This window comes from Myripristis murdjan, chromosome 8 (genome assembly GCF_902150065.1).
Source record: "Myripristis murdjan chromosome 8, fMyrMur1.1, whole genome shotgun sequence".
In the NCBI taxonomy this organism is placed as follows: Eukaryota; Metazoa; Chordata; class Actinopteri; order Holocentriformes; family Holocentridae; genus Myripristis; species Myripristis murdjan.
The window spans coordinates 12,429,669-12,561,986 of NC_043987.1; the positions used below are offsets into that span (position 1 = coordinate 12,429,669).

At 43.2% G+C, this 132,318-nt stretch overlaps 3 protein-coding genes across 4 annotated transcripts; 1 reads left to right on the plus strand and 2 right to left on the minus strand.

Annotated features, from left to right (window-relative positions):
- Positions 1 to 16,689: 16,689 nt before the first annotated feature.
- Positions 16,690 to 22,266, minus strand: LOC115363460 (uncharacterized). Of its 2 annotated transcripts, none has more exons than XM_030057686.1 (3): positions 19,821 to 22,266; positions 17,739 to 17,824; positions 16,690 to 17,060 (listed from the first exon to the last, which is right to left on the minus strand). In XM_030057686.1, exons 1-3 carry the CDS (start codon positions 22,240 to 22,242, stop codon positions 16,959 to 16,961), a joined length of 2,610 nt encoding a protein of 869 aa, XP_029913546.1. In that variant the 5' UTR covers positions 22,243 to 22,266; the 3' UTR covers positions 16,690 to 16,958. The 2 variants fall into 2 exon arrangements, with proteins under 2 accessions (XP_029913546.1, XP_029913547.1); XM_030057687.1 differs by having other exon boundaries at positions 16,690 to 17,057; positions 19,821 to 22,257.
- A 1,813-nt stretch (positions 22,267 to 24,079) lies between these two features.
- LOC115363462 (paralemmin-2-like) lies at positions 24,080 to 34,806 on the minus strand. The gene is made up of 7 exons (XM_030057690.1): positions 34,762 to 34,806; positions 32,878 to 32,958; positions 30,526 to 30,644; positions 29,469 to 29,613; positions 28,099 to 28,129; positions 27,257 to 27,337; positions 24,080 to 26,402 (listed from the first exon to the last, which is right to left on the minus strand). Exons 1-7 carry the CDS (start codon positions 34,804 to 34,806, stop codon positions 25,444 to 25,446), a joined length of 1,461 nt encoding a protein of 486 aa, XP_029913550.1. The 3' UTR covers positions 24,080 to 25,443.
- A 25,314-nt stretch (positions 34,807 to 60,120) lies between these two features.
- plppr2a (phospholipid phosphatase related 2a) lies at positions 60,121 to 118,104 on the plus strand. The gene is made up of 8 exons (XM_030057693.1): positions 60,121 to 60,298; positions 64,777 to 64,902; positions 92,647 to 92,835; positions 111,872 to 111,992; positions 112,657 to 112,907; positions 114,084 to 114,260; positions 114,941 to 115,084; positions 117,117 to 118,104. Exons 2-8 carry the CDS (start codon positions 64,834 to 64,836, stop codon positions 117,150 to 117,152), a joined length of 987 nt encoding a protein of 328 aa, XP_029913553.1. The 5' UTR covers positions 60,121 to 60,298; positions 64,777 to 64,833; the 3' UTR covers positions 117,153 to 118,104.
- The last annotated feature ends 14,214 nt before the right edge of the window (positions 118,105 to 132,318 follow it).

Sequence of the window (132,318 nt, forward strand, 5' to 3'; positions counted from 1 at the left end):
CAGATATTAAACAAAAACTATGTTCCCAGCATGTCTCCCAGGCTTTACAGATAAAATACGCTTCATGCTGTAGAATTCACCTCATCTGAAATGTATCTCAGTTCTTATATAATCATCTAAATTATAAGTCATTTTGTCATAAAACACACTTCTAGAGCTGTCATATAAAGAGCAATAGACCATAAAATGATTTTTGTCATTTTACCCATTATACAAGCCTTATTAAGTGCAGCAGTCATAAAGATAAGGTCAACTGGGAGCATGAGCTGATGTGGAGAGGAGCGGAGGCAGACCTGTGAGTGCAGACATCCTCTTTTGACAGCATTCACAATGCCACAGGATCCATACTAATGATTTATACAAATAAAAGTGTTTTTTTAACTGCTGTGTCAGATAACATTAAGGACTGCTTATTATTTTAATGAGTTACGTATAAGCTTTTACTATAACAAGAGCATTGCTCTCTAAGAATTGGATGGCATTATTGCACATGCTTAACACAAAATAGCTTTCACAAGCAGATGTGTTACATACACATATTTCCAAAGCTGAGCTAACCAGAATGTATGGTGTAACTCACTTCCTGCTGCTCGAATTTAAAAAAAAAAAAAAAAAAAAAAAAAAAAAGGTAATATCTGATGAACGCGTGCTTAATACTTTCTTTTGAAAAGTCAAAATTAGAAGTTCAGGGGAATGAAAAATAAATATTGGACTCAGATATGTTCCCAACATTACTAAATTGGGCAAGTGCAAGAAAGCTTTTATTGTGATTGTGTTTGTATTTGTAAGTGTGTGTGTGTGTGTGTGTGTGTGTGTGTGTGTGTGTGTGTGTGTTTGTGTGTGTTTGTGTGTGTATCTTGTGTTTTTAGGGTTAGGTGCATCAAGAAACTGTGGTCTGATTTGTGGTCTGGAAGGGAATCTGTAAGTTGGAGACAAGAGTGCATGTCACTGTGGTGTTTTTCATGCTGTTCCTCTCAGTGTGTTTAAAAAAAAAAAAAAAAAACTGTCATAACTGTTGCATAGCTTATTGTCTTTTTTATTAAAAAAAAAAATAACTGACATCAAGTTAGTGGTAGGAATCAAATTTCTGCAATCTATCTATTCAAATATTTAAATGACGAGCTTAGCAGTTGTAGTAGAATTTCTAGTCATGAGGTCTAGCAGTTCTCAGTAATAATGAAAAGCAGTTTCCCACCTCGGGGATAAACTGTGGGGCCTGTAATTGAAGTTTAGGCAGGAGATACTTGATTTACAGACACGACTCCTCGAGCATTCTGGGATGCATTCATCAAATCTACCTTCATCACTTCATCACTACAGTGTCAGTTTCGTGCCATTTAACTTTCTCTGTCACCCGTTTTGATGATCATCTTTTCATACAGTGGGACCCGCATGGATTACACGGCACACAGCTGCCAGTGGTTTGCACAGCCAAATCTTTACAAATGTCATTTTCCAGTTAGTCCGTCTCTTCCTTTGTGCACTGAGTGAGTGTGTGACCTACTATATCAACCACCACCATCAGCGCAGTAACTGCCGCCTGCTTACAGCCCTCTTCACTGTGCTGAGAAGTTCAAAAAGAGTGAAACAAACATTATTTCATATTGTTGACATGGGCCTCGTGCATAGTGGCACTTTGTGGGCAGAGAGGACCTATAGAAATGGAGTCACATGCAGCCTGGAGTTAATCTGTGTCCCTTTGTGCCCTCAGGGATGTTGTTAAGCTGCAACTGTATGCAGACGGCTGCTGGTATCGAGTGAGGAGGCCGTCCAGGGTCAGATACGTTTTAGCCTATCAGGCGCAGTAAACAGCATAAGCTGGGCACATGGCCTTGTTTGAATTTGGTGGAAAAACAAAGCCAGGGGGTGGGCAGCAAAATTAAAAACAAGACTACCTTGTAACAAAGGAAGGTATGTCTCAAAATGTTGCTTATACAGTGGCAATGGTTTGAAAACAAACAAACAAAACAAACAAAAAAAAGCAAACTGTTATTGAGGAATTTGTGGAACAGGTACAGTCACGTCATGCTGTGTAATAACTCAATTAATATTTGTGAACATGAAGATATGAAATAAAATTATAATGTGATTCTAAAACAAAAAGAGTTGCAGTGGGCTGTCCTGAGACCGTGGTTGGCTTGAAATGATCAATCAGAAGGAGGTTTTTATGCTTTGCCCAACTTGCTTTTGTACTGCAAAAATCTTTTCAGTTCAACATAGTGAAAAGATAAAAAATGACACTTTGTCACCGCAGTTAAAGGAATACTCCAATGTTTTGGGAAAAAATATTCTTTCTTACTTACCCAGACTGAGACAAGATGTTCGATACCACTAGGCTAATGACCCCCACAGACTACAAATCTTTATTCTACGCTAACACCAAATGTTACCCGTAGGAGCTGAGACACTGGACGTACTGAGGTGAAAATGGCATCGAACATCTTTTCTCAGTCTGGGTAAGTTGGACAAAGGGTATTTTGTCCACAACTTCAGAGCATTCCTTTAAATCTTAAAATCTATGTTGGATTACTCAAATTACATTACTATAACAGTGATTTTTCTGCAGCATTACACAGACATTTACAAGCAGTCTTGAGTAGCTACGTTTTTAACCAGATGAGGTTACAAACCAACATCAGCAGGCGTGTTTTCCATTGTTCAACATGTGGAAAATTTTTACAATATGGTCAGGGTTTTGGATGGAAGGCGGGCTGCTCGCTGTCGTTCTATAGGTCCCATATCTGTGACTGTACAGTTTAAGGACACTGGCCTGTACATGTGTTTGCCAGGTCTATCAGAAAGCAAAGGTAGGCAAACAGTCAGGGGCAAGGGGCTTAGAGTGTATCTCACTGTAAACTGGAGCAGGTTTGCTCAGAGGGTTTACACGTGTGATGTGATGCGGTACGTTCAGTTCATGTCCTTCGGTACTTATGCAGACGCAGAAGTGTTCACATGTAAAAGTTGAGGTCAGCTGAGGCTTTCAGCAGGATCCTTCACCCGGCGCTGAACGGACAGACAGGACACAAACCCACGTGTTGCCTGATGCCAACAGAAAGCTGCATGTGAGCATTTGCTTGCACACGGGCATGGGACAAACACAAATATGCACATACACACGCAGAATTCTCTAAACATAAACACACACCTAATCCTGCGAACAGGAGAGACGGAGTATAGTGTTATCTTCCTAAATCAGAGGCTGTATAGAGGGCCAGTCGTACTTTGAGGCAAGGATGAGTCAGATGTTCTGCAATGCGGAGGATGCTCTTCAGATAAACACCTGGACCCTTGACGTTTGTAAACACAAATAAACAGAGAAGTTTTTTGCTGCGTAATGGATTATTATGTAAAATCTGTTATTATGTACTCAAAGCACTGTATGTGTGACTGTATGTATGCGTGTATCCTGCTTTTATTCTTATTCTTATTAGCAACAGCAGTAGCAGTAGAAGGAGTATAGTAATAGCAGTGGCACACCTTTTCCTCTTATTACTAGTGGTGATAGTAACAGTAGATGCAGCAGTAATAGTAGAAATGCTGGTAGAAGTTCACCAAGGAAAACTCTGCAGATTTAGTTTCACTGTCTTGTCTAAATGGGCCTTGTTTGATTCACCATGTGGCAATGGATCAACACGGCTTTACAAGTCCAACACGAGCATTCATAAACAGCGTTCGCTGTTTATGAATGCTCGCAACGATATTTCACGGCCCCAGACAGCATAATTCTTGCATCCCGTCTTCCTTTTCATAATTCATCATCTCATTATTCACCGGGGTGGATTCCATCTACAGCAACGGTGGGCAGCAGTGTGTCTATAAATATCTGTGCCCTGCTCTTGCCAAGTGGGTGGCACAGGCGTGATTCACTGCAAGACTGTTTACACCAGCTGAAGCGACTTTACGAACACAACTGCTGGGAGTAGGACAGATGAGCCGGGAAGTGTTAGTGAAAGTTGCGGGGCAAAGGCAAGTTATGTAAGGTGCCCCGCAGGAGGCGCGAGGATGAGCCGAAAATACACACTGAGCCACACCACAGGGGAAGTCCAGAGAGGAGCACGGGGATGGGAGGAGGCCGTCACTCCGCTGACACAGTTAGGAAGGAGGTCATCTAGATAGCCATTATTCACCTTCAGCTGACCGTTGCTTATCATAACAGCCCCACTTTCGCTTTGCCTTTCTAGTTTTCTGTGAGCTCCGGCTCTTATTTTGAATGTTTCTACAGATGTATTTTGAAAAGCATTTTCTCTTTCATCCTCTTTTTATGTGTGTGTGTGTGTGTGTGTGTGTGTGTATTCCATGCTGCCTCTCAGCTTTCATTGCAGCGTGATGACCTTGTTTTTTGAAAAGCGTTGTTTATGGTTGCTTTATTACGCCTCACAACAAAAACACTTGTGCTACGGAAGTAAGCTGCACCACCATAAAATCATCCCTCTCTCAATTAACCACTAAAGTGACCTCATTTCACCTGTTTTTAATATATCACCGTGTTATCTAAAATTGTACCATCCACTGCCAGCATGGCCAGCATTGTAAAAAATCAACTGCTGTCGTCCACTCTGTCAGTAATCTCCCACTGCAAATACAAAGGAATGTCATCAGTATAATTGACATGTCTTTTTGTAAACCCTACACTTGTTTACCAGTTCAAATCAGGATCTGCTTAGCTGTTTCCTCTCCCCCTCCCTCGCTTTTATCTCTCAACACTTGGCTTTGCTCCATCTCTCCCTACAATTGCACAAACACAGCCTCCACCACATTATATACGTACATGTTCTTGCACCGAGACAACACACTCTCCCCCCTCTGACCTAGGCTGTGTTATTGTTTAACAGTTTGGAAGCGATCTTGTTAACTTGGCTGCTTCGTCGGAAGTGTGTGTGGAGTTGCACTGTGGTGATAAGTAAGCGCCTGTGAACGTTTAGCCGGCAGCAGCTCTGCTAAAGCCTGTAAATTTACATCGCAGGAAGTTCTCTGCAGAAACATTCTACTATAAAGCCAAATTTAGTTCTCTTGTTAACAGTTTTGTCTGCACGGTGACTAAGAAAAATGCAGTTGGATTGGGAACCAAGTTCATGTTATGAATCACCGTTCCCCTGGGACGTGCATGCAGAAACACATTTATGTAACAGCTCGTCTATATCACAGACACACTGTCGAGCCCCATCCAATGGCTCATATGCATGTGAGATGTATTGCGGCAGCTATAAATAGGCTATGACTCAGTTTGTTTGACTTGGGGGGCTGTTTCATAACAAGGAGAGTGTGTGCGTGTGTGTTTGTGCGCATGCGTGCGTGTGTGTATGTGTGTGCATTGATGATTCGGTGTCAGTGAAGACACTTGCATCCCTATACCTCCCTGCTCAATATTTCCAATCGATCCCGAGTTTACAGAATCAAGCACAACCTCAGTATTCCCCAGACTTGGCTTTATCCTGAGTGGCACAAATCAGATAACCTGTAAACATGTTGTCAACATAGCCCTCTCTGCTGTGAGCTGAATGTGTTGGTGTAATTTGAGCGTTCGCCTCTGACACACATTAGAGCAAAACATTTGAAAAGACACTCAGACCATTGTGAGACACAAGCCAAAAAGCCTCAGACCCCCCCCTTCCTTCCTCATGCTTCTATTCTTAGATCCTGAAATACGTCACGCTGTTTCCAAAGCAACCACTTATGATCGCTGAGAGGGAGGGAGAGGAGGGGTGAATGGGGTTCAGGGGGGGGCTTGGATTATGAAATGCTCATAAAACAAAATCAGATAGATTACAGGGGAAGTGTCACGGGAGAACTAGGAAGGATTAATTAAAATAACACGCCAAGCCCAAATATACGCAAACAACTGCAGGGGTCACTGATAAAATCAACAGTTCCTTCCTTCATTCTTTGTCAGTGTGTAATCTCGCACACATGGAGCGTTATGGGGCTGTTAGTCTGAAGTGCTGCCTCTGTTGGTGTCTGGTCGTAGGTCAGTCCAAGGTCTGCTCTTTGCTCTCTGGCCCTAGGAAAAGGTCAGGCTGCATAACTCTGTGTAACAGGTTAGGGGACTCCAGTGACCACGTGACATAACGCCCGGTGGTCTGGTGATGTGTTTGTTTCGCTTTCTGCCGTTGACCCAGAGGTCAGGCTGGTCAGCACACTGCTCCGTATGTTGTTGACAAGTCACATCCCCCTGAAACAGAGATAGTACTATTTTTGCTCAGAGCACCGGTGTTTTTTGTTCATAATCTAATTGCATAGCAGTATATTAATCGTTTAAGATGATAACTGAGCGCTTATTCAATAAAGGATGTTTGTTCCAGACGCTGCTAGCTGCTGTTTTGTTTGTGCGCTATCCTGTTTCCTCCCAGAACGGCCTGTGTGATTCAGGCAGCGACTTACATCACACACTGTCATAATATAGCTACACTGATCAGGGACAAGAGATTTATTTCATAACAAAAACAGATACAAATCCCTCGCTGACGACCAGTTTAGAGATCAGAGGTACATAACATATTTGATTAGGTGTCGGAGGTGGGGATGGGAGGGTAGTGGAGGGATTGGACCGAAGGGGGCTGGGGCAATTGAATAGTTTAATTTGGGAACAGAGGGTGTATAGAGGGAGAGTGCATGACTATAGCTGGTTATGTAAACCATGCTGTGGAGTTACGTAATCTGTTCATAATCAGAGAGGTAGTACAGATATAGATGGCCTAGTTTCCACCTTGTTTATTCCAGCATGACAGTGGCACAGCGCCCTAAGTGCTCAAGTTGACCCAAGGCAGCTTCGGCTGAATATTTTATGATGTGAAACTATAAAGGCATCATGTACAGTAGCAGAGTTTTTCTTATGCCTGTCCGGACCTAGCCCTTTCCCATCAAATACAACTATATATATAAAAAAATACTGTACGGAAAAATACAGGCAGATGTTTAAGGTGTTTCTGGCATGACTCATAGTTTGCTTGATAATCTCTGTTTTCATGCAAGGCACTCCACTGAGCACACAGCATATTGCAGCCCCTCCAACCCATGTCTGACAGATTATATCCAGAGAAGACACGCAACATCAGAGGCAGTGTGCTGTTGCCGTGTCCTGTTTGTGTCTGTAATCCCACATTGTGCTACATACAAGTCACATGTGCTCATATTTTCCTTTAGTTTTTTCTGTTTTAACATTTCCAGCATATGATCAGTGCTATTTTTCAGTACAATTTTAGAAGCCTTTAAGAATTGTTAGCTTAACTGACCTTTTGGAAGAAATGAAATTATGACGAGGTTGATCATGTAACTTATTTATTGTTGTGAAATGTTATTCTGTTTTTACTTGCATAACTGCCAGTTTTGCTTGAATGAATCTATGGGCTGACTGGACATTTGACTGAAAATTTGGTTTTGTTTGAATGCAGAATCGCTTAAAGCAATGTGGAGTAATGATACCGATTGTGAGCCCGAAAAAGAAAAATGAAAACTGCTCATATGCCATATAAAGTAATTTCTATTTGGTGCTTTCTAATTTTTTTTTTTTGTCTTTTTTGGAAGTGATTGGAAAACAAAGGTAACTTTAGGGAAACAGAACACCTATTAATTGTTTTTGCTTAAACGACAAAGCTGTAACAACACTCAGGAGATACAGAGTGAAATTCCTCATTTCTGGCTGTAATGCGAGGCTGAGCCACATTATTCCCCAGTCACAACATGCTCCTCTTCTTTATGAAAATCACATGTAGAAGCACCATGGATTCCAGGGGATTTTCAGGGCGTCTATTTTTTCTAATTTTGTCCAAAGCAAAGTACCGCTGCAAGATAATTTGATAAAAGTGGCATTAAATTTAGCCTGCTAATGTTGAATTCTGCAGTATTTTTAGCCTGTATTTCTACATATTGCACGCAGTTTGGATGGAAGTGACGGCATGTCCTGAATGATACAGACTTTTTTTGTATGACCCATGTTAATTCCTGAATTAACGGTAATGAACGTGGTGCAACTAATTCATTAAAGTCGTTCAGCTCTTTCTCTGGCCACATCATGCTGCTAATTTCATGAATTATAAAATCAGCACAACTGGTTCTAAAAGCTGATTATTCAGTGATGCGGATCCACTTCTGTGACTGTCACGCTCCCATTACCAACTAGGGTAAAAAATAAATAAATAAATAAATAAAATAAACTAGGTCACAAAATGTGTCTCTGTCTATTAGGATTGCAGAACCAAAGTGTAAGGACTTTCTGGTGTTTTTTTTTAGACGTACAGAGACATGTGGAAGTGTTTCAGGAGTTTGTTACGATGCTTCACTCCATGGGACTTATACAAACATATTACAGGCCCTTTCATGAATGTGAAAGAGGCAGAAATAAAGAGGTCTTTCATCAGAGCAGCATGGTACGTCATTCATGCTTATGATACACTTATGAAAGCGTTGTTCCTTGAAACCAAGAATACAACTTTCCACAACGAGGAACCGTGAGCATTCACAGAGCAGAAGAGTAGTACAATGTGTAGCGCCTCTGTCTCCCTCCCTCTCTGTCTCTTTGTTGTGCTGATAATCATGGCGAGGCGAGACACGAGTGTGTGATATACATCTTGTTGACGTGGTTGGCAGCACGATCTGTGTATCAGTGTATACAGAGACAGGGAGTGCTCGGATGTTTTCAGACCACTTAAGCAACGCGCTTCTTTGGGACTACTTTTCTTAAATTTGCCCTCTTTGAGTTTTTTTTTTTTTTTATCCCCTAATGGAGCTTAACTTAAGCCTCATCACTCCTAATAATGAATCTTTTTTTAGATCCTTGTTGAATATATAACTTCAATTTCTGTTTCTTTAATACATTCTGTGGTTTTGTTGAGGCAAAAAGAAGCCTTGTATTGTATTGGCTACTTTATTCTTACGATTTTGTATGCACCTGGCTGCTATTTTCTTGCAAAAGCCTTTTTTTTTTAAAATTTCAAGCGTTTTTGCAATAGGCCTAATCCTCGCCTTAGCCCCCTCCCTGCTGGAAGCTGTGAAAACGTAATTGTCATCCTCATGGGAGGCTTCCGTTTTTGGTATAACATTCACCAAGGATGAGATCTTCACTTTTATGTAATGCTGACTGCATCCTAATCTCAGTGGTGTTCCATACACTGGATTGAAAGGATTTTCTTGGGCGGCGAGTATGAATACTGCCATTCCCCCTCGGTCCTGAAATAGATCGACGGCAGTTCAGCAGCAGCCACCCGAGAGGAGAATGGAGCAGAACGGGCTTTGAACAGTTGGGCTGAAAGAGCTTAACCTAAACTGAACCCTTCCCCCCGATGCTCCGAGCTGACCGGCCAGGCCAGTGGCCAAAGGACGGAAGGAAAATTGAAAGAGATCATAATTTGATTGGTCAATATTAGAATTTGTCCTAGAATGATCTGTGGAGTTCCTGCATGACCTCAGATCACACCGCACATCCTCTGATTTGACGTTCTGTCATTTGTCTGATCCGAGCGTGCCAGACCCTTTTAATGATCACTCGCCTGGGCCCATTGTGACTTTGTTTTCCTGCATAAATGTGGCAATTATGTAGTTTGAAATGAACAGAGGCTGTAATTTGGACACATTTAGTGGCACCAATACATATGATGTTACATTTACACTGCATTCACTCAAATCCAGAGTGACTTGGCAGGTAGGACTTAACGTTTTGCATGAGGACAGGTCACAGAATGGCCTTTCCAATCACTCGGTTACACTGCCACCCGTATTGTAACACACTTATGCAACTGATAGATAACATTCTTGGCTAGATCAATTCTAGTGCACTTACGACATAATGATATAACATTGTACAGCCACTCTTGTAAGAGTTTATATTGTCGTCATCTGAACCAAATTCTTTGCCTAATCCACTGATGAGCAGTCGATAATAGGTAAATTCGGTTGTGCCAGCCCTCTGAATTCCTCATTACATAATTCTTGCTGGGGTTTCAAAAACAAAGCTCCCCTGAAAGTAAGAGCTGACAATGGAGGGTTTGACTTGGACGAGCTTTTGAAAACAGACTAAATGTCCCAAGGCATGGAGGAAAAGAGAAAAGAGCGAGAGAGCACTTAGCAGATACATGCATCATCTCATAGTGACCTCTTTATATTACTGTTGACTGTTTGGATTGTGGGATAATGGAATTAGGCTACTGTTTTTTTTTTATTGTGTGAAAAGAGCAGGGGGGTGCAGAGGAGGAGGAGAAAGCGAAAGGGAATGGACGGGTTTGCTGAGGACAATGGCTCAACTCAGCTGGGCCATCTGAGGTCTGTTTATTCTGTCCTTACATCATTCTCCTGCTACCCAATGTTTATTCATTCGTTTCTCTTCGGTAATTCTGGGGTAAGCACATGCAAGTTAAACAATCTGAACATTTCCCTCTGTTGAATTAACAGATTTGTTGAAATAGACACACTTTGTGTAAACACACCTTGTCAGCCTTTATTGACACACCATTTCTTTATATAATTCCCGACATAATCCCTCGTCTTCTCCAACATCCAAGAGTTGGACGCCCCAAAAATATTTGAATGCTGTCAATATTGATTGATGAAGCACTTAAAGTGAGCCCCTAACCCATGTGTTTAGAAACCCCTGAAGAGCCCAGAAGTGAACAACAACATTCAGAAAGCCTGAATATAACGCAGAGCATGTGGAGGGATTTTATTCTGAGCCAACCGAGAGTTCCCTGATGATGGTTCCTTCGAATGGGAAGTGGTGTGGGAGGAAAGAATGAGTCATCCGTCATCCATCCACTGGGTTAGGCCGCTACCGCTGGTGCAAAGCCGAGCCGAGCCCCATCTCACGGCACTGAGGGAGAGGTGATGTCAGAGCTGTCACTGCTCTACTCTCTCATCAGCACCCACTCACAAAAGCTGTTCGTATTTGTGCACTCAGGGCAGGGTGAAATACAATAATAGGAATGAAAGGAGTGTACTGTCTTCATTTAGCCTCCTGTCTCTATACTTTAAGCCTCACTTAGCTGTTTTTTCCCCCCCATTTCTTTCTCAAATACCAGCCTGTTTTTTTTTTTTTTTTTCACCTCCACTGTTTTCTGGCTGGGAGCTTGCATATTAACGTTGCCAAAAAGGTTGGACTGAATGAAGCAACGAAAATCAACTTGGGGTTTCCGAGAAATGTTGGAACATTACGTGGTCCTGAATATCCATCCTGAACAGATTTATTTTCTCCCCCTCAAATCTTCCTCTGACCTGTTTAAATGACCCCGTTTCGTCAGAGAAAGTTTATTCAGGCTCTGCCCCAGCGTTTCTTAGAAAGAAGGACTTTATCAAATTTGCTGGCTTGTTTTTTTTTTTCTTCCTTTCTTTTTCAGGGGCATGCAGCCTTAAACTGCTCTGTGGTGCTCTGTACATGACCGTCCTCATGTATGACTCACAGTGTTAGCCAAACATCTGAAGAAATGAACACCCACTGGACAACTGCACACGAAATGACGCTGATGCACTCTTAAGTAACTTTTTATTTTCTCATCATAGTGTACACTGGATGGCAATAAATATTGCAGGGGGCTCTGGTTACGTGAAAAAAAAGTGACTCATCTTTGGATGAATTACGTAAGTGCTTTCTCATCCTTTGTTTACCTTCCTGATTTATTCTTCCTTCATCGCAACTTCCTCATCCTGTATTAAAGCAACAACATACGTAGCAGGCTTTGAAGGATTCATATATTTCAAAGATGACAAATACAGAACCTGAGGGCATTTGTCTGGATGCAGTGATTTGTGTTTCGGTGAAGGCCAAAATGTTGTGGAATAGAGCTTTCAGAGCTGCTGGTGGGGTGGATCTGGATTCTGCTCCTTCGTCATAGATAAGCAATTTTTTTTTTTAGCATTTAAAAGCCTTACTGAAAACAGATATATTATAGTTTTTGTAGGAGCAATGATAAACATAGAGAAGTCAGAATCATATTTTATGCCATGTTGATGTCTCTCTTTGTACAGGCAATGTCGCCCTCTTCTGGTAAATGATAGTATCACATATTCAAATTCTCAAAGTAAAAGCCTGTGCTGAACTGAAAAGCTTTAAAGGAACAGGTCACTTAAAATACAAAGCAAACAAACAAACAAACAAACAAAATATATTTTCCAGCTTAGTCCCAATGTAATCTATCCATCCAGATAGCTGTAGTGTAATGTGTGTGAGGTTTCCAGCCTGCCACCATCTACTGTCTCACAGCACCACAATACAATATGTCTTCACTTGTGGATCTCAAACCATCAAAAATGCACATAAAAAACCTCAACCAAGATGTTAATTCTGTTTAGTACCCAAATAACTCCCTCTTTTATTTCCATATATACTGATGGCTGTATCACCTGTTTTATAAGAACTCTGGCACTGATCATGAAATCAAAAACACATGATCGAAAAGTCAAGCGGAGAGGAACACAATGAAAAGCTTATCACAGTAGATACAGCTAGATCTTAAAAATAGCACAAGCTTAAATGTAATAATGTGATCATGAAGTCAGGAGATCCAGTAATATAGGAGCAATAAAATATGGAGAGCTCCTCGAACATGACTTGAAATTTCCAGCGGCTGAAAGCCTGGGAGGAGCAGAAGTGCTGGCCGGGGTGATCGGCCCGTGGAGGAGCCCTCGGCGGTGGCAAAGGCTGCTCCTTGAAGTAACCTTGAATGACCTCTTCTTCAGGCTCAAGCTCTGATGTATGACGCCCCCAGCAGGACGCTGCGGAGACAGACACCACACTGACGGGCGGAGCGGTACGCTGTCATTTGTGTTTGACTCTGCTGCAAAGGAATTTTATTAAACTGTGTGGGAGAGAAAGGAAGTGCAGATTTTCCAGCATACCAGCATTCCTCCAGTAGAGGCTGTGATTACTAGTTTGTTTTCCCATGGTGTCATCACTGACAGCTACCCACCTCATGAGGCGTCCAGGCACTATGGTTTAAAGCAGGGCTGCTCCATTATAAACTCAACTGGGCCAAATTTTAAAACCAGGAAATGTAGACAGGCCAGACATTTTCAGCAGCCTATTTATAACTTTTGCTTTTAGCTGTAGGTCATAACAAATTTAAACAAATGTAAAAAAAAAAAAAAAGTAAAAAAATATCTAAATTTTACTGTTTCACTTTGAAATATATCTATATTTTTGATAACATATCTGACCCAGGCATATCACAAAATGCAGAAACAGAATTAAAATCAGTTTGGTGTTTGGAGATGGCTGGATTTGCCAGTCCAGGCAGGGTTAAATCAATAGTTTTAATTGTCAATTTTACGTTTCTGGATTGACAGAGATATATTTTCAGTACAGCCATTGCCTACTTGTTATTGTGAGAAGCCAGATGTTTTGAAAAGCTATTAGGCGTGGTTGGATCACCTGACAAAACATTGATTTGTGAAAGATATCCTGCTCGGCTGAATATGTTTCTCATGCTGGTTTTGCTTCCTGACTGCCTGTGGGTTTTAAACCACATTCGCAGTGCTGTGACTATTTAGGCTACACAATCACATTGTTATTAATATTTTTATATAATAATATTACAATTAAAATATTAAGATTTCTTTTAAAATAGCATATTTAATTCAAGCTCGCTGTGCCACTTGGAAGTTGCTCGTGGGCTGGATGTGGCCCCCGGGCTGCCAGTTGAATAGGTTGGATTTAAACTCTGGCTTGTGTGTTCACCTCAAGCCCTTCAACAAGAATGAATATTTACCATGGCTGGAGGAGATAAGGGATTCATTTTGGGTGAGAGTGACCCTGTACTCTGGCTTCCAAGGGACACTAATGTATTCCCTCCATCTTAAATCTGCTCTGTCAGTTTTTCTGTATTTCTACCACAGGAACTTGGGCAAAGGCTTGATTTTCCTCAGCTGGTCCAATATGGTGGGGTTAGCCCTCTTCCTGCAGGGTTGGAAGCTCAAAAACAAGTGCCTGAATAAATACTGCAGCACAGCTGTGGCCTATCAGCCTGCGCAAAAACAGTGGGCCTCACCATCTCTAGCATTAGCATCATCTCCACAAGACAGAGAAGCTCCCAGGTTTCTGGTCCACCTCCGTCTGAGACCCATGATGATGTCTTCTCCTTCAGGGGGATGAACTGGAAGAGACTGCTTCACTGTCTGGTTTTCTTGACTTGTACCCTGTGTCCGGCCTCCTGCCTCATAAATGACATCCTTCTGGTTCTGAAGAGTTTAGGACCTTACTAGGGCCTAACAGATGACCACATTTCTCTCTATTATAGTCTTAGATACGTTCCTGAGGTCATGGCTGGCATGGATTGTGTGTCATATCAGCTTCCCAGTAGTCTCAAGAGGTTAGTCTAAACTCCATCAACAGCATTATTTACTTCCTGAGCTCATCTTCTCCTGCCTCTTCAACCATTTTGCCATCGACTTCTATCAAGCCCTTGTCCCAAGGAACGGCAGTGTGCTGCGTTGTCCCCTGGCAGGGCAGATTGCCACTCATCTGAACCAGAAGCAGTTCTCTGCTGCCCTAGTGCCCTGCCTGGATGGGGTGTGAAGAGTAGTCCCCTTGCTGTGGCCACCAGTAGTGGCAGCTCAAGGAATGTCCCATGTGAGGGAGATTTGGATCAGAGCACCAAGCCTAGCAGTGACTCAGAGCTCCTTATCTCATAGTGCCATGTCATGTTCTTCTCTGGTATCTGCCCACAGTGTGCCTTAAGCTGCTTTTTCAGCACTTTGGTCAAATCCTGCCTAGACATTTGGAGCCTGTGCTACTGGGTTCGTGGAGACTTTCCTCAGACCTTCCCAGCAGGTGGGATCGGGGTGTGGCAGCTGGTGTTTACAGAAACCCTGGCTATTCTGGTCTACTTTAGTCTGTTGTGGTCATCAAGTGAGATGAGGCTGCTGTCATTCAGTTTGACATTTCTTCCTGCCAAAGGTTTTTTTTTTAAGGAAGTGGTTCTTTAACCAGTGTTAGGGCTCAAGGACAGAGGACATCATATTGCTGTAAAGCCCCTTGAGGCAAATTTATAATTTATGATATCGGGCTATACAAGGATTTGACATATTGCGAAGTGCTTCAGATTTGTATACTCCCACAAATGCTGATGCTCATATTGAGAGGTGGCATGAACTCCCTAGTGCTCTGTCTGATCCAAGCCACCAACAGACAAAGCAAGGCACAGGCTCCATCAGTATCAGCCCCGAGTAATGCAGACATACAACATTCAAATAAATTCACATAAATCAAGGTAAGGAATTCATATATGATATAGATCTGCAGTGTGTTTGTCTGTGTGTGAGTTCTAGAGAATATTTTTTAAGATTTTACACCTGAGCAATCTGAAATTCCTTTAAAGTCAAAGCAAGCCTTTACAGTTGGCACCTTGGATCTGTACACAGGGCACTTAAGGAAATCACCTCAAAATGTTGCAACAGCTGAAACCTAGACCTTGGCTGTGCCTGCTGTTAGTGGGAGGGTGAGAACTGCAGCCAGTTAACACTGGGACAGCAGAGCCAGGAAGGGCAGATAGAAAGTCCTCTCTTCCTTGGCACAATCGCTGGGCTGACAGATGGTACTTAGACCAGCTAAGCTCTGGGCTCCTGCCTGTGGACTCCAAGATTAGAAACAACTCTCTGTAGTAAATGTGATCAGTGGCTGACTTGTGAAAGTTCTTCTGAAGTTCTTTGGATGACTTCATTTACTACGGGGTTGCCTTTTTTCCATTTGGGCACCAAACAACTTGGCCATGTTTAATCACAACAGGCTTCTTTTCCACTGATGCAGAATCCAGGAACTTGCAGGAGCAATACTGAATTTATATCAGATGGCTCAGTTAGAGCGATGTACCACTAGAGGGTTGCAGTTGCCTTTGATACCAAGTCTCCAAACAATATTTTATTTATGCAACAAATGTGGAAGATGTAATGGTGTTTTAGCCGTTTCCCATAGAAATTTGAGTCTCATTCTGTTCTCTCTGTGTCTGGTGATTAATGTGTTGACTGCACCGTCTTTCCTTCTGCTGTAAATCTCAGGTGAAAATTCTCTACTTTGCCCCCACAGCTGTGAATGAAGCTGAACATGTTGAGTGACAGGTTGTGTGTGATTAGAGCCAAAACCTGAATGGCCCAGCGCAGAGGGACATTTAGTAATACAATCTTAACGATAGTTACAGAGCACAGGGCTTTTGAATAAGTTCAACAACACTTTTTTGAAAAGTATTCACAACAAGTATAGTTGGGCTTAAAATAGGGATGCATGATATTGGATTTGGATTTTTTGCCGATGTCTCCTATGTCGATATTTTCAAACTCTTTTGACCGATTGCTGATGTCGATACCAATATATGCACATATCTGCTGTTATTGTGATGGCCCACTGGCAGATACAGACGTAGAATACAATGCTTTCCAAAATGTACACATTCGCTGGGCAACATAAAAAAAATTACTTCAAATTAGCTTATGTAAAACATTCCATTTGTATTTTTATTAGGGCTGCACGATATTGGATTTTTTTTTCCCAAAATGCTGATATTAATTTTATAGCCTTTATTGGCTGATACCAATGACGTGCTATCATCGTACATCTGTAGTTTAAAAGAATATTCATTTATGTCTTGTCCTGCATTGAGTTGTGTTATACTAGTATGCAGTTCTCTGCTGGCCTGGGCTTTGTTGCATGCAAAACTGAAATTGAACGCCGTAATGGAAACATTTGTATTGAACAGACAACACAACGAACAGAAGAACAGAAATTTTCAAGGAAAGAAGTCTGGAACTGATCTTTCTGCTTTATTTATCAACTGAATGAAACTACAAATTAATGGTTAAAGATATCAAAAAAGCGAGCAAATGCATATTTGACACAGATGCTAAGCAGAGTTAGAAGAGCCAGAAAGCGTTTCAGCTGGGAGCTACTTCAAGAGCTTTGGTCATTCTGATTCCTTTTCACAGCTGAAAATGTGCGGCTGTACCGTTGTAGACCACAGGTTTTCTATTAGGAATGTTAAAGATGGCCATTGTCAGTCCTTTTCCTTTGATGGCTGCCCATTGATCAGGCCGGATTCCCAGCGCTGCCACAGAGGTAGCTTCTGACCTCCTGGCCTCTGAACCTTTGGCTCCTGCTGTGAGATAAGACGGAGAAAGAGCTGGAATTAGATTGGCAGATTAGCGGGAGTCTCACTCACTCTTCTTGATCCTCAGCATTTTAAATCAGTTGTTCTGCCCCTGCTACTTCCTTGTACTACTAATGTAGTGCCTGTAATACCATCATATAAGAACATATGTTCCCATGTGATTTCTTTGATACAAGGATGTGTAGCACAAGTGGCATTTCCCAATATTTTTCATCTTTCATGTCTTAAATGTTTAAAAGACACATTGTAGTGTCACATGAACACCAACATAAGCCCCAAGAAGCCTTGATAATTACAGGAATGCATTTCAAATCCAATACTTTTGTCCTGATGTGGTAAATCTTACATTTAGCTCGTTAGTGCTCTCTTAGACAAATGAACAAACACTTTAAAACAACACTGCTACTTCTCTCTCTCTCTCTCTCTCTCTCTCTCTCTCTCTCTCTCTCTCTCTCTCTCTCTCTCTCTCTCTCTCTCTCTCTCTCCCTTTCTGTTATAATGAGATTTCATCCTGTAGTATTTCCACAAATCGATGACAGTATGGCTTGTCAGGTTGTGTTAGAGCGTTCTTGCCAGCGATCTACACGAAACACATGCACAGATCTGATGCAAGGAGAGAGAAAACAAGAGGGAGGCTATTTACAGTAATTAGACCTGACGCATCACCTGTGTCTGCCCAGATTTCATCTGGTCTGTCTTGGAGGGTGGCGGCCAGATCCGATCCAATTTCCCCTTGGGCTGCTGTCTGACATCTAAAGGACAGGAGAGATGAGGGAAAAGGAGCTGAATGGTGTCAAGGGATCTTGGCAAACACTTTTTGAAAAAAAAAAAAAACCCAAAACAAACAAACAAACAAACAAACAAACAAACAAACAAACAAAAAAAACAGAATGTTTTCACAGTTGTAAAGCAAGCTAAATGGTGCCATATAAATTATGCACTGACAGTATCACACTTTAACCACAGAGCGCATGGCCTTTGTTTTGTTTTGTGACCTGTCAGGGGTTTGGTATTTTTATGGTTTCTGTGTAATTTTTTGTATTTTTTAATATGGCTGCCTTTGTAATCCAAATTTCCCTCTAACAGACATAAAACAAGGACTTAATTTGGTTTTGTTCCTCAAGATCTAGCTGTACCATCCCTGATAATTTCACATAGTCACACCCGAACTGTACGTGTAATGCTTTTTAAACTACAAAAACTGTCCACTGACAAGATACCTCAGTTTATATAAAGCAAACATCTCATAAAATGCTTATATAATACTGTGTCATTGTTAATACATAACACAGTATTACTTATTTAACCTTAGGAATGAGTCATCTCTTTCAGTTTAGCCCAGCTCCCAGACATAATATCACTCTCACATGGGGCTTCGTCATCTTCACCTTGCATCAACCCGCACATCATTATCCAGTTGCAGTGGCTGAATACACTAATGTGATGCTACATAATGACATAATGCCCGACTGCTGCATCACCTTCACAGGTCTCCAAGCCTCGCTGCAGGGCACATCCCGCACAACAGCAGGCACAAATGCACACACATGCATAACACTAACCTCAGTGCTATCATCAAGACTTATCAGCTGTCTGAAGCCATTTGTATTCTCACACTGCTATAACTGTAGCAGAGCTGGCCCCCTGGCTCTAGTGGGAGTGCAGACAGTAGCCTTGGTTACATCTTGTCACGAAAGTCACTCAGCCCACTGGCGTCTGCTGACTCAGATCAGGCTGCTGCTAGAGTGATGTGTCCTTAACTGTTGGTGACAGGGATGACACTAAGTTGTCGATAAGGCTCCTTGGATAACACTTTGTGATGCTAATGTGGAGCGGCATTCATTAAAGTGCTCACACTGAGCGGCGGAAGACTTTGTAACCCAAGACGTGGGATGAATATGGCTCTAACTGATTCCCTCAGTCACTCCGTTACTTAAGAAGGCTCTCGGATCATTTCTAGAGCATATACTGGGGTTGGAACAGTTCAGCCTTTTCTAGTTTCTGCTTGTGCCTTGAATTTTAGGCCACAGTTCCATTTGTTGTGCTGATTCAGAATGCATGTTTTTTTCTTTTTAATTTAAAGATACAGTGACAACTCAACACGGAAAAGTTAAATGGGGCTTTTGCCAATGCTGTGTAAAGGCTGCGCAATGTAGCAACAGGATACCTTTGTATGCAGCTTGCAGAAAAGTCAGTTATTAGGCGTTAACGTTATTATTGATCGAAAGCAGTGCTGAATCTTCTAAATTACTGCTTACTGCAGTTTCACATTGTGCTAAAAAACAAAGAAACTTCTCATTCAACAACTGTGATGAGAAAAATATCACAGTGCACCACATATCCACATTTTGGTGAACTGAGCGGAATCAAAGTTTTTAGTTTTGATACAGGACAATTACACTCTTAGTATCTACATATTTTATAATCATCACATCCTATTCACCTGGTAGAAATACTTTCTTATTAAATTACTCATTCACGTTCAAGTTTATTCAAAGGCCGATATCACCTTTACAGCTGCAAAGGTTTTTACATGTTATTTAGAAAACAATGATAATGATATTTCAGTTGAATATTGAAATACTGAATTTATAAATTTATTCTAATTGGGATTGAGCAACACAAATTAACCTCTAGGCGGCGCACATGCACTCACATGCGCATATGTACATGCACACACACACACACTACAAATGAATATATACTCAGTTGCTTAACTCTTTAATCATATAGACCTTGCCAACTAACCTGTTACGTTGAGTGTAGCTGTGGTAGATGAGCTCTCTTCATCCACGGCGTGTTGCCTGGTCTCTCCATACAGAGTGCATCGTTGTCTGCGCAGTTCCTCCTCTCTCTTCTTGGACTCCTGGATGTCCTTCTCCACTTCTGGCTTCAGAGAGAGGGCTGGGCGCAGCTTGAAAAAAGGGTTATCTTTGAGAATAGGAGCTCCTAGACTCTGTTTTCTCTCCCCCATTTGGTTTTCATTGTCTATACTTGAGGCGGGGACATCGATGTTAAGGGAGTCCATGCTTCTGTGTAGGCGCAGGTGCTTGTCTTGTTTTGGGTAGGGGGCTGAACGTGCCTTGTCCCGTGAAACCCCACTTGGGCTTTTTGCTCTTTGGTTTTCAGAACGTGCCTCCATTTCAGAGGTTGTGCAATTGTACTGCCTGAGAGATTGTGCTCTGGAAACGGGGCGTCGTTTTTGGGAAAGCATCTCCAGACTGCGCGTACGCTCTAGAACTGAGGGATAAATGTGATCTTTTAACAATGAAGGAGAGGGTTTCCTGTGCCTGGTCGGTCCCTCTGTGTTATCCTGCTGGAAAGCCTCAAACAGCATTTTTGTCTCCTTTAACTGCAGGATTGCCCCTTTACTATATTCCCCAGGGATCTTCCCTTGGTTGACCAGCACTAGCTCTCTGCGAATCTCCTGACTTATCTCTTTTTTCATCTTCTCTTCTGAGAACTGCCAGTCAGTGCTTTGACCTACACCGTCCTTGCTGAGCAACAGCTTGGGCAGTACGTTTGTCTTAAAGGGAATTTCCAAAACATCTGGATCATCTACAAGGTCAAGGAGACCCCTTGCTCTCTGCAGGTTGTGCTTCTGGTGGATTTCCCTCACCATGGGGGTCTCAGTGGATGAGAACTGGCGGTGTGCTGAGTGTATTTCATGGCTGTTGACTGGAGAGAAATCTGCAGACACCCCGCTGTCGCTTTGATCATCTTCAGAGCAATCTGCTTCCACTCTGGCGATCCTATGGTGGCTTGGCTGCGCAGGCTTCGCGGTTGAGGTTTCCTGCTCTACTTTGTTTGTCTTCTCTTGCTGGTTTTTGTCAGCGTTGAATGTACTTTCTCCTTTCTCTGTTTCATTTCTCTGAGCCTCTCCTCCTGCTCCCAAATCGTCTTCCTCAATCCCAAGCGCACCCCTTTCGCCCTCCCTATCTCTTGCTGTCTGACTGGATGTCTCTTGGACAATATGCTGTGAGGGCAGAGGACAGTCTGACAACTGTTGTTCATCCTGTCTCTCCTGCACCACTCGCAGACGTTGCAGCAGCTCCTTCCCCTGTTGGATATCGGTAGCTATTGACCTACAGGTAGTGTCACCATGCTCTTCACCCTTACTGGTCCCCTCTGCTAGTTCTGTCTTGTTTTGGTCACATTTGCAGAGCTCCGGTGGCCCGCATGTCTTTTCCTGCATTGGCGTGAAATCATTATCAGATGCACGAGGCAGCGCCGCGACATTTGTCTCCACACTGCTGCAGTCAATATTTTCTGTTTTTTGTTTTGAGTCCGTCTCAGCAAGATGACAAATATCCTCAGATTCACCCTTACATTCACTTGACCTTTTTGTTCTTGTTTTGTCTTTGTCCGTCTGTGACGCGTCATAATCTGTCTCCTTTCCAGCGCTTTCCTCGACGTTTGCAGGTGCATGTTTTGGGTTTGGGTATTTGTTGCTCTCCAAGTTATTTTCCTCAGGATGGTTTTCCGGTGTGGACCTTGATTGTTCACTCAACTTTGCAGTATCCTCAGATCCCTGATTTGATTTCTGGGTGCATGGACTCTGACCTGTTGTGCTACCCTGCTGGTGTCCTTCTGTCTCTGGCAGAATGCAGGTGCTCTCCATGGTTGTTTGGTCCCGTTGCATTGATGGTGCAGAGCCCTTTTCTTCTGATGGAGATATGGAATCCATACCCTCCTTAGAACGGTTTGTCAGCCTATCATTCGCTGTCACTTCATCTGTCTTGTTCTGTGTTGCCATTAACTGCTTCTCACCATGATGCCACCCTAAGCCCTGGGGATTTGCTTTAGCCTCTGTGACGCCAACTGCCCCATTTGTAACGGTCACACTGAACTTATTCACTTCAGGATCAGTTGTACCTCTGCTGCCCCCTGTGGGCGGTGATGGAGCCATGTAGGGCGGTGGAGGAGGTGGCATGAAGACGTCATTCTCACCCTCATCATTCCTGTTGCCATAGTGCCTTAACATCACTGCAGGGGCCGAGGGGACGACTTTGGTGCCCGCTTGGGGTTTCTCACCAGGCTTTAGTGAGGGTTTGCCCCATGTCCTCTGTCTGTGTTCCATTACTGGGTTGAAGTCCATCTTCATCCACAGACCACCGTCGTCCTGGGAGACAGGATGTCGACGGCCGGGTATGCGATTTGTTGTTGCCATGGTGACAAGCCTTTGAAGCACTTTTTTTGAGTGTTTCTCTATCTTCTGCTTTAAGTGCCCTCAGCTTGGGTCTGAGAAAGTGTCAGCAAGGTTGATCAGGAAATCTTTTTTTAAATCTTTGAATTATTACCTGTTACTCATAACTGTAATGATAAACCGATTATTGAAGTAACGGGTGCTAAAGTTTACCTATAGGCCCACAGAAAAGGACTAGTTTTCTAGATCGATAAGTCTATTTTCAACAGACATGATTTGATGTGCAGCCACTCATACAATACGAAGGGACTCATTTTTTAGATTTTATGATATTAACCCCTTTCTTGAGCCAGACTTATTAACTACATAATTTCAGTATCTCAAGGGCCTTCATTTGCAGTGTGCAGATTTGCTTCATTTGATCTACCCTAACCATCTGCAGTATTTTTTCTCAATATGTTTCTAAACTTTACTTGAAAGTGATTGTGTTAAAAAAACAGACAAGTTTACAAAGCGCTGAAACAATTGGAGGTTGTGTTTTCTTGTCTTTTTTTGCAGCTGTCTAAGTGCATACAGGTACTGTGTTGTTTGTGTGACTTCCTCCCCCGCTGTGACCGAACGCAGCCCATTCTGCTGACCAAGGGAAAAAGTAATCAGCTTTCCGCTGTCTGTTCTAGCACAGACACTATATATCTGCCAGCTCTGTGGCCAGTGAGCCACAAAGAAGGCTCGCTCGTCTGCCTTTTGCAAATCCTGCACTCCCTCCCATTCACTCTTTCATAACAGCCAAACTCTTCAGGGTAGCCTACTTCTTATTCTGATATGTTTATGCATGAGTCACAGGAACTTATGCTGGAGTTATTGATCAGCCCTCCTCAATTCCTCTTTGCAAAAGCTGCAATTGGCCTTGTGCTGTGTATCTGTTGCCATACACTGGCATATCATGGAAGCTGAGGATGCTGGATCACTGAATACTCTCACATCTCTTTAATAGAAATATTGTCCAAGCCTCATTTGGTTTGCCTGAGCAGGTTCAGAGTCTATATTTACAACTGCATTGCAAGGGTTTATAGTCAGCCACACTGCAATTCAGGATTATCAACATCAGTGCCGTGCAGTGAATGTAGCTCATGCAATGTGACACGTTAATAAGCTTAACCTGCGGACTCCAGCTCACCTTCCAATGAACACTGCCTCCTGTCTTGTTTTGAAGGCAGCTCCCCTAGATTCCTGTAAATACCAGTCATAAATATTAAAATACATTCTTCGAGGAGTGCTGCATGATCCCATGTTCCAAAACTGGGTAGATGTGTTACTGTATCACTTTTTTTTTTTTTTTTGAGGAACTGGTTTTGATGACCTCTACCTGCTTTTCTCACTTTGTCTACAGCTAAACCAGTCATAGCATTTCAGAGAGAGGAAAAGACAAATCAAGAGTCAGACAGATACAAAGGTAGAGACATAATGTAGAAATTTTTGGAGGAAGAGACCCACCTGATTGGAGAGTTGCAGTCCAGTGTGGTAATACCACCCTCAGTGGTAGTAATAATAAGCCAGCTGATGATCCTGATCTTCTTAACTCCTATAGGGGACACCTATAGGGACATACGTACTCCCCATCCTCTGGGTCATGTGAGATTGCCACAGACATTACCTGTCCTGGTCGATTAGCCGTGTACACTTGAGTGATCCAGAGTAGCACAGTATTAAAAAGCATACTGTTTCTCCATTAGGGAAATATCGATGAGGAGTAAGATCAGGCTTAATAAAAAGGCCACACCAAGCCAAGGCAGTGTCACACAGGAATCGCCTTAGCAATGTTACTTTAATTGGAAACATGGATTTTTTTTTTTTTTTTAATACTGTGTCACTTTCCTAATTTTCTTTAGGAACAATATTTAAGAAGGGCCCCAGTGTGACTCCTCTCTCAGCCACAGCTTGGTATGGGATTCCCAAAGCAACCCTTTTTTTATGTATGGTCTACACTTTGGGGAGGTTTTGGGGAAATTAGTTTATTGAAAGTATATCTTTAGCTTTACAAACATACAAGACTTGGATGGGACAACACAAAGTGGTGAAGTGGTGACCTGCATTCCTTGCTGTAGCATTAAAGCAGACTATTATGATGTTATTGGGATGTTATACACACTTACACACACACACACACACACACACACACACACACGCACTTGTGTTGTTTTTAGCTGTAGATGGACAAGCTGGTGCAGAGGAGAGATGACTGGTTCTCCTCTACATATAATGTGATATAAAGTGTCCCATAGTCATATTTATAGTACATGGCAAGCCCTGTATTTGACACATTTCTGAGGACATTTGTAAATTAGACAGAAACAATTCAAATATATTTTGTCTCATAATCATGTAGTCCAGTTGTCATCCACTTATCTTAATTACAGTCATAGCCATGTTTACACATTGAGTAAATTAAACAAAACATCTTGAACGGATAGGTCCAATAAAAGGCAATAGTAAGGCAAACCATTATTAAAATTTAAATGATGCTTACTAAATGTTTTTATAGTCTGAAGGCACCTTAAAATTTCATTTTCAAATTTAGCTCAAATCAAAAGAGGCACATCAGAGTACAGGTAAAAAAAAAAAAAAAAAAAAGGTACGTCCTAAACTAGAAAACATGTTTCCTCTGCTCAACATCTTTGGTTTGTGTTCCATTCCTAGAGGAAATGCTGCTAAACATATGGAGTCTTTTTGGCTGACAGGACACAAAACAAGTCCCAAGGCAAAGGAAAAGATGAATTTCAGACAAAAAGTGTCTGCATTCTGTCAGCAGTTGCAGTTCTCACTTCTGTCCACCAGGAGGGAGAAGTGGTTTGTCCCACAGAGCTGCTGTCAGTTCAGACAACAGCTGCTGTGGAGGAACTAAAACTGTAATAATAGTCTCTTTCTTTGGCACCATGAAGTGCAATGTTAAGGGACAACTATGCATGAGAACGAATTCATAATAACTACACAATTTGATCATCAAGGCAAAGCCCCCAGTCCCATAACGAGGGCACACAGTAGCACCAATGTGGTTCCCTGGGGCACATCTTATGTCTTCCATCAGATTAAGCTTATTTAGACCATTTAACTTGTACTAATCATTAAACATACTGCACCTAATGAAAGGCACACGCCAAGAAAGAGTGAATACGATTAATATCTAGTTATTGATAAATTGAAAGGGCCACTCTCTTTATGAACTTCTTACATGACAGAGCAGCACTGACAGGTCTTGCGCTTAGGAGTACCTTCTCCCTCTGACCTACTGGGTGACACTGAATTATGATCAGCGTCCTTTCCCTGGAGTGTTACTCCTTCTCCGTTTCCGTCCAGGGGAATGTCCTGAAACGCTTCCTCCTTGGTGGGTTTCTGTGCCCCTCCTCCAAGATCTGCATTCTTGTCCCCGCCGGACACTGCTGGGTCCTTGAGGCCTTCACTGCTAGACTGAGACTGAGAGGAAGCAGAGGTCACAGGACCTAATACCTGTTCTTCTCCTTCGTCAGTGATGATCACTCGTTCCACAGTGAGGAAGCCCCCATGGTCCTCTTGTCCAACACTCAGACTTTGGCTTTGACCTTGGCCAGATGTGGCGTCTGTGTAGCCCAGGAATGTGAGGGTGACTGGGCCTTCCTCCATCTTGTACTCCACCGCTTGATCCTCCATATTACCCACTTTTCCAGCAGCCTCTTTCACTACCACCACACTTTCTTCCTCCTGTTCATCCTCCTCTCTCCCACTTTCATTGCAGCCCTCAATCTCCAGTTCAGCCTTTGGTTTATTGCCTCCAGTGCTTTCCAAGGGTTTAGTTTTCTCTGGTGACACTGCATGATGGGTAGAATAAGAGAGAACTTTCCCCTCTTTTTCCTGTAAAGTTCTGCTGCCTTCCACATTCTCTATCTTTATCTTGCCCTTATTTGGTGTGACCGTGACCTCATCGAGCAGTACATGCATCCCAACCCCATCAACGACACTCAAGATCTGTCCAAGCTCCTCGGCCGAGGGTTGACCTCCTGATCCACCAACAGCATGGACACTCTTCCTGCCATCATCGAACACAGTGGCCATGGCAGCACCATCTGGTGCCGACATGGGGGCCACTGACCTGATGACAGTGGCGCCTGTCTTGGGGTCTCTCTCAACCTGAACTGCCACCATCCCCAGGACTGCAACACAAGAGACAAGACAAACATGGAGGTTATCGTGCAAAACAAAACGAAGAGGACTTTTAAGGAATTGTCTTAAGTGATGTACTGAAGTTGAGTTTAATTACTTTCCTAATCAAGGGCAAAATTCTTATTAAGACTTACAAGACAGTACAAAACAGTTGAAAATTTATGTCTAACCACTTCCTTAAACATAAAAAAAAACTTCTTTAAAGTTAGGACTGTTTGTGATTAAAGGGTGAGAGGGACACAGGTCAACGCTTGGGCAAAATCAGAGCTTTCTACGACTAATGGCAACAGGGGACAATATAGGGAAATACAATGAACAAAACCCAGTGCACTTTTTACTTCACACAGCCCTCCAGCGGGCATAAAAAATTAACCAACAGAAATAACAAAGTGGGCTAAATATAACATTGTGCTCGGGCCCTTCACCTCAGCTCCATCATTAAGTTGTACCCTGAAGGTTGAACACGGACACGTTAAATAAAATTAACGATCTGTCATCGGCAAGAGATGAGCAGGGAAACTATACAATGTAAATAACAGCACTGACGATATTCTTTTGCCTAAATCCACACTTCTCGGCTCATACATTAAATCTCAAACATTTTGGTTTGAGTGCAGCATCACTAAGCCACATCATTACACAGTAATAATGGTGAGCCTCCATGGGTCGAGTAAATAATCTGTCGCCACAAATATATACAACTCTGTCACTCAAATTCATTCCTGAGGGTCTTCCTTAAAGTTTAGATGTGTGTTTTTTTTCCTTTTTCCATATCCATTCTTGGAATGAATAGTGAATGTCCATGTCTACTCTGCTGTACATTATGCATTTTCCAGTCCATTACCTGATCGACCATCTTGCCTGCTTTCATGGAACATCTTCTGTGTCATCTGTGCCGAGAAGTGACCCTCAGCTGCTCTGCTCACTGAGGAAGAAAGAATGTTATAGATATATATAGGCTGCACGATATATTGCGGCATTTAAGAGCAAATCAGCATTAAATCACATTTTAAGAGCTGCAATCATGGTTATATGGCTTCTATAGAGTGAACAGAATCAATCCTAAGTTTCAGCATTCTTCAAATTAAATCAGGCATCCACTTCAAGAGGCAGAAAATCGTTGTTATGGCTGATTTCTACAGGCTAAAACTTCCAACCATGTTAGATGTTTGGCCACACCTCAGTCACTAATGTCATGGCAGGTATATCGCTTTCAGCAGCGCACATGCTTTGCGATCATAAAATTGTTATCACCCCCGAGCAGAGATGGATGATCCGTTATCAGAGACACACACATGCCTGTTTGTTCTCACTCCCACCCCATTTTTTTCTCCCTCTTTCAAAACTGTGAGACTGGCTGCAAGCAGTTTGTTTATGCACTCTTGGAAGGGGCTATTGCTGGTATGCCAGCTGCTAGTTTAGAGAAATATTCACCGTGATGGCGGTCATACAGAAAGAGTCACATGCTGGCGGAATGTGAGAAATGTCATTACAGTAAAACAGGAGCTGTGTCTCAGACTTTGCTCCACTCTGTCACCCTGATTATATTAGAATTCATGCAAGTAAAGATTTAGTTACAGAAATTTTTAATTTGTTGTGAAAATAGGCAAGCATACCCAAGAAAGCGACAAGGCAGAAGAGATAGAGGCTGATGGTAAGTTAACGACTATGACTTTGACTTCTTACCTTGGACTTTCTCTTCAGTGCCAGCCTGAGGCTGCAGAGAAGAGACAATTAGCTCTCCATAGTTGGACACTTAAAAGTCACTGAGTCTGCAACTTTAAAAACATTCCTCCAGTACTGCGAGTCCTCCCAGACCCGTGTCCCGCCATAAATATTTCACAGTCATCATCAGAGAAGTGTTGAGCCCAGCTCAGGCCCTTCACACTAAGAGGTGCTGAGATTATATTTACCCAGCAACCATTTCAGTCTTGCTGTTGGTGGCCAGTGCAAGAGTGAGCTGTATAAAAGCTGAGCTGTATAAAATAAGTGGAGCCTTCAGTGAAGGTGAAAGTTCATGTGACACGATCCATGACTGCTGGTGTTTTCATAAGATATTTACGCACAAAAGATTTTTGCTAATTAGTAATTATTAATGTGGATATGATGACTAAGCTGGTGGAGACAAATAACAGAACCACTAGAACAGCCTAATGCATCCCTTTACTGTAATGCAGCTTTTAAATCCAGGAAAAGACAACACTTATGTCACATCATGATATTATGATGCCCAAAAGCCCACATGATATCTAATCTCATATCATAATATTGATATTGATATATTATGTACAGAGTGACTTGCATGATGAATTTAGGTTTAAATATCTAAAGTGCTAATGTGGAAATCTTTTTCTTCATGTGGCAAAGCAGGGAAACACTGATAACGTATGTCAAAACAGGGATGATGATTTATTTTGGTGTACACCAAGCACAAGGTAATGCTTGTGTTTACTTCATGCATGCAGCAGTGAAACCTTAGGGGTTAGTGCTGTTCTGCATTCTTTATTCATGAAATGCAATTTGAGGGATTCAGATTGCAGCAGTGTAGTCAAGCTGATTATTTTTTATGTATTATATGTTTTATTCATCTAACATGCTACTGCCAGAGCGGATGCCAAAACAAATGCATTTTACATCCATTGACCTAAACTGACCTAACAAATCTTTTCACTGTATCCTTCTTGAACAAACTCCATACTCTTTAATGAAGCAGTTACGATGAAAAAGTTTTACATTTGAAGAGAGTTGTTTTAGAGCTCAACTCCCTGGTTTCACAGCTTCTCAGGCCATATTACATTTTGAGGCTATTTATGTCTCCAAATTTTTTTTAATTTGTGAAAGAGGGTGGCTAGAAAACCTGGACAGTGTTGGACAGACTAAGTTGTTTGGAGATGGAATCTCTAAAAGACTGTTCAATTTCTGAGATTTTGTGTTTCTGATTTTGTGTGTGTGTGTGTGTGTGTGTGTGTGTGTGTGTGTGTGTGTGTGTGTTTGTGTGCGTGCATTTTTGTGCTTGTGGTAGACTGGAAACAACGGGGACCTGCTATGAGGATTACCTGGTGGTGGTTATGTGCACTGGCTGGGGTTGTGCCGTTGACAGATTCTTTGTTTTCTTCTTTGGAGACTCGGTCTTCCTCCTTTCTGACATCTGCTGCCTCCCCCACTTCTTCCTCAGGCGTCTTTTGACTTTTGCTTTGCTCCCTGATAAACACATTAGCACACACACACATGCAGAGCACAGGCAAGCACACACACACACAGAAACACATGCACAGAGGGCTTAGAGTGTGACACATACTAATATCTTATTAAAAAGCAAAAGATGAACATATGATTGTCAGATCTGGGCACAGTCACAATCACATTTATGTTAAAGATCCAAAGTACTGGACAAGAAAAAAGAGACTTGAGTCACTTTGTCTGTGTGCGTGTTTGTGTGTGTGTGTGTGTGTGTCCTTGATTATAATGCATCACATCGGCAGTCAACTGGCTTCTTCCTTTTTGATCCTGTCATGGTAAATATTGCAGTGCATCTGTGACTGAAATACTGTAATTTCTGCTTCATGCCAAATATTTCCATCTTTAGAAATGTGTGTGAAATGTGTTTTGCCCACATGGACCTTGCATACTTATGTTTGCCAGCAGGTCAAGTGTGAGGTGTGTCTGCTCTTGGTGGATTTCTATGTGCTTTACATGCTTACTTTGCCAAAATAACTCAATACAGTATCATAATATTATTTTCGCAATACTGTATCAATTCAGTTACTTTGTCACCTGATTGATCATATATGTTGTATATTTTATCATTCTGCCCAGGTATCGTGCAGTACGTTGTATTTTAAGCCCTATTTATACATTTTGGCTCAATTCAATAGTGCAATATATTGTGATACAAATCGTGTCATTATCCATGTATCGTGATACTTATTGTACCCTGAGGTCTTTACCCAGCCATCCTGCATACATGTCTATTTATATGCAGAATGCTGGCAAAATAGCAAACAGTGCGAACCAGGTGTCTCACGGAGCTCCACAGAGAACCACTGTAATATTTTACACAAATTGTGATTTAATGAAGTGCAGCTGAATAAAAGCGTTCAAAATGCATCTCACTCTGCTGTGTGCTTGTTTGTTCTGTCCTGCGGCAGAGGATGGGGCCTCAGGCTGTCAAGAGAAGGAAAGGCAGGAGCTGGTGCTGCCTGACTGAGCCACTGATCCCTCAAGGACTTCCTCTATGAGAGAGGGAGAGAAAGAGAGAGAGAGAGAGAGAGAGAGAGAGAGAGAGAGAGAAAGGAAAGAAATGGGTGCACAAATGGAAAGAGGCTTGGTGATTCAGGTGTGTTTGTTGTTTTCTCTCAGAGGGCGACATATGCATCAAGTGTCCTTTGAGCCATCCTGCAGTGTGCAGCCCCCCTCCCCTGCCTGCTCACTGCTGTTAAACCTCATACTCCCCCAAATCATGGCAACAGAAAACAGAGACATAACCAAAACAAACACACACTAATTCCTCTGCCCGTGTGAATACTAAAGCACTGATTCTGGGGAGGGGGGGCAAGACAAACAGCCAGCCACTGCTTAGGGGTCCTCTGCCATTTTGGCTCGTCTACAGAGTGAGTGAGGCCTGCGGTGCTGCCATTTTGGATCTAGCTGAGACTGAGTGAGGCCAGCAGACTGCTGTTGTCTGGACTGACAGTGAAAAGGTGCTGCAGCTCCCTGCCACAGCCCTGAGACCCAGACATCCTGGAGTGAAGATGCGATCTGTCACTCAGGCTGTGGCTTGAGTGGAGCTGACAGTGTGAAACCTGGCAAAATCTATTTTCAGACAGTTTAAGCCCCAAACCTTTTGTCATGAGTCAGGTGTAATCCAACACAAGCTGTTCTGTAACCGCAGCTGTTTTCTTAAAAACAACAACAGCAACTACAACAACAACAACAACAACAACAACTCTGAGGTGGAAGTCATTCAAAGGCCTGAAGATAACTAATCTCTTAAACCGATCAGACTGTTCCAGCTGTTCTAATATTTGTCTCTAGCAGTTTGGTCATCATATCCAAAGGACTAATAATTGTTTATAAAAAATCTTGTATGCAAATATCTTATGAAAGTCAACCCTACAATATCGTCACAGTATCGATATCGAGGTATTTGTTAAAAAATATTGTGATATTTGATTTTGTCCATGTCGGCCAGCTCACTATCCTGCACACTATAGCTCTACCTAACCGATTTTCACCACGCAAGTAACAACAACACACCGAGACAAATGCTATGAATAAATGTGACATGTATGCCGAAGTGATAAAAACGCAAGTGTTTCCAGTTCTGTGAGATTATTCAGGCATTTATCACCATGCCATGTGTGAGCTGGGCCAGCCTCTTGGAAGGACTTGGACCAGAAAACACCACCAGACAGGAGGAGTGAACTGGAGTCGAGATGCTGCGAATACTGAGTCTGCATCACCATCATCTCCTCTGGGCTTAAGTGGGACAAACAGACCAATACAGCCTCAAACCTAGCCACCATGAAGACGAAGGAAACACTGTTGTATCTTTGGGCTAAACTCATTCAGCTGCAGCAGGAATGGTCTGTCCCTGCCGCTAGCAAAGTACAAGCCCTGAGGCGATGGGTGGTTGGAGAAAGCATAAATGTGTTGCGGAGTGTTTGTGTGGGAGAGCGGCTGAGTGGGCACGATGCGGTGCGGTACCTCTGACTGTACGGCAAAAGATATGCTGTTGTGTGCTGTTTATTTTCAAGGTGGCATGCCCAGTAGGCAACTATGAAATAGTTAAAGGGATGCACAAGGGTTCAGCGCTCAGTCACCCGGCCAGTGTCAAAACAGTGTGCCCTCTTTACTTTTCTACCAACCTCGGTTACGACCACCTTATTATTTTCAACACAGGAATCAGCACAGTTTTAATTAATTTCTGTTCCAGCTATGTATATCAGCTTGACACGGTGACAAGGAATAGGTCATCATGTGGGAAATAATTAGGCTCTCTGACTATCAAATACTAATTTAATTGAAAATAGCTCTTGGTTATGCGTTGCTGTGAGTGTAACTGAGTTATAATTAAGCATGAGTGACTCCACCCGTGACATCTGAGCTAGGCGTCGGCCAGCGAGCTGCTCGGCTTGGCAGAGAGCCATGAGGCCGCTGTCACATGAGGCAGGGTGGGAGAAGCAAGTGATAGATTTTGAACATAAAGCAGCTGGAGAGGGAGGAGGACAAAGAAAACAAATACTTTCCAAATTATTCTTACATTAAACAGCTTGTATCAAGAGGGTCGAATAGGGAGGGACGATTCCATATTTTTTTAAGTTGTCAAAAACTTGGCTTTCATGTAGTGACTGTGTGAACATTCTCGCACTATGAGGCTTTCTGGCACATGACGCAGAATAAATACGCCATCAAATCTATTTGCAATATCCCACAATGTGGGACCCATGTGTGAAAGACACGGACCTTTTTCTGCGCCAACTGCAACCACTCCTCTTCTGTCTGTCTCCTCAGCCTCTCCTCCTCTTCCTGCTGCCGACGCCTCTCCTTGTGACGAGAAGAGAAAGGGAATCACTTGAAGAAAGGCATATAGATTTCTTGGAGCTAATTAGTCTTTCCTGCCTTGGCTGCTGCGATGTGTCACCACAGATGAGGGGTAATAACTAGCTGGATTCTCTCCTGGGTAGCAGGCAGTAACTGACTGTCATTTTCAAACATTTTCTAGAGTCAAGTTCTCGTCTTGTCTCAGCTTTCTTTCCCGCTCTGTACTTTTTATGTCTTATCTCCGCAGGCCGTTAGAGCTCAGTCACACTGAAAAGCCCCGCAAGGTTAAGAGGTGGTTATGATTTCAAAGAGTTTATTGAGATAGTGGTACCGTTGCAACAGCAAATCTCATACCACAGCAGATAAGGCAGGGTAGAGGAAGCGCTGGGTACATAGTTTTATAGTGACTGCTTTTGTTTTGTGGTAAAGCAGGCTGTCACATCACACGGGGTCAAAATATAGCAGTGATGTAAGGGAACAGGAATAATTAAGTCTGTATTCAGGGTCAGTTCCTGTCAATTCCCCCTCATATTGGCGGTCAAGTCGTACCAAATCCAGACTAAATCTCTAATCATTCCCAATTTACCTCACTCCCCTGTGTCTCTTTGCTGCAACTGTCACAGAGGATGAACACTTTGAGGAAAACCACTGCACACCCTGCCATTAGAAACCCCCATTTTTAAAATGAAAGGAGTGCATTTACACTCAGTTTCTTCTTCTTGAATTAATTTCCTGTAACTTCACTCCACTTGCAGTTCCCCCAGAAAACTGTAATTGTTTACAGATGAGCAAATTAAAATGTCATACACTTGAATAGTTTAATACAACATCTGCTCTGTACATATTTTCAACTAACAGCACTACTCTCTGTGCTTCTTTCTGGCCTCAAGCACACAGATAAAGACTTTACAATATGTTTGAGAAGCAGTTCCATTTTTAGGGAATGGTGTCACCACTTACCCTTCACACACTCTGAAACGGCTCTTCCTGTAAGTTACCTCTCAGCAGCACAAACTTTTGGAAAGTTGAATTACTCCAAAGATGATGGTCAATTGAGATCTGAACTGAGGCAACAGCTTGGTCTAAACAAATACAGCAAGTGATCCAATGCTCTAGTTCCTTCAATAAACCACACAGGACTGAAGATAAGCTCAGAATAGTTGTGGCGATTTGGTTACACCCACTATTTTATCATTCTGTGGTAACACCCCTCTGTAGCCACTGGTCCCTTAAGACAAGCACTTCCTCTGTATGAAAGCAAAGTTGTGACGGGGAGGGGAGAGACAGACAGGCAGAGAGAGGGAGTGGAGGGGGACAATTTTAGGAAAGGTATCCCACAAACAGAAGTGGGGAGGTACGGCTGGACTGACGGGGGCTGAAAACAGAGTGACACAGCATACCGCACACATGCTGATACCACATGTATGTATATCTTGAAAACATTTTAAGGTCAACTCCCGGCCTCCAGTGTCACTGGTCAAGTGGGTCACTAGTCTGTGTTTGGGCTCTGACACAGCTGATTTTAGCTTCACGAGGTCCAGAAGACCCCGCTTGAACCTTTCGTTTCACAGATCAGCGATTATCGTCCAGAAAGCTGACTGAGGGTTGTTCCTCGCCTGCTCTTTTCTGGCAGTGTGGATCAAGTGAGCCAGTTCCATCGCAGTGACACCAAATTATGCTGATGCTGTATGCTTTTTTTTTTCTTTTTTTTTTAAACTTAAGGTGAAAGTTCAAGTTGGTTCAAGATAGACTGAAGTGGAAAGTAAAAAGTACAATAGTAGGGGAAAAAAATACAACAGGGCTCACCGCTATGGCCTGCAGCCTTTGTTGGTACTTCTCTGCCTCGTCCATTTCTCTGTCTGAAAAACAATGAAAACAGAAATTTCAGCATGCTGCATGTTAAAGGTGCGCTATATGAAAACTGAGGGTTGTTTCAAGTGAAGACCACTTAGACTCCACTGACATAAACGTCTAAACTTTTTGTTTTAAGTACCGGTGTTTTGCCCGGTAGATGCAGAATACATGCACCCCAATACACAGTACCCAAGCATGAATTTATACTGCACAAATATGTCACCAGGATGTTCCATTTAAAGATTTTTTTTTTTTTTTTTTTTTTTTTTTTTGTGACCAAATTTATATTATTTTCCACAATTAATAACAGGTCGGTTCACATATTTAACATACATAATACATATGCAAACTCGTCAGTCTCCTATATAATACATGACTGCCTGACATCCCCTTCCTTCCCATCTCCCTACCCCTAACATCCTTTGGTTCTTTGTAGGCACCTTAGCATTGAGGAATACATACATCATACATCAAGGAAATGAAGAAATGAAGAAAACATCTAGGCTATATACATTTCAAATATACACACATACGTACATTTCAATGTACATATACATACATATACACATACATACACATACACATTTTAAAATGAAATCATGTTTCTGGTCACTGTATTTTCTATAGGTAATGACACTGATGTCATATGGAGGACAATCGGTCACACAGTAAAAGTGCAGTTAGAATACGAAAACACCAAAAACTTCATTGCTGCTAACTCGGGTTAGCACCTAACGCCGGCTTACTGCCAGCATGAAACTAGGGCCTTTTGTCTGCTCACTGCATACTTTACAGAGCTTCTAAAAATTACAACCAATCAAAGTGCACTGAAAATGGGGGCAATTGCATGATCTGGTAAAATGTATCACTCTGATGCTGTGAAAGTCATTATACAGGCGAATTAGTGATGTTGAGACATGATGCACTGGCAGTACATTTGCAGTGGATGCAAATGATAGTAATGAGATTAATGTTAGACATTAAAGTGCAGGACATATTTGTTTTATATTAGGCTTTGATTAAATACTCCAAAAATCAGCTAAGTAGAAGCTGTTGCTGTCAATGTTTGTCCATCAATTCAGGCAATGTATCACCAGTCTCCACACTCTTATTATAGTCTGGCCAGAAAATGTAAGTCCAACTAATTAATTATTACCCGTTTCAAACACTTTGGCAAAAAACCCCAATCCTAAATTGCTATTCCTATATCTTGGGGACCTTGGGATCTTGAGGATGAGAGAGTGTGAGCGTGATGAGGCGGTGCTAATTCCCGCAAGTCATGTTTCAAAGTAGCAACAGAAGCCTGGCTACAGCGAGGAGCTACAGTACGCTGCCATGTGTTGCACTCCTTTGGGTGTTGTGTCCTCGACTTCAAACCACCATCCACCCACATCTTCTCTCTCTCTCTCTCTCTCACACACACACACACACACACACACACACACACAAATCAGACACCACGTGGAGGTGACAGGGAAACAGCCCGGTTGCTACCCCTTCACTACAGATGAGGCCTGACATTGTTTACCTTTAGAGAAAGTGTACATAAAGAAAGAAAAGAAAAGAAAAGGAAAGAAAAGGCGAACTGGGAGCACAAACTTATCCAGTGTTCGATGCCTCAGAGCTGCCTGCTCCAACGCATTAAAAAGGAGTCAAATTTAAAGAATATTGATTCATGGGGGAGCAGACTCACTCATAGGAATAGAGTGGAGGAGTGATAAAGAGACTGTACTGTACTAGATAGATATTGATCAGCTGACACCCCGACTCATAGATCAAATATCTGAGCCCTTGCCAAGGCCGGTCTCACACACCCTCAGCTTAGTGAGGGAGAGTGGGAGGAGAGATGTCGACCCGTAGTGTGCCGCTGCAGATGGATTTAGCTCACATCCAATTTCACTCTCTCCTCCTTTATCTCTCTTTCCCATGTATATTTATCTCACGCACTAATCTGTAATCTCTCGTCATGCACTCCAGGCTGTGATTGCAGTTTGGCTCCCCCTGTTGAAACAGTGTGTCTGCCTTTGTTTGCATTGTGAATTACAGGATTGATTTTTTTTTTCCATTCTGGAGATTATTGTTGTTTTACAAGGAGATGTTGACAGTATGTGAGTTTTATATGCATGGTGAGGCTCTGAAATGTTTGCTCACATTATAGTACTGTAAAATGTTAGTAATACATACAATCAACTAAATGGCTGCTGTATTGTTGACCGTTTTAAACAAGGTAGGTTCTGTCAGTGTTAATTTCTCTGCACACAGGCAGGAGCGCAGCTTATCATGATAATCCTTGATTCAAACTGCAGTGACATCTAGACTTTTTGAGCACATGTTACATCAAAGCCTCTCCCGTCACAGGACTGTCTCTTTGAAGTCAGCGAGCTTGATAACCCTTTGAGATCTATAATAATTTACCAGTAATAACCACTTGCTCGTTCACCAGAGATGGGGGAATATCTGTTTCAGGTACTGCCTGACGCATGTTTGCCACTTTCAGCTACAGAGCACCAACTTCAGATCTTCACATCATATCTGAAATTAAGTGATGGAGCTCTGATGTGTCTGGCATGATCTGGAAGGAGCCTCTTAGCAGTGTTTTGCAGGAAGTACGCTGTAGTGATTAGACAGATCCATGTATAACAGGACAGCTGTGGATTTAATGAGGCCTGCAAGACACTAAGACTCTACCTAGGGTCGGGTGATATGACAAAAAAAAAACTTTTCATGATTCACCAACATTTTAATCTAGATGTTTCTTGTTTTTAACTTTCCACTACCACTAACTGATGGGAACTTATGTGCAGGCTCTGAGTAGATGAGTGACCTGGGCCTTGTTTGACAGAGAGCTCAGTGTTGTTTTGACATATGTTGTCAAAATCTTGATTTTATGATTCAGACATTTTTTTTGCAATTTAATTTTAGTATCTGCCTTTACCATAAACTGACATCTCCACCGTTTGGTGAAGGTTACAAGTTCAAAAACTATATGATCAGTCTTAAAACAAAGCAAAATTTCCTGTTAGCTTAGCATAAAGACTTGAAGTCTATGTGAAAAAATAAACCTTACAGCAACTCTGAAGCTGTCTTATTTACACAGTGCATCAGGTGTATTTAAAATAAACATCTTGGGATTTAAAAAAGAGAGAGGAGTTAATTTGTGCCGGATCTTGTTATACCTTCAGCGGTGCGCGGATCACTGTGATAGACGGAGGGATAAATGAGTTCAGCAGTTATAGTTGCACTATCTAGCTTCTCTTTCAATTACTTTAAATATTCCTTTAAATATTTATTATATTAATAAATATTCCTTTATTCCTTTAACATTAAATGACACACACAATGAAGCACAGCACTGAGACCACAGACAACACAAAAATACAGACAATATAGATGTGTGACACCCGCGCCCGTGCCACAGGTGGGAATTGCGACTGTGTCACTGTGACATTTAAAGGTGGAAAAATGGGGAGTTGTCGCTGTTCGGTGAGGGAGGGACTTCCTATCATACATCACACCGACTGCTGAATATAAGAGAGAAGCTCATTGAGAAGCAGAGGGTCACTGATATCCTCGGGCTTCTCCTTCTGCACATGACAGCAGCCCCACACATGCATGCAGGTCCACACATACAGCGAGCACACTGCCTTTTAAGATGATATGTGCTGTGTGTGTGTGTGTGTGTGTGTGTGTGTGTGTGTGTGTGTGTGTGTGTGTGTGTGTGTGTGTGTGTGTGTGTGTGTGTGTGTGTGTGTGTGTGTGTGTGTGTGTGTGTGTGTGTGTGTGCGCGCGCGCCGCCCAGAGCTTACTGAGATGACAAATGGGTGACAGGGAAGGCTGATGTTTCTTTGGCAGTGGAGCCAGTGTTTCACAGACACCATTATTCTCATGGCAGCCCTGCGGGAATGGGCTTATATGATAGACTTAAATCATCGGAGTCCTTATGTATGTATGTATCACCTCCTGTCTGCCCAGAGAGACAGAGAGCAGCCCGATATCGAGCAGCCCGACAGAGAAAACGGGCACTAAATTGTCTAACAGAGACACAGAGGATGCAGCACTTGTAAAAACGAAGCGAGGAGAACAGATGTGAGTTGAATTCCGTGGCGAACCTCTGGAGGGTTTGTGACCCAGGAGAAATCACCACGGTCAAAGGAACAGGATCACCCTTTGCATCATGTACGAGTGTGTGTGAACCACACATACTGAGCTGAAGTTAGTCCCTAGAGTGGCCCTGACTCGGGATAAAAAAAAACAAAAAACATTTTGTTGTAATGAATGTGGCAGCAGGAAGGGAAGACTCAGTATTAACATTTTAGGAATGAGGAAGATAAAGGAAAGAAATGATAACAATACATGAGGCTGCATCCAAGTTTTTTGTTTTTTTGTTTTTTTCTTACTTCACTTTCTGTCACTGAATTCTCTCTCAGTGCAAGGTAGACTGGGCCACATATGATAATCTCTCTCCAGTCCTTTTTTTTTTATGTCTTCTTCACTTTATCTATGTCTATCCACACTGGACATTTTTTTTTCTTGATGATCACTTCAGTGGAACCTCCCATCATCATAAAACTAACCCTCTCCCCTCTGAAAAAAAATGAAAAGGGGAGTGCCAATTCATGCTCATCTGATTTTTCCAGCTCAGAGAGAGAGAAAGAGAGACAGACAGAGACAGAGAGAGAGAGAGGGAGAGAGAGAGAGAGAATTGCCCCTGTTAAACGTGTCACAGGGAACATACATAGCATGTGCAGCAAGATAAGGAACAAGAGAGAGAAAGAGACAGAGTGAGTGAGAGAGTGAGACAGAGACGGAGAGACTTGGCTTTCTTGGTCCATATCACTTACAGGAGGGGCAGCATCTTATCCTTTCCTGTCTTATCTTCCCCTAAGGGCTTTGAAATGGCCTTTTGCCGCTGTCGCTTCCTTTTAACACACAGCTTACTGCTCAGGTCTGGTGCGAAGTGACAGCAAGATTGTGTAAGTGTCAGGAAGGGCTGGGTGTGAATAGTTTCAGCATCAGCAGTACACAAGAGACAAGGCACTCTATGCTGCCAGATGAAAAAAAAAATACAATCGTCTTCTTCTCAGAAGGCAACAAAATGAACCACGCGCCATTATTAACTACAGTAGAGCAGGAAAGGCCTGGAGAAATGAGTTCAAAGGCAGACCTGAATCTTGGCTTTTGCATTAGCCTGCCTGAATTACCACATCACAGTCAAGAAAAGGCTGATTTTGTTTTCTGTTACCAATTGTTCTGCACACTGGCAAACCTTCCCCGTCTGGTGCTCAGCGCAGGACAAAGCAAATGTGAAGAATTTATTTGCAAATCCCCCTTGACCCAGGTCAGTGAAAAAGTAGGGGAAAAGCCAAGATGCAGATGTTGGAGCCCCTGTGGGGTCCACAGCTCCTCGCTTTGTGGAGGCTGTTGGCTGACACTCTCCTCAGCCTGGAATCCCAACTATGTGGATGTGATAGGAATCGAGCCCCTCTGAGCTCCCTATGGCCCAACACCAGGAGGCAGCATGGACCAATGCCACATGTTCCTCCAACGTTTCCAGCTGAGGCCCAATTAAAGCACAAAATGCCCCCTCTCTGCTCTGCTAGTCTGGGTAGCTGTACATGTGGACAGATAGCTCTGTCAGGACAGTGTATTTTCTACTGCACGCTCAAATCCAGACAGCAACATTTGTATTAGTGGGAATCTCATTGTCTCTCTCAAGGACACTGTGACACAATGGCTGCTGATTGGCTGTTGCGTGGATCAAACGTGTGACATTTTGGTTAAGGACTAGGCCACTTTTTTTCAGATGAGGCATTTTACAGCCTGTTCTGAACAGAGAAGTCAGTGCTAGTTAATTGAGAGTGAAAGCTATTCTTTGTCCCGGAGAGCAGTCATGCTCCCTAATGTATAATGAAGCTCCGGGATCTCTCAGGGCTGGCATGAACACAGGTCAGATGGTTTGAAAGTTACTCTCTACACTCTCTCAGTCTATTTATCTATTTATGCTAAGAGCAAAGATCCGGGACTATGAGCTTTTGGTAGAGAGCCGGGAGGTTGTCAGGAAAAGTGACCTTTCTTTGGCATGAGTTCTCCTGACATTTTCACCCGCACACATAAACAATCCTTGAAGGGTGAACATATTAAGTGTTAAAGCACAAGCTTGTTTTCATGCTGTGGTGCTCTATGAGATCTACAGAATCCCTCTCTAAAATTTTGTCTATTTCCATTTATGACAAGATCATCCCTTACCCCTTAGGCTGGGAACATGATTTGGCCATTTAGATTGATTTTTAAAGTAAAGCAGAGTCTGTGCTGTCGTTTGTTGTTTAAGGCAGCCGCCAAAGACAGTGAGCAGAGATTATCTTGTATTTTTTCAGGGTTTAGGACTTCAATATTTTTCCTCCCATTCCATTTGAGTCATCATAAATGTTTGATTTTTAGATCTCCAATCTGGACAAGACTGGACAAGAAATTACCTTTGTGTCAGCTTTCAGGTGGTAAATACTACCTGGGACCTTTAGGTTTGTTGTAATCAAATGTATCACTCACAAATGCATGTCTGCCGAATGTTAAAAAAAATAAAATAAAAACAATTTTAACCAAGAGCAACCAATGTCTGCAGAACATGGCAGTCAAATGGCTCTGAATGCCTGGTCATTTCCAAATGGGTCCTTGGGGCTGTCAGGTTTCAGATGTCAAATTCCAAGTGTAAAAGAGGACTATAAGAGATTTAGAGTCTGTCTAATTTGTAAGAAAGCTTCTCATCATCCAAAAGTTTAGATGAATCTAGACAACTTATGAAGAAAAAAATACCTTATAAGGTAATTTCCGTGGTAATCGAGCATAATCGACTTGGCTTGGTTATATTTGGCAAATTACATAAAACAATATGATAAAATAAAAAATCAGGGGGTTAAGCCACACATATCTGGACTCAATCTGACATTAATGAATTTAAATTATGTATTTCAACTTAATAAACTAAGAACTTTAAAAAAAAGAAAAAAAATTCAAACGCACGTATAAGCTGCTCTTTTGTGTACCATTAAGATAACCAGAAATATGCTTTTTGGGTTTGCCTTACAGTCTTATGTGGTATCTTACTTTACAAAGCAATTGCTTGGTATTTCTTTACATTTTTGCAAAAACAAGGAACCTTACGAGGATGTGTCCTTCCCTCTGTAACAGAACAGCCCTAAGTGGCCATGTTTCCTAAAAGATATCAAGGAATTTGTTAGAAAGCAACCAAACTTGGAAGCTTCCTTGCAAATGAGGCGGACCCTATTAATGTTGCATTTCCCTGCATCAACCCTGGAAGACGTGAACACTGGCTCCGAGAAAAAATGGCACGATGGCTAACAGCTCTGTTCATTACACCACCATAAGCAGATAGTAGTAAAGCATTTTGCGACCGAAATGAAATCTGCATAGAATATTGGATTTGGCATGGGAAATAATGCGACAGCTTTTAGGGAGACAGTGATGAATCAGTGCCGTCCGGTGATGGCTGAGCTTTAGCATCAGGTCTGCAGTCGACATAATTTGTCGGGACACAGAGGAAGCTGCAGCCAACCCTCAGACAGCCAGCCAGACGTAGAGGGAAACTGGGTGGTGGCCAGGGCTGGCAGGCTCCTCTCAGCTGATACCAGAGTGCCTTGCAGGGGGGACTGACTCAGATCAATGTGTTCTCTGTCAGGGACTTCCCTCTGGGACACACACACACACACACACACAGACACACACAGACACGTCCCGTCCATTCATTTATCCTGGCTGCCAGGCCTAACAGCATTCCTGTCATATTCCTTTCTGCTGGTGAATATCTCTTGTAACCATCCAGTGTGTGCATCAAGGTGTGTGTGTGTGCACTCAAACACTGGTGTGAGCTTGTATCCATTAATCTGTACATTTACCTCTACGTTCACAAACATGCGGGGACTTTTTACATCATTTGCTGTCTGTATTCATTTTTCTTTTCATCAGGCTCCTCTCCCACTGTCACATGAGTCTGTTTCTGTGGACTTGTGATTTTGAGGCACAGATTGCAGGCCATGGTGTGTGTGTGTGTGCATGCTCCCTTCCAAGGCCAAGTATGTGCAGGCTGATGTCAGTGTCATCATTGACTCAAATCAGCATCAAAGCCCAGGCAGACGAGGCTGCTGCAGATGGTTGCTGCGTGCTCTGTTGCCTTGTTTGTCTAAGCGGCTCTGTCAAGTACTTGCTGTTAATTAGAGAAAGGGGACATGGTGTTTCCCGGCAGTGAGTAGGCTTATTTAACCCCTCCCTTCTCTTCAGCTCACAGATCAGCCAAGTACAACATTGTCCAAGGTTGCGTGCTAAACTGCATGCTGGCTTCATCATTCTGTTTCCCTGCATCTTTCTGTTGATCCTTCTGTCTTTCCTCCATCTTCAGAATGCTCTCGTGTTTGCTTAAAACCTTTCACAAAATGAAGAAGAATAAAAAACACCACCCATCAGCGTGCATGCTTTAGTGCTCTGATGCACTCTCACTTTTAAGCCACAGACTTGCTAGAAGTCAAGATTATCTGCTGAGACCGTCTCACACTCTGCAGCACTCAGTTTTGGGGTCAGGAGCAGCAGCAGCAGCGTTTGGTGAAGGAAAAGAAACTGACACTCAGATACCATATTCGCTCAAAAGTTTTGAAAACGCACCGATACTAGTGTAATTAGTTTAAGTAAGTAGTTGTGTCAGTGCAACTAATTCTTCACTCATCATGCATTTCACAGAAAGAAGGAGAGAGACAATTTAGCATCTGGCATTCTGATATGAACTTTGTCAGTTTTGTATAAATTCTGGTCATAACACACTGCCAAACAAGACAAGCACATATTGCTGCCAGTTTTAGCATTTTTCATACAGCATGTCAGGTTTTTTTTTTATTCATACTCGTAACGTACCCTATATGTTTAAATAATTAAAGCGCTTACATGTCTGTTTAATTGTTAATGTGTAATGAGTGGTATTCAGTAAAGGAGTGTGTGAGAGTGGGATGTCTGTTTTTGCTGTTGTACTACAGTACAGTCAACCATGACTTTACACTAAGCCCATCACCACAAGACAGTTGTTTTTATTTCACGTATGTCTGAGAGATCACGTTGAGAATTGTGTAATTACCAAGGTATTGGTATCAAATTACCAAACTTTTGCTTTTGTGATGTTTACCATGTTGCCAGTTTAAGATTTGGACGAGCATGTCTGGAAGGTGTGGCCAGAATGACCCAACAGTCACGAGGGTCATTTTTCTTTGTGTTATTTTGAGTCCAGAGAGCAAAGGAAACAAGTCGAAGTACTAAGTAAAAATTATTTGCCAGTCCAAATATTCTTGTTGAATTATGAGTGAGAGATTTTATGTAACATTTTTCAGTCTTTGCAAACGGTAAATTCCAGGAGAGGCGTTTTGATGTTCTTTCCTCTGCTACACAGCCGAGCATTTCAGCCCAGTATTATATATTTGCATGCGTGTGTGTGTCTGTGTATGTGTTGTGAGAGCTATCATACACATAACATGCTGCTGTTTGGCTTGTGACATTTTCACACGCACTCTCTCTGCGATTCAAGAAAGCCAATCCAATTACTTAAATGTTGCCATGGTTGCATTTCATGGCTGTGGCATCAGTATGCCTTCTATGCTGTGCCATGCCAACCATGGCAAATTTAGTTTGATCAAATAAGTCAACCTATCTAAAGATAATGAGCGTGTAAGTTATAATGGATGGATTCCACGCAATGATCTGATGAATCTGATAAAGGCACTGTATAAGAGGCTTTTGCAAGGGCATATGCACACTGACATGCACAGAAGCAGACACAAGCAATGTGCTGTATTTCCAGCAAACTGCTGCATTCCAGACCGGCACTGTATACTATGTAATTATCAGACTGAAATATGAGCAAAGAAAGGGCCAAAAACATATGCAGCCATCCTTAAAGTCCTCCTTTTAAAGTCACAATGAAAAGCAAAATGATTTTTCCACCTTATAAAAGTTCTGCTTACATTATAATCAGATTTTTGAGCAATTTGCCGGCTAAGCAATACAGAAAGATGAAATAACAATATAATAATCCCATCAGGTGCAGCCACACTGGGTTAATGAACCGAGTGTGTATAGTTGGCCCATTCACTGTTTGAATCTATATCTTTTTGTGTAATGTCCTTGAGCTTTCCACATTCTTTAGTTGTATTAGGTAACACTGTATTAACTGCCTCGCTGTATTTGCAAAGTTTAAGTATGAACATTGATATTAATGGACTTTTTGTTGCTCAAGATATATTGTTTCTGTATCTAATTAATATGCTTTGGTACTGTTTGTGCTCTGTTTTCTTCAGAGAGAAAACCACACATGCTCCAGTCAATATTCCACTCCTGTTGAACCATTCAATAAACACTTTGCTCTGGATCCTGGCTACGGTCCATCTCTCAATGGGTCATTCACACACAGTCCAGCCCTCCAGCTGGCTTACAACCTGACAGTCACGTTAATGCAATCAACCACACTCACAAAAAAGCAATATCTGCTGTATATTTATGGATAATTTTGATTTTATACATACAACTCCAAATACAGCAGAACACTGGCATCAAGCAAAGTAAACAGGCTTGTTCATTTGCAAAAAAACAACTATCAAATGGACTATTATAGCTGAAATGGCATGGTAATTGCTCTGCCACAGCTATTTAAAAATGTTTGATAGCAGTGGGAGGTGTTATTGTGTTGAAAGCATGTGCTTTGATTGCTATTTTGATTCAACTGTTGGAGCTTACTGTGGCCCTGTGTATGCGAGTACTGGACAGCAGCTTCCTGGAGGTATGAAAGTCCTACAGTGAAGTGGCTGATGAAACATTTGAAAAACAACACGGCATCAATGACACTGCACTTATATTGCGACATGGGAAAATGCATGCCGGGGAATTGTGATGCTTGCTGACACAACTGTGCACTGTCTCCCCAGGGCTGTCTTCTGAATAGCTGAAATGCAGGCTTTTAAGAGAGTTGGTGCCCTGTGTCTCAGAAGCTCAGCTGATCTAAAAATATCTATTTTTTGAAAAGTGGAAACCTGCTTTTTCTGGCACTGAGGCACTTAAAATACCCACAGGTTTGCTTTGGTCAGGAGAAGCTGACCTCTGCACTACTGGAGGAGTCTCATATGCAGACCAAGTATTTACAAGCCTCCTGATCCTACTTTTATTTTTTTTCTTGCCTCCACTGCACCTTCTTTTTTTAGATTCAGCTCAGCTGTGTTAATGCATTGCTATAGCTGGGAGCACTTAGCATTCCACCTAATGCTGGGACCTTGATGTCATATTATTAATCACACAAAAGCTTGTTAATTTAGTTTCAAAATTGACAATCGATGCACAGTGTTGTGGAAAATGAATGCTGATGGAGCTTGTTATTTGTGCAGCATTGCTGCAGAGACAGGACTGATGTAGCATTCCTTCTAGCCAGATTAAAACCAGTTTGCATTTCAATCAAGCTACAATAACAAGCACAATCGATATTTTGTATTATCGGTTCAGCGCAATTGCCACATGGCTGGCAATATAAAAACCAGTGCTGCAATATATTTATTCAAGTACAAACACCCTGGCAATGAAAGTAATGAGAATTCATTTACTAGCGTATAAAAAAAAACCTGTCCCGCCTGAGTAAGCCATTGAGCTGAGGAAAATCAGTTTGGGTGTGTAGGTGTGTAGCTGAGCTCAAAAGTCCAGTCTCACTTTGCTTTAGGCCGCCCGACCTTTCCACCTCATGCTTGGTCAACCTAACATCTGTTACAAACCACACAAACACACACACACTAGCCCTCTGTCTCTCACAATCACTTTAATATGGGTGTGCGATAGTGAAACACACACAAGCACTCATGCACACACTGACATACAGACAGTGGGCGATGAAAGCGAGCATGAATCATTAATTTGCTGCATGTTCGTGTGAGCCGTGTGTGACGCACTGTGCACCTCAGACCTTGGTCAAGCTATTCTGGTGTTTAGCTGACAGCTGCACTGCACTTTGACCCCCTATTTTTGAAGGTGGCGCATGCTAAGACACAGACCACACTAAGCCTGAAGGAAGAGTCAACTGTATACAATATAATCCTCTAATCCAGCAAAACAAAGACCATGGCTTTACTGGCACATGTCAAGGTGTCTTTACTTGCATGGAACTGGGATTCCCAAAGGCCTCTTGGCATTAACATCCATCCATTAACATCCATCCTCCAGTCGGCTTGGTATGGAACAAAGATAATCTGGGGGCTAAGATGCTGAGCCTATATGGTCCCTCTATGGGATATCTGCCTCTTGATAAAAGAAACTGGAGACTTGCAGCACTGTGATCGCACACACATACACATAAAAGCACTCGCAAATGAATCTTCACCCACACACTTCAAGGGAAACATATGATTGTACCAAAAACACACATACAGACACACGCACACACTCATGCATGCACACACATATTCATCCACCCACAAAGTACCCAGAGGGGCATGGCATGCTGGCACTTAAACAGCTTTGAGCAAGAATCTACCGTCTACACTGAAGCTGATACACATGGCAACCCATAGCACACATGATGATCAATTATGCAACAATTCGACTGCATGTATGTCCTCTTTCTGTCCTCCCACACAAAATGCAGATTGAGGTCTGTCTTACAGATTTTTCCCAACATATCCTGCTTAGTTCCTGTTTATTCAGCGTGTTGCATGAAGGGCTAGGACAATATATATACATAAGTAGCCTACACATGCAGTTGCTCGCACACACACATCCAGTATATGCAAATCTGGTAAATGAAGGAATGTCCTTGCAGTATATAAGCGACCGCTGTCGTCACATGATGCTGCTGCCTGCCTGTCTACCAAATCCACAGCAACGCAGCTCCAAGTAGCGAGATAAACAAGAAAACCTATTAAAGCTGCTGCGGCTTCCTAACTAGACAATACTCCCCTGCTCTGTATTCACTTTGTCTGTGTTCGCGACTGCCCTTCCTCTCCTCCTCTGCCCTTCATAACCCTCTCCTCCCCTGGGAGTAGGAGGAGAAGGGAGGGAAGGATCGCTGATGTTCAGAGAGGCTTCACATAGCATTAAAAAAAAAAAAAAAAAGATTTAAGAGGTTACACTGACCAACCAGTGGCATATTTTAGCTGCAAACAAATAAAACAAAATGGCAAAACATTACCCTTTACATCAGCATTTAACACCACTGGAAACCAATACTGATTAAATACTTTTAGGTGGATTGGGCGGGTCCTCTAGCACTGAGCCACTGTGCCTATTCAGTGGTACAATGTGGTTAAAAAAGGAAAATTCCACCCTAAAACACATTAACACTGTTAAAAAGCAGGGACTGGTGACTTACATTGTGTTTCTGATGCCGTTTTGTTGTTTTAGGGTGTGATTCCATTTCTCTCTTAGTAAATTCAGCAGATGCAACAAAGCACCTGCAGCTACAGTGGAGCTTAATGGGATAAAAAGGTGTGCTCCTTTTTTTCTATGCTGGATTTCTCCCTGTGTGTTTAACATTACTGAAATTGGTGAGTCTACCCTGTCAACTTAAGTTTCTGTTTTGGATCACTGAATTTTCTCCGCCCTATTAAATGCTGTCGGCTAAAAAAAAAAAAAAAAAATGATATAAAACATTAATTTAACGGCACCAGACACATAATGTAATTGTCCAAGGTTTTAAATAGTGGTGGACATTTCCTTTAAAGCTGCAGAGGGAGGTGGTGTGGTGAATGACCATGATCTCCTACCACTGACATCAGTCTCTGGCATGGCTAGGAGCGCTAAATTATCCGAGTGGGAATGTGTCTGTTGATGTCATTGCCAAACAGAGCTGAGATCACACATGAAGTCATGGCGTTGGCTTCATGGTGGAATTATGCTCTGTCATAACATGTCAGAGGGTCAACCTCTGTTCACTGACCAAAAAAAAAAAACAGGTGCAGTGAGTTAAAGTGAAATCACCCTTCACCTATAATTAAACATAAATCATGGGCTGAACCTGATGAGTCGATCTCCAAGCCAGAATCGTGGGAGCCAAATGTCTGATCTGTGAAATCGTCAAGTGCCGCTTTCTGCAGCTGCTTCATCAACAAATTTTATGGCTAATAAAAGCGTACCCAGGGCAACCCCTGCTTCAATGCTGTTAGCACTACAATGAAACAAAGCTGTTTTAGTTGTAAAAGCCCAAACAAACATTTTATGCGTCCACACGTCGTGTTCCCATGCACTGTCAGTGCAGCAGCTCCGCGTAATTTCCCTCAGAGTTTACTGTCTGGGTTGTCTGTGTTCCTCTGGCTTCATTTGAGCATTTATGCATTCTAGCTGAAAACACTCTGCAGGATCCCCACCCTTTTCACTTGTGTTTGATTATATGATCACACATTGAGTGCTTTCTGTGTCTGCCTTAAATGTATATATATTTTTTTTTCTTTATTGAGCTGTATAGAATACTGGCCATTATACCACAGTCAGCTCCAGCCTTACATGTGGATTGGCTGAGAGGCACTGTGATAAGTATCTCCCAGTAACAACACCCCAAATGGATTTATACAGACCACACTGCCTTGTTTACCTTCAATACCTGTAACTAAGCTGGTACAAAATTTAGTAGGAACTATATTGTTTAATTTCTTCAGCAGCTGGTCATAAAAAAATCAATAATGCATCAAGAATGACACTGTGGTATAATCACAACAATACACTCTGTGCAATATTGGCACTCTACAACCACACCAGTGCCAACTGTGCACAATATAACACTCAATCTCGTGTATTATTGCCTAATTAATTTATCAGCTGACAGGTACTTTAATTTTTTTTTTCAACTGGAAGAAAGTAACTATTTTTGGCAAAAGCAAAGATATTTCTGGCCACTGCTGATGTGTTTTCTTTAAATAGCCCTCTGTGTCTTTGTTCCTGAGATAGATTTCTAAAGCCATCCACTTCCCATTTACTCCACTTCATCTGTCTTACTTCCTCTTGTGAGATGTACAACAAAAGGCCATCAAACACATTAATACAGCTAGAGCAGCTTCATCGTGGAGCACACCACTCAGCCTATATCTGCCTCTGTACAGGAGAATATGACTCACTTTTCATAGTAACGCACTCACTGTACTTGGGCTCCTGTGCCAGCCAAGGCCAGGTGTGAATGAAGCTGACTAAGAGACCACAAGCTCTTAAACTTGTTAGTCTGGGATCCATTTGAGGAAACTGTCTCACCCCTTGGCCCCAAGCTCATTAAAACAGACAAATAGCCAGAAACAAGACTGTGACCCATTTTTGGATCCATACTTAGTTTAGACACTGATCTGGACCGACACAGGCAACTGCATTGGGGGTATCCAGCTAAAAATTTGAATTAGGGTAATTAAAAGTAGGCTACATGTTAGAGCACAGCGACACAGAGGAGAGAGGAAACTGCAGTAATCAAATGCATTTCCAACTGCAAACGCTCTTAGAAGCCATTATCTTTCCTAAAAGCACTTGGTTTCATCTTCATCTGACCGTCCATGATGATTATTCTCAGAGGTTTTCTCCTTCCAATGGATAATTATTACTGGCGATTCATAACCTTGGTTACTCTGTTCTGGTGATTTAAACACTCAATCTTCGAATGTCAAAGTACAACAACAACAATAAATACAGAATAGCTGCAGTCCGAGCACCGATGCGACTTCATTACCGCACCAGCACAGGCTCCAGTGGAGACAGCACATTTAACATCTGAATCGGTGGACAAATGTTCCCATAAATGTTGATTTATGGGACCCACACTGACCGCATATCCTAGGTGCAGGCATCCTCCTCATAATTGGGTCACCTGATGGGAGAGTAATGGGTCTGCAGGACAGAGAGCCTCATAAATAATGCAGACAGAGAAAGGACAAAGGGAAAGAGGAAAGAGAAAGAGACTTGATTGTGTGACAAATGCCATCGAGAGAGAGAGAGAGAGAGAGAGAGAGAGAGAGAGAGAGAGAGAGAGAGAGAGAGAGAGAGAGAGAGCATCTGATATAGTGAGCAATAATATTCCTTTCTCTGTAATGACTCTCGCAGTGATGGCTTCAACATCAGCAAAAAAAAACAAAAAACAAAAAAAAAAACAAAGAAAGAACTCGTAAACAAAAAACAAACAAATAAACAAAAAAATCAGGGGCAGAGGTTTCACGTCTCAATGGTGCCTATCCATCACAGCACATAGCTGATTCACGAGTCTGAAACTGACAGCTCATTGTCTCCTGCAGGCCCGTGGAATACTTGGCTCTTTTTTCAGCTTGTCACTCCGTGTTTCCATGAGCCGCATTCAGCCACATGACGGACATAAACAGCCTGGGAGTTTTAGGAAGGGCAGAACGGAAGCAGGCAAAGGGATGGAGAATGGGGGTTCGAGTTAGCAACTGGATGCAAAACCGAATGATCCGTCAGTGTAACTGCGCGAAAGACAGTCTGCTTCTTCAGCCCAGGAAATAACACATCAGAGGAAGGGAAGCAAGGCGAAGGGGCGAGATGGTAATTGGGTTGATGCCTGATTCCCGCTGCTGCAGACAGAACCTCAATTCCGCGGGCTCAAGTCAAATCTGTTTATAAGGCCCATTATGGAAAATATTTGTCAAGACAGTCAACACATTCTGAGCACGAGCACAAAATGAAAGTATTAAAACTGCATATACGCACAAGCACAATTTCATTTGTTGTTTCATAATGCAGCTGTTGTGAAAACCTTTGAGGCTGTGATGACGGGCTGTACAAACAAATCAGATGTGACTCTTGTACTTTGCACTTTTGCACAAATATCTCTGTGCTGCCCTCCTGCACATCCATTGCATCTGCCTTCATTTATCCCTTTTAATTGTAGCTTCTTTTTTTGTCCTTGTATTTATATTAATGCAAGCTCCTTTTCATTCATGGGGAATAAAGTCAAGTTGACTGATGATGCTTACTGGACTAAAGACAGAAAAGAAAGAGCAAAAACCATACTCAATCCAATATTTTTTCATATAAAAAAAACACACCATTTTGCAGCATAAGCAAATTCCTTTTGTATCAGCGAGCATCTGTTGGAGACCAGAGGTGCCTGAGGGCTACATCGCATGCAGTGGCATATCAAAATACTTAATAAAGCAGATTTCCTTCTGAACTGAGCTCTGACATTAAAATCCATCATTTATTCAATCTATCACATATGGCATCAATCATTCAGCTGTGATTTCAGGTGAAAATCTGCACAGTAAAAGGGACAGGAGAGTGGGGCTGTAGTTTTATGGAACAAAAAGGCTTTTGAGCTCATTCATACTGAGAGGAGCAGAAAGTAGCTTTTACTGCCGTCCCCTTATCATTACACAATGACAAGTATTTGGGAACCACTTTCAGAGGTAACATAATACGTCTGGCGTTTTGGTCTTGGAACCAATACGCATTTGATTGCTTGTTCTTGGCTTGAAAAAGCTGTAGTCTCTACATATTAAAAGCTCTGGGCTCCTCAAGCCTGACAGTTTATTGATTCTGCTTCAGTGTCAGTAGGAACCTTCATCGAAAGATTTCATGGTGACTTACAGCAAGACACCCGAGAGATTGAGCCACCTCCACAGCCTCGTCACCAACACGTCCAACTGCCTCGTAAAGTCCTGACACCACAGGAAGATTTTTTAAAGATTCAGTCCAGATGGAGCCTGAAGAACCTTCCCTTCATCTCTCTCCCTCTCCCACCCTTCCTGTCTCCCTCCTCCACCCACGCCACTCCGTGTCCTACCTAATGAAGCACTTCTCTCCAGTATGTGGGTGTCTTTTAGTGAGTCTCCGCCAGCCTTGGGCACCGATCTGGATGCTTGTAACATTGTCACACCTTCAGCACACTGCGTATTTCATTACCTCTCTCTCATGCACACAGTAGCAGTTTCACACACACATCCAACATGCAGACACATGCATGCACATATGAACACTAACACTTCCCACGACTAGCCAAGAGTTCTTTCATAACGTAAATATTTGGTTGCTTTGATTTTATTTTGATCTCGATCCTGTCATAATTAAACAATGATTTTGTCACTGTTTACTGTAAATGATGCTGTTTTGACTGACAACAGTGTGATAATACATGGCACATTTGCCAAGCAGGGATTAGCTCTAATTTGGATGCGTCTCCAGATAATCTAAGGTGGAGTCTCTCAGCCAGGACGGTTTACTTTTAATTGAGCTGCATAGGGCAGTGGATGGCAAAATCTTACTACACATGAATGCAAAAAGATGACCAATCATATGAAGTTACAGCAATTTGACAAGATTCCTCTCTCTCAAGCACACATCTCCCTTCCTCCTTTCAGTCCCCTTTTTTCTCATCACACCCCCATTACCTGACACCTCCTGGATTGTCAGTGACAGCAGAGGAAACTGATGCGAAGCTAGACAACTAACTGGAAGCCAGAGTGAAGATTTCAGTGATAGTGATACCAGTAGTGGAGAGAGGTGCCTGCATGCAGCCACAGACTGAGCAGGTTTTCTCATTCTCTGGGAGGCAGGCAGACTCCCGTGGCAATCTGTCTCTTTAACAGTGTCCATATTAACTCTGTCTGCTGTCATTGACTGGGGCCTTTTTGTTAGTGGGATGTCCACTGGTGGGGATGCATTGTAAGTCACCCATGAATGACAGATTGTTTACTGTGTGGTCCAGGCCGAACAATAAAACTGCTATTTTGGTTGCAGCCCTCAGTTGCACCACCAAAACACTTTCTTGTTAGCTGTTTAAAAATATGGTATGCCTTGGTGGGACACTGGTGCACAAAAAACCATAATGTACTTTTACCTTCTTTAACATAAATAAATAACCAGGAATTGTATTCACATATATGGCCATACATGCCTATGAGGTGTTTAAATTCGAGCCTTTATTTTGGATTTAAATGTGTTTGAATGGATTTAACGCGTCCTCATATTCTGTGGAGCTCAAATTGCTGCCTTTATCTAAATATCACGTCTTGGTTATGGGAATGAATAACCCAGGCCAAATATTTCACTGGAGAGATGCAGAGCGACTAAGCGACAGCCTGGGCGCACTTTCACTTTTGGACAAGCCGCGTCGCGCTTTGTCGCAGTGGTAGCTATTATTCCTCTGCTGGTGGAAGCGGAGGCGCTGCACTTGTAAGACCCGGCGCCAAAAAAGTTCACAAAATAATTAGATTCCTGGGAATAAATTAAACAGAGAAAAGTCTCTTACCTTTCACAGCTTGTGGATGGTAAGTGCACAGCGACTCTGCTACACGCTCTCTTTAACCAAACTCATCAGGTTGCCAAATGCCAAATTCTTAAACATGCAGTGTTCTCGGAGTTTACTATTTCCTGCCTGACTCAGAGGCTTTGGAGTTTTGGGAGCCAAAAGTGAGTAAGTTCATATTAAGAAGTGGGAGTGACCACAGGCGTGTGGATTACCCGGACCGCAGCATGGCGCTGCACGCCTTCCCAAAAAACTCAAGTGAGATCGGGACAGCTGTAGAGGTTAGGCAGGTCGATGCAAAGCATATATCCTGTGTGTGTGTGCAGCCAGTTAACGCCGCACCATATCCCGCGGACATGGACTTTGTGTATACACTCTGCAGCTCATTTAATTGTTCCATTGCTCCTTGGCTGCAGCATACACCAACAACTCTGCCGATCAGACGGAGAAAAATGCATGCATTAACTGCTGCACATCATAAAGACATCAAAAACAAATGATTTATATAGGCTATAGGCCTTCTTTCCCATTAAAACAAAAGCATTACTGTGCACTTTTACGATTACAGGCTGTCACTGGTAGTAGAAATACACACTTAAAGAGGGAATAATCCACTTTAATAATCCACATAATATGGCATTATGCCAGTTTTTTTTTTTTTTTTTTTTTTTTTTTGAATAGTTGATTCATTAACTAATTGTGCGTTATTATTAGCCCCCTCCTCCCCTTTTTACAAGAGCGAGTGAATGGATGGGAATAGCGCAGATAATTGGATCAGAAATTGTTAAGTCAGTGACTGAAGAAGCCAGTAAAACCTCTCAGAAAGTGATTGATTGGGTAACTGACTGGTTCACCATCACCATGCCCCTGTTATTGAGAAACCATAGATTCCACTCACTCGGGGCAGCGGGTTTCTAATAATCAGAACAGTAGGAGGTACCAGTCTAATGAGGGCTGTGTCCTCAACCAGATTTGACAAATGGGATTTATTTTCCATGCAGGTTTACTACCTGTCACTCACATTACTTTGCACCATCATATATTCAAATGGGCCCGCCTGTCGCCGTCCTCAGACATGAGTCGCCTCCATTTACATCTCATTATTGCAAGATTGCCACTCTGCCTCCATGTTGTCTGCCCCAGGACCCCATCTGGTGTGTTCACAATAACATGCATCATTTCACTCAGTGCCTGTGGGTTTATAGCAGCTTACATGAACAAGGGACCACTCCACTGGATCCTGTAAAAGGGAGGGGAGGGGGTGATAATAGGCTAGTGCAGCTCTTGAAATCAAATCAGATGAGGTGGAATTTATTTCCCAATCACCATGAAAGAGGAGAGCACCTGCTGTAGACCCCCCTTGATATTTGCAGAGCCAAGTCGGTGCTGTTATGCTGATGGCCTGTCAAAAACGGCATTTTTCCCAGAGAGAGGAATTCCTTACGGCATGCATTCATACTTGCTGCTTACATGTGTGTGAGGGTAAAACATGAAATACAAACCATTATCTAGGGAGATCTGAAAACCTGTGCTCTGAAAAAAATCCCTGAGGTAAGGGAAACCACTTGCTTTAAGGAGACCCTTGATAATGCAAGGTATTTCATATATCTGGGCACTGGAGATTTCATTAAAAAAAAAAAAAAAAAAAAAGTGATTTAATCTTTGAATTCATTATTTGTCTCCCGCTGCTTTGTAAAGAAATGATCCATTGTGTGAAGTCTTAGTTATTCATTAAGGTGGGCTTCATAAACAATTTCAAAGACCATCCAGGTGGTTCCTTAAGTTAAATTTTGCATGACAGGCCTGTTACATTAGCATTTATGTCATATTAAGCACGACGCTACACTTTACTATGTAATGCCCAGACCGTCCTGACTTGATATAAATTTGTAGTACCGAAACAGTCTGTCTTTCAGATATTTTCTTTTGCTTCCATTTTATTTTACACACATCGATTCATATTAGAGATATGATGTAATAAAGTCCGGTTTTAGAGTAATCGAATAATAGGAGCTTGGATTCTGTCTTCATGCGGGCAGAACCAGTGCAGGATCAAATGGGCAGTGCAGACAAAGGAAAAGGGATAGTGTAGGAATGTAGTCCTTTGTTGTTGGGCTGATTAATGAACTGCCCCTATAGACCACAGCTGGAGCCCCTGGCATAATGATGCAGGGCTGTGTGTGTGTGTGTGTGTGTGTGTGCGCGTATGGTTGGGGGAGGGCATTGTGAGGGAATTGTGTGAGTGTAATGGTGGGGTCCCACTGTGTGTGTGTGTGTGTGTGTGTGTGTGCAGTTCTGGGTGGAATGTATACGTATTTATATGCTGAGGAGGGGGTGTACAATGGGGTTGCATGCACATGTGCCCCATTTTGGCTCTTGCAGGACAGCTTTGCCTCTGTGGAGTTTGTTCATGTATGAAAATGTTGCGTGCGGCTACACAGTTGAGACGAGGATTCCTCCAGTTCTTACTTACAGCAATTTAGTCTAAACAAGTGGATTGGTGCCGGCAGCTCCTGGCTCAACTGCCGACTCATCACTCTGGCCAGGCTTCTTGCATGAATGCCCATCTGATTTTAAACTGACACAAAATCAATCAGTTGAATAATTGAAATGATGCATATAGCGGTATGCACTAAAGGTAGAGGACGGCATTCTGGGAAAGCTTGCATGTGCGGTACACATATGCAGCACATGAGTATTCTCGTGGATCTATGTGTGTCCACAGTGCGCATGAATGAGTAAATGTGCAAATGTGTACATGTAGCATGCATCCAGTTAAGGCCTTGTGTGTTGCTTTCGTATGCAATGCGAAGGCAAGGTTTCCGTGGTAACAACAAACTCACACAGCATAGCAAGATCTCTCCCACCCCTCTTCCTCCATCTATCCCTCTTTCCTCTTGCCCCTTCCTTTTCTTTGTCTTGCACTCCTCTCTGCCTCGTCCTTCATCACATTACCTCTATTTTCTTTGTTCATCAGTCAAGGAGAGAGTTTGGGGGTTTCCACTGTAGGCATAAGGACGGAGAAGGGGGGGATGGACAGAGAAGGAGAGATGGAATGGGATATAGCGGGGAGGAGAGTAGACCCATGGGACAGGCATCCAATGTGCCGTAAACCATAACAACCTCATAACGGGCCGATTTCTCATTTCCACAGCGCCTGGGCCATATCTCATCCACCACTATGACAATCCCACTGAGAGCCATATGAGCCAGGACGGCGCTGCCAACGCAGCTCAGCATTGGAGGAGGGGTGGTAGCGGACGTTAGGGGACGAGAGTTGGAGGGAGTGGAGGAAAATGGTGATGGACGCACTTTATAGTTGCTTTAGGGACATAGGTGAGGCCCGCCCTCAAAAACCCACAAATATCCTGATTGCAGTTTCTCCCTTATAATGTCTGCCCTCTGTCTAGATTGTGGTTTAAGACAGCTGCTGTGTGTTTTCTGTACCTTACACTGGGTAATTTGAAATTGGTGGATTTTGCTGCATTCTCAGTAGTTGTTTCTGTTAGTGAGATTTCCTCCCATTTCATCATTACACCAAAATAGTCTCACACAATCATAATAGGTTATTGCTATAGGTGTTCTTTTCCTTTGCCTATATGTATTATAAAATCTTAAATTCTAGGTCAAATGGCAGGGCAGAAGCTGTGTGCAAATGTGGTTACTGGCTATTAGCCTCCCTGAGGTAATGCTATATTAATGAAGGGTGTGTGAGGCCGAGGGCAGGAGCAGGCTAGCAGGAGAACCACCAGAGGTTAACCTCCTGATTCATTTAACACCTCTGGGTCTCTCCGAGCTGCTGGGGTCCACCCGTCCTCCAGTTAATGTGAGTGTGAACGTATTATAAAAGAGAGCTCTGAAGGGTAGTATATCGGCGGTGAGGTAGATCGGTTAACCCATGTAGGATCAAAGCATCCCATCAAAGGTGATTAGATCCTGTTTTATAGTTTAAAGTGCTTGCATTTTTCTGTGAATATCTTTCTTTATATTGTATGGGTGTGAATGATCAAGGTTGCTGTAATTCACCAAATGACTTAAGGTTAAATGAATGAAAGATGTGCATGATCCCGGCTGAATTTTCCTATTTCTATAATAAAGTTATTGGGTGCCAAGGTCTGTGTTGTAGCATCATAGCTAGGCTATGGTTTCAATCAGCTGTGAAGCTCTGTGTGTCAGCCTGATTCAAATTATTTCAGAGTGTTTACATTTGCCTAAAAGCCCGCTTGGGCTATTAGGAAGACGATTCAGAGAAGAGCATTCAGTGAAATATTCAATAGGACTTCTATTTATCAACATCCTAAGAATGCTGTTTTTTTTTTGTTTTTTTTTACCACTGATCTGAAAAGCTTTGCTAGACATAAACAGAAAAGTGAATTTTTATATTTTCTCTATGTCCTTGGGCAAAGAAACTAACAAAAATAAATACATGGGATAGTCAAGGCAAAAAAAAAAGTGCCTCCTTGTCAAATCGTGATTATTAAATAGCAACAATGGCACAAAGGTATATTAGCACACGCACACAACCACGAAACTGAGGTTGATGTGAATACTAAAACCCTTAATTTAACAGAGAAGAGGTGCGTTTCAGCCGTTTGCCTTTTCGGGGATCTGATTAATGTGAACATGCATCTATGAATTTTCACACTTCCGTCACAACTTTTCAAACGGTGGCCCAAAATTTCTTTGCATACTCCTGAAAAAAAGAAAAAAAAAGCTACCACACCATTGCCACTATTGTGCTTTGGGACTGTGCAGGCTTTGGACATGATTTGGACACACACACACACACACACACATCCCATCTCATCCAAATTCTCCGCCCCTTTCCTCCTGTTTTTTTTTTTTTTTTTTTCTTGTTGCTATTACTGCTATTCAGATTTTTGTTATATGCCAGCCAAGAGCGTTGCAGTGCAGCATGCCTCAACAGAGAAGAAGTGCGTCAGTGCTGGCATACTTTAAATAGCAGGGTGCCCCCTCAGCAGTATACAGTAGAAGATGATGTATTGTTTTAATAGGGCATTCTGTCTTCCATTCAGCTCATCATATATAGTGCCACTAAAAGAACACTAATGGGATTAAACCTGGCAAGAAAAGAAGATTTGGCAGTGTCTCTCATTATTCCTCCAACTCTCTCTCTCACCCTCTCTTTTTCTTTGGGTTTCTCTCTTTAGTTGAAACCTTTTATCTCACACTCACATTGCTGCACACTTAAACTGACTCTCCGATGGCGTTCCAGCTCTGACCTGCGACATTATACGTGCTCCAGGAACACTAGATCAATAGCCATGTATCATTAACCCACGTCCAGGGTGTGTTAAGGTGGAGACAGACAAGCAGAGCAGCCCAGTAAACACACACACACACACACACACACACACACACACACACATGCACGTAGGCTTTTTTTCCCCCTGTTCTTCCCTCTCTTTCTTCCCCTGTTTGGGTCAAGCTTACCTTTCTCACACCATTCACTGACAGGGAGGAATAAAAGAGAGTGAGAGGGGTAGAGAGAGAGAGGGAGGAGAGATGGACAGAGCGAGAGAAAGGGGAGGGATGGAGAGGGAAAACAGGCTCTGAATACAAATGAGCTTTCTATCTGACACACATAACGCACGCCCTCCCTGTTTCTCTCTCTCCTCTCCCCTTCTCTCTCTCTCTCTCTCTCCCTCTCCCTCTCTCTCTCTCGATCATTGTCTCTCTCACACACACACACGCGGACACACTCTCACTCTCTCACACACATGTTCTCGCACTGCCTCTCCACATCCTCTGTAGCTGTGTTGGAAAGAAGGCTACACAGGAGGTAATTCCAGCCACTTAATTTATTAGTCATTGCTGGTTGTTGGAACAAGCTAATTAAAAGGCGGGCGAGTGCGCAAGGGAGTGTGTGTGTGTGTGTGTGTGTGTGTGTGTCTGCACGCGTGTGTGTGTATGTGTGTGTGTTTGCAAGTGTGTATATGTGTGGAAGGTTTGGAGGCAGAGACGCTGCTGCTGCTGCTGCTGCTGCTGCCGTCTCTTCATCTTTCTGTCTGAGGAGCTCACGCTTCACTGTGGTCCAGGAGGGACCAGGGGAGAGACGAGGGAAGAGGAGGAGAGGAAGAAGAGGGAGAGGAAGAGGAGAGGAAGAGGAGAGACGTAGACAGACAGCTGGGTGGAGGGAGATTTTCACACCACTTTCCCCTCATCTGATCTGACATGGCCACCGCATAGGAATCTGGTGCCACGGCAACCGTCAGCGACGAGGTATCCGAGGTAAGGAGGGGTGGATGGATGGATGGATGACAGATTTTTCCCTCTCCTCTCTCTCCTCCTCTTCTCTCATCTTCTCTCATCTTCTCTTCTCTTCTCTTCTCTTCTCTTCTCTTCTCTCATCTCCTCACCTCTCCTCTCCTCACCTCTCCTCTCCTCTCCTCCTCTCCTCTCTCCTCATGCATGCCGGGTTGAGCTGAACAGTCTGCCTGCCTGGGGTGCAGTAACAGAGCAGTCAGTGTGTATTAGGGGATGACATCCTTTTGCCTTCCTGTGCTTTAAGCGGGCAACTGTTATTTCGTGATACACACAGAGAGAGAGAGTGTGTGTGTGTGTGTGTGTGTGTGTGTGTTGTGGCGGGGGAGTGTCTCTCCGCGGTATTTCTGTGTTTCACGGTGGTATTCCCCAAACGGAAGCCCTAATTATCCAGCGTCGGGTAAATCCTATTACGGTTTTACCCTCCTTCTTGTACTTTGCCTTACTAATAGTTGGCGGGATTTCCTTATAGGCAGGAGTGCGGGGTGTGTTATTGTTTGTGTGTGACTCAACTCGTGTGTCAGGATAGGTGTAGCACAGGTGTGTTTGTGGAATGGTGTGTATGGAGGGAGAGAGAGCATATATGTGTGTGTGTACAGTTACACACACGCGGTCGCCTGTATGTATGCTGTATGTTTGACTAAGATAAAGGGGATTAGGAATTGAGCTAACAGTTGGCTGTAACCTTGAATCAGCATGGGGTCCCCGGCTGAAAGAGATTTCTTTGACAATGGTAGGGCAAGGACTGTCATATTGCATGCACCAACACAAACACACACATGCACAGAAGCACACAAATTTAAAAAAAAAAAAAAAAAAAATCCAAGGCAACGTGACAGCTGAGGGATTCGAGGCGCCACTCTTATCGACAGCGGCAGCCAGGGGAAAGCACCGAGCTCCAGGTACTGAGGATGGCGACACACACTATTTCCATCTCGGCCCATGATGAGAAAACACCCGGCTTGGTTTCCTGCTTCTTCCTGAATAATGCACTGCAGTCAGTCTTGGATATGTAGGATATAGCCGAGTTATCTCTGTCGGAGAAGGGCTGACTGACTGACTGACTGACTGACAGCTGGGCGTTTAAATGCTGCATCGCTGTTGCATCTTCCTCTCTCGAATGCATGCTACTACTAAAAGAAGGTGGATCTACATGGATATATATATTTATAGATACATGGATGTTAGATGCAGTGATGATGTCAGTGTGAAGATATCAAGTGCAGGGAGACTCCAGGAGCTTTGTGTGGCAGGCAGAAATAAGTGTATGTGAATAGCAAGCATGATCCAGATTGTTGTGTCTAATTAGCTTGTGTGTATCTCTCTCTCTGTGTGTGTGTGTGTGTGTGTGTGTGTGTGTGTCTTGGGGCAGTGTAGTGGACTGCAGAGGCAGGAGAAAGGACATATGGCTGCCTGGGTCTCTAGCCTCTGAGTCTCACAACAGCAGGGGAGTCAAACGTGCTGCTCTCCCGAGTGTGGGCGTGTGCGTTAGTGTTTGTGTGTGTTTCCATGTTTGTGTGTGTCTGTGCTATTCAACTTTCTCCTCTGCAGCTCCCTCTGCTCCTCCACCATTTTGTTTTCGGTTCTCCCGGTGTTTTTTTTTTTTATTATTCAGCCTTATGTGTGTCTCTGTCTAATTGTACCGCTCATCCTGTCTGTCATCTGTCTCTATCTCTCTTTATTCTCTTTCAGTCCTCAGACACAACCTGTCTGTCTGTCCACCTATCTCCGCTGTCCATCCATCACTGCCTTCCTCCTTTCTTTTCACCAGTTTTCCCCTCTGACACTCTCTCTCTCTCTCTCTCCCTCTCTGTCTCTCAGTGTTGACAGCTTGCTTTGGATTTCTCTGATGGATGGATGGACAATTAGATTAGGCCCCTTTTCACTTGCCCCCCTATAATCAGATCAAAACCAGCTGGACTCACACACATACACACACACATTAGCTCACTCATATCCCTGTCCCGACTCACACACATGCTCATAAAGAAGATCAATGCGCTCTCTGACCTCCTGTGCGTGTTAAAGATCGGCCCTCGACCGTCGGTGCAGCGATAGTAAGTTTCTGTGTCGTGCACCCTGAGCGGTGGACACGATAATCAAGCGGCTGACGAATCTTCTGAGAGAAATTGAGGCAGAAATTTTCACCTCAACTTTCAATTAAATGTGCGTGGGACGGCCTTAAAGTCTCAATCCACCCTGAGGCAGTGTAGCAATCCACGTTATTCCCCTTCGTCTTCTCTCCTTCCCTCCGCCTTTTCTCCAACACATCTTTATCTCTGGTGAGATCATCCCCGGCCGGGTGTCCCACTTAATACTTATTACTCATCGAAAGCTTTCTCCACCTCAGCTCTGGCCACCCAAATGGTTTCTCCCAAAACGCAGCTTCTTCAAGGAAATGGAAGGAATTCATCTTCTTCCGGAGATCTGACACAAGCCTGAACCGTGTGTGTGTGTGTGTGTGTGTGAGAGAGAGTGTGTGTCCTCTCTGTCTTCTGTCTCCCACTCTGTGGATGTAAAACTTCCCACCAGTTTGAAACAGGAATGATTCTCCACTCTTTGTCGCTCTGTTTCCCTTTTTGTCTTCCTCTCCCTCACTGTTGGTTTCTGTTACCTGAGGCTTCTGCTTGTTCGCCCTGACAGCTACATGATGCTTTTGTTGGGCATGTCTCACACACACGCGCGCACACACACACACACACACACACACACACACAGAAAGTCCAACCAGCCCACTCTAAACGCAGCTTTGGTTTGGCACATTGCGTTGTTCTGAGGGCTGCTGCGAGCTTGGCTTCATGCCTTATTCATCCCTCAGGCCTATTCTTTCCACCAGCATAGAAGGAATTAGGAAAGAGAAAGCTCTCCAGCACATAACAGTCCACTCGCCAGCAGAACAGAGGTCAACCTGACAACTTCAGAAAAACCCAAAAAATCTTCTCTTCTCTTCTCTTCTCTTCTCTTCTCTTCTCTTCTCTTCTCTCCTCTTCTCTTCTCAGAGAGATTGATTAACAATTTAACCAATAAATATCTGGATGAGCTCCATTGTTTCTCTATCCAACCTGATCCAAGGCCATGTAAATCCTGTAAAAACACATTTAAAACAAAGATCACTCCTTTATGTCATTATATCAGCCTGAAAGCCAAAGGTAAATCCAGGTAAATCAGCGCTCCGACTCTGATAAATATGCCTTGGTTGTGGAGCTGTTTGTAAGAGGTGACAACAGGGAACACACTATATTTAACTGTGGTGCACTTAGTGTAAGTAATCTTGCCTCTTGTCCCTCGATGTACGATCTTGTACCACATGTCCTCCGCCTGTGTACTCTTAACTTATGAGTTTTGTGTGTGTGTGTGTGTGTGTGTGTGAGAGAGAGAGAGACAGTATGGGAATGTTTAGTGTTTATTTTGTAGTCTTTTTTGTTCCAGTTAAAGTGGCGGTACAGTGAGGCGAATTGTAATGAACATATATGCTGTCATTCTAGAGAAACCCTGTCATATGTTACATACATAGTCATATATGACCTTTTAGGGTCAAATACAGTGTGTGCACCCATACCTGCTGAACACACACTTGTGACAATGGTGGCTGATGACTCAAAAAAAGGGGGAGGATGCATGTATCCATAATGTTAGACATAAATGTCTAATATAAGAAAAAGTCCCAAGTAATTTCATCTATGGGCTTTTAATATGGACATGCATATGTTCTATATATAGAAGTCCCCATATGCACACATTACATCTCAGTTGTATCTATTACACATCCATATGGGGCATGTATACACAACAGTGATGATGTGTGTGTTTTACCATATGGAGTTGTTTTGCAGCTTAATTTATATGCGATGAGATATGCACTGTAATATAATTTACTTGAAGGCTTTACTCTTACTGAATTATGCATCACCCGGCAACGTTTTTACTGTGTCACCGTGAAGTGGTTTGTGGCTTGGACGTGTGTATACAGCCTACTGTGCCGCAGTTACCGTCCAAATAAATTCAGGGCACACAGCGGTAGTCTGTGACACAGTTTTGCGCAACTTGTTTCGATCGGTTTCGCTGTTCCTTGAGGCACGCTGGGGCATGATGCATCAAAATGCAAAATCACTAAAATGATTTCAATGAGCGCAACAGAAAACTCCAAAGTGTATATAGCCCACAGCGTTAAGCTAATGAGTTCACTTTTAGTGTGTGTCTTAAATATTCATGGGTGTTGCATTTCAATAAACGATGAATACAGGCATTACAAGAGTATTGCATAAATCTTAAAAAAAAAGGGGGTGTGACTGTGCAGAAGGAAAGAGGAGCCATTAGGAGACGGCTAAGATCTGTCCAAAGCTCATTTGTCCTGATTGGATTGCACTGAGTCTCACACTTTGAACTTGACCTGACGTTGGCCAGTGGACTTACTAACCTGATGCTGTGCTCCTCAGCAGGTGTCAGGAGACTGAGTGCTGGACAGAGGGAAGGAGAGAGAGGAGGAAAGAGGGATGGCAGCAGAGGAGAAGCCGGGCGTGAAGAGCAGCAGCTCCATCGTCCCCTGCTTCCTGTTTGTGGAGGTGAGTGAGCTCTGATTGGGTGAAAGATGAACGTACAGGAGTGCATCATGCTCCCTACCACTCACCATAGTGCTATGCTATACCTGTTACAGTTAATCATTGTATAGTTATGAAGTGTTAAAGGCTCAGTAAACTAAAATATGTCATTTTTCATCACTTTTTTTTACTGTCCCTGAGTGAAGAAAACATCATGAAACTGTGAGAATCTGAAGTCTTTTGGTTTATTTCACCTGAGTCAAACCAGCCGTTTTGCTGCGGATTGAAAGTTGCTTTCACACATAAGAGAGGAGCGATCTAATCAGAACACGACCTTGTTTTTTTTTTGTTTCTCCTGCCCGTGTTTGATTGACTCTGCACCCTTTATCCTCCAGTAGCTGTTAGCTCCCTAGCACTGCTGCAGATTTTGTGCTGTTCCCGGATACAAATCCACCATTTCGCCAAGGATTATTTCACCAATCTAACGTGATATCAGAAGAGGCGAAGGCTTGCAAAGCGCCTCGATCTATATCTGGATCTATAGTGACGGTGTCAGTCATCCAACTTCTCTCATCTGCAACAAGCCTCCAAAATGTACGTCTTCAGCAAGTGAGCTCCTCAACAGTGTTAGCTATGAAAACATTTGCTGACATATGGTTGCAGCGCATGTAAGACCCATAGCTATTTCAGTTCCAACAAGAAGATTATTTTCTCTTTGCTGGACGGTTGGTCTTACCAGGGTTGAGATGATATTGTTGCCCTACAAGAAGAACCAAAGCCCATCCAGTCCTGCTGGAATGTACTACTGTAGAAAACGCACTCCCTAAAACTCACGTTCATTGACATTTTTGACCTTTAGGAACTCTCAAATATTCGTGGATGATGAAGATAGCACTCGATAAAAATACTAAATACAAAAATCCCGATTTTTAACTGGGTTTACCATCCCCTTAAAGAAATACTTTGCTGATTTCCAACCAGCTTTGTGTCATTACAATGTCAGGAGTAAAAGCAATCGAACAATACTGCCTGCATCCACACATCCCCATTCATGAACTACAGATCGTACTTCTGCATTTTTTATCAGTGAGGCGAAATGGGTATCTATGCGTAGAGGAAGTGCAATAGTGACAGTGTTTTGTTAATGGCACGGCAACGTTACAGTGTGACCATATACATGTTTTTCTCTGATTTCATGTAGCTCAAGTTCAAAACTATTTGCGCCTCTCTACTGCATTGACAACTCAGTTTTAGGAAAAGACCGTGAAGTATCCCTTTAAACAACAGTGTACCATTTACTCTACCCTATTTATTCCTACTGGCGGATAAAACAACAGTGAGTCATATATTGTTTTGACTCACCTATAGATCTTCCATATATATATATATATATATATATATATAGCACACAGGAAAGAGCTGGGTGGTGTTTCTAACAGGGGTTTCACCAATCCTGTGTGCATCTTGATCATATCTCTGTTGGCTATTTCCATTTCTCTGGGCATTCACACTGACGCCTGCTTTATCTTTGTAATTGCCTGTCCTGTCAGCGAAGAAAACCTCTGTGTCTCCGAGATTTGCTCAGCACCCCCTACGCCAACCTAGCGCTGCGCCTCCCCTCCCCTCCGTGAAGCTCCTATCGAACCCCACGGCTTGATGCACTCTCCTATCCTCGCATCTTTCCCTCTACAATCGAAGTCTCAGTGGTAAATATTTCATGTTGAACGGCCGAGTTTGGGACAGCTCAGCAAACGCGCTTTCTCTTGCTGACAGTCCTGCCTCGTGTCACATAAACCCCGGCCCTGCTCCTGCACGAGGAGCAGTGGAGTCTTCACAAAGTGGCGACAGTTGTGTTTCTGCGTCTCCCAGCATATGAGAGAGGTTTGTGTGCTGCATGATTCATTGAGGTGGTTGTGGATTCCTCAGTACGAAACACGGCTGGTTTTCTACAATGGCATTGTGGGCTTTGGAGTTGTGTGCTCTACAGTTTGTGGCATGGGTCCTTATCTCTGACACTCTGTTGTGCACAGAAACACACAAATCCTGTGAGGGCACGTGCAAAAATACATGCATACGCGCACACACTCAAACAGCTTCCTCCCCTGGCGGCTGCGTGTCCTACATTGTTTAGTGAGAGATGAGTCAGAGGGCAGTGGAAGTCTGGCGTTCTTTACCAAAAAGTAACTAGGGTGAGGAAAAGCAAAAACGGGTGGGTTAATTATCCGAAAAAAAAAACAAGCTGTCCAGGAGCAACAACTTATCAGCGAAACCACTTAATCCACTGACTGCCATGTTCTGTGTAAGATCTTAATGAGAGAGTCTGGTGGTGTTGCATCATTGCACTGCAGGTGCGATATGATGTGACGCAGATGTTACATCATGCTGGATGTGGCAGGATTTATATGATTTTATTTATTTATTTGTCAGTGCATGTGTAAAGTAGACTTTTTTTTTTTTTTGAGCTTGCTTCACTGGGATCACGTCATCAATGAAGTTGTAATCAGAGATGGGATGATATGAAAATTCATCATCACAATTGTTGTGACAAACATAATCACAGTTTTCGTTATGGTCACAGTATAATTGTATTAACTTCCCCTCAACACCCAAAATATGACTTGGTGCTTGGCAAAGAGTTGAAAATCTCTTGAGTGCTGTCACTACTTTTTGCCATGGATTATTGAAAAGCAAAACACACTCATGTTGTACGCTGTGCATTTGGAATAGCATTAAGGAGACTTGTCTGGGCCGGTTGATGCTGACTACGATTGATGGACATCAGTAAAACGTGACTTTTTAGAAATGACCTAAATCAAAAATGCTTGCCGTGGTAATTAAAATGTGAAATGGCATAACTAACCGTTGCATGTTTGATCACAGTTTATTTTGTAATGAGTAATTCCCTGGAGATGAGGTGTTCTGTGATGCGTAGTGTTTAAGTTTTAAGAGCTGATTTATTGCTTCCGTCATAACTGTAGCTGGATCATTGCAGTGATCAAAATATACGGTGGCCCGGAGAGCTCAATACTCTGCATCTTAAGGAAACACATGCAGCTAGGCAAAGCACAAGCACAAGATGATACAGTAAAGCGCAGCATTTAGGAAAGAAAACGCGCTGCATCACACCAAACAACAACGGATACGTTTTCAGAGGACATTTAAATGTATGAATATGTCTGGTTGCTGTAAACAGTGACTCCCAAAATTACTTTATAGACCATGAAAGTGCATTTCCCCTTTCAAGTGTCCTCTGGAAAAACTTCCGTTGTCGTTCTCTAAATGCTGCGCATGTGTTGTGAAACTGATGAAGGTGTTTTCCTAATTTGCCTGCGTTTTGTCTCTTTGCATGTGTTTCCTTAAGTTGTGCGGTGTGCGTATGTCTACTGTAGTTTGCTGCCACACAGATGCAGTATGGACTCAGAGTGATGCTGGCGTAATTAAACCGGCTTTTAGCCGAGGAGCTCAGCAAGTCTGCCGCGTCCACCTACCTGTGTGTCAGCGCCGACTCAAAGGAGGCATCAGGATGTAACAGTCACAATAACCTGCCCCGCCCTTGTGAGCCTGTCTGTGAAACTCTGGTCCCGTTGGTAATAATACACTGTGAAAGCTCTCCATTAGGCCACTCTGCCATATGCCTCCCACACACCGGCTCTCCACTCTCATTCAATTCCCTCTGTAACCATACATCTGTGTGTATGTGTGTGTGTGTCTGACTGTCTGTCTGTCTGAGAGTGTGAGTGTGTGTCTGAGAGAGCGAGAATGTGTGTATTGGGATGGAAGACCCGAGCAGGGCCAGAGAAAAGAGGCCAACAGCTGTCATCTGTAATGGAGGGCAGTGGCAAAGGATTTCTCCAGCATGCGGAGATGTTAGCACGAGTATGTAGGTGGGAGCCAGTGTGCAGAGCTATATTTACAGTTGGGCTAATAAAAATATTTCAATCACAGCACACACAGAAGAATGTACAACTCAAACTAATTACTGAACTTAACTCATAAGAAGTGAGTGATTCAAAGTGGAGAATGTAAAATGTAAAGAGGTGCCAGACAATTTGACTGTGCTATGGATGTGGATGATTTCATTAGATTAATTACCACTATTATCATTATTATTTGTAGCAGTAGTTGTATTAGTAGTAGTCGTAATATTTCAATTTCTTCACACAACTTAGCTCTCCCCATTGCATTTGCAAAAACAGATAAAATCAGGGTTTAAATGCAACCAAGATGTACTGAAGATCCAGTCACCAAATCACATCCACAGCTGTTCAAGGACACATTTGGACACTTTAACAATAAAGTGCGATTGCGGTTGTGTTTCCAGTCCACATCCAACAAACATAACAAAAAGAAACATTCACTATTCAAATAGGCGGTACACACAAAGCAAAAGAGGTGCTAGACAGTTCGGGTTGTAACTTAAAACTTGTCAGGACTGTTGAAAATAGCACCGAGCTGAGATGTACAGACAGGCCACTTGTACTTGGAAACAAGTGAGACTAGCACTTCCACTGTTAGACATCCAGCTGCCTTCTCGCCAGCTCTGGCCTGTGGTATACCAATATTTTACAACATGCTTTGTTCTGAGGTATAATAAGATGCATATATATCACCTCAATTATTCATCTCTCTTGCCGTCTCTCTAAAGCAAATATTACGAGGGTAAGTAAGCTGTGCGGCAATCTGCATTTTGCAAGGGGAGAAGCAATTAAATGCAGACATGGGAGATGCATTATAATCATTTTCACCCCTGCATTTATTAGACAGATGAGAGTGGGGAAAGATAGGAGAACAGGGCAAGGCAGGGGGATGAAATGTACCAAAGACGCCGCATGTCCTGGTCTAGATTTGATCTCACCGCATCGAGGTTACTTGGTATGTTCCCCGGACCGCCGAGCCACCAAGATGCCCCAGGACGACATCCCAGATGTAAATATAGGCCCAATAAAGTATGCTGTGTCTAGATCTAAAAAGGAGGCGCATGTCAATGACAGGTGGAAAGGGGGTCACTGAGTCACAGTATGAGCGGTGTTTGTGGAGCTGATCTCATTACTGATCCTATTATTGAGCTGACAGCAACATCAGAGAGGCTCCTGTCTCCCTTGGCCCTTTGTAAGAGTCTGGTCTCCTTTGAGGAAATGAAGTTTTGGTGCAGCGGCAATTTGGTGTTTTCCCCTCGCAACTCTTACAAGATATTGCGAGGTGTCCTCACGCTGGAGCGACACTGTGTATTGTTCTCTTTTGCCGTCTTGCCATTTGCTGTGTATAATGCACCCACTACATCTTGACTGTTAAATTATCTCTCAGCCTGTCCCAAAAGACCTTGAATAACATGATGAGGACGATGTAGTGAAGCAGCTACAGGGAATTGATATCATCCTTTATTCTCCTGTTTTACCAGAGACCTAGAGTGTAGTTTTTTGGGGATTTCAAATGTGCAAATGGGATGTTAAGTAAGGTTTCATGCTAAATCTGATGAAATGATGTGTTACCCGGGGTAGAAATGATCACAGGCTGAGGAGGAGAAACTGGCTGGCATCTGGGTTGAGAAAGGAGTGTTAAAGCTGTGCAACTAGACGGCTTAATTGGTTTGTTTTATGTAAGGCATGGTTTGTAACAGATGCTCCTCATTAAATACCTTTTTATTGTTTTTTTTGTGGGCTCTGGTGTGTTCAGGTACAACCAAATTTAGGTAGACTGAGCCATTAGCTAAAGTTATCTTGAGAGAAAAACCCAGTAAAAGCCACTGAGGAACCAGTTCAAGACGAGCAACAAGCAGTGCAGTGCTGTTGACAGATAGGATTAGATTTACCCGGCCTGTCTCAAAACAAAGCACTTTTTTTTGCAGTTTGTTCATAAACTCTGCCAATCAAATATTGATACTTTACATTGGGGTGGAGAGCCTTTTGCCTATGAAGGGCCATTTCAATTTGAAGAAACTCCTTAGGAAACCATACAAAATTACCAAATATAAATTTCTGGCAATAATTTCATCAATATTTTGATATCAATAAGAAGAATTTAAGTGGTAAAACTTCACACTAACCTTAATGTGATGGTTAAAGCTGCTTCTCTTTGGCGAGGTGTTTGATGTCACATGGTGGTGATGATGATGACGATGATGATGCTGTTGTTGATGCAGCTGGTTTTTCAGGTTTCAGCCATTCAGTCTTGATTGGAACTGAATCAGTTTTGAAAAAAAAAAAAAAAAAACTGCTGGGAGCAGCAGGTTGTCCCAGACAGAGAGGTACTCCCTCACAAATGTGTATTAGGGCCTTTCTATGGTGAAAACAAATTCTCAGCTGAATCACAATAATCACAATATTATCAGAAGGAAACAGTGTTGTGATTCTGGGCTAAAATCATGAGTGTTTCCTTGTTACTTTGCTAAACAGAATTTGATGAGGTCATCAGCTGCAGGCCTGATACACTGCAGTGTGTGGCTGGTCCAACCTTGCACAGTGAAGCCTTGTGGTTCCTTGGCCAAAACAAAGCATACGTTAAATACATTTTAAGTTTTTTTTTTTTTTTTTTCTCATAAATTTGTAATTTTTTCCTCAGGAATTTACGACTTGAAATACTCTTGAAATACTCTGGCTCCCTTCTTTCTTTCTCCCTACAATGGTCCTATTACGCCATCGTATGTTGGGCACCCAAACCCCACTGAAGAGAGTTCACTTTATCCAAACACATGTGTCCTTGCAACTCCTCCAGTGTGTCCAGCTGTCATGGCGCTCGAGCTTGGCCTTTTTCATCACAGTGAGCGCTTTCCCATAGACTAGGCACACTGGCTTGCCTTTTACTTCAACAAAAAAATAATTTTTTGTCCATTTCTCCTGTAAAATGCATGTGATGCATGTGAGCGATGACATGTATGTGCACGTTCACCCTGACAGATGTAAAGCCAGCAGGGAGCAGCCAGAAGGACGTTTCAGTCTACTTACTATTTTATGTTGTTTTCTTTTATCTCAGGGAAATGTAATTGCTGTGTAGACAGTTTTTGAGTCGCCTTTTTTATTCCTTATTTTGTAAGCTTTATGTTGTGTTGTGTTATTTTGTCTGAATTGCCTTGTGAGCCAGATCAAAAAGTCTCACAGGTCGCATGCGGCCCACAGGCCAGAGGCCGGAGGTTCCCCACCCCTGCTTTACATAATAGTTTTGCTGGTTTGAATACAGTATTTTTTGCTTTCAAATTTCGCATGAGCTTTTGACACAAGCCATGAAAGAACTGACGGCAAAACATAAATTTTACATGTACCATGGTGCTATAAAAGGTTTACCCATTTATTTGATGTTCATACATCAAATAAAAACTGGCTGATCTGGCTAGGAGAGAGATAGATGAATGCTTGAATCCTCTGCCTCTGGAACGTATGAAGACTTGCTAGCTCGAGATCAAAACCCAGCGGGACTTTCTCTTTCCTCATGTCTGAATATAGAAGGAAAAATATTGATTTGTGATGGATTCTCAATAGAGAATCATCTCACCGCGCTGGGTCAGGTCCACAGTGTCGTGTCTTCCAAAACAAAGTTATATGATTGACATATTCTGGCTTTGTGTGCTCAAGTCAGGAGGACTGGAAACTCTTAATTTGTGCTCAGGTATGAATATGAATATGAGTGATGGCCTGTTTATCTGCATTAGTGCCGTGGATGATCCTGTGTGCTGGGTTGGACTCGGTGCTCTGTGACCCTGAAAAGGAATGAACAGCTAAAGAAAATGAAAGAATGAGTGATAGTCAGTAATATAGACTGATATATCAACAGATCACACCTATTGGCCAATATCAGCTTTAAAAAATGCAAGTAAGGTCTTCTGAAATCCCACTATCAAGTCCAGTTGGCTTTGTTCTAACCTTACTTGCATATCATGACCTGGATGGCTGAGAATCTCCACAGACAGCTTTAAAAAACAATATCAGCATCCATCCAGAGAGCGTTTTTACTGCCAATATTTTGCTAAGTGTGAAATTTGCATTTGTGTGCCACTTATTTTCTTTGCAACTGTATCTCTGCATCTCTGTGTTGTGCATTGCATCAAAATGATTCATGATTCACTAGTTGGCAATTCTGTTTAATAATGATTTTTCATTTTTTTGAAAGATTCAGTTTGAGTCGATTTTGTAAATCACCATTTGAATCAACGATTCAATTCATTACTTGTATATCAATTAATAAACAGGCAGTAATGTAAGACTATCAGAGGAGGATGGAAAGTGTCCCATGTGTTACCCTGGAGAGGCTGAGAATGAAATGCGCTTTTATTGTCCATTATGTCATAATCTCAGATTTAGGCTTTTCCTAAAAATGCAGACTTCAGTTCCTGTTTACAAAGTGTTCCAGCTAGCTCAGTTTGTGCTAAAAGCTTATCAGCAGCGTATGAGGACGCTTTATGTTTAAAAGTGTTAAGAGCTAAGGACACACTGTGTGTGTGTGTGTCTCAGAAATGGCAAAGTTATGTTTTAGAGCTGTGATGTCGGAGGAGCAGGCTTGTGTTCATATTTGGTTTGGACATTGTTGAACATGAAAGAAGGTGTGTTCTACTTGTCCTTTTGCTCTCATTATGTTATTGTTCTCATCTGCAATGTTGTGCAGTGTCTGTAAGCCCATGTGGGTTGGAACCCTTAGTATTCACCACAGCTTTGGGTTTTGGGTTTTCTTAGTATCTTGAATGATTCGATTCAAAGCATTCCACATCGATTCAGGCCGTCAGAGCAATTTATTGTATGAATTTCTTCTTGCAGATCAACAGAATTTATGATCAGTTCGATAAATACAGTGAATGAGTTGTTCTGCCCCTAACTCTCAGTAATCACTGTTGCTGCAGAAATGGTCTGATCTGCCCAGTGAGCCATATGGAGAGATATCACAGAGAGAGAGGTTAATTTTAGAGAAGTGGGCTTGTGACCGGAAGGGACTTTGGACTGGACTGGCAGCAAAATCTGTGTGAGGAAAGTGAGCAAGCAGCAGCTCACTGGCGGGCAGCAGAGTGCTGGTTGTTGTTGAAAAAAAAAATTGCATTTTTCAAAGTTTTATCAGGATAAAGGTAAACAAAGAGGTAGAACTGACTTATCCCTGCTGTGTAACAGGGAAAGGTGTGCCACAGCTCCCCCGGTGTCTTCACTCCCTCCACCCTCAGCATCAGTGTGTGTGTGTGCTGTGTGACAGTGATCTATACCGAGCCAGAAGGACCTACTCTTTTATTTAGACCCACACCTCATCAGCAGTTACCATGGAAACCAAACAGCCAGATTCATTCTCCCGCTCCTCCCTTTTCTCCCTCCAACTCCTTTCATCGTCTCTGCCCTAATCAAGTCACAACCTTTCCATCAGTGCTACCCACTCAGCCATCTTGCTTTCCATGTCTCTTACGTCCCCTCCATTTTCCTCACTCATTTCCCATTTATCCCCTGTGATTTCCTGCCCCCGTCTGTCTTTTGTCTCCCATTCTGAAAAGATTTTTCATTCCCGATATCTGTATCAACCTCACCCAAATTCTGATTAATCCTGTCTTACACCGTCAACACAGCCGGTGGTCCCATCTCCTCTCCTCATCTAATCTTTTGCTGTAAAGGCTGATGATAGAAAAAGATGAATGAGGCCTGCAGCAATGGTTCTTGAACCTTTTCACCCAGGAAACAATGGTGAATACGTCTGTGGTGCTCTGGCTCATTTTCTTTTACAAATATTAGACATGTTTCTCACCGCTCTTATCCAGAGCAGCTCGCAGGTTACATCATCAGAAGCTGCTAATGGACACACTGGCTGCTGTGGGATCAAACCTGTGAGCTTCCTGTCACAGGCTGGACTCGGACTGTCATTTGGACTCTCCAAACACGAGGCTATCCCAGTACATTAAAGGAACAGTTTGCCCAAAATGCAAAAAAGACTCTATCCATCCATAGTTTTTGTGCGATTTGGTGAGGTTTCCAGTCGTCTTGAATTCATATACTGCTTGGACAGGATTGGTGGATAGATACAGTTTGCCGGTGTTGTTCGGCAGGAAATAGTTCCCAACACTTGGGATGATGTTGACTTTCCATGTCATTGTTTTTTGGAAATGTTTCTGTGGTGTTTTTCACATGTAAATTTCGACCATTTGAACTCCACATCCAGCCCCATTGTACTGGATTGGGAATATCGTGGCAGACTGGACGCCTCGCCAAATCACGCACGAAATGGAAACCCTGCCAGATCATGCATGAAACTATCTCAATGGATAGATTTCACAAGGGGCAAGTAGTAAAATAGCTTTTTTTCCTTTTTTGTATTTGGATTTGGGGAACTCCTCCTTCCACTTCTGCTGCTGACCCACATTGTGTGGATACACACCGGCAAATTCCCACTTTCAGACTCCCAACTTTAATAGTAATTCTGTTAAAAGCTGATGTACAGTGTGCTTCAGTGAAGAGGTGTAATGGAGAACACAGGCGCTGGTGGTGTAGGGCCTCTGATTAGGCTCTTATCAAGACCAGTGGAGGGGCGAATACGAAGCCCTCCCCGCCCCCCCGTCGTCCACCACTGCCAAAACCACCTTTCACTGCCCTTCCACAGCTCTGCATGGGCTGCTGACATTGTCATGCAATAGCAGTGTGAGCGCCTCCATGTAACCTCTTTTACTCGTACTGAAAGTTTCTGTCACACCATTAGCACTCCCATTTTCACAGCAGAGCTTTACCCCTCAGAGCTTTCTGAAATCATACAAGCTTGATTTGATGTTGTGTTTTTTTCTTGTCAGTATGGCCACTGAGAGGACTAATTGTATACAGTACCACTCCACTCTATGCCTTTATGTTATTGGCTTCCTATTAGATTAAATTCAGCACGCAGGCCTGAGAAGAGAGTTTTAAAGCTTTGCCTCATCTCTCTCTCTCCCTCTCCCTCTGTCTCTCTCTCTTTCCCATGCCCTCCTCCCATATTCCACTTCTCCTTGACTGCAGGGGATACTTACTATGATTTTTGTCGCCTTCTGTAATGTGAGATGAATTGGGCTAGTGTGGGCGTGATTACTGGTGTTGCCACCATCTAAATGTAACCAGAAACGCGCTGCCAGCGTTTTAATCCCCCACCACTTTCCCTGAGGTATGTGCCTTTAAAACACAGGCGAGGTGGATGTGAGTCTTACACCAAGCCCTCGGCAAGGCTCAGTTTAATCCGCAGACTTTTCCTCGCTTTGATTTTCAGTCGTCTTCTCAGCTGAAAATTGGGCAATTGGTGTATTCTGTGGTCTAGGCTTCTTGGGTGTCATTTCATCCATCAGAAATGAGCCACCAAACCTGATTTTGTTTAGGTGAAAGGAAAGACCTTACAAGTTGGAGTGCACTCTTTTGGTGTTCCCGTGAGTTGGATGTGATTTAGGAAAGAGAATGAAAGCACAGAGGAGCACAATAATGTGGAGAAAAAAAAGGATAGTGCAAACTACCCACCAGAGGGCACTGCTAGAACACAGCTGAAGTTGCTTCACAAGTGAACTTCCACTGTTTACAACTTGTTTGGAGTTTTTGAGTGGCACCAGGGGTTTGATTCGCTCACTTTTTAAAAAAAAAAACAGACTGAGCTGCCGCCAGGCGTCTTCACATCACCATCACTGTGTTTTGTATCCTATTATTTTACACACTTAATTTGCTTTAACACTTTTCAACAGGCCTTTGAACGTCTCTCATGGGTCTCCATGCGCACACGCCCACATACACACGCACGCACACTAATCCCACAAGCCTCATTAGCACCTGAGAGAGACGCAGAGATTAGAGAGAGAACACCTCAGCGTGTCGTTGGCTGCCTCCTCCGTCTCTATAAATAGGCCAGTGTGTCTAACATTCGTGTCGCTTCACACCTGTCGGAGGACGTCTCTCAAGTCAACCCCCCCATGCCTCCACACACACACACACACACACACACACACACACACACACACACACACACACACACACACACACACACACACACACACACACACACACACACACACACACACACACACACACCATTATGGCATGATCAAGCAAATTACCAGGATGCAACAAGAACAGATTTTTCTTTGGTTTCCAATCTGCTAAACTCAATTCATAAGTGGCGGCTGCCATATGATGTTGTGTGTCAGCCTTTAATTAATGATGTGATGCGTAACAAGCATGGCAGAGTATGAAACATCGGTTCATTTAGCTAAATTGATGTTTGCAGGTGATTTTTAATAAAATAAATGTTTGTTATTTTTGCCAGTGTGGTGGTGAATAACTAAAGAAACAATTTGATTGACTTTTTTTTGTTTTTTTAGAGTAGAGCGACTTTATTTTACCGCAGGAGATTTGTTGTAGACAAGCAGGTGTCTGCTATTGTTTGCCCATTCAAAAGACACAGTGAAAAAAAGCAGAGTTACTTTATTCAGGATTCCTTTTTTTCCTTGACCAAAATTTTTAAACATATTTCAGATTGATAATTCTTATTAAAGCTTATTATTTTGTTGTAATCTGCAGGGTAAAATGGAAAATAAATACTGTTTGGTGAATATCTGATTTTCAAAATTGATCTCATTTGGCCTGCTTAGCATCTCATCATTTCCGGGTAGAATAAAAAATGTAACAACAAATTTGGTGGCTTTAATGTTTTTAACTTAAATTGAAGCATTACACATCTCAAGGTGGGCTGAGAAAATTCTACCAGCACTAGGTTAAGGAAACAAAAATACTCGGCTGTTTCTTTCCCAGCTCCTGAAAAGTTGCCATTATGGAGAAAGATGTTTTTAAGGCGAGAGAAATGCAAATACTGCACGCTGTGTGCTTTGGACAACACTGTGTTGTACAGCTGGAGGCAGAGGCAGCTTATATGAAGCAGGTAGTGAGCCAGTAATGGCTGTTTTGCTGCAGTGTAATCTCTGTAATGTTTATGAACAGGGTTTCCCCCTGGTGCTGTGTGCACTGCAGGGGTGCATATCTGACTACTGCACGAAACACAGAGAGGCAGATCCCCGAGGGCGTGTGTGTGTGGGTGTGTGTGTGTGCGTGGGTGGGACGGGTTACTGTGTGCTGTGGCTTTACTGTGGACTTGTTGCTTACAGACTATTGCAAAAATGAAATGAGCAACATGAGAGGTGGTTTAAAAAGGGGAAAAGGAAGGAAGGATTGGATCAGGATCACCAGGACCAGGGAGAGAGGGAGCAAGAGAGAGAGAGAGAGAGAGAGAGAGGGAGAGAGAGAGAGAGTTTTGGGAAGGTAGGAGTGAGTGATGAGTTGTGTTCTGGAGGATGATTAAAGCTACACTCTCTTTTGTTTTATTCCCGCTGGCCTCTCCTTGCCCTCCAGCCCTCCACTTATGAATACAGAACAGTACTCTGCTCTCCATCTCTCTTCCCAAACATACACTCACACACACACACACACACACACACACACACACATACGCCCAGCACTCAGACACGCCAGTGAAAGCCAAAATCTCCAAGCAACCCGCTCCAATGCCAGCTTTTCTTTTCGCTCGCCCCGTCTCACCTCATTCTCTGTTCCAGCCCCTCCCTACTTCCCCTGCTCCCTCAACACCTCCTAACCCCCCCCCGCCCCCCACCTCCTACACCTGCTGGGACTCAAGCAGTCTTCTGAATGCGCCATCGGTTCTGTTGCATTTCTATTCCAGCTCCGATTCTCCTGCATCTGCCACTCTTCCCTTTAAACCTTCCCTGCAGTTGAACAAAGACGAGGTTGAAATAGTTCTTTTCGGCAATAAAGAAAGACGGCTGGCGCATGGTGCTTACTTTTATTCCAGAGCTCTCCAAACTACCACGCTCCTCAAAGAATCTCTGTGTTATCAGTTGATGAGGGTTTAAATATCAGCGGCGACATCAAAGCCGGAACAAAATCATCATTCTGGCGTCTTGGAAACGTCGCTAAAATCAGAAACTTTCTGTCCAAGTGAGATCTAGAAAGGATCACGGATGCTCTCATTTCTTCCAAGGTGGATTACTGTGATGCAGTTCTTACTGGCCTCACCAGCAGGAACATTAGACAGTTGCAACTCATTCAAAATGCTGCTGCAAGAGTGCCGACAAACATTGAGAGAGAACTCATTTCTCCAGGTCTTAGATGCTTGCACTGGGTTCCAGTTAAATCTAGCATTGATATCAAGGCCCTGCTTATTGCCTCTAAGGCTCTGATTGGTCTGGACCCAAAATATATTGCAGATATTGAGTACAAACTAGGCAGGGCTCTCAGATCTGCAGGGACTGTCATTAGTCATTAATGCCCAGGGGTGAAATGACTTTTAGCTATTTATTTTAATAATCCAGTTGTGAATATGTCTAAAATTATCTGTACTTATCTTTTTTACTTACTTACTTGCCTGTAAAGCATGTTGAATAACCTCAGTGTACAAGGTGTTACATAAATAAACTTGCCTTGCCTTGCTTAAACTCCTTCACTCCCTCTTGTGCTCTCATTTCACGTTTTTCTCACTCATTCTCTGTCTCTCTCTCGCCCTTTTATTCTCTTATTCTCCTCCTCTCACATGCACACATATCCAACTGACAAAGCTTTCAGGGTCATTTTCATGTGGAAACCATTTATTCAGCTCGCAAGGCTTATTCATCATCCTCTGCTCGGTCGAAATGCTCACACGGATTGCTTCTGGGCGCCCGGGCGAGCGCCAAACATTATTGCTGTAATGTAGCTGTTTGTCACCGTTTGAGCGAGACGTGGATAGATGATCTGGCGGTACGTTGTTAAAAAGATGGGGGAAAAACAAGGGATGTGTAGAGAAATGGAAGGTGAATCCATAAACAAGGGGCCGTAATGTGATCAGGATGTGACATTCACTGATGTATTGTAGATTTTTTACCAATAAATGGCAAGTAATGAAAAAAAATATTCAATCTTTGATCGCTGAGTAGAATTATGAATATACAAGACCTGAGACATACTGTTACATGGGAGATAGATGATGGGTTAAGAAACATAATTGAAAAACATTATTTCCCCTGGTATTACATCATAAGGATTATTGCATTTTATGGAACATAAAAAGTGAATTATTGCAAAATTCAGACATCAGGTATTAAACTGCGAAACTGCAGTACATGGACATGGGTAAAGCAGAGCTAAACCTGTGGCCTTGAAACTTTTAGAGAGTCAAATAAACTTTGTCGAGGCCCAAATCTGTCTCTCTGGCCCCATTTTGGGGAGAGCAGACAGCATCAATAATGCAGAGATTCTGTGGGCAGATAGATATAGGCTGCTGAATTACTAGCTGTCAGAGGAGAGCAGGAACTCACCTGCAGCACAACAGGTACCACAGGGTGGATTTTCTGCAAAACTGGTGTTTTTAGAGTAGCTCCAGCACTATTTTACACACGGTGCAAAAAACACCTTTTATTCCAGTCCAATTTTAGACTATTACTATGAGCCCTTTTTTTTTTTTTTTTTTTTTTACCTTCCTGTCTGTTCTGTCCCAGCCTCAGTAGGGAGTCTCTCTCACGCTTAGGATGACAGATCAGGGATCAGTACAAATGACTGAGCTCCTCCAGCTCCTACTGCTTAGCTGTAATAAGCACTGACCGCCTGTCAGTTTCCAGTTCACCGAAAATAACCTGTAATGATACACATCTTACGGTTCTGTTAGTTTCAGGGTTTTTCTTTGGTTTATTTGTTAGAGAAGCAATAAATATTGAGTGAAGTCTGGTAGGAGAAGGAAGGGGTTTAGCATGAAAAATTGTCAAAAAAGAGAGAGAAAGAAAGAAAGAAAGAAAGACAGAAAGAAAGACAGAAAGACAGAAAGAAAAGCAAACTCATAGGAAATGGATACCAGGACACTTATTGTGTAAATATCCAACTTGTTTCTGGACTCTATAGCAGCAGCCAGCAGATATAACAGCACTCATACCAGATGTTCAATAATTCATAGTGTTTTTGTACTGTGCATAGTGTTGTGTCTCTCCGCTTTAACACAGAAAGACTTTATTGTTCAGCGTTGCTGTCATGTCTGGTAAAGCATGACTGGAATACCGGGCGCAGACAGAAACACATGCGGTGCATATTTACATGCACACGCACAAACATACATATACAGCAAGCATAGTGTGCAAAACACAACACATTGATATTCTGTCCTCATTCGGCAGTGTTGGGCCGTCATTGTAAAGAAACACAGACGAGAAAAAAAAGACAAAAATTTAAATATATCCTGGTGTGATATAGTGTAGCTGTGTGTCCCCTCCATTTAAATCAGACAAACCTGAGAGTCTGATTCATTTAATGTTAATACATTCACAAAGTAAACTTGGTTTTAAGCTGCAACAAAAACACAAAGCACGCACAAATACACACACACACACACACACACACACACACACACACACACACACACACACACACACACACACACACACACAAACACGCAGCTCAAGACCTCAGAGAGTCAGGTGGGTCAACATTATACAACATCCATTTACAAAGTCCTTTCTCTGGCCACTTTGCAGTCTTAGAGACACTGCTGGGAGCAGCCAGAGGGAGCTGACCATTACACTTACACACTTACACACACACACACACACACACACACACACACACACACATATATATATATATATATATATATAAATATATATATTTCTTGTATAGCCAGACAGAAAGCTTCACAGCCATCCATCATCCACCCCCAGACACAAATGCAGTTGCACGCTCACAGACAGACCTCTTTATTTTCTTTATTATATTCGCACAAAGCAAATCACAGTCATCACCTTTATGGAGTTATTTCACGTAGCAGCACTCATCTCAGGATACCGGGCGCACTATGCATTTGGAGCCTCTGATGGCGGGATGCAGCGGCCTGGATAGGAATATGAGTAAGACAAGAAAAGAGGACAGGAGGATGGAGAAAATGGAACAGAGGGGGAGGTGGTAAAATTTTTCAGCCACCACCCCCAGCTTTGCACCTGTTCCCTGCAGCCCCCCATCTTCTCTTTCTGGCACTTCAGTTTCCCTCCGCTCCCCTTAATCTTCCTGTGCTCTTTCCCCTTCTCTCCCTTTGCATTCTGTCCTTTCTTAGATTTCTCTTCCCTCTCTCCTCTTCTCTCATCCACCCTTCCTACCCCTCTTCCTTCCTTCCCTCTCCAACTCCATCACCTCTCCTCCTCCTTCTCCTCGTAGCTCCTGTCATGCAGGAGCCAGGTGCAGTGTAGCGTGTGTGATGGCAGTGCAGTGGACGGCTGCCAAGTAAGACCTCTTAATGGACAGCATGTGTCTGACGATGGACCCCTGTGCCTCAGCCTTCTCCTGCTCTAAATCCTCTGTTCGTGAAACACAAAACTGCTCTTTCAGGAAACACGGCTTTAATAGCATCCAGGGACACAACCCGACCCCCGGAGAAAGTGAGACAGAAACAGAGAGAGGAAGACACGGGGACCCTTGTACCCTGGTTAGGCCACAGCGGCTAGTTACATATATCGTCAATTAAAGGCTATAATATGGAAATTTTGCATATAAATGTTCATCACTTTCAATCCAGTGCAAAATGAGATCACACAATTATAATTAAATCTGTCACCCACAGATAAAAGTCTCTGCTTTCTGGATTGTTGCAGACATTGGGAAGCTGGTGTCTGTGTTGACGTTCCCATGCTGGTGCACAGTTTACCTGAGGTGATGTGTTTTACGTCAAGCACACATAACATTTCCCTCTGTAACTGTATACTTGAAATCATGGACTGTCTTATTATGTCGTTTGACTCACAAAGTTTTTTTTTTTTTTTTTTTTTTACCACCCACTTCTCTTTGCTCATGTAGATTGCAAACTCTTAAGTACATTTTTCAGGCAGCAGTTAATATGCGGCCACAAGAGGGAGACAAATCACACAGAGCAGCAAAGTTCCGCACTGCAGCTTTAAAGGCACTACATGAAGCATTTTAACATTAATAGATCTGATCCATTCTGAGACATTATTACAAATGCCATAAAGTGTGCAGATGACTGTTTGATTCTTTTCTATACAGCATTTTTAAATTTCGTGCCAGCAGGTGGGAAATATGCTGGATTGTTTTACGGCACAAAACAGAAAGAGGGGCAAATGGAGGTAAAGTCAGTAAAGAAGTTTCTGGGACTTGGTGGAACGAGTGAAAGCTTGGTGGGAAAAGTCATTTCTGACATGTGGATCATCTTCAGTGCAGCAAGGGAGAAAACTAATACAGTGGCGCTATGATGAGTAAGAGCGATGCTGTCTTCATTATGAGAAATGACATTACTAACGGTACCGCTGATATCAGGGACACCAGTCGTCTCAACCGAGGTCACATTTGTTTAATTATACAGTGGCAACACAATTAACTGGAGCAGAGTTCCTAAGATAGTGATTGGCAAGATATATCATAAGCATTTTGGTGATATTGGTCAGATTTACATGAAGGGTAAAAGTGGGATTCAGAAAATAAGCATTTACTCTTTTCACTACAGTCTCTGAACCGAGCCAAGTCTGTTAAGTAAACTCACCGATTTTTGCAGACTGACCTACAGGCGCGATCGACAAGCACTGTCTCACGTACGGGCAGTTTGTTCAGGTAAACACGCAGGTAGGTTTAAGAGAGAGAAAGAAAAATCGAATAGCGAGAACACAAATTTACAGCTCCTCCCCCCCCTGCTGTTTACAAGCCCCCTTGCAAGACTCTGCCAGGTAATAGATGTAGTTCTATATTTAGATGCACGTCCATCACAGCAGAGCTCTGCCTCCACACTAATAAAGTATTAGTGTGAAGCCTCAAGTACAGCCAGCCTTGACAGGCTCTTCTGAAATTTCTGAAGAAAACGGATTAGGATTTAGACTTGTGTAAAGGTTTTAAAATCCATGTTCATATTCAGGTTAAGGGAGGAGAAGTAGTGTAAGTGCCTCTCATCGTATTTAAAGCGCTGCACAATATCTCTAAGCTGACTGTAACAGTTGCTTCCCCGTGCCTTTGGCTGCTGCTCTCCTCTGGACACTTTCCCAAACGGCGCTCATGTTCTCTACACCAGTGGCGCCGTATGGGGGGGAGAAACTTGCCCATTTTACATGAAAAGGTTCAGTCCTGCCCCCTTGCCGGTCATTTGAGCGTAATTACCTGAGAGCCTGGTGGGCGAAGTGAAGGGAGCACCAGTGCAATACAGCAAGATGTTAAAAAAAAAAAAAAAAATCAAGATATCAAAAAAGAAAAGCAAAATGAGAATTGTGAGTACGTTTTTGGCCTTTGTAAGTTATTCATCAATGTTAAGGCAAGTCTTCATATTTTACAATTCCTAACATTTAACTGTGAAAGTTAGTCTTTATTTTCAGATAGTTTTGTATCATATAGTCATTTTTACACAAAAGATTTTTTTGCACATCTGCATATTAATACCAGGGCTCAATTAACCCGTGGTTCAGTTTATATTGCAGTTTTTGAGTTATGATCTCATTTTCTCTTTGGTTCGCTTTGTACATTAGGGAGTAAAAAACCCATTACTGTTTCCAATATTCACTGTATTTTACCTCAAAATAACAGTCTGCTTAAACGGTTTAAAACAAACATAAAAATTCTTTCAGGATATTTATTGATTTATCAGCTAAGTGTGTGGTTGTATGGCTCTCATACAGTAGATGTGTTTGCTCATAATATAATGAGGACTCACAGTCAAGTAACTTAGCTGCCTTGGAGGTCCAACCGTCTCTGGTGCGAGCTTTGTTGGGTGTATTATGTATTTTTTATTCGTTTCTGTTTGGTTTTGCACTATATTAAACAATTGGGTTGTTTACGATTTGGTTTTATTTTGGTTTTATTCCCCAAAATATTACACATTTTTACTTAGCTAGTTTTCAGTATGTTTTGAACAGTATGTAAGCGCAAAAGCTTTGCAAACTTGCAAAGGCAGAAGCATTTAAAGCTGTGAGTAGGTCGACTGGTCTCTGGGGTGGTGGGGCCCAAAGTGACGTCCCATCATGGGGCCCCAAATCTCTGGTGACGCCCCTGATCTACACCATGTTTTCTGTCTTCTCCCTGCCTCTGCCGCTGTAAACCCTTGTTGCCTCTTGGCTCCATTCTAAGTCGCTATTCGGTCGGGCGCAATCTGTCAGTGCAGCAGTTGATCTTGAAAAGCAGAGGTACGGCCATGAAATATTCAGCAAAGTTAAAAACCCCGTGTACGCTGGAGGACAGCAGGAGGAGTGGAGGAGGTTTAGGGACGGGTGAGAGGAGAGTGAGAAATGAATGATGACAGAACCAGTTGAGGACTAAGGAGGACAGGCTGGATTTTTGGGAGGCAAACTGCGCAGGGCCAGGAGAAGGAGAGGAGAAAGGGCTGGCTTTTGAGCAAGATATAAAAAGGCAAGGGGAGAGCATGCAGCAGTTGAGAGAGAAACACACAATGACATTTCTACCGCCATGCACCCAGTTAGCAGGTAAAAACAGAATAGTCACCTCAGCAAAGGGCAGAATCTCCTCCTGCAGTGCCAGTTGGTACACGTTGGTGCACCGAGGATGTGAACCCGCTGAATTCCCTGCCCTTTTACGGGAAATAATATCCAACTTGAGGTGATTTTCTTTATTTAGTCTGTCTGTGTCATCTTCAGACTTTTGCTTCCATGCATCATTACATGCAGCGTTAACGCTTAGGGGTGTAATGATTTCGCACCGAACCCAAAAAAGCATGATTCTGTGTCCTCGGTTCACCAAACCGTACATGTGTGGTGAACCATGACTTTTTATCTCTCAACATAGTTTTTTTTTCTGTTGCTGTGTTGCACAACCTTTACAGAATAAAGTCCCATTCAGTGGCATCAGATTTGTACCTAAAAGATCAAATAAAACTTCCTCAAAATCAAGCAAAAACACAAATTTGAGAAAAAAAAAAAAAAAAAAACTCATCTCAAAAGTAAAACTTTTAACTTGCAAACAAATTATTTGTGTAATCAAGTATATTACTGGCCCTTTACATTTTTGATAATATATCCTTTAATTTACAGCTCCCCCTGCTTCTGTCTCTCTGGACAGACTTTTGCCTTCCCTGTGGGCTTTGCGGTTACGCTGCAGCTCTCTCCTTTGCGCTGCTTGAATTTTTCTTTGCAATTCTGCCACAAACATCTTGCGTGGGCAGGTTTTTTCAGGGGTGCCTCCCCATTGGCTACTTGTTTTGCTGAATATGTGTAAATGGAGAAGAAATAACTTGAGTCTTGAGTCAGATTACTTTTTTCAATCTGCATGGTGGCCTAAAAACCAAAGAGCAACCCAAATTATCGACCCTATTAATGCTGGGAAGAGGCTTTAACCACAGAGTGCTGTCATTTCTCCTGTTTGAGTGTAAAGTTTGTTTTTACTGAACTAAGTGAGGTAATGGATCCATCACAATATTGGGATGCAGCATCAACCCCCTTTGATGCATCTTGACATCAACCATAAATCATTCGTTCAACCAGCGAGCCACACAATGTCATCCATTCTTTCATTATAGATCAATCATGGAGACTAGATAAGCCTTCCTCTTCACTCTGATGAGCACTTTTCATAGAGCCTTATTTAGATCAATGAAAAATCAATTTCCTGTATGCTTTGTTCCTCCCACCCACAGCATGTGGAAGGAACTGGAGCCAGTTTAAAATGGCCCTATATACCTGAAATAATTGAGGCAGTTTTTTATGTCAGCCTCTAATGAGGAGCGGTTTGGTAACAGGTTGATAATACGAGAGGTAAAAGGCATATTTTCAAAGGGAAGATATGAAGGCAGGTTCAGAGGGAGATGATGACATCCTCAGAGGGTTGAGAATAGAAAAAGACACTCCCTAGTCCTGACACGCTCTTCACACTTCTAACAGGCAGCCTCACGTCTCGCTGTGACAGCTCTCAATGTGCACCGTCTTAATGTGACCTTTCATCTTGACAAGCCACAGCTCTCTGTGCTATCGATCTTCATCTCCGCACTAAAATGGGTCAGAGCGCAATGGGTTCCCACCCTCAAGATTGTCCCTTTCCTGTATGTGGTGCTTTTTCATCACTGTGGCTCATGATATGAACTGTCCCGTCGAATTACTGTTGAACGGCTAATCAAAGAGAGAGAACGAGAGAAAGAGAGAGAACGCAGCCCAGTAGCCAGCAAAAAACATGTTGGCGTTTTACATTTCTGCAAACCAAGGATACATTGAATTGTCACAATTACAGGTTTTGTGATGTAGTATAAAGCGAGTGAAAAATGCCACATTAGCAGGTAGATAGGATGGGTGGCACGATCAGCAGGACTCCTGCAGACCAGTGTACGACTCCCATCTCAAGCGAGAGCTGTGTTCACTCGCCTATTTTAGTGAATGTTGGCATTTCATAACATTAGCCATGACCTTTTCTTAACCTTAACTATGACGGTGAACCTCTTCCTAAATCTTAACCGTGACCTTTTCCCAACATTAACCGAGTGGTTTTGGTGTCTAACAAAGCAAATGGAGCAAACGAAAGTGGTTAAAGTAGCTCATAAGCTCACATTAGCTAGGTAATATTTGCAAAGATAAGCCAATGTTTCATAACATTAACCATGACCTTTTCCTAACCTTAGCCATGATGTCAAAGCTTCTCCTAAATGTTAGCAGTCACGTGGCGCAGGCTCCACCACATTGGCTGCAAGGCTAAATACTGATATACAACATATTTATGGTTCGGAAACATTGACCTTTCCATGTATTTGTTGGCTTGCAGAAACGTAAAATGGCGACATTTTACTCTGGCCACCGGGTTGAAGAAAGGCAGAAGTAAAAGACAAAGAGAGAGGCATGCAGCAGTCACTAGGTGAGACGGTGATAAAGTGTGAAGAAGTGCCAGGGGGAGGATAGAGGGATGTAAGGGAGTTGCCAGGGTGTGAATAAGCTGCTGTCAGCCGCTTCAAAGGGCTCAGGGAAACGGCAGCGAGTCAGAGTGGCACCAAAACAAGACGGCGACAACAGGCTAATCTGCACACTCACCGCTGCTCTGTTGTGAGTTTGACGAAATGCGATTGCGTGCGTATCCACAAGCCTGCCCAAATTATTTTTTAAGTGGTAGCGTGGCTGCTGGTGGGAGATCTCCTCTGCGCACAGAAAGTGATGAGTCAAGAGAGCCAAATGCACAACTGTCTCCTGAGCAGCGGCGAATGAGCGAGCGAGTGAGTGCTCCTTCCACAGAAAGCTGGACTCACCTACATTTATGGCTGGAGCTCTTCACCGCCTCCAACCACTAAGAAGAGGAAATTTAGGTCAGAGGAGTGCACAGTTCACAGACAGCGTGTTACATCATTTCTGAGTATTCCAGCAGTTTCCCTTCGCTGCCATTTGGGGCCACAACATAAAGAGTTGCCTTGAGCAGCTTCAATTTTTATAGATTTTTTTTTTGTTCATGGATTTTTTTTTCACCTTGTCTCGTGTGCAAACTCACTTTATTGTTTCCATGAGTTCATTGAGCTCCATATCATCAGATGTTTTTTTTTTTTTTTTTTTTACTTTAATTTATTCTCGATGGTGATTGAAGTTGAGGGCTCATTTACAATGACTTTGAGACCACATTCAAAAAGCACAATAAAGTGAAACCTGACTGTATACTTTTAATAAAAGCAATGCAATTTGCACATCAGAACAAGTGCTGTCTTGTAACATTTGACAAGCTCTATAGACTAACCAAGGAACACAAGATGCCTAAGGAAAAAAAGAGTTTCAAACACTTAAACTCTGGGTTTCCTTTTAACTTTGAATTGAAATTTCCCTTTAAGCAGCTTCAAAATGTGTTTTTTTTTTTTTTTTTTTTTTTTTTATTTTCCATATTGTGCAAAGATCTCACATGCATGCTCTTTATCTGCTGGTTGCAAAGCTTCACTGAAGCAACATCACACTTGCATTGAGGGAAATATTCAAACCCAAGGTGCCACTGGTTTATGGCTGCACCATTACATCAAAATATCCATGTGCCTTGTGCATCATTTTTTAGACATTTCTGTGATTCAGGAGGGCATATTTGATATCTCTGGTGACATTGGGATCTCCTCTAGAATTTAAAATAAACTTACATGGGTTTGAACAAAGCTCTGCTATGCAACATGCATTTGTAATGATGAACCCACCGATAGGTCGGGCAGAAAATTATTGCACTTCACAAGCCTGAGGAAGACCGTTGTCGCTGAAATATGTCATGCTTGTTTTGTGATCCGTTTGGTATTTGAAGATGCACATAGTTAAACTATCAAGTTGCTTTATTTAACCTTTATTAAACCTCTTCTCAGCATCCAGCGAGCTCATTTACTTTATTTATTTTTTGTTTATATACACAGCCTGCTTAGCTTCCTCTTGCCACTCCTTTGAACTGTGATAATGATGGAACCAGTGCTCTCTTTTTAATGTGTTGTTTTGAATTAGTGGTGTTCGTTTAGTTTTGGAATCACAACTACAAGTCAGACAATAATAGCTCGCTGCAGAAATAAAGAGCCAGCATGACGGTAGAAAAACGAAAGGGTAAATGAGTCACTAATATCAACCCCACAAGCAAACCCAAAGAGCCCCCATCAGGTGTGTGTGTAATGCTCCCACCATGCGCACAGACACACACACACACACACACACACACACACACACACACACACACACACACACACACACAGACCCAGACAAAATACACAAAGACATACATTTATGTGTAAAATTGCTTTTTTGATTACTGTTCTACTTAAAGCCAGAAAGCATAATGGCAGCATTACATTTACATAAAAATTACTGTTATTTACAAATACAAATCTGACACAGAATAGTGCTAAAAATACAGAATATTATAAACCCCGAGTCTTCAGTCATGTCCTCACCATGACAACAGCACATAGCAAAACACGTCTGTCTCAAGGGAGGCAGAGATGGAAAATGATTCAAAACATAAAGAAACAAAGAGAGAATAGCAGTTGTTTAAAAGAACCTCAGTCCCACATGTACAGGCAGGCATGTACGCATACCTTTGTGTGTATCTTTGTGCATGTGCACTTAATTGTGCATGCATGCTCATGTGCTTATGCATACACATGCATGTGCCTGTACCCATGTGTGTGTGTTTCTGTGTTCATGCTTGCATTTGTGTGTGCACACTTTCACATATTAGTGTGTTTACTTACCTTTATGTGTCCATCAGAGCTGTGTCTCTGGTCAGAGAGCAAAACAATCCGGAGGGCTTCAGAACTCAGTCACACACACACACACACACACACACACACACACACTTTTCCGTTTGTAATTCAAGCCTTTTCAAATCATATCAGGGATCTACATTTAGGATTTTTTTTTTTTCCCACATGAAATTATCAATCAAATATCAATCACTGTTACGCCCAAGCCTGCAACAAGCACCCCCACCTCCCACACATGCTTAACGTAGGCCTATAACTGACACTGATGGAGGTAAAAGTGAAATGCTCCCACACTGCCCCTCTCTTAGAGGGACTTTTATCATTTCTCATTTTACCTTCCTCATGTAGGCTAGCATGTAGCACGGCCTGGGAGTGTGGGCGGTCTGATGCAAGAGCTCTCCGTTGTGGGAAATTTCAGTGGCATTTCCCCTCCACAGTAGTGCCTAAACAACCTGTTGAATTTCACCATTTCAATGTAACATCGATTCGTTTGATCATTAAGGATGATAGACGTGATACTTGAAAAACAATAATCAAACATCAGATTTTCATGCACATCCCTAATTACTTCTGCTTCTTTAGAGTTGGATAACTCAAAAGGTTAGGAGTGGATGTGCTTGAAACTTGGTGGACAGGTTGATCACAGAGTGGATGGATGTTTCACACTGATTGGCCAAAGTGGGACGTAGCAGTGGAAGTAGCTTCACATAAAATTTTCAGATTCATGCAACATCGTGAAACTTTCTGGAAAGGTTGGTCATATGGCAAGTAGTCACTAATGACTATGGCATCTTGACAGCTGCATAGTGTTGGTGGAGATATGCACTCTACTGATTGTTTTTTCTAGTTTCAGTTCAGTTCAGCTTCATTTAATTCAGTTCAATTCCATTCTATCCCACTCAATTCAGTTCAGTTCCATTCACTTCAATTCAAATCATTTCAGTTCAGTTAAATTCTAATCAGTTATGTCAAGTTCACATCGATTCAGATCAGTTCAGTTCAGTTCAATATGATTTGTTTCAGATCAATCAAGTTCAGTTCACTTCAGGTCAGTTAAGTTCAATTCACTTCAAATCAGTGCAAATCACTTCAGTTCAGTCCAAACGTGCAACCTGGTGCTGCAGTTAAATTCAGTTCAGACACAATACAGACTCCTACAGTAAAAACTCCTGTGTGACAGGGCGGTGTATAACATGCTGTTTATTAAACACCACGAAAAGTGTCAGGTGAGTCAAACTGAGAGGGAATGTACAGCGAGGCTCGTCTCTAGTGGGAAAAATCACTGCACAAGTGTTACTGTGTTTGTTAGACTGAAACCACGCTGCAATGCGCAGTAAATATTTTGTTGTTTACACAGAGTTGACTCATTCGCAACATTTATTTTCACCCAACCATCAATGTCAAAGCCACATATATGCATTCATTAATTTTAATGAATTTGTCACCATGTGCGTGTGTGTCTCTGCGTGTGCGTCTGTAAGTATGTAGGAGGATGCCTTTGTGTGTGTATGTGTGTGTGTGAGTGTGTGTGTGCCTTTGTTATTTACCCTTCAACGCCTTGATAACGAGGGCGCGCACGGTGCCAATATGGTGCAGTGTGTGGCTTTGTGTCAGTGAGACCTGCGCAGAGCTTATTTAGCACCATCCACTAACGTGATAATCTATTCACACACAAACACTATTCACAAATCCAAAAATACAAATGCGTCATGGCACAGGATTTATCCCATTGCACTGAATCGAGCGCCGCGTGCAGACTGTAGTCCACTCCAAAAAAACGTGTTTGTGTATCTCGTTGCGATTTCCTCCTGAAACTGCGCCTTTTCTTTCACACGTGAAGACCTCTAGAAACAGTTTGCAAATGTAACTTTACACCAGAAATGTCAGCTGACGACGAGGGCCATGTGCCTCCAAAAATCACAGTTTTGAAGGTACTAATGATGGCTTTCACTCGCTCCCATGCTCTTACCACACACATTCATGCACTGTGCAGTCACACACACACACACACACACACACACACACACACACACACATACACACAGGGTATCCAAAAATACACCCACAGCTCAACTGTAGTAGATTCATGAGTGCCGGCAGCATAAAGGCAGCTCCCCTCCGTTCTCTCCCTCCCACTTCACTCCCTCCTCTCTCTCTCTCTCTCTCTCTCTCTCTCTCTCTCTCTCTCTCTCTCTCTTTCTCCTGGTCTCTCTCTTTCTCTTGCTCCCTATTTTTCTGCCATTCTTTGTTTTTGCTTCTTGCTTCTTGTGGTGCCGCAGAACCCCCCGTTTTTTTCCTCTTTTCATTCCCCTTTTCATCTCCTGATGAGGGAAGCCTCCTCCTGTGGATTTCCTTTTCTCCAACCCCCTCTCTCTCTCTCTCCCTCTCTCTCTCTCTCTCTCTCTCTCTCCCTCTCTCTCCACCACTAACTGCTGCTACTGCACCGGTCAGGCACCTTTATCTTGGATGTGAACGCTGGACCTCCCTCTCCCTCTCTATTCGTCTCTCCTATGCCTCTCTACGTGGCTGAGGGGAACTGGGACTTGACTCTCCCCTCTTTCTCACCTCCTCCTCCTCCTCCTTCTCTGCCACCTCCACCTCCGTCGCTCCCTCCTCTTCGCCTTTCATCTCCTTGCCTCGCCTAACAGAGGGATAATGTTCTATTTCCAGCTGGTGATCATGGCTGGGACGGTTCTGCTGGCGTACTACTTTGAGTATACGGACACCTTCCCCGTGCACATCCAGGGCTTCTTCTGCTACGACAAGACCTTCTCTAAGCCTTACCCCGGCCCGGATGACACCAGCAAGATCCCGCCTGTGCTCATCTACTCACTTGTCACAGCCATCCCCACCTTCACGGTAAGAGTTACCGATACGATGCATGTGGGACCATGTGTGTATTTGTGTTTAAGTGTGTATGCAAGTTAAAGGGAAAGAGGTGTGTGTGAGACTAAGAAAGAAAGGTGTGCACCAGGGACAGAAAAGTGTAAGTCTGTCTGTGTGTGTCTACAATATGTTGAGAGAGAGAGAGAAAGAGAGAAAGGGAGAGAGCTCTAACAGAAAATAAGAAGTTGCCGGAGTGGCTGGCTACTAATTTATTGACTTAAAATTGATATTGAGGTTATGCGTTTGAGTTGTTTTGTGTCTGCCCACTTGTGTTGCTTAGCTCATGTTGTAAAAAAGTGTATGACGCGTGTATGTTTTTCTCTTTTCTAATTCTACTTGAGTTTCGGTTGTGAATCATCTCTGGTGTCTTTTTCTGCCAATATATTGAGCAGATTGGCAAGCTGCATGGAGATAACCCCCTCCATCCTTTACAGACAGGTGTGTGTGTGTGTGTGTGTGTGTGTGTGTGTGTGTGAGACCCCGGGCTGTTAGTGTGGATAAAACAGAGACAGACGGGGATCAGCTCAGACCACACTGAGATGTAATGGAAATGGGCAGTCAGGTCATGGGAGAGAGAGTGAGAGAGGTAGAGACAGAGAGGCAATCAATCGGCAAACAAAAGGGGAAGCCGAAACTGTGGAAAACTTTGAGTCGAGACAGAGCGATAATGGCAGGCAGCAGATGCTGGCTGAAAAGAAAAAACTCAGGATGATAGGTGAGAATAAGAGACAGTGAACACAAAGGAAGGCAATTTGGAGGGGGGCGTGTACTGGTGTGTCTGTTAGTGTGTGCGCATGTGTATGTGTATGTGAGAAAAAGAGAGAGAGAGAGAGAGAGAGAGAGAGCTGTTGAGCCCCTGGTGAGACGGAAGGCAGTGAGCGTGAAATGTGTAACACCTGGCACTGACTCCGAGTACAGACAGAGACCTGAACAGCTTACATCCCCAACACACCACAGACAAAAAAACACACCAGGCTATAGCCATAGTACATCACAGATAAAACCAGCTTACAGACACAATACAAAACAGACAAATAATCTGGCCAGATTACATGCACAGCATGCCGTAAAAACAGGCTGCATTTACAGTCACAGACCAGTTTACAACCACAATAGAAAACAGACAAATCCTGGCCAGCGTACAGTAGTTTGCTGGCAAGGAGAAAGGTTGCGGTTATTGTAATGGGGAACAGAGCACAGAGGTCCGAGCTTGGCTGATGGCCACGGTACACCTCAAACATCACTTGAATGAAACTATGTTAGCAGTTGGCAGCAACAGCAAAATAATATGCATGATCCCTAATCTAATGTGCTCAAATCTCTTCATCCTTTTTTGTATCCTGCACTGTCATGACAGTATGACACACACACACACACACACACACACACACACACACACACACACACACACACACACACATATATATCTATAGATATAGATAGATCTATCTATCTATATCTATATCTATATCTATGTCTATATCTATATCTATCTATCTATATATGTAGATATAGATATATATAGATATAGATATAGATATAGACATAGTGGTTGATGTGCAGTATTTTGCAGAGGTAGCTTACAAATCCAGGCCAAAGCAGACCTTTAAAACTGTCCTAACTGAGGGTAAATTGCAGTGGACGTTGACCCAGGTCAGAGCACGTTATTTATACCGGCTACTCTGCCCTAACCTGGGCTGACGGAGGCCGTGGTGCGGGTAACAAGCAGGGAGGTAAATCCCTAACCCCCCAGGTTATAATGCCTGTCTGGTGCAAATGTGCCTCACCATTTACCATTGGTTCCAGAGGTGCCTCACTTCTCCTTTTGTACAGAGCAGCAGCAAAGCAGAAAAGCCAAGTCATTTATAAAAAATTGTTCTGAACTTTTATGGAGGCAGGTGAAGGGGTTTTGAACGATTAAAGTTATTTTGTGTTGCCAAGCAACATGATTCCACTAAGCATTGTATTTGGAACTGCTTGACTGTCTTCTGGTTTCTTTTATGTAGCCTAACTCCGAATACAAAAAAAGAATGGATATGCAGGAAAAGTCATTCTATTCCCAGCGTACTACCACTCTGCTACACAATTCAAATGTCAGACAGGAATTTTAGACTTGATTTTAAGAATAGACAACACAAAGAAAACCCTGTTTGGCTCAGTGTCTAAAAGTGCAAGCCACCGGAGCGTTTGGGTCGGTGCCAGAGTCCTCAAAGACCAACAGAGGGCACTCCAGCTCTCTGTTGGCTCCCAGCAGGGTCCCAACTCCTAATTAAAATCATCAATCACTTTCTGACGTGTCAATGTAAGGAACCAATCCACCGCTTGGAGACTGAAATAGGAGAGATGGGACTTGACATTGTCTCACCCCAGTATGTTGTTCACATTTGTATGTCCGTATATGTCCCTGATCCTGACTTACCTCCCAGGGGTCATAACGTGTTTTTATCTAGGTCAGATACATTTGTACTGCTCTATACTGCCTAAGCATTGGAGCTCTTACCTGAAAACGTACAGACCTCCGTAGGTTCCAGTTAACACTGATCCACATTCTCAAGCTTCCTGACATCAGACCAATTTTATACTGTCAACACTGTGAAATCAAATCGACAGTCTAGTATTAGTGGTCTGACATCAGACCAGCTCTTGCTGTCAGTGAAAATCTCCAAAATACTCTAATTTCCCAAATGTCAATTGTTCAGAAACTAAGACAAATAGTCTTGTTTTCACCTTGACAGCTGTGCATTTTTCAATGCCGCCACTGGTTTTTCAAAGTATCTCCCAACTCAAAGGGTCACAGTATTTTCTCAGCCTATACGGGATTATTCAACAGCACAACAACTGAGCCACGGAGCTCTGACCTCAGCCTGCAACATCAAGAAAACACTCCACCAACAGCATTTCTGACAGTACAACAACCTTCTTCACTAAAATGCTGGCTAGCTGGTTATGGTAGAGCTGAATATCAGTAAATCGTCGTCACAAGATGTTTTCATTGTCCATCAATGCCTCAAAAACGGTATAAATCACGAGGGAGAGATGACAGACGTTTATGAATGTCTGTGCTTACAGATCAGCTTCAGCACACTTCCAAGGGCAGTGCGGTTGGCTTTTACCCCAAGGCAACTGCTGCGTCTGCAGTAACACTGGAACTTCTCCTTATGCACACACACACACACACACACACACACACACACACACACACAACTAGAGTTTGGTTCATTTTTAGGGCATCTTGAAAGTTTGCCTAATGGAGCTTGTAAGCCAGTTACGTCTAGGATGAATTAACTTGTCTAGCACAGATTCAGTCTGACAGTGTGTGTGCATCTGTGTGTGTGCATGCATGCGCACACAACTGTGTGTGTGCCCATGCGTGTGTCAGCTCATTTTTAAGGCCTTCTCATCACTTTTGTCTCTCTGTCCTCTTGTCAGGCTCTCTGCATCTTGTGACCTTCGTACTACGTGTGCTGAGGAGAGTGTTGAAATGCAAATCTGCATGAGTGATATGTTTAAGTACCTTTCATTCGCTGTATGGTCCAAGAGTCTTCTGTCTCTCCGGGTGCTAATTCTGAACTTGGGGTCAGTACTCTGTGGTGTACTGTAGCACAGCAGCCTCCATTCAGCCTCCTGAGCACATGCAGGTAGAAAGCCTCTCTGCGTTCACCTGCATCTAAATAGCAGCCACTGCATGAAAGCAAGCCTCCTGTCCTGCAGGGGGGCTGTCCTCAATCCACCTTAGACTAACACAGGACTTGGGTAGGGTACTATAAAAATTAATCCCCGGGCGCCCTGGATAAGAGCACGTACCATTTGTTAGGGCTGAGTCCTGATTGCAGTGTCCCGGGTTTGAATCTGACCTCAGGCCGTTTGCTGCATGTCGTCCCCTTTCTCTCCCTTCCCTTCCCTGTCTCTCTCTGCTGTGACTGTCAGATAAAGAAGAAATGCCAAAAAAAATCTAAATAAATCCCATCACAGCCACCGATTACTTCGTCAGAGTTGTAGTCAGTGATGCTTCCTGAGGGCTACCCAGCCTCAGTGATGGATTCTGATTACATTCAGTTACTTTCCTCTCAGATTTATTTTGTGTTTGCGGTATAAAGGTACACACGAGATAAGACAAGGCCAGCTTTGTTGAGCCAGACTGCATTGCTGAAGGATTTTTTCCAGTGGTAACGGGCAAGTCAATTAGTTAGTAGTGTACATTTGTGGTGCGGCTGTCAGCTGTTTTCAGTTGATAAATAAAGCAAGTAATAAGTTATTTGTGTAATGTCGGTATATGGGGTTATGGTGTCTTTTTTGTGTAGATAACAGAAAGCGAATATGGTTTTGTATCAGTATGATGCATCTGAGTGGGAGTTGCAGAGGGCTGGACTCACATGTCAATAGTCTGAATACAGTTCTTCAGTGGTGTGTGACATTAAAATGATTTTATTTGTGTCATTTCATTGTGTTTTTTGTCAAAGCCTCGCTGAGCATATTGTACTGTTGCAGTCCTGTGGCAATTATCACATGCTGCCCAAATCTAAATGCATGAAATATGTTTTTGTAAGGGCGCTAATGAGGCTTTAGTTTCAGTTTAGTGAACGCACGCTACACTTAACAAAATTAAGATCAATGGAAGAATCGCCGGGAGCAGTTAGTTCACACTTCACTTTGTTTCCCTACCAACTGAGAGCCATGACAGATAACATGATCTAAGTTATCCAGACACAGATAAGTCTAGCTAGCATTTAGCGAACCGGGCCTGTGTTACTTGCCTTGTTAACACACCGGGCTAAACGTTAAAAGCTCTCATGATCCTGCTGGCTCACTGCGCTGGTAATGAGGAGGTCGTCCAGTGCTGCTTGGATATCACCAATTTGAAATTAAAAATTCACAATTGTGACTGTAGCTAAGAGCATTGCAGGTTCAGGAGCAATCACGGAGCAATGCGCATTCATTTGATCGGCAACTGAGGGGTTTTGCCAATTCAAAGATGAGAGCCAATCAAGCACAGTGCTCAGAATTTGAGTGACGGGAGCGTGTGCAGACTAAAGGTACACGAACACCAAGTGCAGCCGCGTTTATCAGCTGGACACATTCTATTCATTGTCGGGGGATACAGCTGCACAGTGTGTGCCGGATATGTTGCAACAAGTGGACGAATCATTTGGCTGGTCTGTATTTCAACTTCATGCAAATTAATCCATCCGATGGAATGTTTTTGGCTCACAAAAGTTTGGTGAAACTGGCAAATCAGGCTTTGCAAATCAAATACCAATCAATTCTGCAACAGCGCTTTGCATTTCCCACTTCACATGTTTTCAGAAACATATTTTAGTGTACTGTTTAGGTGAAAATGAGAAAGTTAATGAGCCACCGCTTTCTTCCAACTTGAAAATAAAGAAGGGCCCGCTTTCTCGCGGTGTGTTTATCCCTTCAGTTGAAGTCACTCCGTGTTTTAGCTTGCTGTCAAACAGGAAAATAGAGAGGCTCGCTGTAAATAAAGAGGAAGCTAACCCACCCATCAGCCGGAGCATTTTGGGTTCACGCATCATCACATTTGTTTGCCAGATTTGGTGCGTGCATCAAATCTTCTTGCTGTCCCACACTGGTGTGACTCATCACCTCACAAAAATCCAGACGATCTTCAATAAACCTTCTAAAATGAATCACGGCTATGCCACTTAAAATTAAAAGGAAAATGGATACGGGTGAAGTAAGGGCAAGTGAGCCGTCATCAAGAACAAGTCCTGAGTGCTGCATCAGTCCAGTCATTCAACACGGAGGAGTCATCCAGTCAGTCAGCAAGTAAAGTTTAAGTTTTCCCAGAGCTAGTGTTCCACTTTTTCACATGCATCTGTAATCACTCGGGGTGCATGCTTTAGGTAATGCAGTTACATCATTTCAAATATTCCATTCCCACCCTCAGCACACAGCCTCAGACATGAGGACGAGCTCAGGTTTATGCTATAATAAGTCAAGGCTTTTACAGTGACAGCTCTGCCTGGTGTCTTGTGCAGTCTTATGTCCCTTGCCCCATCAGCGTGTATTTCACACTCCTCCTCGCAACATTTCTATCTCCTCACCTCACACTTTCCTCCTCCCGACTTCCTTGTACTGTCTCTTATTGCAGCCATTCTCTTCTCATGTTCCATGCATCGCCTTCCTTTCCTCGCTACAACCTCATCGGAGTTAGAGCTGCCCTTTTCTGATAGCAGTAAATGAATGTAGTAAATGGTGCTGAGTAAAAGATGGATAATATATGCTTGTATGAAATTTGAGATACTGATACCAAAAGTAGCCATACCCTACACCCCTCTGAACTCCGGCTGGTGCTAAAACCAACCCATGTAAATGGAGTTGACATGGATTACCTTCCATTGCCTCCTAAATGTTTTCCCCATCTACGTTTACCCCGTCTAACATCCCTGGCTTCTTCCTGTTGTCTCCGCCCTCTTTAACACCTTCTCATACCTTTTCTAACTCTTCCCAGTCTCCCCTCTATGACCTCTCCTCACACCCGCATTTGTCTCACCTCCCAATTAACATGTTTCATCTGAGAACTGATGGGGCTTCTCAGCACGTCTGCTCCGATAACTAGTGACTGTAACAGAGGCGCTAATCATCACTCAGAGGCTGACGAGTATGGAGGAGCCCGACCAGACAAGAACTCCAAAAAAAAAAAAAAAAAGAAAAAAAAAGAAATGTGTTTCTCTTTTCCACATGCTGCTCTTTATCTTAGATGAAAAGAGGAGGAGTGGCCTTTTGCAGCACAGAAATCCAATATTGAGATAAAAGGCGTGACGTGACTATCAATCTGGTGAATATTTTGCATAATAAGCTGGTTAAAACTACCCTCTGTGATTGTTCAGCAGTGATGTGCTACAAGGCTCTCTGCGGGTACCTAAAAGGATCACTCTGTTTTTTGTATTTTATTTTTTTGATACAATTTCACACTGTACACTTTAGAAAAATACTTCAGACCATCTGCTTCAATGTTATCACTAAAGGTGATTCCTAGTTGTTGTTGTTTTACACTTAGGCACTGCAAAAAAATCTCTATCTTAACAAGGCAGTTTGTCGTATTCAATATTAAATTCTTAATTTTTTTTAAAGGAATACTGCTACTCTGTGGGCAAATTTTCCAATTTCCCCAGACTGAGACAAGATTTTTGATACCATCTTGGTTCCTATGGGTAGCATCTCATCTTAGCTTAGCAATAAAGACTTGAGGTCTATGGGAGTCGTTAGCCTAGCTCAGTCAAAGTGAAAAAAATCAACCTTACAGCAACTCTGAAGCTGTCATATTCACAAAATGTGTCATGTGTATTTGAAATAAATGTCTTGGGCGTTTTTGTTGTTGTTGTTGTTGTTTTTCAAAAAGACAGTTGTTTTAGGAGAAGTTTGATGGTGGAACTGTAACTGCTGACCACATTTATCCTGCCATTTATCACAGGGATCTTTGCACCACTGAAGGTAGAGGTAGGACCAGCACAATTTAACTTCTCCTAGAACAACTCTTTTTCATTTGTCTCAAATTCACAATATATATAGTGTAAACAAGACAGCTTTGGAATAGCTGCAAAGTTTATTTTGTCTTATTCTTTAAAACAAGTGAAAAAATCTGCAAGCAGGATGAGATCCTTACACTTGTTTCCAGATTTTTTTTTTTTTTTAATCAAGTTTAATTCTCTTGATACTTGTCGGGCTGATCTGCCTTATTCTGCTTCGATTCATCATATTTATGCTCACTTTCAGAAAATTCTGAAACAAGTGAGATGAACTCATCCTATTGGCACATTTATTTCAGTTGTTTTATGATAAACAAGATTTTAACAGTGAGTACACAATGACTTGTGGAGTTGGATTTTTTTTTTTTTTTTTTTTTTTTTACAGTGTATCATGGTCTGTCATTCCAGTATCCATTTCCTGTGCATTCATGTGCATGACTGATGTGGATGCAATCCCAGTGTGTTGCATTGTAAACCCCCCCTCCAGTCTAATTCAGTGGTAATTAGGCTGATGGTTAGACGCTGTTTTGCCCAGTGAAATAGGTCAATGCTCTTTCCACCTGTGTGTTTCTTGAATCTCTGTGCTGCAGCAGTTTGGATGCCCTGTGCAGCCTTTATTTGCTGTTTGCTGTGTTGAACCCTCACCGAGGCGTCCTGTCAGCATCCTCAGATCCTCAGTCATAATGTCAGCGGGCTGACATTAAACTCCACCGCGTCTCACCCAGGGGAACGAGTGAACTCTCCGTCCTCCTTCCCAGGGTAACCATGACCCCGCCATGCTCTCGATCTGTCTGTTTACCTATCTTTCTGTCCTCTCTCGTGCTGGCCTCCTCCCCCTCTCTCTCTTATTGCTTTGCGCCATATCGCTTTCAAACACAGACCTACACACGTACACACACACACAAAGGGCCAGTATGCAGCTAACCCAGGTTAATGAGACAGATGGTGGGGTGAGCTCCATGGTGTGAGAGGGGGGAGTTTGTTGCTTCGACACTGCCTGCCATGGGAGCATATGCGTCTAGATGAAGGCTTTCTCACTTTTGTACCTCAACTTCTGTTTTTCAACCCGGGATGGAGAGAATAGAGAAAGAGGGGAATCGAGAGAGAGGGAGGGATTGATATAGGAGGGAGAAGGATGGAAATGTGGGATAACAGGGAGAATATATTAATGTAGGATAAAAATACGACCCTTGAGAGAGAGAGAGAGAGGGAGAGAGAGACAGAGGGAGAGAGAGAAAAGGAATTTGCAAAACAGAGAGGGGAAATTATTTATTCAAAACAAAACCTCGCAGTCCTTCAAATTTCACAGAAAAACAACTCAAGAGAGAAGATGAAATCAGTGTCGCTGCTTAGAGAGGAAACCCCAAGAGACACGGATAGGGATCCTATTCATAGAAGGAGGAGGAAAATGTAGTTTTCTTCGGTGCATATTCAGGCGGCTTCCTTGATGCTCTATCTGCTCTAGCTATCTGCTGGTGGTGATATCCATACAGGGGGATAATTTACCACAGCCCTCACTGATCCTGCTCTGCCTTTGCTATGATAATCACTTAACCCAGTCGCATCACAAAACGCCGCATCCCCAAATGATTTTGATGTTCACATCTTGAAACAATCCCCTTGATCTGTCTGTCACCTTTTCCCTCTATTCTTAGTTTCTCTCGGAAGCCTCTTGCCTTTTCCTTCAACTGTTCAAACCTCCCTGCTCTCAATCTCTTTCTCTCTTTCACACAAGCTCGCCTTTCCCCCCTCTGTGGATAGGTTTACAGTTGAGTTGCCTCAGTAAGCTCCATGTACCATTTGCCTGGTAGGCCCGGGGCTGTTGTTGCATCAACCTGATTGGCTATGCAGCCTATGGAGAAAGAGAGGCAGAGATTGAGTGTGTTTGTGTGAGAGAGAGAGAAAGAAAGAGAAAGGGAGAGAGAGAAAAAGATAATGTGTGTGTGTGTGTGTGTGTGTGTGTGTGTGTGTGTGTGTGTGCGAGCGCGCGTGCATGTGCACTTGCATGCGTGTGTGTGTGTTTATGCCTTCCTGTATGCCTATCTGGCGGTTTCAGCAGAAGTCACACACTCCTGTGAAATGAGATTAAACTGAACAGTACTTGTCATTTCAGCTTCTTAGCTTTGATCCCCTTTTCAGTCAGGCAGGGAGGGGAGAGCCCTAAGGGGTCCTGAATGGCTGGTGGAATGCCATGCTTCACTCAGCACCTCAGAGATCTCTTGACAAATGACAATACCCAATCTGCATCCACTCCAGGGGTGCATCCCAATTCCTCACCATTTTCCCACATTTTTTGTCTTAACCACTGCACCAGCTCAGTGTAGGAGTGTGAGCGTTGCACCCGTTGTTAACAAGAATCTTCTTGATTGTGCAGATTTAAGTCCAGCACGCCTCTCGCTGCATTTGTCATTGCAGTTATTTTATCCTTTTGCACATATACATCTGTCTTAGTCAGTTTGTTGTTGTTTTTTTCTCCCTCTCCCCTCTCTGTTTTTTCTTACTCTTGTCATAATTAGTGCATTTGCAATTTGGATGAGCTGCGAGACCTAATTTGGTTCAAGTGGTGTTGTTGCTTGTTTGTTTTCTGCAAGTCATGTGTTTGTTTATGAGCCCTTACACTTGTCTGTAATCTGAGTAGGCCTTCTTAAGGATTCATCAAACGAAGATGAAAAGAGCAGTGCCTGAAGGATGTGATGAATGGATGTGATACAAACAGGTGAATGAAGGATTTATGCTTATGTTTTATAAGGTGGCAGAGCGGCCAGCGGTCACTGCACTGTGACTAGAAGGTCCCAGATCTGTTCTCCCATGTAATAATCCAAAGGGCTCCTGCTGAGGTCTCTTTGATCAAGGCACTGAACTCCAGGGATGCATCCCTCAGCTGACCATGTCCTCGAGGGAGGGTGAAGTTAAGGGTAGGAAATCAAAGAGCCCATTAACCACTCTATGATCAAGAGCATCACAAAATAGAAGATTTGAAGCCAAACATGTAAAAGACAGACAGCAGATGCACAAAAAAGGGAGCATGAAAAGGAACGGGACAAAATGGAAGGGAAAGACAAAAAGTAGGAGATATAGCCTACTTATCCTCCTAATAGAGGAACTGATAAAAGGTGAATGACAGAGGAATGACAGAGGAAAAGAGAGGGATTAGGGGAAGGGTGATGCAACACAATGGTAAAGAGGTTTTTCTGCTATAAGATGGAATAAATCCACACTCCTTCGAGTATCACACCACAATACGAAAAACAAATTTTTCGGCGTCTGGACAGAATATTCTCAGCAGGATAACACTGGTTAAGATGGTGCAATCACACATTAGTGTTGCTCATTGGAACTGGAGCACAGTCGTGTGTGTTGTCTGTGCGCCTGTGCATGCTTGAGTGGATGAGATTTTCGCAAAAGTGCATGCATCCATATTTATATATGCGATATCTTGCATTTCACTGTGTGTACACGCCCTTTACATCCATGCATGCATTTGCATATCCATCCAAGACAAAGAGCATGTTTACATCTCAGTTTACATCTTCATTCTTCACGAGGTGAACGGAATGAAATGCATGTTTAGATTTGGCAAAAAGGTGTTCTGCATTTGTTTGTTTTCTCGCTTCGCACCCATTCCACATAGTCAAAATCTGAGGGTAACCTCCATGTGAGTGAGGGTGATCCTGATGCACCCAGATGTGTGCAGTGTCTCTTGTATCATCCATTAGCTTGAATCTCACATATCCAGCGCACTGCAGAGATGGAGGTCGCTGTAGATGATGACACATAATGGGATGCTAGTGACAGCTAGGCATCTCTTTGTACTTTACACATGAATAACCTCCCCGATCTTGTCAGAAACATTAGGTCTTCAGGCTGCAGAGCTGTATCTCACAGAAAATGGGTCTGGGCCTGTCTGCGTCGGGTCTGCACAATATGAGAGCACTAGCATGATTCTACTGGACTGGGTGCTGAAAGATGAAATATCAGGTTTTTCTGCTGTAAATAAATAGCTTATTATGATCATCTTATTGTGATCATATCACAGTTGTTAAGAGGCAATTAAAGGGTGTATAAAATTTTGTCATGTTTTAGAAATGCCTCCCCCTTATTTGGGAGGAAATAAAAATTGCTCTCCGTCCCATCCTCCTTGTTAAATATAAACAAATCAACAACTGTGGAGAAGTAATGGGCTTGCAGACTTAAGGTCAAGTCACACCTGTGCACAATAACCAACCCGACTTGAGCTTTACTGTGTTTACATCATAAACTCTGGGTGCCTCTCAAAGTGTAGGCTGCAGCTGAGGAGGGACAGGTCCTTGGCAGTAGTGTGCTACAAAGGCTTCTCCTGTGGAAACAGTGTGAAATGCTACACCAGTGCCAAACATGTACGTCACCGGAAATGTCAACACTGACACATCTCACCCTCATATGATCTTTCGGAGACATTCAGAAAACAACCCCTTATATAAACCTTGGGCTTCAATTTAAGATGGGTTAGCTGTAGCTGGTAAAGCAGGTAAGGAGGATTAGCTGTTACTCTACTCGCTGTGTGGATAGTAGGATTTCCAGCTATTAGAAATGCCTCACTCGTCACATATAATAGAAAACATAACAGAGGCACAGTTTACAGCAGTTTGTATTTCAAATGAATACTCCAGTGTCTTTTTCTGACTTGCCCAGACTGAGACTAGATGTTGAATACATTTTCACCTCTGTACATCCAGTGGTTCAGTTCCCATGGGTGGCATTTAATATTAGCTTAGCATAATGACTTGAGGTCTATGGGAGCCATTAGCCTAGCTCTGTCAAAGTTTAAAAAAAAAAAAATCAACCTTAAAGCAACTCTGAAGTTGTCTTATTTACACGGTGTAAAATTTAACTTCTCCTGAGACAACTCTCATTTAAAAAAAAAAAAAATCAAAGATGTGTATTTCAAGTATCTTGCTGTTGTTACAAATCTCTCCGTGGGAAAACAAAGAGCCCTGAGGCGAACCCTTCCGGTAAGATTTTGGACCAATGAGAGAACAGTTTGCAAGCACATGGCATTTGTTTACAACTCTGGACCGCTGTTGAATGACTGAACACAAACGAACCAAGGGACAAACGCAAAAATTGTATCAGTTTAGCCCCTGAATCAGAGCAAAGCAAACAATTTTGAAAGCACTGTTTTCTGCCATTCGCAGGGTGTTTTAGATTTTCCTCGGACATACACACAGGACTGTAGTGTATCTAAGGCTGTGAATGACACTTAAAACCACTGGATGGAAGCTGCATGTGTCTGCTGTATGCAAAGGATGGAGCCTCAGTAACGTAACCGCTGAGACATGAGAAGCCGCTCCTCGACTTTGGATGATTCATGGCAGCCGATGTGGGAGCAGGGATGTCCATCTCAGGGTTTAACACAATAGTTGTTGCGCTGACATGAATCATCCATGCCATCAGCCTTCAAGTCCCTATTGTCCAGCAGAGACCTTGTGTGTCTGAATATCGTCTTCTCTGCAATTTTTTTTCCTCCTTCAGAACAGAGACGTTATTGTTATGTATCGATCTGACATCCTCTAACATTTGCTTGGTTCTTTCACCGGTTTGCTTCACAGCAATATCAGTTTTTTGCTCGGTATGTGCACCTAGGTACCGTGGCTGCCCGTGACGATCTGCAGAGGTGTGTGTGCTTTTGACTGCAATCTGAGCAGCAATCGCACCGCTCTGATGCAGCGCCATCATGCAGGCTGATTCCAGGGTGCGCGCCGAGTCCCTCGCAGCTTTACCGACATCATTACCAGACGACAATAACACCTTGTTGTGTTTTATGTCCTGCATTGTCTTCACAACATACAGGCCAACCTTGTTCTTGTATTCAGAGGGAGTGCTGGCAGTCTCTCTGTGTTGCATTAGATGGCAGTGCTCTCGTTGTTAACACTGTAACAGTGGAAACAGACAAATCTATAGACGTCCACTTGTATAACATGATCAGAGGTAAGCAGTTTCAGCAGCAATTGAAAAAGAAGTAGATTGGATGGTAGTAAAGTGAGGGATGAGCATATATCTGTTTTTTTTCCTGTACCTGCTTTTTGTCTCTTATTTCTCTGACAATTCCTGTTCTCGTGCCAGCCTCTCCTTTGCTTTCTCTCCCCCCTTATCTCTCTTAATTTTCTGTTACTTTCCCCTTCCCCCTTTTTTTCTTTCATTTATTCACTCAGTTTTGAAAACCCATTTTATTGCCTTCTAATAGATGCGCATTCAAAGACAGTGCAATTCTGCATGCACTCGTATTCTTCTAATACCCACTGACACAAATCGAGATGTGATTACTTGCAGACAGAGAGCACAATCTTCCAGCTGCCTTGTGCAGACAAAAAAATGTGTCTCTACTCCAGTGTGCATGCATCCACACACACACACATGCACACATACACAGACTTAGATTAACAAGGCACAAACTCCAGTTAATCCCTCATATTGGTATTAATGTGTGATTTAGCCGAGGACAACAGTGCAGTCCAGGCCTTCTCTCACCCTCAGTCTTTCACTTTCACTTTCTAATTTTCTTATTCTGCATCTCCATTCAACACGCGCTGGGTTTATGTCCCAGCTATTTTTACTTTGTGTGTGTGTGTGTGTGTGTGTATGTATGCATATTTCCTGCATCTACACGCTCATCCTACTATGACACAGCATTAATTATGCACCCTACAACCTTTTTCTCCAAATCCTCATGCGTACTGAGCAGCGCGGTCCTGGGTGCATCACAACACTTCTGCTGTCAGTGTGCAGATTGGACGGGCAGTTTAATTTCAAGGAATTACAACCCCGTCCTCCCTAAACTACTGCGACAGCGTCATTATGTTTAACGGTGAATCCTTGAAGGAGCAGTAAGGGCAGAGGGAGGGAGGTGGAGTGCATCCTACCGCAGTGAGGGGAGATAATTTAAAGACGTTGGTAGAAATAATGTGCTACATGATTCACACGGATGGCACCCAGGCATTAATAATTCATTTCTACAGCATTACCCCTAACCCCATCACTTTCTTACTTTTTTGCCTCTACTTCTCCTAACTCTCACACCGCTTCTCTCTCTTTCTCTCTCTTTCTCTCTCTCTAACTCTGTCTCCGTTGCTCTCGTTCAGTTTCTCTATCTTTCTAAATCTCCCTCATTACTGTTCCCTCTTTATAACTGAGAGGCTCAAAGGCCGATCACTGGGGGTGTGACGATTCATTGATTGCATCGATGCATTGATTATGCATTCTGCCAATTCACCCACGCTGATCTTAAATAGAATCAGTCATTCTCACTTTGGTCTGAATTGTTATGAAATACTTTGGACAAATAATATTCAGTGTCCCATTTTTTTCACATCTCTGGATAGTCTTAACATTTTTGCACATTTATTCAATAGAAATAATATCGGGATGTCATCAGTATCAGCTGAAAAAAGTCTTTAAATTGAAAAATCAGCATTGGTCCAGAATGAAAATTTCTATTGATGTCATCAATGTTGATATACTGAGTTGTACAGTGCACTTCCTTTCACATGGTCCCTGTAGATAGAGATTACATTTTATTAGTTTGTTTTGAAACTTGAAACGTGAAATAGATCAAATTTACCTTGGCTGTGGCTCGCGTCAGGATTGTCTCAGGGAGAGCATCGTCCAAACCTGTTTAAGTCGGATGAATCTTACAGTGTTATTTGAAAGAAATGTTATATAAAATCAAATATTGCATGTTCTACATATCATAAGTTTAAGTAGTTTTCTTATTTTGTCCAGTGAATGTGTAAACTTCGAAAAGCATTGTATTTTATGTCTGCATCTGCCAGTGAACGTTCACGATAACAGAAGGAATAATAAAATATTAATTCCATGATAAAGGAGCCTTGATGTTCCCTGCAGTTAGGTGGGGGAAAAAATGTGCATATATCAGTATCGACAACTGGCAAAAAGAGTTGGAAAATATCAAGTTATTGGATTTTGGCAAAAAAATCCAATGTCATTTGTCTCTATAATTGATAATTCCACTCGAATGCATTAAAGCTGAAGTAACAAGCCTTTTTTGACAATGTAAGGAGTAGAAAGAACAGATTTTTGTGTTTAAAAAATGTAGGGACTAAAAGAAAAAAGTTGACAGAAAGATAAAACCTCAAGTAAAGTACAGAAAAATGAAATACTTAAGTACAGCAACAAAGTGTTTGTACTACGTTATTTCCCACCTCTGTCCATGAATGCTGAGTGTGTAACACAAATTATCACGCATCCCATGCCGCACACATGCTCAGGCCCTTCCTGCACGCCACAGACCAGTGGTCCCCATGGAAACTGTCACCATGCTGTCATTTAATGTCCCCTTGAATGGTTGTCCACAGTGTGACCGTCCCCTAACATCTCCTCTTTGGTGCTATTGATTAAATCCCCTCAGGTTTGATTTCATGGCTCGTATCAGTGTTTAGAGGGTTGCCATGGAGCGCTCCGTGCAAAACCCAGTGGGGTTGTGTTTCACTAATGGAAGGAGGAACACAGCTGGACACACACTTCAGCACTGCTGCATTGACTGGGCCTCTGCAGGCTGTCAGCTCATTTGACTCGACTGGAGCCATTGTGCAACGCCACAAAACACAGGGACTTGACTGAAACATCATCATTTTCGACTGTCTCTCCCTTTCTCCGCTCTCCTCTGTCCCTCGCTCTCTTTTTATCTGTCACTCTCCGCTGCTCTCTCGGGAGACAGAGCCTCAGACATCGCCACTGTGGGTGATAAATCGGGGATTATGTTAAATGTGGAAAGAGGAGGGACGAGGTTGATGGGTTTGTGGAACACAGTCAACGTTAAAGTGGGTCCCACTGCTGTCGGCGCGCTGAAGAGGATGGAAATTTTCAAAATGTTTTAAGATTAAGTGCCGTCGTGGGTAGTTATTCACGAAGAGAGCCAAGTCCTAGTTTATGCCAGCGTCTTTGAGTGCCATAGGCCCTCAGACAGATGAGCCTCACAGTTTGAGTCTCTCAATGAAGCAATCATCAGTCTGGAGAGGCACCGCTGTTCAGACTAGCGGGGAGTAAATGGAGCACAGTTACCTGGCAGAAACCTCCGACACAGGCCTCATGCTCCTCACAAAGAGAAGAATGAAACGGCGCACTCCCACAGACAATAATTGCTGTTTCTAATCACATAAATCTCCAGATAGTCATGAGTTTGCAACTCAATCTGACCACAGCCGGGCAATCTAACGTTAATAAAACAGATGATGATTAAGGTATCTAATTAGATTCATTTGGAGTGTGAGCTCTGAGATCATTAGTCATGCTAAAAACTCTGAGCTTCATGGATGAGCTGGCGACTTCATTGTGGGCAAATGATTATCCTATGTAGAGCTGACTGAGTATAATGTTGGGACTTGTTGGCGATAAATGAGTCCTAGTGTAAGATCATTGCCTTCCTTAATGTGAGCTCCCCCTCGGAGAATACATGATAGCCTAAAAATGTGCCCTGTGATCAGCATCATTTATGCTTCTGGGCTTAATAATATCTGATTGGGACCATATCTGCCTGCTCGCTAGTGCTACTTACTCCCTTCTGTGCCAGTCAAATGGCTGAAACATACAAATGCAAAACTGTTTTGACAGTTGGGAAAAAAAAAAAAAAAAAAAAAACTAGCTATGCTCACAGCTTCATTTGGCAACTTCTGTTCAGCTAGTTCAAGCCGGTGTGTTAGCAGGCATCCATATTGCTGGATCACTACCAGCATCAGTGGGCAGTAAAAAGAGAATTGCCTCAAGTAGATTAATTAAGTATTTCATTGTTTTTATTGGTACAGGGATGGTAAATTCAGTAGAAAAAAAAAAAAAAAAAAACACACCACTCAAAGATGGCCTCTCCTCTCTGGCTAAGCTAACGGCTGGCAGCGCGTTTTTGTTTCCTAGGATGGTGACGGAATGAAACGAGCTTCCAAACTGTAAAACATTCCATTGCCATCCTAGGAAAAAAAGGACTGGCCTCTGTTGCTGACACTGACCTCGGGCCAACATTGCATTGCTCTTGATCCATTCATTGCTCGGCGCATCATCTCGCTCTATTTCCTTTTTCTGTCGTCGGCGTTCAGGATTTAGTAGCTTCCTATTGGATGTGGTGCTGTCAATCTGGCAATGCACACTGTGATTGGCTGGGAGCTACACACCCACTGCCCAAGGGCCGACACCCAGAAGAGTCCCAAGCTCAACAAAACACGAAACTCCAGGCAGAGGGCAGGGTCTCTGCAGATACACACACCAACACACTTCTAGTGGCTCATAAATGGTGATTGAGATGAGGGATTATTTTTGTGTGAGTCTATGTGTTTTTGTTTGTTTGTTTGTTTGTTTTTTAGGAAAATCCTGCTCATGCTGCCTTTAAGTACTATTTATTCTTGAGTATTATCATTGTCATTGTCGATTTGAGAGTTCCTAAAAGTCAGTTACTGTAATAGGGGCATTTTCTGCAGTAATCCATTCCAGCAGGGCTAGGTGGACTGGATAGAGGACATAGGGCTTTTTCACAGCAGACATTTTGACATGAAATAGCAGGGTAAACACAGGTGCTACGCATGCTGTTAATAAAGGTTCCTGTCATGGCTCATAACTCCTGCTTTCCCCTGTGTTTCTCCACGTTCCCTGCCTTTCTCGCCTGCTCGTCCGCTCACTCACTTGCCCACCTGTCCCCACCACAACCAACAACCCCCCTCATCCTTCAATAAACCCCCATCCTTTGCCTTCAACCTCGCGGCTGTGTCTGCTTCTGGGTCCAACAGAAAACAAAGCCGTAACAGGTTCCATTCCATTTAGGTCTAGCAGAGGCAGCGTCCTGCACTTGTTCATGCTGACTCACTGCAAAGGCTCTGGTATGCTTTAATGGAATGAAACCTTATTAGTGATGCTTGACTTTACCCTGCTATTTCAGGAAAAAATGGGCTCTGTGAAAAAGGTCTATTGTCTCGACCCCAGTAAGAAAATCTGACCATCAGAAAAGTGAAAATATCTCACTTGCTGAACATGAAAAAGCTCTTATTAGCACTACAACAGTAACAAATGTTTTCATAGCTACCAGTGCTGTAGAGCACTTTGGAGGCTTGTGCTGTTACTGTTGCCGTTTGTTGAGCCAGGAGGAGGATAGACCTGTGCAGCTGAAGAGTTGATCAAACCGGGGCAGGGGGAATAAAACTGAGGTTGTCCTCTGATTGGATCGGTCCCCACTTACGTGCAAAAATAATTTTTAACCCCTGTCAAAACTGATTGTTTGAATCCAGAGAAATGCACAGAAAGGATGTCAGATTCCCACTGTTTCTTGATTGTGTTTACAACCAATGATTGACAATACATGTAATTATAATGAGAAGTTACAGTATGTATTTTAGTTTCCTATCTGTTAAAAAGTTTGGTTGACCACATACAAATCTGCATGTTTTCCTTTGCGTTATGAAAACTGCAGAATGTGTGACAAAGTTTGCCGTTATGCAGAGACGCTTTCAGCCACCGATTCTGTTTCTGCTCCTTTGTGTGCACAGATCCTGGTTGGAGAGCTGTGCGCTTTCTTCACCAAGGCGGAGGGAACCCAGGAGAAGACCATTGTCACCGCAGACTGCTGTTACTTCAACCCCCTGCTGAGACGTATCATACGCTTCCTAGGTGCACACACTACATCACACTATGCACACCCAGATCCCTTTGTAAGCATTTTTGTGTCTGTGTGCATGAGTGTGCTTGTGTGACAAAGAGGAGGAGAGCGAAAGAGAAGAGAAAAGGAAAAAGAGTGACGTCGAAACAACTTGTAAATAAAGCACCTGGACCTGACCTGTTACCCTTCAGAGTTTGTAAAACAAAGCATGTGCATGTCGATGTTAATTGGATGATAAATTACAGTGTAATCTTTGAAGTAAGACATTTAAGATAATGGCAGATAACACTGTTATGAATATTAAGAGGCCCACAGATTTGCATATTCAGCTGAATTAGCTGAGGTGAAGACTTCTGTTGCAATTTCACACCTCAGCTGATAATAATGTGTTGGGGCTATTTTAGGGAGGGAAAAAACTCAGCATTGCCTGTTTTATCTCATGGCGCTGCACAGTCTTATATCTGTTTTTCTTTTTACCTTTAACTGCGTCTTTCCCTCTCCTGTATCACTGTTTCTATCCCTGATCTTTCTCTACTCTTGCCTCTCTTACATCTCTCCCTCTCTTTCACTGCCCTTTTCTTTTTGATATCACTCCCTGTCTCACTTTATCCTCTTTTTTTCTTTTCATTCTCTCCACCCTGACCTCTACTCTCCCTTCTACTTTTGACCTCTCAGGTGTCTATGCCTTCGGCCTGTTCACCACCACCATCTTTGCCAATGCTGGCCAGGTGGTGACAGGAAACCAGACGCCTCACTTCTTGTCTGCATGTCGGCCCAACTACACAGCGCTGGGCTGCCAGTCCACCATGCAGTACATCACAGAGCGCCGCGCCTGCACGGGGAACCCGCTCATCGTCATGTCTGCGCGCAAATCCTTCCCTTCCAAGGATGCAGCGCTCAGCGTCTACTCTGCGGTCTACACAGTGGTAGGTCGGAGCATGCTGAAGGTGATGGCTTTTTAGGTTTTTTTTTTCTCCACAAGTGGTCAGAGAGACTCAGGTCTGTGTGAAGTTATGTGATCTGTGAATGTATACTAGACGTTAAAGAGATTTTATGATGATCTGCACTAGAAACTATGTTTATGTGAAAATACACCCATCTTATCAGCGTAAATCATAAATTGGAGCTGCATCAAAGAGGGTCATCACATATCCACCATTAGAACCCCACTGATTTGCATGATTTGCCCAAATTAATTTAAGTACTCATTTTTAGCCTGTGGTGAGTAGTGCTCCATCAGGGCAAAGCTGGACTCCAGTAATGGCTGCACTGGCTGTGAAAAGATTACTTTTCACCTTTTCCATCTTCAGTCAGCCACTAAGAAAAGAAATGTTTGAGGATTACTCGATTTCTGGGTAATGAAGCCCCTCAAACTTTCACAAATTCAGACTCCCACTGCCAATTTGAGCTGTCAAAGTACACAGGTACTCAGCTTTAAATATAATAGCATGGGCAAGCTCCTAGACTTACACTCCCATGAAAACATCAAACACTGGATCCCACTCGGCAGCTACTTTGACAGGTAACTAGCTATCTTTAAAAAGCGGTCTTTAAAAAAAAAATCTACATGTGACAGATTTCTGACAAAGTTGTCACTGCATTGTTTGTCAATGTCTGCAGTGGCAGATCAAAACACAAAATGGAGAATAGCAGCAGCAATGTGGGACAGTGAAGAGACCATGAGGTTATAGATTTAATAGACATATGGGGAGATGCCTCAATCCAAGCCCTTTTTTGCCTTCTTTCCCTTATCCTCCCAGAAATGAACACTTTCACCTCTGTTTCATTCATTCAGCATGCACTGATGTAAGTGTATGTATGCAGGGACTTTCAGGGCAGAGATCTTTTCACAATGAAGTCAATTACGAATCACTTACAAACATGAACAGTCAAGGTGAGGTCAGACCAGGAAAAAACAGAAGGCCTGTGTTGTGACTGTAGTGACACACTGATAAATAAATAAATCTATCAGTGCAGTATTCTCATCTATAACACGTTCCCTGTGAGTTCATGTTCATGCATGCCTGTATGCTTGTGTGCTTGTGTACCTGTGTTTGTTTGTGTGTGTGTGTGTGTGTGCTTCTCTGTATGCCTTCCTGCAGATGTACGTGACACTCGTGTTCAGGACCAAAGGCACGCGGCTGACCAAGCCCACGGTCAGCCTCACCCTGCTCTGTCTGGCCATGCTCGTGGGCGTGGTCCGGGTGGCCGAGTACCGCAACCACTGGGCTGACGTCCTGGCAGGATTTTTCACCGGAGGAGCCATCGCTGTGTTTCTGGTGAGGGGGTTGCAGGATTGGAGGAACAGATGGATCACTCAACACATGGAGGAATGTTTGAATGTTTGAAACACTTGACTCTTTGCGGGCTCATGGGTGGTCTCTGGTCAGAGATGCATTGCATTTGTAGTGTGATCATTTATGTGTCCCAATACATCCATGATGACATCCGAAGACCGCCTCGTCTCTTTATTAAAGGAAGGAATGTTTGATAGAGCGGGGGTTTGCAGTGAAGCTTAAATCTGAATGAAGTTTGTTTTTTGTGGGAAGGTGGAGGCGTCTTCGTTGCATAATCCTTAAAATAGAGAGATTGGGCACCACTGCTTCGTGAGTGGGCCAGAGATACTGGGAAGGTAGTTAACCCATGGAAAATAGAGGTGAGGTGGAAGAAGAGATGGGAGAGTACAGAAGAATCAAAGTAAGAAATGAAAGGAATGAAGTAATTTTAAAGGATCTGAGCTCAATCGCAAATCCAATAACAAGTGGTCACTTGAGATGCGTGTGAGACGCACTTTAATGCCAGGTGTGAATGGTGATCTGTCTCGGCTGTCCCCTTGTGAGCACGGCCTTTGAAGAGGAGAGTTGTTGTCTTTTCACTTTTTTCAATCTTCTCTGACCTTTTCCCGATCCTCCCCTTTCCTCTGGCCTCTGTACGTCTCCTGCCCGGTCTCCTTCTCCAGGTGACTTGTGTGATCAACAACTTCCAGCAGATGCAGCCTCCTCCTCCTCCACCGCGGCCCCAACGCCCCGAGTCCGTGCTGGGCATGCCCATGGTGACGCTGCCTTGTGTGGAGAGTCCACTCGAAAAGTTAAGTGGTCCTCAGGTAAGGGGCGGGGGTGGGTGTGAGGCAGGGCTACACTCACAAAAGGGGCATGGGATTCACACCCCTTGTCCGGTAGCTGAATCCGTTGTCCTCCATTCCCCTCCGGTCTGAAAGGTGAACGTCCCCTTTCATGCATGCCCCAAGCCCCACCTGCACCCCTAACCCCAAAAACAAAACAAAAAAACACCCAACTGAATCCCCTAACTCCCTGTGCACTCAAACCCTGTTGTAGGCTGATAACGGCACAAATGAGATTTGTCCTGCAGGTGTGAAATGAGCGGCGATTATATTCCAGCCAGAGGATAGAGCAAATCCTGGTGTGAATGCTGGCGCGGGGAAGAGGCGCTTCCTCACTCCCAAACTCCTCTGTGTTATACATTTCCTTGTTATCAGGGGTTTAGAAAGTCACTTATCTCTTTGAAGTGAGTCAGCAGTTTGGCTGACACACCCAAGGTGTAATTTACTGTCCTCAGGAAACACTGTGATATAATGGAAAGCAGCTGGCTGGAGGAAAACCGTGAATTCAGCCGAGGCCTTAAAGAACCGACAGTAGAGGAGAATAGTGCTACAAGGTGGTAGCTGTTGCAGAAGTCCCTACAGTTTGCATCGGCTCCTTATCAGCACTGCAGCGTTTTTTTTTTTTTTTAAAAGCTTACTCTCAGGGGTGGAGCAGCAGTATAGGAGTGCTGCAACAAGCATTTAGTGGAATAGTTCACCCCAAAATTGAAAATTTGTCAGTATCTATTCACCCCTGTGCCAACTACACTGTTGTCCATGCAACACACAGGGGGAAGCTAGCCAAGTCCATAGCAGACTTCTCCAAAATAACCAGAGTCATTGGGTACTGCTTTTCGAGGTCCAAAAAGAGCAAAAATAACCCTAACCCTAACGGTTCACGCTAATGCATAGTCTAGCCCCGAATGTCTAAGTTCTGCTTGATGAGAAACTGCAAAACTTAGGAAACACAGGAAAAACAAACTCTTTGACCATTTGAACAATAGCAGCGCTAGAGAACGAAGCTACAGCAGCTTGGTAACAGACCAAACTCCTTCAGTGGAGCGGCGTAAATGTGTGAATACAGAAGAGTTCACGGTGAATTCACGCATTACGAAGAAATCTCTCACAATTTCTCACCAGGCAGAACGTGGGCGCCGTGCAAAGCTTGGGTGCACTTTTGCGTTATGCGTTTTGCTATCAAAGGCAATAGTGAAGAGTCGCACTAATTAACGTTGTAAATATAGGTGTTTTCCTCTCAGGATGGGATTGTTTGGCTTTGAAAGACTTGGATCACGTTGCATGAATTGTACTGAATAATTTTCTTGTCATTTTTGCCCATTTTGGAACTCTAAAAAGCAGCTCCTGTTGATTTTTTGGAGAAGGCTAGCTACCTCCCTGTGTGTTTTACATAATGACAATTTAAAAAAAAAAAAAAACGATGTATTTCATTGCTTTTATTGTTTTTATTGCTTTTATATTTCTTTGTATATTCAGTGTGTCATTGTGAAAGAGAGACCATCCCTGTTGAAATAAAGACGGTGATGGATGATGATGATGATGAACCATTCCTCTATGAAGCGGGACTTCTACAAATGCTACCTGTGTCTGAAATGTCTTGTGCCCTCTGTGGTCTGTCACCCTCACTAACCCTCACCTGACTGCCTCTTTTCCCCTGTCTCCCACCTTGCCTCTTCTCCTCTCAATCTGTTCCCCTTTCCCTCACTCTCCCCCAGCATCCCGCACTTTCCTCCTCCTCCCCACCTTATAACACCTACGTTCAACCATTCTAACCGACTTCACATCTTTTTTGGCGATCTCTCCCTCCGTCTCCTCACTATCCCTCCCTTTGTTGCCTTATTTCTGTTTGGGTCTCTCAAATCCTCGCCCGTACATCTGTTTCTTCTCCGACCTGTCATCCGTGCACCTCCCCTCTCCCCGGGCATCGCTCCTGATTATTCGTTCTTCACTTTTCTCTTTCCTTCGCCTTCTCTCTCCCCCGTTCTCTCTCTTTCTCACTCCTCTCTCTCCCCTGCAGACTCCGCGGGGATCTCCATTCACCGAGATCACATGACCATCAGCCCTATCGGTTCCCCACCACCCCCGATGTCCTCATACCGTCTCGCTCCATTTCCAGCGAAGTCTAGACCAGCCCGAGCAGCACTCACCCCACTGCGCCGCCCATCCGGCTGGGCGATATGCAACGCTGCACCGCTCCTACTCCACGCAGGTCTAGGCCTCTCCTGATACACACAGCACAGCACAATACAGTACTGTACACATCCTCACATGCATACACACACACACACACACACACACACACACACACACACACACACACACACAAACCATCCCGTCGCCCCTTCCCAAGTCCAAACCCCCGGGGAACCGATAGGTGAACAAAGACGTTCTCTTTGCTGGACTTCCAGTAAAGTAAAGACACTTCTCAGCTCCCGAGCTGAATATTCAGTACAGTGTCAGGTACATCTCTTTTTTTTTTTTTTTTTTCTTTGTGATTATGCTCTTTTTTCCATTTTTTAGAGACTTTTGTTTCATCACCAGCTTTTTTTGTACAAACTCAATCATGTGAAGTACCAAGCTCGCCGATAAGCCAGCGTGTCATCATCAGTCGTGTTTACCGTTGAAGGAGAAGCACGTCAAACTGCGACCACTGAGAACTTTTTTTTTTTTTTTTGTCTGCGACTCTGCGAATGAGTTTTCACTCGTCTGAAGGAGCCGAATCCTGAGACTCTCTGAGCGCCGGCTCCCAGGTCTGCCTGCAGGAGGCTGCCGTGGTGGACCAAATCGCCCCACTAGAGGATAAATGTCCAGCTGTGATTTATCTGTACATCTCCACCATCCTCACGTCACACACACACACACACACACACACACACACAGATTGACTTAAACACTGAAACATGCTCTCTCGATCTTTTTGTCTTCCTCTGCTTCTCTTTCTCTCACGCTGTCCTTCTTCTGCTCTTTCTCTGTCCTGCTACCTTGGAATCTCTAACACAAACATGCACACATTCGCGCACGCATGCACCTAAATACACACAGAGATGCACACAAAGGCACGCACGCACACACACACACACACACACACACACACACACACACACACAGTAGTCTGAGAGCGGGGCCCTAGTCAGCCTGGCATGAGGTTTACCCAGATCAAAGGATCCATTTCATATCGCTCAGCAGAAGCACCAGACAAAAGCAAACAGGATGAAAGTACAGACATCTTCACTTGGCGATCTTCTTCAGATTTTTTTTTTCTCGCTCTCAGATGGTTGCAGCTTTGCCAAACTGACATGAAATACAAATAGATTTGATAAGACAAAGCCAGGAGACAAGCTCCGACTGCAGGTGGCACAGCAGCGAGCCAAGTAGAGTACATCACATCCAGAAGTAAACATTTCTTTTGTATTCCTCGTCTTTTGGGGATGAGGAGCCTTCGTACTAAACACTTTGTCATTTACATGATGCCAACAGACTTTTCTTTTCTGTTTTTTTTTTTGTTTTTTTTTTTCCACTTTGAAATGGCTCGGACTGAACTCAATCGCACTGGACTGGAATGAACCACAAGTTTGGGGAAAAGATACTCGCTCGGGTTTTCTTTTCCCCCCCTGCATCTTTCAAAGTGTCGACTACAGACTGGCCAGCTCATGTAATTATTGTGATTAATTTCTGAGGAGATTTTATCGATAGATTTATTTATTGATGTGTATATACAGTATGGTGTGGTTGCCATAAGCGCTACTGTTGTACATGTGGCGTAACAGTTTTGCTGATTTTGATTTGCACACTCTCTCCAATCCATTTTTTTTTTTTTTTTTAAAATTCATCATTATCATTCACCCTCCTCGCTCCACATTGAACCGCATCTTTTTACAGTCTGTTTAGTTCTGTGTTGTTGGTATCTTGACTATAATACTGTCACTGTGCTGTGTAACGTTTCCCTCTGCTGGACAACACACACACACACATACACACACACACACACACACAGACACACACACACAGACATACGCACACACATACAGAAACACACAGAATTAAAGACCTGTTTTACAGTGTGCACAGCCACAGGCATAAAAAAAAACAAAAAAACACAAACACACAAACTTATCTCCTCTTACCTCTTACTTATTGCCCCCCGCCCTCCTCCTCCTCCTCCACTTTCTTACACTGAAACCTGTTTGTATGATTTTGTATATAGTTCTTTTTTGTATTGAGAACGTGATTTTTACACAAGCATCACCAAGTAGTGTAGAGATTCGGGGGGAAAACGGCTACTATTGCATTCATGGTGACGATGAGAGCGAACAGTGTGTATGAAGGTGCTGAACTCACGCTGGACCAACACTGGAGTGATTGGAAACAGTCCAGCTGACTCGCTGTTTGGATCGAACCGCGCGGCCTCTGGGCCCGAGGTTAGACGGGAACGTTCCCTCGCAGTTCATAAGCTACAGATCATAAAGAACCCACTCGCTCTTTTATTGTGAATTCTGATAAAGGCATAAGTCGTAGACATACAGATAATTTTCTATAGATACACACATGGGCCATTCCAATGACAGGGAGGGCTGCAGTTAGATTGTTAGCAGTCCTGTCAAAATTATGATTTTTTTTTTAACCATTTCACGGTGTGTTGACAGCACACACAGCCGAGTGTAAAAGTCAGTATAGAAAACATAAAGACAAGTTAGCATTTAAATGGAAAAAAATGGATGTTAAGATTTGGTTCTAAACCCCTAAAATGTGTGCTTTGATTTAAAACTGAGTTCCCTGTGAGAGTGATTTTTTTTTAATTATTATTTTTATTTCCCATAAATGAGAATTTCTGCTCAGCCCCATGCGCCTGGTTGTTGCTACAGAAGACGAGTGTCTTCTTTGCACATAATCCAGAGGTTGTCTGCTGATAATCTGACCTGTTACAATTTGTTACAACATTACAATTTGTCAAGAAGGTGAAGTAGAGACTTAATGAGCATTTTGTGCTTGTGAGAAGTTTGCATTTTGATCACTGTTTGAAGACATTGGATATAAAATGGAGCATGTGGTGGCTCAGAGAGCAAAGACATACACCACGCTCCTCAGTGTTGTCAATTAGAGTCAGACCCATGACCTTTATTTGGCTGTATTTCGTCCTTTTATTCCATAGATTTCAATGTTGCTCTCCGATTTGCGCTGTCCTAATGAAGCGGAAATGCCTTAAATGCTAATTTTAAAGGAGAAAAACTGTTAACAGAAAAGAGATTTCCAGTGAAAAAGCCAAACACTGAGAGCATGTGAGTAAAACATGCACACAGTAATAATGCAAGTTTCTCACTGGTGCAAAATCTCAGCAATTCTTCACCACTGCTGTGTCTGAATCAGAGTTTGTTTAGTGTGAGGAACATGAATTATCAAGTGCTGTGTGCCAAAAACCAAAATGGGAGGGGAAAAAAAGCCAGGCTACCTTTGGGTTAGGATAGTTTCTCCTCTGGTTCCGGATCAGCAGGAATACCAATTACACAGCTTTGCTTTCCTTTAACTTCCTCCGTACGTTATGGCCAAAATATTTAAATCAAGGAACATAAACAATGCAATTGACTGACATGAATGAAAAATGCAACATTTGTCCTTCAGAACGATCTGAAGGACAAACACGTTTCCTTTGATCCTGTCGCAGCATTCCCTCTGTTTTGTAAAGATCTGTCTGATGAGAAAAATAAATGGATATTGCAATAAGAAAAATTGTCTGTGCTTATATACGTTTGTGTGTGTGTGTGTGTGTGTGTTTGCCCCTGAGTGCTTGTGTGAACCGGATTTATGATTTGATGTATGACTGAGTGCATGTGTGCCGGTGTATGTGTCTCTGTGGTTGAGTGTGAAATGTGCAGATGTGTGTGTGTGTGTGTGTGTGTGTGTGTGTGTGTGTGTGTGTGTGTGTCTTCTGCCTATTTATGAGGGTGGGAGCTGCTCATCAGCTTTTACAACCACTGATTGAATCCTTTGTCCAATCAGAGCACTGGTGGTTTTTATCTGGTCTGACCCTGAAGTGCAGTGTGGATTGGAGCCAAAACAGTATGCCGAAGTGTGTGTGTGTGTGTGTGTGTGTGTGTGTGTGTTTGTTTTTTCTTTATGATTTCTCCTCTTGGTTTATGGGAACGCCCTTTCCTCTGCTGTGGTTCTGCTGGGCAGAAGGAGCAATAATCTTCCACTGTGTGCCTCGCCTTACCACATGGCTTTATGACTGTTTTCTATAATCAGGGTCCCAGATCAGTATTAGGAAAACGAAACTGATTATTTTTGTTTTTGTCGTTGTTGCAATATGGCATCTCATTGAGGGAAATAAAAGTGGAAGCTGACGCATCTTGGCTTCACCTTGTGTCTGAATATGAATTCTCAGTGCAGTATAAGTCAAAAAAAAAAAAAAAAAAACCTTTCTTTTCCATTATTTAAGGTTTTGACTGTCCTGACCCTTGGTGAGAGGCACAGCCCATCCTGAGTGAGGAGACCAAAGCTTCACCAGATGAACTGACAGGGCTCAAGGATGCTGTGTCTGGCTCAGTACTGCCACCATGTGGTCCAGTGTGTGGTCACCCACCACAAATCTCAGATTGATCTGATTAAAAGTGACGATGATGCAAAAATGCAAGAGCATGAGGGACCTTCTTGTCGCTTTGCATGATCCATTTTAATAATGCTGATTTTAAATCTGTTTATTCTGAAGTCAGTGTTATTCTCTCTCTTTCTATCTCTCTCTCTTTTCTACATTTCCTGTATTCATAGATTTATTTGAAAGTTGTAATGTAACCATTTGTTACGAACATGCAGGGAATGAAAGGATGACAGCACAGTGCATTAACTTTAAGGATACAATAAAATTTGTACTAATTTTCACTTTGCTCATCATAACACAGCAGTCCCATTAGGAATAACTACGTGAGTCCTCGGCTGTCACTCTCAAGAGATTATGCATTTGCAGCATAAATCCACAAGATGGCAATGTACATCATAGACGCTTCCCTGTATACGTTGGTATGTCTTTTGAAGGAGCTCGCTGCAGAGACACAATTCTGACACAACACTCGTCTCTTCAAACATCTCGCATAAAGACATTTGTCAAACTGTGTCATGAAATGAGGGGAACAATCGCAACAGGCAGTGAGGAGCTCTGCACCTGTGCGAGCTAATGAGATATAATGAGATCCATTTTTATGTCACAGATAATGGAAAAGAGTTTCTTGTGCATCAATCACGAGACCTTTCTACGCGCTGCTCGACTGTCTTTTCCACTGATTTTAGGAATTCAACGCACACTCACGCGCAGAGTACACTATACATGAATTAAGTTGAAAAGCTGATCAAAGAAACCTTACAGTTCAGCTGACACTAATTGCAGCCGGCTCAATTCTCCAGACTTGAGAGAGAGAGAGAGGAGAGATGCACCTGCAGTTCCTAAAAAACCTCTGCTTGACTGAATTTAAACGACCACCAAACATCCCACTCGGAGAGGTTCAAAGGATGACGCTGTTTCCTCGGTGAAACCCCACCTGCAGTGTCTTTCTGCTTCAGTCTCTTCTGCCCGTGCAGGGCCTCATTAGTGTGGGCAACACAACTCCCTCTGTTAGTTTGCTGGGAATTTCAAGTCTGCGCTGTCCTTCTCTGCATTCCAATCACCAGACTTTTCTGGTCATTTCACTTAATTTTATTTCCAACCAGCACTCACTTTGGGGTTTTAAATTATTACGTGGCCAGTGTGTCCAAGTGTTTTAATACCAATCCGGTACTGAACAGTGCACAGATTATGGATGAAGGCGCATGTTAAAGGAGGCCACAGAGGTAAAAAAAAAAAAAAAAAAGGGGAGAATAGAAAAGGCGGTAGAAGATATTTGCTGCTACGAAGTGCAGTTTTGCCTTTGTTTGTATTTAAACCATTCAAGCTTTGCTCATTATAGCCATTGTTTGCTTGTATAGCTCGTAAGTAGTGGCATGTAAGGAGATGATCGTAGAGGAAAGGCACCACAGAACTGGGTAGTTATGACATGGTATTCTTAATCAGCCATATTTAAAAATCAGTAATAATTTAGCAACTTTTAAGTTGTGTTTCTATTTGTCTTCTGTGCTTTTCTTTAATTTTACTCTCATTTTTTCACGGGTACGTCACACCAATCTAGTTGAAAAGCACGCTGTGGATGAAAAGGCAACAGATAAAGTCAACCCAGAATGAATAGTAGGTGATGTGAAGCTGTAGATGAGAATCTTTACGCGTTCCTGCCTAACATATTCCATTATAATTTACATCGTTCTGTTTGTCATTTCTATTATTATCATTCTGTGCTTTCACAGCGATGCAAGTAGGTAGGCGGTGGATGAGGGGAAAAGGATGAAGAGGAGAGGCAGCATAGAAAAAGTGTAACAGACAATGGGGCGATCCCACTCAAATCTCAAATGCCATCCCACCCTCTATTTTCCCCCCCTATCTGTTGGATGCAGAGCCTCGTGTCTAAAAGCAGGTGCTGTGGGTTCAGGGCATCAGTTTCCCCCTGACAGTTTGGAAGTGATGCGCAGTCAGCTGAGGCGCTCCATTGAGGAAGTTGCACATGTCATCATCGTGGTTAAGTGGAGGAGAGGAGGACAGACAGGCTGGATGAGTCATGATGGGACAGACAAAGACGTGGAAGGGAGGAGGGGAGGATGAACAATATATGTGTGCGTGTGTGTGTGTGAGTGTGTGTGTGTGAGTGTGTGGCAAATACAGGAGACAAAAACAGAGATGCCGTATTGAATAGGTATAGGATGTATAGGTACAGTATAGGTATAGAACAAGTTATGAAACCAGTATTCTTCGCTGAACTCTGCATCTTGTCTCCTTGTTCTCCTCCCTCCCACCTATTTACATGAAAAATAAGGCATACACATTTCTGTTTGTGCGCATCCGTGCACACGCGCATGCAAACACACACACACACACACACACGCACACACACACCCCAGATGTCGACTCAATATTAATTTAGTTAAATTATAATTGTTCAGGCAGAACTACAGGCTGACACAATGAAATTACACATAACCGTGAGTTATTGATTTTGTGTTATGTGCAGAGGGTGTGAAATAAATTGAAAGTATTACTACAGCACAGAGCAAAGTGTGCAGTGCAGACAAGAACATATTGTATACACTTAAATCGTCCCACTAACATGACTAGCAATTACAGATGCCCATAGAAAAGCAGGAAGATTCAATCAGGCAAAGTTGAGACTCATATCCAGTGGCGGAGCGAGGTTAATTAGTATACTTGGCTTTAACCAGCCATGCAGGATGTTGAAGGATAATGTTTGTTTATGTACACGGCGCAGTGTCCACAGATAATGTCTTCATTAACTATTGATACACTCACACACTCACACGCCCGGCAGATAGCCCTCTCCCTCTCGCACTGCACTCATATCTCCTCAGACGCATATACCGCATTCCCTGCGCCTCTACACCTTCGCCTCTCTCTCCCTCTCACTCTGTCTCTGTCTCTTTTGCTTTATCAAGGCACCCAAGAAAATCTGGAGATCTCTTCCCCCTTTTCACGCTCGTGCTCCCACCCCCCAACACCCCCTTTCTTCTTCTCTTTCACCCCTCCTCTCCTCTTTCTTTCTTTCTCTCGCTGTCTCCTCATCTCTTGTCTTCATCCCTACCAGGTTTTTTTTTCTGTCTTTCTCTTTCACTTGAACATAAGCACAAGCCCCCCTACACCCCCACCCCCCACCCCCCCACCCCTATAAACCTCCCCCAACCCACCATCCCATCCTCCCACCCTCCCTCTACACCCCTTCACTCCTGCATTATCTTTCCCGGAAATTGCATTTCCAGCACAGCCAGGGCCCCATTATGAAGAGGGAGCGACATGCTGTAACCTTTTTAAAAAGCCATTAGTGATGCACCTGCCCCCCCTCCTCCTCCTCCTCCCTCACAGCTACCCCCCCCAACCCCCCCCTCCCTTAAGCCCCCCCACCTCCCAACAGATTCGCACCCCCTGTTCCACCCGCCGCCCTCCCTGACCCCTCCCCACCCTTACGGCAGCTGTAATGTTATTAGGCTGTTTCTACAGCCATTACTTGCGTCTCCCCCGGCCAGCTCCCCGCTCGCCCCAGCTGAACGTGGAGCAGATGCAGAGGGAGCAGCACAGGGCAGCGGGTGCAGCGATAAGTGTAGAGAGGGTCAGGTGTAAAGGAGGGCTTGAAGAGAAAGGGCGGATGGATGAATGGATGGATAGATGGATGGATGGATGGAAGGACCGGCTGAAGAGGGGAGAAAGGAGAGCAAATAAAGATGAAGGAGGAAACGGCAGGAACGTGAGGGGCGCGATGAGTGCATGGAAGGCGGGAGAGAAAGAAAGAAAGAAAAGAAAGAAAGAGATGGAGAAAAGGGGGAGAGAGAGAGAGAGAGAACAGAATGAGCGAGAGAGCACGACTCCCTGGCAATCGATAAAGGTAAACAATGAACTGTCTATCTCTCCATCCCCCAATCCTTTTCTCTCCTCTCTCTTTCTCCCTTCTTTCTCTCTCTCTCTCTCTCCCTGCCCTTATCTAAACACAAACAGCAACTGTAACACCAGAGTATCACGCACAAGCATGTACACACACACGCACACACACACACACACACACACAGCAGTGAACCTGTGCGAGGAACCCTATTGTTGTTGCACTGTCATGTAGTGCTGTAGTAGTGGACCACACTGGCTGCATTATTGTCCAATTAGAATGCAGAGAAAAACCAAGGAGGGTAGTAAAGAGATGAGTGGAGTGCCACAGAGGAGGGAGAGAGAGAGAGACAGAGAGAGAGAGAGAGAGAGAGAGGGTTGAGACAAGCCAGGCACACAGACAGACAGACACTAAATCCAATTGCATGGGCAGGTTCCAGGAAATGGATAGTGAGTGAGTGAGAGAGAGAGAGAGAGAGAGAGAAAGAGAAAGAGAGAAAGGGGGAGGGAGGGAGGGAGCGAGAGAGGTTTGGAGAAAAGGAAGAGAGAATGGGAGAAGGGGAGGGAGAGTACAAGGAAGGATGGAGAAGAGTCGAAACTGAGAATCAAGAAAAAGGAGAGGAAAAGGAGGAGGAGGAGGAGGAGGAGGAGGAAAAGAGTTTTTTTTTTTTTTTCTTTTCTGTATAGCACACACCAAAGCCTGCAAGCCCTGATGCAGCGGCGGTAGCTTAACTGTACTGTACAAGCCCCCTCTCCTACACAGGATACAATACTGGCTCGGCTCGGCTCAGCCCACTGACTGACTGTCAATGTGATGGAGGTGCTGCGCTACAACCGAGGCAACACGGGGAAAACCCACAGGACGCAAATCCATAAAAAACAACCCCACTGTACGTTTTATGATTCATAAATCCCCGGTATCACACGGGAGGATGTTCATTAAAGTAATTATTGGTGGGATGACGGCACGCTGCAACGCAGGCCGTCCTGTCAGCTGACTGCAGCGAGCGCTTATAATATCTCATAAGTCTATATTCACACTGTTAATGTCATCGTAATGCTTGGCAACATATTGATCAAAACAGCATGAAATGTTGAAATAGGTTTAAGTGATGGTGAGGGCTGGCAGTAATGCGTGTAATCCTCCACTATACAACTCCCCTGTGTGTGCTGGATGGTAACAGGGCTTGATTCACTCCACAGTGTGTCACTGAAGGCTCTTTTCTCCCCACCCACTTCCCTTCACACTCCATCCATCCATCTATCTATCTATCTATCTATCTATCTATCTATCTATCTATCTATCTATCTATCTATCTATCTATGTCTGTAATACTTAAGACTCCTTTTCTATTCTCCTTTCCTTTACCTCTTTTTCTTTCCCTCATCTCTCTCTAGCCTCCACCTAACCCCACCAAATCCCTTTCTCCCTCCTTCCTCTCCTTCGCCCTCTCGCTCCTCTCCCCCTCCTCTTGCCCTTCATCCCATATTTTTCCTCTTCTCCTTCTCCCCTGCCCTCTATCTCCATCCCTCTCTCTTTCTCTCTCCCTCTCTCTCTCTCTTTCTCTTCATCCCTCTCTCTCCCTCTCCCTCTCTCTCTCTCTAGGCACTGACACCAAATCCCACAACAGACGCCCTGCTGATCAATACCATGACATCATCAGAGATGGACATCATCAGTGGCTGTGGGCGAGGCGCTGACCTGAGGAACACACACACACACACACACACACACACACACACACACACATACTCGGATGCTCGGATGTGTGCGCACACACACACACACACACACACACACACACACACACACACAATACGACCTAAGGGACTGAGCCAAGCTGAGCTGCCTCCCATCACACTCCTCATCCACCCACCCCAACCCATTCAACCCCTGCCTGCCTGCCTGCCACCGCTGGTGCTGCTACTAGTGTAGTAAATCTGACTGATGACAGGTCCAGGACCTCTCTCTCTCTCTTTCCCTGTCTCACGCACACACACATGGACACACACTGAGGTAATGGACAATGAGGACATTCCCCTTGAGTGAGCTGTTGGAAAGAGGCTGTTAGGTGTAAGTGTGTCATGCTATCAGCACATCAAGACGGTGCACTGTGTTGGCGAGTGTGTCACCGCCGCACTGCAGCTGTCATTTTTGCATTATTTCATCCTGACTATCACAAGGAATGAAAAACGAGTATAGCATAATCCTAATTGCGTGTGATCAAGTGTTTTGAGGACCAGGAATGACAGTTTGTCACGGAAATAGTCCTAACACCCCCTGCCTCCTGTCTTGACTGACACCAAAAACCCCTCTCATCCCAAACCTGACTGACAGACTTACTGAATGATTGACTGGCTGACGGAGTGACGACCTGCCCGCCTCACCGACCCGGTAATTGTCTGAATAGGTTCCGGACAATAGATGTACATAGAGTTTTGCATTGCTGCTATTTGTCTGGAGCTGCCAAAGACTTTACAGCCAGCTGGGAAGCTCCTGTCTAAAGCAGGACGGCCAGGATCAGAGAGCAGAGGAGGAGTCGATACCCATAAAGCTGAAAACACCCTCCCAGTCTGCACAAGACAGCTCCGAATGGGAAAATCGGTCAGAGTTTATGGTGGCAGGCTCAGCAGTGCGTTTTAGCCTTTTGGACCAACAGACAGATCGACGGAAAGACAGATGGCAGGGCTGAGATAGCAAGCGCTGCGACTGATTTGTGATTTCTTCGATTTGATTGAAACATCTGTGGAATATTGAGTATCGGTACAGCTGTCTGTCACTATTAGTTCCCCCGGAGTTTATTTCCTCAGCGTGTCTTGCAGTTGGCTTGTCATTTATCTGAGCAGCAAGGCTCTGACCTTACCAACCTCAGAGCAATTCAGTTTTACGTCCCACCTTGCAATGAAAAAAATCATTGAAAAATAATATTTTTGTCTTCCTTTCATTTCCAGTTTGTGATGTACTTCCGTTACATGATTGATTGGAATAAAATCAATCCCAGGGAAAACCCAAGGCTGAGGCTTCTCTTGAGGAAGACAGGAGAAAACAACATTATGTGGAAATTCAGCATCCGTGCCTCTGATCAGAGCTAGCCCTTGAGGTGTGTAGCTAGAGATGCAGCAGTCACACCTTGGTATGATATTTGTGCAAAAAAAAAAAAAAACTTTGAAAGGTGTAAGGGGAAATAAAAAACAAAAAACAGAAGTGCTTGTTGTTTTATTTGACAAGCGATTCATCCATTTTCAAAGCTATTTAAGTGTCTCACAAAAATATACAAACTGTACCTCGGCTTATTTGAAATCATATTCAAATATGTTTTTGCCCAGCAGGAAATTTATTCATTACATGTCTGTGTTCTGCCTATTTTTCAAACTGTATTTTCACTTTGCTTATTTGTCAGTGGCCAGAGTCTGGGATCGAAGTCCAACGTAATGGACAATTCAAAGACAGTTATCAGAAGATTGTTTTTTTTGTTTTGATTGGAGCACTCCCTTTTTGAATCAAGCAATCATTGGTCATGTTTGTTGATATTGTTTGGCTATGTCAGTCCAACACTGAGCAGACTGGACACCAACTGTCACTGTTTGCATTCAAAATATTTACCAACCACGTGGTCATAAACCTCAAGCTTTGACCATAATACAGTTGGGCAAAATCCTAGATTTGAATCCCTATGTGCTACACCTCACCTCAGGAAGGTGCGAGGGTCAAGCTTTACCCACCTGACACCTTAAATTCAGCAGATTTTAGTACACTATGCGAGAAAATGCCTCATATTTTTTTGCTGAATTGTTTTCTGGAGTGGATCATTATTATTATTATTATTGTTGTTGTTGTTGTTATTCTTATCATATACATCTAGCACAGTAAGAAACAGACAGCTGCATCTTCCTGGTGATGTAACACGACAGGCACGAGGTCGGCCAACTCACCTCTTGTTCACTCGATTCAAAATATTTCACATTAAGTCTAAAGAGAAATTGCAATTGATTCGCTTTTGGCAGAGCTTTCATTCCAAATCAATTGCAGCGGCACATGATGTTTTTCAATCTGTATTTCCTCCGTTATTAAAGGGGTATTGCTGTGGTATGCGAGGTATGTTGAAAGCGGTTGGTCAGGGCGACTGTATTGCTTTATGTAGCGGGGTGCCATTTCTGCCTGTCACCCACAGCCTGCTGCCGGACCAGATGAGACCAGGCAGCGGAAGGGAGGAAAGGGGGGGTGAAGCAGCAGGGAGTATCACACCTCTCCCCCGGCTGAACACCGCACACTCTCAGTGTGTCCTTATATGTACAGTGGCGTGTAATGTATGTGCCTTTTGCTTTAATCTCCCCTGTCACTTCAGCCCCGAGGTGCACTTTGAGGAAAGGGAGATTTCTATTCTCAATTCCTCTCCTGAACGAGGGCTCCCTTTTTCTATTTTCCTGTCCGATCCCTCCCTCCTGCCATCCCTCATTCTTGTCGTCCAAGAGTGGGAAAAGGTGCGGGGGGCCCAACCCTTTTTCCCCAGTCCTTGGCTCCGACGGTTCACATTCAGAGTGTGTGGTGCAACAGAGTGAAGTGGGCCCATTGAGCCAGGGTGCTCCTCCCTGCATGAATGTGTGAGTTTGGAGTGAACTGAGCTTGACTTTGAGCCCCCCCCCATCCTCCACCCTCCCCTCCAACCCTACACACACACCCTCCTCCTCACCCTTAACCCTCCCCCCCATAGCAGGTGGCGCCACTGGCAGCAGGGCAGAGAGAGGGCTTTGATTCCTAAGCCAGTGGGCTCAGTGCATATTCAAACTAGGGCCTTTTGTTTGTGTTGCTGCGAGGCCCGAGTCAGACACACATGCAGAGAATACAAATCAGACCTTTGACAGGAGCAGTTAACCTGCCGCTAAATATAGCTGCCCTGGGTCTGAGAGAGAGATGGAGGGAGCACACAGAGAGAGATGGAGGGAGTGAACAAAGAGAGAAACGAGGTACTGTAGGGCAAAGAGAGGAAGAAGTAAGGATAGAGCGCATAGAGGAGAGCAGGAGAGGAAAAAGGACCCCTTTCCCACTGTACCACTCTTTCCTTCTCTTTCTCTGCTTCTGTGTGCAGGCCGCTGTGTGCTTTCTTTTCCTTTTTTCCCATCCTTTGGTTTTCTGGTTCTATCTCTCTGAACCAGAACATAGTGGGAATGGAGGAAGCAGAAAAGTATATAGGGAAATGACTGATGAGCAACGCATTGATGTATGCACACCCTATGTGATGCTGTTTGTGTGTGTGTGTGTGTGTGTGTGTGTGTGTGTGTGTGTGTGTGTGTGTCTGCGTCTGTGTCTGGGATGGCTTGGGTAAAAGAGAGAATAAATAAAAAAAAAACAGAGTGTAGGAGAGTGGTGAAAATGGTGGGGAGAGTGGCAAATGAAAGATAGGGAGAGTCTGTTTAATAAAGCAGCAATCTTGAGGGAGCGAGGGTGAGGGAGAGAAGGAGAGGGAATGAGAAATGTGCTCATACCACAGGGATCTGAGCAGACTGCAAAAGAGGAGAGAGAGAGAGACAGAGAGATAGACAGAGAGGGGGAGAGAGAGAGAGACAGAAAGGAGGAATAAGAGGACCAAAGAGAGCCAAGCAGCCAGAACAGGACAGGCGCAGGACTTACAACTCAGCTGTCCTGTCTACAAATAGGCCCGTTATTCAGTCCTGATGGCCTTGGTTCCCAAAGCCACCTCACCACTTGGATCATCTTGGCTCACAAGGGAATGAAAATGACCTCAGAGGCATAGAAAAATTGGGCCAATATGGGATGCAATTCACCAAATACATAAATATTCACATCCCAGAGGAGCTAGATGGAAAGTCCACTTTGAAATGATACAATTTTCCAGTATGCAACCCCACACACCTTGTTATCCTCTCACAAATCGGTGCACACATATATGCATTTGATGAATAATGATGTTGCGGCCATCAAATGCCATATTCAAGTGGACTGGCCGAAATCTAACCCATCTCATGGCATGATTGACAGGCAGCATGCAGCAGTATTATGTAACACTACAGCTGTATCAGCAGCAGAGATAGATGGTCAGATACAGTGTGTATGTGGGGATAGCCTATACACGCCTTTCCCGCCTGGTCTTTTTTGAGACATAAAGTAAATTCACTGTCAGTGTCAGCCCAGGAAAGCCCCCATATCCTGATGCTGTTTGACAAATAATAAAGCCATGATGAATGGTGGTGCAGTCTCACAATATGCCCACCTCCTCAGCTATACTGAGTTATTATGCAATGATGTAGCAATGCCACCACTTCCACACCAGTGCTATTATACTACCAGTACACTACTTCCTCTGCACCAGGGAGCTGAGCTGCGTTATCCCCGGCGGATGAAGCAAGGTTTGGGGAGATTTGGGGAGCAGAGATCCGCTGGAGCTGCCAGTCCTTTGCTGTAGAAATGCAACGCCTGGAAATCCCATGGGATTGGATTAGAATGGATATAGAGCCAGTCACTGAGAAGTCTCTGTCAGGGAGCTGCAATGCTCACACTGACTGGGCCATACACACACACACACACACACACACACACACACACACACACATGCACACACACAGATTGTGCTGTTGAATGGGCAGGCGCTGAGACTTCCTTACTTCTGCATCAGGCAGTAATGCACTTACCGTCTGGCCATGCAGCTCCTATTATCTGCTGTTGATGAAAACGTCTGCTGAGTGGATTTTAAGAAAAGAGCGATAGGCCTAATTTTATGCACAGTGATGATTTTTCGGTAGCAAGGGA

Coding starts and splice junctions, on each gene's coding strand:
- LOC115363460 (XM_030057686.1), bottom strand. CDS start 22,242: ATGGCAACAACAAATCGCATACCCGGCCGTCGACATCCTGTCTCCCAG. Junction 17,825..19,820: donor AGCTACACTCAACGTAACAG/GTTAGTTGGCAA, acceptor CCTGTCCTTTAG/ATGTCAGACAGCAGCCCAAG. Junction 17,061..17,738: donor TGAAATCTGGGCAGACACAG/GTGATGCGTCAG, acceptor CTTATCTCACAG/CAGGAGCCAAAGGTTCAGAG.
- LOC115363462 (XM_030057690.1), bottom strand. CDS start 34,806: ATGGACGAGGCAGAGAAGTACCAACAAAGGCTGCAGGCCATAGCG. Junction 32,959..34,761: donor AAAGGCTGCAGGCCATAGCG/GTGAGCCCTGTT, acceptor TCTCGTCACAAG/GAGAGGCGTCGGCAGCAGGA. Junction 28,130..29,468: donor GTGCACATAACCACCACCAG/GTAATCCTCATA, acceptor TCTTCTCTGCAG/CCTCAGGCTGGCACTGAAGA.
- plppr2a (XM_030057693.1), top strand. CDS start 64,834: ATGGCAGCAGAGGAGAAGCCGGGCGTGAAGAGCAGCAGCTCCATCGTC. Junction 111,993..112,656: donor ACGTATCATACGCTTCCTAG/GTGCACACACTA, acceptor TTGACCTCTCAG/GTGTCTATGCCTTCGGCCTG. Junction 115,085..117,116: donor AAAAGTTAAGTGGTCCTCAG/GTAAGGGGCGGG, acceptor TCTCCCCTGCAG/ACTCCGCGGGGATCTCCATT.